This window comes from Phaethon aethereus, assembly GCF_964289735.1.
Source record: "Phaethon aethereus genome assembly, chromosome: 11".
Classification (NCBI taxonomy): Eukaryota; Metazoa; Chordata; class Aves; order Phaethontiformes; family Phaethontidae; genus Phaethon; species Phaethon aethereus.
The window spans coordinates 11062089-11199868 of NC_138587.1; the positions used below are offsets into that span (position 1 = coordinate 11062089).

The window sequence follows — 137780 nt, forward strand, 5'->3', positions numbered from 1 at the left end:
TTTCCACAGATCCCAGCTCGCAGGGGATATGCAGCCTCCAATGGTTCCAACAGTTTGGTGTGTTGGGTAGGATACACAATGGGTAGGTTTTCCTTTAGATTCTTTTAAAGAGAAGAAGCCTAAAAGGGCTTCATAACTACACCAATAAAAAACCAAAAACTTAGGCATCTCCTTTAGTGTAAAAGTCTGTACAATTTATCTTTGCTTGTCCCTCCCCCGTCACCCCGCCCACCCCTTCTGAGCCAAGAAGGATGCCTTAGTGCATGGTGCTGGCATTAGCCACGGCAATAGCTTCCTGAATCTCTCGTATCACCAGGATCCGGGTGAGCATCTGCTCCATCTGCTCTCTGCTGATCGGCTGGATGGAATACCAGATAGGGCTGTTGGGGGCCACCACTGGCTCCGGTGTCAAGTAAAACGTGTCATTCCGGCCTTTCACACTCTGGGGGCTGCGTGAGGAAGATCAGAAATAACCAGACTAACAATGTCCTGAGAGGGAGAGACCACCACTGTCCTCACCCCAGGCTTCACAAATCCTGACAGTGAACATCTGGCTGATGAGACATGAAGGTACAGAGTTACACATAGAGGCAACAGTGGTCCAAAAGCTTTTAGGCCATGCCAAGGTTAAAAAGCTATGGTCACAACTACAAGAAAGTAATTTTCATTTCACATCGGTAAGTATAACACACACGTGGCTTTAGGGGTCTTTCCGAGTGAAATAAGGATGGGGTATTTTCACATCCAGGCTAGCTGCAGACTCATCTCTGTGCAGATGAACATTTATAATAATTATTAGAATCATAATAAATTAGAGGCAAGTCCTTTGAGGCTCCCTCCAGTCTCCATAGCAAGTCCTCATTTTTGTTCAGAAGCCAATTTGAACAGGACCCTAATCTCATCTCAAGTAGTGGATGCTTCCAGATGACTTGCTTGCAAGTCACAGGCAGAACAGCGAGCTCATGCCAACACAACAAACCTCCGGAGTGAGTATGAGATTAAGAGCAGCCAGTTCACAAATCAGGATTTGTCTCTTAAATACCACAGAAGTTCAACTTATGTGCCATCAGAGTAAATGCCACCCTCTCACATCAACATCCCTCCCCAATGAAGCAAAATTATGCCAATGTAGAAACTGCGCCCGCAATAAAACACATCCCCGAAAACTAGAACAGCCACAAGATGCAGCTTAGCAGTCACAGAAGACAAGCAACCATACACAGGAACAAGAGCTCTCACCATTTGAAGAGGTAGAAGTCATACAGCTTTATCGGACACCTCAGGGGGTTCTCCGGATTCTCAGTCTGTTCTGCATACATGTCATCTGTAACTACAAACCAGCCCCCCAGAAGTCTGTCAGACACTCTGTACAAGCATGGCAAATTGAGCAGTGCCATATAGCCTCAGCTCTCTGAAGCACCTTGTCACCATGCAAGAACTGGTAAGAGACATATGGCTGTTCCAAGGCAGAGGCACCTGGTTATAAATGCTCAAAGCATTATATGGAGACCTTGCTTTATCCCAAGGCTACTGAAGACCACAACCCATCCACATCCTTTCCATTTCTCCTCTGTCTGTGCCCAAAATGAGAGAAATCTCACTACTGAGACTGCAATGCCTCAGCTAAGTCCTAAGTCTGTGCTTTTAAGACAACAGATTGTATTTACGTATAGATTCTATAAGGGTTCACATGAATCAAGACAAAAGAAGCCCTCGCAAAGGAGTTTCTCCCTCTGTTCATAACCCCTTACACTCAATAGCCGCTTTGCCCATAAAAAACAAAAGTAACAAAAAAGTTATCCTTAGCTCTTGATGAGTCCTATATGTCTCAGGTAAAGCATGTCCCCAGGCTTATTATTAGAAGGTACTATGCTCTCTCAGGAAGAAGGCACAGAAAACTCACGCTGCTAGGCTGAAGGTAATTGGCAGAACCTTGGCTTCTCGTGGCCCTACCTGCAGACATCTCCAGGTTCATCCACTTCCTTCAAGCCCAGTAAGTAAGTATTCCCAAAGAGAACTTCCAGACACTACCTTTCTGTCCTGTCTGGTGTATGGCAAGAGCCTTCTGATAGCGGATACTCGTGCTTTTATCCTTGGGATTAGAAGGGTTCTTCTTGGTCTGCCTCAACACCTTGGAGAAGGCCAGTTTCATGTGCTGGTCTACTGTTTTCAACAGGAAGTATCTGAGCAGCAAGAGAACACAGGACAGTCAGAGGCAAGTAAAGGATACAGTCACAACAACAAGGCAGTTTTCTTCACTCATCATGAGCCAGCTGAAGCTCAAACCAACACCAAGTTAAAGACTGTTCCAGCAGCAAAGCATGCAACAGCCACAAGTTCAGTTTCCCTTCTGCTAGCTCACTTCCTTTTTGTACTGCTTCATCTTTGTCCGATAGAGCTGCAAGAGGGCTCTGTGTGCAAATATTTGAAATTTATGATTTTGCCCTAATCCAGTGCAGCAGTTCCCTACCAACCCTGTCCAGGCGTTCGAAGTTCTTTTGTTCCCCAAGGTTCCCAAAGACCTAAGTACTTACTTTGTATTAAAAAACATCAGTGTAGTGAGCAAGGTGGAAGGAGAGTGAGCTCCTAGCTGCTTACACTCCCACAGCATCTCTTCTGTTACATGACTGGAGAGGACATAACCTGCAATAACCAGAAGTCAGCATCATGCCAGGAGACAGTCACAGCAGGAACACAGGAAGCATTTTATAGTCTGTAAGTATTGGAGAACATATAAATCTTAAGGGAAGGAGGAGGAGGAGATCCTCGCTGATGTCGAGATTCACTACTACGCAAAAAACTTTTTAAATAGCAGGTGCAGTTAGGAAACACTTGCATACATACATCAACCTCTAGCTGCAGAGAATATCCTTCTGCAATATGCCTATACATCCCAGCCCAGAGAGAAATAAATATGCACTTAAACAGCTTTTAATTAATGGCTCTACTCCAATGCAGATGCTCCTAATCCAATAATATGTGAGAGCAGGCAGGCCAGTGTAACAAATCAGCTCTTGGCCCTGTGCACAGCTTTAGTCAGCACACAGTGCCAAGTGATGTATTTGGACACATGAGTAATCCTTTGATTCTCAGATTTTTTTTTCTTTTGTGTAGAAGAGAAATACTATACTCCAAATACATAGATAAACAGAAAAACAGACAGCAGTATGAACTCCAGGGCTTGTGGAATGACAAAGCACAGATCAAACAGAGTGAAAACAAAAGGATTCCAAAACTCACAGTGCTACTTAGCCATCTAGCCTGTAACATCAGCTACTTTTCTGAGCATAAGCAATAGCTTCTTCATTGACGTCTGATCAGATCAAAGGGAATGAAATAATGAGAAACCAGGTTTCTATGCTCTGAAAAAGCAATTCTTAATCTATTTCTCATACAAAACTCTCAAAATCTGTCTCTTCTGGAACTGCTCCCCCCATTCCTATTGCCTTTATCTTCTAAACACAGGGTTGAACTACATCCAATTGCAGCATTCAAGGCTCTAATCATGCATTGTTTTTTTTCTTTGACACTTAGTTGCTCCTGCAGACCATATCCATCTGGCTACATGGCAACAGGACAGTGTTGTATTATCTCCCAAAGTAACAACACATATTAGAGGCAAGATGTATTAGTACTTCAGATGAGGAAGCTTGATTCAAATCAAGGATCAGCTGGCTTCCAAGTAAGCCAATCTCATGACACTACAAAGTCCCAACAATGTGCCTTCTGATGGGTGACAAGTGATAGAGAAATAATCCTCAACAACAATCAGGGCTAGAGCCTGACATGTGCAGTAACTCCAGCATTCACTGCAGACGCAACATTTTTCTCCCTGACTAGTATGAGCTGTCCTAGGGTATGAAGTACTCCAAAAGGGTTTCTAGTCACACTACACTCATGCTGTAGTTCAGTTCAAACATTCCAAACTCCGGAAGTTTTAAAGTTCTTCAACAAAAGTTCTTACCAAGAGGGGAAACGCGGGGCTGTACGTCCTTGAGAACTTCATGCAGCCATTCAGTGAACCGAATATAGTAGAGATCTGAGAAGATGTCATCTACTCGGCCATTTTCAAAGAGATACTGTAAGAGATTCACCACACAGTCCAGTACAGCGGCAATGAGTATATTCCTCAGACCAGACCTTATCTTAAGAGCTCATGTACCCAGTTAGTCAAGCATTTTACAGCATAGCACTGAAGACTAATACATTCTACTTAGAAGAGAGAGGACCTTTGCACCAAAGCCAGTACAGGTAGTCTCAGTTACTATAATGGGAATGCTAAGACAGAAAGGAAAAGCCATCTTAGAAGGTAAAGCTGGCTGGATTTCACCTTTATTTCAGGTGTATTCACTGCAAGTTATTTCACATGACTGTCCTTTGGATACTACTTTTTCAGGTTAAGGGGAGAGATGCTCAATTCTCCCATCAGATTTCAGCTCTGTTCCTGCAGCTCTTCCAGAAAGCACACTAATATTACCAGCTCAGACTTCCCACACCACACAAAGCTAAGTTCTTGCCCATTAAAGCTTCAAATAGATCAAGTTTTGACATTGACAGCTTCCTCAAACATCATTGAACCCTCCCTCGCCAAAAACAACCCTAAAAGGATTTATTATTCTCACCATGATACTGAACTCAGTTATTAACACTTCTTCACAAACTTAACTCAGTAGGTGAAAGCATTGCTGTGCACTAATTACTGTTAATCTGATATTTTTTTTTTTTAAAGCAAAGAGACTTTCTTATGAAATTGTTGGGAAGCTTACTAGAAGCCACAGTCTCCATCTTTATAATAGAGAATCCTCCCTATACATGCTGACAACATGCACAGCTCTACTGCACATCAGCTGTCCTCCCCCTACCTTCTGAATACACAGGAAGATATAGTAGAGCACATCTGGATCATAGGGTTCACCATCACCATTTCGAGCTTCTCGTGTCATTAAGCATAAACCATAATTCAGCTCAGCCACAGCTGAAGAGATGAGATCTTCCTGAAACCTCAGCAGCTGACGCCCTAGAAAAACAAAACACAGCCATATTATTTCCCAATCTTTCAGGAATGATTTCCCACATCTCCAGCCTTGCCATTCTACCTGGAAAACTCACTACTACCTCATTCTTCCAGTATAAGAAAGCAAGCTGAAATAAATCAAGATCTTAGGCTGTTGTCATGATTTAATCTAAAGATCTACCAGAAGGTAAGCACGGAAGAATCTCTGCCCTGCCAACTGCATGACTATTGCCGCCTTCTACCACGTCTGCAATGAAATGCTGCCCTGCAGCAATAGGAAAACAGCAACTCCATGACTGCTCTACCAGCTTGGCTGGCATTCACAGCCATTTTATTCATCCACACATCACACACAGTGCCCTTTTCTACTGCTACCAGCCTAGGTGCTCAAGTTGGCTCAGCATAGAGCTAATATCTTCCTTGGTACATGTCCTCTGGCAGTGGGAGTTTACCGTAATTAGTACTGCAGAGTAAATCAAAGTTTAAATTTAAAAACAATCACTGGTTAAACAAAGGTGTTTTCCAGAGCGGTAAACAGCTAACGTTTTAGTCACTCCTAATCCTACTTGAAAGGAAAGAAAGGCTGTGTTGTCATGACACATACTTCCAATAGGTGCTAGCCTATTTTGGGCCTCTTTTTCCAGCTCCGCATTCTTGGTCTGTGCCCAGCTTTTCCACACTTCAAGCCCTTCTTCTGGCTTCAGAGAGTTTGGAAGTAGAAGTTCAGGTGAAGTCTGTGGCTGCGGCTGTGGTTCAACTTCAGCAACCTGAACAGTTTGAGCCTATGAAAGAAGACATTTCAGTTTATATATACACTTCGATATGCAACAGTTCAACAAAAAAGCAAGTAATGCTGCAATACCTCTAGCCCCAGGATATCAGTCTTTCACAGCACTCATCTCCAACAAGAAATTAACCCAAGGAATGCAACTTTTGCTGTCTAACCTGAATTGCTGCTCATGAAAGAGTATTCACCTCTCCAAGAACACTTTTCGTTTGAATGGACGTATCTATAACCCCTTTAGCAAATACACACAACTTGCAGTTTGATGCATTTAGAACTCCTGCAGAAGATCATAGTAGACCCATCAGCCATGAGCCATTCTTGCTGCAATATCATTAAGCAGCTAGCCAGTAAGTTCAAAGGCAAGGATCTTCCTAGGGCTAAAGTCCTCTCAGCAACAGACTTCTGGTCTCCCCTCAAACACTGAAACAGATCACTGTTGATTCTGAAGCCTTATTTGCTCCAATGCATTTTGGCTTCAGCTAGCTTGCCACTCTGAACCACCACTAAAGTCCATCATCTTACTGCAAGAGTGACCCCAGGCCCCTCACAGAGACGGCCTTGAGACACAGCAGCTAGAGCAACCTCCAGCCCATGGCAGGGAGGAAAAGCAACATGCCATCAGCTTTACTAACCACTGCTGCTCCAAATCTAGACTGCCCTAAGCAAGGATCTGGGTACAATCGAGTGTTGTACTCTGCTAGCATCCCTCCCCACTCTTACCCATTGAGGGCAGGCTCTCTATTATCCAGTACGTAACAGGCAGACAGAATAGATACGCTCTGTTCTCATCATCAACAACCGATAAGATTAATACATATGTAAGAGTTATAAAGTAATAACAGACCAGAACATCAGCATCAAAACATTAATTCAGTTGCAATGCAATGCTCTCAAACTACCTAATACTGATAATGAGGACTAACTACTATTCTGTTAAGAGCTACTGTATGACCTACTATAGGCCTAAAGGGTCTCCAGACCCTTTGGAAGTTTACTTTGCAGCAGGACCTTAAGTCACCAAGAACTACTACCTCAAACTGAAACTTATTTTACAGGCAAGAAATGGCACCTATCCAGGAAGAGCAGTGAGCTCTCCAGCTACACTCTGCATTCTTCACTACAGCTTCTCAATCCCATGCCACAGAAAGTCTCATGGCTACCTCAATTAAAGAGATTAACTTGAAGCTTTACAGCCCTTAGTCAAATTCTCATTGAATGCCACAGAAATATCAAATCTTACATCAGAATGGTTTTGCTTTCTCCTTAAGAGACACCCCAAAAAGCAAGGCTTTGTTATAATGAAGTAACTTTTCCTTTGATACTACCAAGTGTCAATCATCAATAAGTCGCTCTGACAGTAGTAGAGACCATACTGAAAAAGGCATAGAGACTTTAGTGATACCTATACCGTACTTATAATAAAAGCACAGATGAAGAGGCAAAGCCTGCAAAAGCCTCAGACTGGAGCTTTCTGATTGCCCCTGGTTGTTTTTCATTTTCTCTCATGAGCTCTTCATAGCTCTTTGCTTATCAGCCTTTGCATCACCAGCAGCGTCTACCACAGCTGCAGAAGGAGATTATGACTGAAAGGGCCCAGCTTTTCTCAAAGCAGATTGGCGACAAAGTTTAGGTTGTAAAGAAAGCCTCTGCCTTAAAGAGGACAGCAGTCCAGGGGTGAATTGACACCTTGTCTTTGCAGGAGCTAGGATTGAGCCTCCACTCTCCTCCAGAGCGCTACCCCGTTGCTCTCCAGAGAGCAGAAAGCTTTCCAGAGTCAATCACCTCCATCAGTCCAACCTAAGGGGCAATCTTCTGCCTTGACCTCACAGACACCTTGTCCAGTGCAAAGGCAGGCACACAGGCTGGAGTTAATTCACTGAACCGAGCAGTTGCTTCTTAACTGACTAGATTTTTCATGAATAGAGCAAAATACCTGCAACTTGCCTGGATCCCACAGCAGCACAAGGCTAGAGGACAGTGTGGGGCACGCAAGCAAATTCCTTCTCAGTCTCACAGCTGTGAGAGGGACAACCCCCAAATGTTTGATGTTCATCTACGGTAGCTTTACTGCCCTCTTAGAGGAAGAACGCATCCCTCCTGGACTTGCCTCCGTATTTAGGGGCTTATGCAACACCCAGTATGCCAGAGAACAGTCTGATACCCAAGAACTGCAGAACACTGTGCACAGGAATACACAGTGTTAGCAGAAGCTTTACAAGTAACCATTAAATAAATTACGGAGCTAATACCTCAGAAAGGATCCCAAGAATGTGGCTCATGCTCTTAAAAGACCCTAGAATAAGTCTAAAAATCCTGTTTAGCAGAAGGGCAAAAAACTCTATCAACTTAGTTTGTTCAAGCAGCTGAAAGTGATGAAGTGATCTCTGAAGTACCAATACAGGGAAAAGAGGAGCTACAGAAGTCTCTTTGACCATGACAAAATAAAAAAAACCCAACCAAACAAAACCCCATGCATTACAAGACTCATAAGCTGTAGCTGAAAGTACAGCTTTATAAAAGAGAGCATCCAGCACCTCAAAGTTATGTAGAGATGTAGGTAACCCTTTCAAGTGAAGACTATAGCCCACGATCAACTCAGAAACAACCAGACATGACTACAGAAAGTAATCCCTCTTGTCTCAGTGCTTACTGATGCAGTGGAGGGCATATAGAAAGCAAACAGTGTTATTTATAAACTGGAAAGAATTTATAACAACACTCATGCTAGCTGACTTGGGTATTTTTGCCCTCATTCCATTCAGCAAAAAAAGGTTCTGACAGATCAACCACTTTTCACTTTCTGGTAATAAAAGATAAATTACATCCATTTGCACATATAAGAGCAGCCATTAATAGCCCTAGTTATTCAAGTTTTAAAAGCTAATTCAAAATAATCTATGGCTTAAAGTTAGCAACAAAGCCTTTAAAAAAACAGCAACAAATTTGGCTGCCATGTTTGCCAAGCACTATGAAGAGATCCTTACTTGCCACTGCTCATTACTGTGCTCTTGCACACCAGGCACTTATCAGAAGCAGAAAATGGTGTTACAGATGGGTAACACCTGATCCATGAAGTTTGCTCACAACTAGTCAGATTTCAACATTTTACCCAGACATTGGATCTGCTGTGGATTTGATGTGCTGCATAACACAAAGTAACTGATAACTAGGTGACTAGTATATTTGCATGCTGCACTTCACTGCAATCATCCCTGCCTGTCCACTGCAACCTCTAGAACAGCTTAGAAGAAGACTGCAGACCTTGGAATACCTGCTATGAAGACACTAGCAATGAGTATGCATCTATTAATTAACACTACAAGTATCTATTAATTTACACTACGAAGGTCAAGACTGTACTTTATTTTGGGAAGTCTTGAATCCTACAATTATGTACCAACATTAACACATCACAGTCCTACACCTATCAGGAGTCAAATGCCCCACGTCATGCCCAGGCTACTGGGACAGACACATCTCTGCTTCCTAGATACCAGCTGTCTGCTGACATCCTCCCTCTCAACAACATTTGCGAGCTGTTAATCACGGACTGAGACGGAGAAGCAGATTTTACTTACTGAGCAAGTGACTTGTAGCTGCTGCTGCTGCTGCCCCTGCTCTTGGGGTGTGGGCTGCTGCTGTTGCTGCTGCGGGTCCCATATGTGCACTGTCTGTGCTGTATTCTGGTATGTCCCTGCCACAGCCTGCACTGCCACTGGAATGTGGATGTTGCCATTCATAAACTGCGCTGGAAAGAGCGAATTAGCAAGAGTCTGCACGACTTCCTCATGAGAGTTCTTCACTACTGAAGTACTTCCCACCATCTTATCCTTGTCGTCTTCCAGCTTCACGGTAGCCAGTGTCGTTGGTGAGCCACTGACGTGGACGGCATTGTAGGCCTCCTGAGGGATGGCAATGTGGGTTATGTTTTGCTGCTGAAGGTCACCACGGGGCTGAGCAGAGTAAACGGGGATGGTCCAAGTCTCTCCAGTGGGGCTAGTAATGGTCCCAGTGGCACTGTAAAGGTGAGCACTGTCCACTGTTAACAAGTCTGGCCTTAAAGAGACATAACTTTGCTGCTGGCCCTGAGGAATGGCCAGCACTGTGGCAACTGGCTGCCCTGAAATAGCATACGATACAGTGATAGGCATATCCACTTTACGTTTCTTCACTGGCTGAAGGACACTAGCAGTGCTGATCCGCCGCTCTCCTTCTCGGGGAGAGCCTTGTTGAGAAGGTGGAGGTGACAGTGCCCCAACTGTTTGGATCTGTATCTGCTGGCCACCAGTAATGGCCTGTCCTGCCACAAGCTGGGCCTGGATCTGCTGGTGTTGTATGTGTTCCTCCTGTATCTCCGCAGCCTGGATCTGTTGGGCAGTCTGCACATGCTGCACTTGGATTTGAGCTGCCTGCAGCTGAGACGGGCTGGGGCTCTGAAGAGATTGACTCTGTATTGTCTGGGATGCCTGCTGCTGCGCCTGGCCTTGGATCTGCACTTGGACCTGTATTGGTTGCTCTGCAGCCTGATGGACAGTGAGCTGTGGAGAGAGCTGCTGGGCGGAGACCTGCTGCGGTGACTGCTGGACCTGGACCTGGACCTGCAACAACACCAATTCAGCAGTTAGAGATCAGCAAGTGTCAGCAATTCAATATGGGAAGCCACCAGCAGAGATGGTCCATCACTGGAGGTCTATGCTCCAGGTCTTTTATGCTCAGTTTTATGATTCCATATATTAATCCATTAGTAAAAATCTCAGGAAAATGAAACCAAGTTACTCTGGAAGCGCCTGGTTGATAACAGCAATACAGGAGATGATGTGTTTGCTCAGTGTTGCACATGACCACACTTCTCAGCACAGACAGAACAGCACGTGAGCTGCATCTCCATCCTCAAAGCTCCATCCTGGGCTCAAGCCAACAGATTGCATCCTTGGAAGACAGAAGAGTCTTCAGAGCTATTTGCATTGCTAAAATGTTATTTCAGCATAGGCCTTGCAATAGCAAGACTTTATAAGGTCACATACATTACAATTCCAATATAAGTTTGTCTTGCTATACAAAATGCAGGAGCTTGCCTCATTCTTACTATGCTCTAAAGATTGTTTTATTTCTTTCAACCCCAGTCCCCAAAGTGGCCACGGGATCACTTGCCAGTGACAGGCAGTAAAAAATACGAGTAAGTTGAAACCAGCACTTGGCTCTTTCCACATAAAGCACAGAAATATTATTTTGAAACCACTTGCTAATAGTAACACTATACAACCGGGTGTCAACACAAAGTTCCAAGTTCAACCTGAATCTTTGTCATGCACTAAGAGGCAACACTGCAGCATTTGTTTTTTAAACTTCAGAAGTACTTCTTTAGTGGTGATAATTAAAACCAATTCTTTTTTCATTATTTACTTACACCATTTACTGTCCAAATTACTCAGTTGTATTTTCTAGCTCATGCACTTAAACAATGTTGAATAACACGGAGAAAATACGTTAAGACTTTGATCCAACACAGCTCCTTTTACTTTAGGGGAAAAAATAAATCACACCCTCTCACATCCGTGCTCATTTGTCCAAGATTTGTCACGCTATCTAGCGGCAGTCTAGGAGCAGACAAAGCTAGGAGTCAGAGGTAGCCACCCTCAAAGTTCAGGTCTCAACAACTTCACATTCCAGGCCTCAAACACAACCCAGCTGGTATCTTCACTCCCAGGACACCAAGTGAGGTCTGCTCTCCTTGTCCACTTTGTCCCCCACATTTACACAGCCACTTTGTCACATTTGCCTTGTCTTAGAAGTCATATCCCAGGTTCTCATAACCATCTGCTTCTCCAGGCTCCATCTCCACCACTCTCTTCTTAGGGGAGGGAATTAATTACTCAAACTCTCCTTTCAAATCCAACTGAGAGATGCAGAACTTTATCATTGGTACCTATGAGGGCCGTATGAAGTTTGAAGCCAACACAGATTTATTTAGTTGCAAAACTAATGCTCTCTCACCTTTTTCTACCTCACTGTGAGTCAAACTAACATGGCATTTGCACAGAGACGCCATGGTACCTAGCTTGATGATACCAAAAAGAACGACTGCACAGGTCTGCATTGTGCAGATACACGAAATCTCACTTCACAACATGACCCCTAAGAAGTCTTAAAAAATGTTAAGAATTCATTTGCAGCCAATTAAGAGTTGCTAAGGAAAAAAGTAGAGTAGCAAAACACACCATTTGCAGACCAGTTTTGTAAGTGACCTCCTGTTAAGAACTCATTCTATTTCCTGGAAGAATAGGGAATTTTACAGGTTCCTGCTGGGAGCTATATGCAGTATGCTGTAATCCAGATGACATGGACTTTCTATAATAGTTTCCTGCAAGGTAACAAGAAACATATGACCTTGTGTCAGCATGACAGTTTAAAAAGCTGCATCAATGAGTGATTTGATCAGGCAGTTAATTGAAAAAGATGAAGTCACCTATGGGATGCTTCTTCAGTTCTATTTGATACTCTTATCATACTGCCCTACAGCATGAGTACTGCCTAGGGCAAACAGGCCCAAGAACAGATCACAGTTAAGAGTTTGGTTTAAGAAAGCCGGTTTCAATTACCCCTCTAAGGCAAGTATTCTCCAAAATAGCCGACTTGAAAAACCGCTAACATAGCCTGTAGTATTAATTTAAGTCCTTGTTCAAAAGATTACCTGCAAGGCAAAGGCCCAAGACTGGACAAACTAAAATGCATTATTGCACCGATATATTTTCAGTTTCACACAAGAAACATTTGCTTTATTTCTTAGGATTCAAAAATCACAGAAAGAGGTAAATGTGTCATTTATACTATTCTTCTGCAGTGTGTTTTCAGAATCTGCACAAGTTGACTGAGAACACCTTAAAAAGTACCTCTACCTTCTTTCCATACAAAATTTTACATTACAAATCCTGTTACAGTCGTAACATATACAAAGTGAAGACTATGTTATTTTTTGCTAGCAGTAAGAATTGAAGTTCTGCTCCTGTGCTGAAACAATTTTATCACATTAGTGCAATTAGAAAGGTAATGGAATAGGTTTAAGCAAGAGGCACCATCAGCAGAAGAGGCATGGTCTAAGAACAGACCCAACAAGGCAGCATTTTCTTCCTTCTGCTTTTATAGAACAGAATATTTCAGTCAGAAGGGAGCTACAATGATCATCTAGTCCACCTCTTGATCACTTCATTGCTGACCATAAGCTAAAGCAGGTTAAGGGCATTGTGCAAATGCCTCTTAAACACTTCCAGGCTTGGGGCATTGACCAGCTCTCTAGGAAACCTGTTCCAGTGTTTGACCACCCTCTCAGTAAAGAAATGCTTCCTAATGTCCAGTCTAAACCTCCCCTGGTGCAGCTTTGAACCATTAACCATTTTAGAGCCTGAGCCTAGTGTCTCTGAAAGTCAGGGGCAACATTCATCACTTTCAGCAGATAAGCAATCATGACCTGAGGCACTACAATACTCCCACAGGACTAAATCCTCGCTCCTACAACTAGGTTGTCTTGCTACTGCTTTAAAGTTCACACAGTGTTATTGTTAACACCCAAAGAATGAGTCCAGACCCAAACCAGATGAAGAGGTCAGACTCCAGAATCACTGGAAGTTCTCCATGCTGTAAACCGCAGACATCATGCTTCTGACTACAGACTGCCCCTATTTAAAAGAATATTGGAGCTCTACCTACCATGCATTATGCATCCCTTGTGAATTACATACCAATTTTTAACAACTGTATTTTGCAGTAGATCCCTCCCCATTTTCAAATAGGTTGTACCCAGGAGTACTACAAGCATTCATTTCAGATTTACAGACTTCAACCCAGCCTGAGATCAGAGCTTCTTGTTGACCTCATTGTCTAACTGAGGAAAAAAAGGACAAAGAATTACACTGAACATCAGTGATGGACTTATTTTTAAAAAGACTCTGTACAAATATATGCTTTAAATATACAGGCCAAGACCAACAGGGAGGACTTTAAATCTCCACCTTATGCTGAAGATTAAAGCAAGAACATGTTATGCTGGGAATTCCTGGGTTATACTGGTACAAGAGAGGAACATGCCAAGTTACCAGTATGGAAAAACCGCTTATTGCCAGAAGTTTGGATCTAACAGCATGAAAAGAATCACTTCCCAGCAGGCTACCATCGCACAGAGAAATGCCTTTTTACCATAAAATAACTAGAAGCTGGACCAAGTACTAGCTACTAGAGAATCAAAAGCATTAGAGGTCAGCCCTGCATCGTAACAGGAGGGCAGAACTAAATTTTTAAGATTCCCTTAAACGAAATCTTCTGTCACATTGATCTCAAAAACATACTCTCTCTAGAACTGAACACATTCAAAGAGAAAACAAGTAACTCCATGAGCATGAGAACAGCTGAAGTCTGGTTTCCAGAAGTGGGGTTTTTTTTTTCCCTCATGGTTGAGAGACTAACTCCAACAAACTTTCAAGTAGGATTTGTAACATATCTGCCCCATGCAAATTCTCTGCGAAGCAAGGAATCAGACTGCACAACTGCAGTTCTGAAACAACTAAGTTGAAAGAATTCCCAAGCAAAGAAAATCTCATCTGTGGACTAACTGGATTACCTAAAATTTCCTAAAACCTAACTCCAAAAGAGCACGCATGCCAGCTCTTGCCTGCATGGATTTTCTGCTATTTAGCTTGCCCTAGAGCACCTGACATGCTCTTAAACACTTCTTTTCACAAACACATCTTGGTTTCTGAAGCCACATTTACACTAGCAAGTAGTACGATACACCAAGAGCAGACCTTCAGAGAAAGGCTGAAGACCTACTAACATGCCCACACTATACATTCCAGAAGACTATTTCAAACTTAGGTCTAGTCTCACCCACTAGCCGAGCTAGACAAACACCTAGACACAACAAGACTGCATCTTAGGGCTTAGTTTCATCTGAAGGGAATCCCAGATGACAGGCTCCCAACCTACAAGAGGTAAGTGAGGGCAGGTGGCAAACCTGCTGCAGAAAGTATGCTCCAAATCCTCCCCAGAAGTAGTGCACCTCAGACTTCCACACCTAAGCAAGCTGACAGAAGCCAAACACTTGGACAAAAAGTTAGTGAGAGTAGGAGAAGAGAAATCTCATTATTATTTTTTAGCCCAAATTTAAGGAAAGATGACTTAAAATACACTTCCCTCAATAACAGTCCTAAGCTAAAGTAACCCCAGCATTAAAAACTAACATAGTAATAGAGTTCCTCCTAATGTTACACCAGAAAGCATACATACAAGTACAAAACAGATCTGAAGTACAGAGTAGGTGAAAAGACTGATCACTAGTAGCAGGAAATGTTGGAACTTGTTATTCAACTACTTTACAGGAAGTCCTTTGCTATCTAGCTAAGTAAACAAGGTCGACAGGGAGTGTACAAGTCAGCTTTTCAGAACAACTGCCAGACAAATTCTCACTCCAGGTTTTTCCTCTGCTCATTCATCAACATCAGAGAGAGAATTCCACGGGCCAAATTAAGCCTTGCATGTGTTTGAACAGTTACAATTATCAAGATTATGTTGTCACTGGGGCAGGATTTAGGCCTAATTCAGTTAAACACGTGAACCAGGGAAAACAAAACAGCTTACCTCTCAAAGACAAACCTACTTCCATATCCAAGAAGGTGCTACCTTGAAAACACCACTGTTCACTATAACCATTCTTTGACATGGCACACTCAGTCCTAGCAAATGCTGATTACTACTTGCTGCTACACTAGTATCTTATTGGGATGCTTTTCAAAGGTAAGCGAATAGGAGCCCTACCTTCAGGCTAAACTTCAGAACCAGGACTGGGGCAGGGGGAAGCTGCATCCATCAGAAGTGGAGGAAAGATGTATTCTGTGTAGAGCCAGAGGTAAGATTCTCTTCTGAACTACTTAACGGCATCTTCCCCTGCCTTATGTCATTAATAACACCCAGCTTCCTATAATGGTCTTAAGTCAGAATAGACTGGGGGAAGACAGAAAAAGCTGAACAGTAAACACATAAGGAACTGAGCAATTAGACAGGCACAAGTCTTAACTGAAAGCCATTTTACACAGGCATTTATCCATTCCCTATATAGTTCTGCAACCTTGCTCATGTGTAGCATCCTCCCCTCAAGCCCTGTCCAAGAAGCTCTGACCATTTAGCCATCAGTCTGTCTTAATAAAAAGCTGAAAATGAGAATCTTCCACACATGCACAGTATGTATCCTAAGCAAAGATACTTTCTGTCCTCTGATATTCTTTCAATTAAATCTTCTTGCAGAAGAGGAAGAGGGACGCAAGAGTTTCACTGACCTCTGCAAAAATACAATATTCAGTAAGCAAGTCAGTGCTAACACCTCGCTGGCATCATCAATTCGATGGCCTCAATGCACCAGACCAAGCAGCAACGATCTCACCAAAGGCAGAGCTGATAAAACACTTACTTGACTGGAGCAAAACATAGCCCTTCCCAGCCACCCCCTGATGCAGCACAGGGTATGACAATGTGACATACTAAACTCTTCAAGGTCGCTAATGGCAGCACTGTGATACTGGGCATGGAAGGAGCTCACAGACACTCGTACTGTAGCACTGACTAGTATAAAACCCAACAGCTTCATCTGCACAGCCTTTCAAATAAACGTTTGGCAACAGTTTATTGAACATTTTAGGCAAGAAAACCCTAAGGTGGCAATTTCTTCAAAAAGGAAATTTATTTTGCCAGGAAAAATAAAAGCAGCAAGCAGTCACGTACTGTCTTTTGTTGTTCACAGCAAATAAAATCTAGGATGAAACCTGAGCACTGTCTATCTTTACGATCATAAGGTTGTCACCAGCACCTGCAACCATGAGGTCATCTGACTTAGTCACCTTCAGCACCACTGTCACAGTGCCAGACGTAGTCATTCAAAGGGTCTTCCACTGATTTGCAATTGGATTAGCAAGATCTAAACAGATTATCAAGTCAAGTACTGGGATGACATAAGTTTGAGCAAAAGCTAAGAGGCTTCAACAGATGACCAAAATACAATCATAATACAACACAAGCAGTATTTTAGCAAAGTGAGCCAGTTGAATCAGATGCACTGCTCTAGTGGAACAGTCACTCCCAGAGCCACAAAATTCAGCTTTGTTCAGACACCGTGCTCTGCTACTGTTGCCAGTCACAGTCTTGAGAGGTGAACACTAAATAATGGGTTTAACATAAATCGCATCTCGATAAGAAACGTTGGAAGACAGAAAAAACACTCTTGCAAAGGGGTAAAGACATTCATCTCCACCCCATCCTTGCAAAAAGACTTCAAGGTAATTCTGAGCTAGCTGCTGATACATATGAATCCAGTTGCACTGCTGATGCACAAAAGCTGCAGCCATACCTAGTACCAGATGTGCCACCTAAGTGTTCTGGGGATTTGTAACATCCTAAGTGAGCAGCAGGGTAGGTAACACAAACACTAATTATGATAGATGTGAAAGCAGATATTTTAAAGCAGAGTCACATCAAAAACAAGGTGGAGAGAGCAGACAACATTCTTTAGGAAAGTTGCTGAAATCTACACTTTCATCAGGTATTTTTCATATTCAGGGTGTAGCCATTCAGTTTAAAAAACAGGAACAGGTCTCTGGCAGCAACTCTATGGTTATTTTCAAGAAGGTCAGGAGATTATTTTTCTCTGGGGCATATGATATATGACCTCCCTCCCTATCTCTGTTACGAGAAGACTTGCAAGGGTCAAGCCTGAACTTTGAGTAGTTCTGAAATGAGGCAGCAGTGCGGGAGGAAGGGGTTAGGGGGAAGAGTTTTACAATTGGTTTGGGGACCTTCCACATCTTCAGGGCTGAAGCACCCAGAAAAGCAAACCCTCCTAGTTCTCCTACTGAAGAATGAAGCTCCTCCCAAAAAATGTGCTAGCTGGCAGAACCAAAAGCATCCTTGATCAGTTTTAATAGACTCACACAGAGATCCAAGTCATGTCTCTGAGACTAGAGGCTTTTATTCTTCAAAAGCCTTGTGACACAAGTTACTGTAGGGCAACAGGTTACAGAAGTCCCAGTTAAGCATTCATTTACTCAATATAGAGAGTAATTGGAGACAAGTTACTCTCAGTACTCAGTACCCAGTGAAAGAGGCAAGTTTGTCTTTGCTGGAGGATAAAAGCACACAAGTGAGCTGTGAGCACAAGTCTACTGCACTGTAGCAAGTTCACACTACCTTATCTCCAGTCATTTGTGTCTCCACACCCACATTTGTTGCAAAAGAAGGGAGCTTACAACTTTACATTCATGCTACAGAAGGCAGAAAGATTCATATCTGAAGTGTATCAGAATTACAGCCGTAGACAGAGTTCAGCTGTTTGGAGACATATCGTAAGAAAACCTTAGTAAATGCCCTGCCATCTATAAACTCTTCAAATTACAAAATGTGTTTGAGGATCGAAGCAGTTATCCTAAATTATATGTTTGGGGAGTTTTCCCCTCTGGTGCTGGATTTACTCATTTAATACTTAATAAAAATTACTGTGATACCTATTAAAAAAAAAAAAAAAGACAACCCCTTCCACTATGCAAAAGGATAATCTACCTCGACATGTATATCTTTTAGAGTTCCTTTCCTGAACAGTATTTTCCCCTGGTTCATAACATAAGTTGACTCCCCTGCATTTCCACCTGACTTAAAAGCCAGTTAGAGAACTACAACTTTTAGAATGTTCAAGCAAAATCATTTAAAGAGTATTGATTTCACTGAAGAAGAAAAAAAACCCCACCCCCAAACCTGAAGGCAAGTTAGATCCCACAGACACCCTGAACAACCAGATAAAGACAGACCAGCAGAGGGGGGTGGTATTTATAGCAGCTTCACACAGAGTGCACGGCTTCGGGGAGCTGTGCACATGCCAGAACTGTCAACCATTTCTCCAGTAGGTTACACCACTACATTGCTATGTATGCTGCTACTCCTACAGCAGGGCTCAATGGAGGCACAGTCAAGAGAGAAATTTACTACCAAATTCCTTAAATGAAAGGGAAATAGTGCTGTTCTATATAAAGTTAATTGGCCCTGCTTCTTAAGTGCTTGCCTGTGGTTTCAAGTTAGACAGTAGCTGGCTCTGAACACTACTCCACATGTTAGCAAGTCATATATACATTTAGAGATGATTTAAGATCCTTACCTGGACTTGCTGGGGCTGCTGAACCTGTATCTGCTGCTCTGGCTGAGTTTGCTGCTGGACGCTGGTTGTCACAGGACAAGCAAGTTCAAGCAAAGACCCAGCCACCTCTGTGCTGTCTGTGTAAATGCAGTTGCCACCCTGCTGATATACCATTGTGGTGGTGGCTGTCTGCTGAAATTCCTGCAGAGCTTCCGGCCCCTTGGAAGCAAGGGAGTCCAGAAACTCCTTCATCCTGTGCTGAGGGATCGTTCGCGCCTTCACACGGATGTATTCTTCAAAGGAAATGGTGTTCTCCAGAGAATTATTCATATTGCAAGGTCCTTAGGGTTCCTTAAGGAAAGAGAAAGTTAAGATTTTAACTACAGCACTCCTTTGGTGCAAGGATATTCCCAACTCCAGTAATTTCTCATACAGAATACTGTATGAAAACTAGCAAACATGCACAGCCAGATGCCCAAGACAGATGCTTTGGTTTTATGAGGCATCTTGTGCTACTACACATTTCTCAGATTAACCCTTAGCAGCTCAGGGAAGTCTCAACGATAACCAGGTGTAACTGTAGTACTATTCAAAGAGCTCACTGCCGTGTAAAATATTCTAGCATTGTACTTCACCCAGACCAGGCGAGTCCCATAACAGACGAAATCAAGTCACACGTTTCAATTCGTTTACAGCATGCACTATTAGTGAGAGAAGCTTAGAAATCAATATCTGTGGCCCTGCTTTGCAGCCACAGAGGTGGGAGAACTGAGCAGTATGTTTTATCAGGCCATGCAGTTCTATTCTAGGCAGCTAATGGGAAGCACAATGGAAGAGCATCAGATGCAGCATTCAGCCCACTGCTGTTAGGACTAGGACAGTCTTATCGATTCAAACATAGCAAGCAAAAGGAGAGTGCTGGAATCAAGCGATTCCTCAAATAGGGAGCTACACACATGGAGAAGCAGAGCTCTGGAAATGACAAAGGCAATAGCAGCATTAGTTCTTGATGTCCCTTTAATATAGGAAGAGGTTGACATGAAACATGCCATGTATGAAGCCATAAGAGAGAGAGAAAAAGAAATCAGATGATCAGGGAGGAAGTGAGAGCAAGGGGAAAAAAACCCAAACAACAGAAAAGATGACTCCACCTGAGGGCATTAGAAAGCTCTAGGGTATACTCTGACAGCGTTCTTTTTTTACTGACTTATCTTCTTTAAACCCACAAATTGTTTCTGCAGCAAGTATACAGGTTGTTTCTCAGGCACTAATTAGTCTTGATAAAGGATAAATAGATTTGAGCTATAACACTACCAGATACTGAGACAGTTGTGAAAAAATGTGAAACAGCACAAGATTAGGACTAGAAGAGGAGACTAGTACTACTAGATCAAGCTGCAGAAAGGAGGAAAAAGGGACAAACATCACTATATGTACTTTATGACTGTAGTTCTAAAGAGAATAGGTACAAAAGCAGAACCTTTTATATCATTTTACCATGTTTTAACGAAATGAAACCAAGACAGGATTATGTGGTTGAACATAAGACTGCAACAGCCTTTGTGAAAATGGAAGTTAGTTCTAAGCTCTCAGTGGCACCCAAGTGTATTCCGTAAGTCCAGCTCCAATTCCTACCAAAATCAGTGGGAGCTAGAACAACTTCTAACCACCCTTTACCGTTACGTGACACAGCAGTCTAAACACACAGAAGTTTTTGTTTACATGGAGGAGGTTCATGGCTAGTGCATTGAACCAGGCTCACAGGAGAAAGAATGAATATCAAAGGTAAGAGGAACACACATGAGGCAACTTGCGCTGTTATCTATAGTTTCTGGAGTTATGAAGCAACGTTTGTTGCTGTATGAGATTACTACAGAAAATATTCTTAAAACATGCATCAATGTTTAGTAAAAAGCACCAGCTAACAGTGTTCACTTAGTAAATCCAAAGTGTCTGTAAAAATCAGCATACAGAAGCTCCCATAGAGCCCACAGCTGGACAGTAAAACAATTCTCCTGCCTTTCAGAGATTCTGATCTGACACATTTTCAAGCCATCTCTGCGTGATAGAGACAGTAAGACTATTCACTTAGTTGCTGCGTGAGGTTTCCTCCAGGAGCCACCCAGGTACTTTACACCTCTACAGGACACATTATTAACCCTTTCCCAGGTGACCATATGTCCAGGGTGAAAATAGAGAACAATCTTGTTAATGCATCCTCAGTGACTCAGACAGGACCTACATCAGGCACACTCGAATGCATCTTCCATCTAATTGTAAGAGGCTCCGTTACATACTCTGAAGCTGGAAAACAGATTTTGAGCGATTAACTTGTCCCGATTTTCTACTTGGAACTTGCAAATATTTGACTTCAATACTACAGTGAAGCTTTCAGAAATGCATAATCATTTTGCATGTCCACTCTGAGGTGTACTAGCAGACACAGCTTTCAGAGGGAAGACTTCTGAGGAATAAGCCTCAAGGATGCCATGCTAGAACCCAGACACAAACACTACAAGTGCTCTTTGAGACTATATGCTCTTTGACAGCTAGCTGCTGCTGAATAGGATGGGCTCACCTCTCAGCAAAGGTCCTGCCTTCTTCCTTGCTCCTGCATTGGTGCTTATTATGTTGGAACAGCTCAGGGAATAGCTATCCACCTTCTGTTAATCTTGTCAAGGAAGAGCTTGGGAAGGTCAGCAAGGCCACAGTTTTCAACAACAGCTATCTGTTAGCCCTCATTTTTACTTCTGGAACTCCTATCCTTCTGTCAAGGGCTGCTCATAGGTACACCGTGCTCCTGTGCAGCAGAGACTAGAAGCCACCAAAAAACCAGACGCATAAGCAGCAGGCTCAAAGAAGAGGTCCACCACCAAATTGTCACCTACCTCTTCCAGCCACCAGGAAGCAGAACAAACACAGCATGAATTCATTAGATACAAATCCTTGACCCTGCTCAGCTGCTCCATCTTAATTAGATCTCTTTGGCAAGCATAAAAATTAAGACCCTACTAGGCCAGTCTTCCCCTACTAGTGAATCTTCCCCTATCACAAGGAAGCTCTCTTCTCCTCTCTTCTAGCATGGGAAAAAAACCTTCCTTTATATTTTCTGGAAGTTACTACACTGAGAGGCACTAACACCTAAAGCAGCAAAATGCTCATCTGAGCCACTACAGCACCTGAAGTCCCAATCACAGATCAGAGCCCCACCGCGCCACACACTATTTGTTCCTGCTCTGGACAGCAGCAGGATCTTCACTGGATTTTTTCTACAGCTCTCCAACTCTGGCAATCAGAAAGGAGCTAAAGGCACTGCAGGTAACAGTGCAGTCTGGACTAAGTTTCCCCCAGAGTTGCTCCTGTCAGTTTGAAGGCTACTTAGTGTTATTTAACTAAAAGCATTGAACTCCTCAAAACTGCACTTCACAGAACCCTACGCAGCAATACAGGTATGAAGTCTAGATGAAGTAGGAAAGTAACGCTGCACTCCCAGAAATGTTATTTATTAAAACTAAACCCACCTGCATTTATGATAGAAAACCTCTTTAAGGCTCAAATGTGCATTCAACAGATTTTCATAGGACAACATACACAGCTTGCTGCTGCAGTCGCCACTTTTACTGTTAGTTATTAACACATACTAATTTATGCATTCCATTTATCCTGTAGACACACATTAGAAACAGCAAACACCCATCCTCACTAGATCTCGGCAGCATGTTCTTAATACTGTATTTTAAAATAAAAGAAGAGCATCGAGGTGATAAGCTTTCTCTGATAACTGGCAGTAATTCCTGCCTCTTCAGCACAACAGCGTTTTTTTTAGGAAATAAGTTCAAGAAAGTCTTTGAACATCATGAGCACATACGGTTAGTTCAAAACTTAGACTGAGGTTACTGAAAACACACACACAACTTGCGGCATGTGGACAATCTAGACTCACCAGTCACCATGTTGCATGTATTTCTGCTGCTCTTGTCCTGAGCTCTTAGACTTGTAACGTTCTGGAGAAGACAGAACAAAGAAGCCCTTTCCATCCCCAGTTCCTCTTTCTTTATTAAAGCCCTTTTATTTTTAATATGTATTCAATTAAGAAAAAAAAAAATCAGTAAAGAAAGATCTGATCATCCACGCAGCTAGCAGTTCCTACTGAAGAACTGTGAGATGCCCAATTCCTAATCATTGTACCCCTCGGCCTGATAAGTGTTACTAGATAGGAGTGGGTGAGCACATCTGTCACAGGGCGCAGTGCACTCACAGCGTGCGGCATCAGGCACAGTACAGCCGGTGACAGCACACCGGAGTTACTGGAAGACAGAACTTAGAACAAGGCAGCAGCAGTGACCGTATCCAGAGGTCCCTCCCTGCTCCCCCCCGCAGGTGTTCCCGGCCGCGGCCCGGCGCTGCTCGGCGGCCCGGGAACACCACAGGCCGCCCCGCCACCCAGCCCAGACAAGGCGAAACTCCATATTTAGCCCGTGAGATCATCGGCCGCGGTTCAGCCGCTCCCTCGCTCGAGCGGGGGACGCGAAGCCCACGGGGCCTCCCTCTGCGGCACGGCCGGCCCCGGCCCGCAGGGAGCCCGGCGCTGCCCAGGCCGCTCCCCGCCGCCTTTGTTCCCTGGCGGGGCGGCCGGGCCCGGGCCCGCGGTAGGCGCCGCGACGCCCCCCCCCCCCTCCCCCCGCCGCAGGAGCCATATTGGGGGCTTCGCCGGGGACGGCGGCCGTCGAGGGCCGCGCCGCACAGAGGCGGAGACCGCGCCTTCCGGCGCGCGTTGCCGCCGCCGCGCAGGGAAGGGGCCGCCCCGCCGCGGGGCGGGGACGCGCCCAGTGCCGGGCGGGGGGGGGGCGGGGGGGGGCAGGGGGCGCGCCCTGCGCGTGCACGGCCAAGCTGCGCGCGTCCCTGCGGGAGGGGGGTGCGCGGGCCCGGCAGGCGGGGCCGCCCCCTCCCCCCTCCCCGCCGGGCCCGCGCCGCCCCCGGAACCGCCGCCGCCTCCCCCCGCGCCCGACGGGAGGCCCCGCCCGGGCCCGTCGCCGCGCACCCCCCGCGGCCCGGCGGCCCCGCTGCGCCGCGGCGTGTCCCGGCCCCGCCTCACCCCGGCCCCGCTGCCGCCGTCGCCTCGCGCCGCCACCGCCGCCTCGGCCCCGAGTCTTTTCCCCTCACAGCTCCCTGGGCGCCATCTTACATTCAACCCCCCACAGCCAATCAACGTGCGGCCCCAGACTCGCGAGAGCGCAGCCCCCAAGTCCCGCGAGAGCTCGGCGCCAGGGCCCGCCCCGCCCCTTAAAGGGCCCCCTTCCCGCCGGGGGGCGCCCTCCGCGGTGGGACGCTCTCGAGCCCGGGGGTTTCGCGGGTCCGGGACACGCAGGGGTCGAGGACCCCGACTGGGGTGGGGACAGCCCTCGGTCGCGGCCGTGGGGATCGGGATGCCACTAGCACGCGTTGCCGTGGGGCGCCGCCGGCCAAGGGGTCCCACGCAGCCGCCCCCCTGCTCTGCGTGAGGCGAGGGCAGCCCGACCTCGACCCCCACGCAGCAGGCGGGGCGAGGCTTCGCACCGCCCCACGGGTGGGCGAGACCCCAATGAAGGGGCTGCCCGGGAAGGGTGCTCGGGCCTCCGTGGCAGGTACCGGCTGAGGCCGCGCCCTGCCCCTGCCCCCGAGCGGCGCCGCGGGAGGAAGGGTCCCCCGTGGGGATAAAATGTCCCCCACACCGTGGGGCCGGGCCGGGGCTGCTTTAACATGCCCATGTGCTTCGGCATGGCCTCCCCGTCCCCGCTGCCGCTTAAGGTGGCCCGTAGGGTCGGGCAGAGCCTCCCCCCACCCGCGCCAGGGCCGGGGCCACGGTCACGAGCCTCAAGGCACGGGGGGTATGTCGGTCCCGCGGGGCACACCGCTGACCCCCAGCCCGGGCCCGAGCAGGGGCCACCCTACTCGAGTCCACCTTAAAGGGGGGACGACGCTCGGGCGGTGTTTGTACACAGTGCGCACACCCTGGTGCCTGCCTGCACCCTGCCTCCACCCGCCACGGCCCAGAGCAGACCCTGGGGACACTCCTCCATCCCACCCTGGCACCCTCAACCCTAGCCCAGCATCGCGGTCACGGGTGGGGGGAGCTGCGGCTCCCGTAGCGGCACCAGCCCTGCACGGGAGGCACTGGGGCAGACCCCGAGCCCCCAGGGAGAGGAGAGACCCCTACTCCGCGGCTGAGCGGGCGCTGGGAGGCAGTGATGGTGTGGGGACAGGGCTGGGATGCTCAGTTTATTGAGGCAATGCTGTGGGGGGCCCTGGGGGCTGCACCAAGGCATGGCGGTGCTGGGGGTGTGCAGGGACCCCCGGGGAAGCAGCACCACGGCGGGATAGCAGCAGTGGGTCCCTCAGGCCTTGCCGGGGTCCTCCTTCAGCGTCACCGTCCGGTTGAACACCATCTGGGAAGAGGCAGAAGGTCAGCTGGGAGTCCCGCGGGGGGCACGGGGAGCCCCACAGCAGGCCAGGTGTGTCCCCTTGCCCCTTCCCTAGGGCTCACCTTCCCCTCCTCGCTGTCCGGATCCACGGAGAAGTAGCCCAGCCGCTCAAACTGGAACTTGGCAAAGGGCCGGGCGGAGAGGACGGAGCTGTCGACCAGGGCATTGCGGACAACGCGCAGGGAGTCCTGGCAGGGGGAGGCAGCTCAGCTGGCACCCCTGGCCCTTGGCCCCTCTGTCCCTTCCACAGCCCCACTCCCCCCAGCCTGTCTCCCTGCTGGGCCATATCACGGCCCTGCCCAGGGAGGGGTAGGGGTTGCATGGACATGGGTGCCACTGGCATGGGTGCAGGAGGACCCCAGCTCCCCCTGCGGTCCATAACCCCAGCTCCTCCCACTACTCACGGGGTTGAGGTCGCTCAGAAAGCCACCAGGCACCTCCGACGGGTCCTCAGGATTTTTGTGCAAAAACCTGCCATGAGATAGTCTCAGCCCAAAACTGCCAGGGGAGGGGAGGTGGTGCCCCGTGGCAGCTGTGAGGCAGCAGCTCGCAGGACCCCACAGCAGCAGCTTTCTTCCCCACCAAGGAGCCGGGTAGACCCCAGCAGAGCCTGCTGGTGTACAGCCACGCTGCCGCTAGAGCACTGCTGAGCTTGCACCCGCACCTCTGCGGGTAGCCGGGTACTCACAGCCGGTCATAGAGCCGCACTTCACATGCCAGCGGCTCCGACACCCAGTGGATGAAAGCTTTGGGCTTCTCTGCCACTTCCGATTTGGTGCAGGTCACCTCCAGTTCGATCACGCGCCCGCTGGCGTCCTGGGGGAGAGGAGACAAGCTGAGCCATCAGGCAGCAGTCCCATCCCGCAGGGCAGCCCTGGGGATGAACCGCCAGCCCCCCAGCTCAGGGCAACCCTGCTCCCTGCCACATGCGGCACAGGACTGGCAGGGAGCTGCTGCACAGGCAGCTTGTGCTCATGCTGTGCCCACAGCGCCTGGCCTGAGACGACCATCACTGCCCTTCCCTGGTGAGGCACAGCCATGTCCTGAAATCCCACGGCCCAACCTTGTGTCACCAGTGCTAAGAGCCACCCACCTTGATGACGTTCTGAACGGTGATGACGTAGCCAGCATGGCGCAATCCCACTGGCTGCCCGGGGGCCAAGCGCTTGTAGCCCTTGTCCACCTCCTGCAGAGAGTTCACAGCTGCACAAGGGGTCCCAGCATGGGCAGCAGGTCCCCCCTCCAGCATGGCGCTCTGTTCCCACGACTGCATCCCCCCACCCACTCATGCTGTTCCAGGGATTGGCACATACAGGGCTGTTTGAACTCCCAACATTGCTGTGGGATGTTCCCCAGTGCACAGGCCAGGTGTGGGTGCCATCGGTTTGACATGTCCTGGCCAGGCTGAGGGCAGCAGGCAATGTCAGAGCTGCTGGCACATTTGGGAGTTGCAGTCGGGTGCCTGACACCTGCCTGTGCCCCATACAGCACCAGCACAACCCTCAGCACTGCCAGGCTCCCGCTGCCTGAGCTGTAGCTCCCGGGAGAGAGAGCAGTACAGCCCAGTGGGCCTGGCTCACCTCCCTGAAGTCCGTCTCCTCAATGTAGATGGTGGGCTGGAAGGGCACTTTGTGAAAACCCCGGCTCTCATCAGCTGGAAAGTTGGGCACAAGGACCTCAAGTGTCTGGGGAGAAGGAGGGAGTGAATGCTGACCTTTGGGACTCCCACTCCCATGCTAGCCCGTGGCAGTCTCACCTTCGGGGCAGGGAAGTTGGTGATGGTGACCTTGAGGGGCTCCAGGACAGCCATGGCACGGGGGGCCTGCTCATTCAGCACCTCCCGTGCACACGCCTCCAGCAGATGTGGCTCCATCGTCGCCTGAGCCACTGTCACACCGACCTGTAGGACAGCCTGCTGTCACAGCGCTGGCTGGGGGACACATCCCCCTGCCCCATCCCATCCTTTCCCCAGCACCTACCCGGGCACAGAAGTTGTTGATGGCCTCGGGGGGGAAGCCTCGCCGGCGCAGGGCTGTCAGTGTGAAGAGCCGCGGGTCATCCCAGTCCCTGAGAAAACACCAGTGTGACAGCCAGTTGTGCCCTGGGCAAGACGCACCCTGGCTGCTGGCCCCACTCCTACCTGACGGCACCCATCTCCACCAGCCGGATGATCTTCCTCTTGGAGACGACGGTGTAGAGCAGGTTCAGGCGCCCATACTCCCACTGCACAGGGCAGTAGACATCCAGCACGTTGCACAGCCAGAAGTAGGAGGAGCGCCTGCAAGGGAGGCACAGGCACAGCCCGGCACAGCCCGACTCAGCCTTGTGCCCGCCTACAGCCCCACAGACACACTGTCCCCCAACACTTTGGCAGCTGCCAGAACATGGCCAGCTGCTCCCCACCCAGAGCTGCCCTGCCATGCACAGCACTCACCTGGCCTGGAACTCCTTGGTGCAGAGGGAGTGCGTGATGTGCTCGATGGAGTCACAGAGGCAGTGTGTGTAATCATACGTGGGGTAGATGCACCTGCAAGGCAGACGCAGTCAGCCCTGGGGCAGAGTCTGCTGCTGCTCCCCTCCCGACACCTCCCCACTCTTAGGAGACACAGACCAGCCAGGTGTGCCAGGACACGGCAGGCCCTCCCTACCACTTGTCCCCGGTGCGGTGGTGTGGTGTGAACTTGACACGGTAGGCGACAGGGTCCATCTTCCCATCCTCCATCACCAGCTTCATCCTCAGCGTGGCCTCCCCCTCTGCAAACTTGCCCTTTCGCATGTCCTGTAGAGCAGGGGGAAGCTGTCGGCCGAGCCACAGACCTGGACCCCACGGGCACGCAGCACCTGCCCCCAGCCAGGAGTACCTCAAAGAGCAGCAGTGACTCCTCCATGGGCCGGTCCCGCCACGGCGAGGGCGGTGGGTTGTGGCCCTTGATCTCCTCAACCTTTTGATGGCAGACGTACGCCTGACCCCTATGGAGAAGAAACACGATCATCAGACACAAGTGGCCCATTCCCTGAGTGAGGGGGAGCCCGGCTGCGGCACAGGATATCCATGCCACCTGGCACACCCATACCACCCCGGCATGCTCACCTGCGGATGAGTTCCAGGGCCCAGGTGTACAGCTGGTCAAAGTAATCCGATGCGTGTGTCACTGCATAGGGCTGGTAGCCTGTGGGGATGGGGGAAACAGAGCAGGTTGGAGGCAGCCCCAGGGCCCGTCAGCAGGACCTGCATGCAGGAGTGTCCCCAGCAGCACCTGGTCTGATGCTGCCCTCCCCAGCCCAAGCCATACCCAGCCACTCCACCATCTCCCGGATGGCCGTGAAGTACTTCTCCTCCTCCTTCTCAGGGTTGGTGTCATCGTAGCGCAGGAAGCACACGCCACCATTGGCCTGGGGATGGGGGGACAGTGAGCACCCACATCCTGAGGGACCACAGGGCTGGCGGCCAAGCGTGTGGAGGCAGGGGCTGGGGGGAGCTGGCAGCGGGGCTTGGTGCTTCTCACCTTGGCATAGCCAAAGTTGAAGTTGATGGCCTTGGCATGGCCAATGTGCAAGATCCCATTGGGTTCTGGAGGGAACCGTGTCCGAACCTGCAGCGGGGAAGGGGAATACCTCTGTCCTTTGGCAGGAGACTCTCTGCCTCCTTGACAACCCGGGCACTGACATGAGCCCCCAACAATCCCACAAAGCCCTCTGTGCCACATGGGTGCTGCCTCTGACTGTGCCCCCAGTGAGCTGTGTGTGTCCCCAGCCACCCCACCCACCTGGCTGGAGCCTGGCACAGCAGTGGCACCCTCACAGGGAACCACTGGGCTGGGGGACGCGGTCTCACCTGCCCACCCGTGATTGCCAGGTGCTGCTTCAGCAGAGCCATGGTGTTGGGTGTCACCACGTAGCCTTCTGTCTTGTAGTTCTCTCCTGCGGGCAGAGGATGCTCAGGGCTGCAGTACCACCCAAACCGAGCCAAGCCTGGCAGCCGGCAGGGAAGGACATGGAGCCAGGCTGGTCCTCCGCAGCATGGAGAACTGGGGCCAGGCCCCACACATGGCAGGGGCTCCTCACACTCACCTGGCTTATGGAACTTGAGGGCTTCTCCCCGCAGCTGCTCCAGCAGCGATCGTGTCTCCGTGCCCACCTCGCCTGCAGAGAGAGAGGGGGCTGAGCAGTGGCCTGACCGCAGCTCCCAGGGCCCAGCTCAGAGGCAGGTCTCAGACAGGAACCCAAAGGCTGGGGAAGCTGCCCGCAGAAGGACAGTTCCTTACCATTCTCCACCACAGCTGCCTTCTGCTTCTCTGCCGGGGCTGGCCGGCCCTTCACAGCCTGCAGGGACCAGCACAGGATCCTGAGTGCCCAGCCCCAGCATGACCCTTCCTCTCCTGGCCCAGCCTGCTGCCCCCAGCGCTCCCTCAGATCTGTGCCCATGGTGGCGGCTGGACCCAGAGCAGCTATCTGGGATCCTGCCTGGATACTCGGCAGGGAAATACCATCTCAGTTCCCAGACTCCCCCACTTCCTCACCTTTGGCTTCTTTTCCAGGTCAGCTTCTGTCTTCGGTCCCAGCAAATGCAGCACCTGTTGAAGAAATACAGAGACAGGAGTAGAAAACGCTCCCAGTGCCTCAAGGCCTGGAGAGGGCCCTGTCCAGCTGTGTCCCCCTTTCCCCCACCCCGCATCTACCCGGGGTAGGCTGTTCCCAGCACCAGGCCCTCCCACGGGACAGGTCAACAGGTCCCACACCAGACACGGCACCAACAGGGGACACTACCACAAGCAGCCCCTAACCCACTGCCCTCACACCCACCTGCAGGTCCACCTCATTCTTGATGGTCTTCCCTTCTGCCCACCGCAGCCGGCTCCGCGCCTCCCCTGTGGACAGAGCACCCTGTGGGCTAGGGGCACGGCCCAGCCTGGGGGGCTTCAGCCAGGGCCGCTGACGCAGGACACCGCAGCCAGCGGCTGGAGACAGCCCTTGCCCCAGAGCTGTCCCTAGCACAGGGCACCACAGGCAGCTGTGACCCGCAGCCCTGCGCGCACAGGGGACATGGCAGGACAGCTCCCATGCATCGAGTGGGCTGTGGCACAACGACACAGCAGCTGGAGCTGAGACAGCCCCTGGCAAAGGGCTGGCCCTCAGGATCCAGGGGAGTAGGAGTGCCAGGCAGGGGCTGCCCTGGTGCCCCACACTCACCCATCAGCAGCCCCATGTTGAAGTGGTAGCGCTCTGCCAGCAGCTCTGCTCGGTGTTCGCTGATCACGGCCTCCACCTGGGAGCACGACAGGGACGCAGGGGTGAGCGAGGCAGGCGGGCAGCACGACAACATGGGCTGCCAGCCCGTCTTGTCCAGCGTTCCCCGCCGGGCAGCAGGGCCACAGCCCCACTCACCGCCTCCTCGATCTGCTCGGGGGTGACGCACACCCCCACACCACAGGCCCGCTCAAAGTCTGCTGTGTCCAGGGGCTCCAGGGGGTGGCTCCTCACGTACTCCAGGGCGGCTGAGGACAGAGCTGGGTGAGGAGCAGGGCCCTCCCCTCCCCGCCGGGGCCGGGGGGGCCCGGGGCCGCACGGTACCGCTGAGCTGCAGGTCGGTGAGGATCTCCCGGCGGGCGATGTAGCCGACGAGGAAGCCAAGATGCTTCGGATCTCTGAGGCGGGTGGCCGCGTTGTAGAGCAGCGTCCCGGTGGCTTTGTCCAGGGCCGGACCCAGCGCGCTCCGAGCCTGCCGCCGCCCCGGGGAAGCGTCAAGGCGGGTCCGGGGCTGAGCCCCAGCGAGCCGGCGGCCCCGGGGCGGGGGGGGAGGGGAGACCGCCAAGGCCGAGGCCGCTCGGTGGGGCCGGGAGGAGGCGGGGCCGGGGGGGGTCCCGGGGAGGGGTCCCGGGGAGGGGTGTGGTCCCGGGAGTGACGCCGCCGCACCGGGGACCGGGAGACCGAGGGACCGGGGTGGGGGCCCGCGGCGGGCGCACCTGCAGCACGGCCCGGCGGAGCAGCGCGCTGAGCGCCCCGTTACGCAGCGTCTCGCGCGCTTTGGCCTCGCTGAGCCCGATGCCGGTGAAAAGCCCCAGCGCCTCCTCCGCTTCCTCCGCCGCCATCGCTCCCGCCGCCATGCTGCTGTCACACACACGCCCCCCTCCCGCCGGGGGGGCGGGGCCATATCGGCTAATCGCAGCGGGGAGGGCGTGTCGCCAGGACAGGTCGAGCCAATCGACAGTGAGAGAGGCGCGACTCGGCCAATGGAATGAGAGAACTCTGTGCCGGCTCCGCGAATAACCGCTCAGGGGGCGGGACCAAGCGTGAGGCCGGTTGCATCATTTAAAGAGACCGGCGGCGGCGATGGCCACGTGGGGGGCGTGACTGGAGGCGTGACTAGAGGCGGGACCGCCGCGTGCATCAGGCCCCACCCCCTCGCCCCTCCGGGCGCCCACCGCCCCGTGGCCCTTTGTGCTCGCCCGGCCGCCGTAGCCCGCTCCGGCAGGCCCCCGTGTCCCGCAGTGAGCCCTGCGGCTCCTACAGCCCCGGCCGCAGTCTCGCCCCTCCCGTGTCCCCGCCTTCCCCGGCGGCCCCGAGGACGGTCCCTGCGACGATCCCGTGGGGACACGCATGCCCACGGGCTCGCGCGGGCGGGGTCGCGGTGGCTGCCGCAGCCCGGTGTGTGCGGGGCCAGGCCGGCCCGCTGTCCCTCCGACCGGTATCCCCGCAGCTGCTTCAGCCCCTGGCCCGCTGTGTGCCCCCAGTCCAATATCCAGTTTCCCCGTCCAGGTGTGCGCGGGGCCAGGCCACCCAGTGTCCCCCGGCCCCCCCAGCCCAGTGTTCCCCCATTTCCCTACCCCCCGTCCCCCCAGCTGCCCCAGCCCCGTATACCCCTCAGCCCGGTGTCCCCCAACTCTCCCAGCCCGGTGTCGCCCCAGCTTCCCCAGCCCAGTGCCCTCCCCCCAGCCTGGTGTTCTGGCTCCCCCAGCCTAGTGTCCCCCCCATCCCGGTGTCTCCCAGCTCCCTCAAGCCCAGCCACCCCCGGCCCCCGCAGTGAAAGACCCGAGTGGTTGGGGAAGGGGATTTATTGGGAGGAGGCACCGTCAGGTCTTGCCACCGGGAGCCGCCCAACGCAGCCGGGCAAAACAGGTCCTGGCTCCTCCACGGGCGGGTTGGGCAGCGCCGGTGTCCCCAAGGGTCCCACACCACCGAGGGGACAGAGCCGGTGCCCAGTTACAGCTCCTTCCTGGTGCCGGGCAGCAGCTCTGTCCCCTCAGTGGCTGCCTGCTCCCTGCCTGCAGCCGGCAGAGGCTTCAAGCTATAGCGGGCACTGATGTTGGTACCCGAGACGCTGCGGTACTCGCCCATCTCTGTATGAACAGCTTCGTTCTGGGTGATGGTGAGCAGGACTGGGACGGAGAGAGTCACCTCCTTCCGCAAGACCTGGATGCTGAGCGCCGTGCGTGGGGGGATCTTAGCGGGCAGCTGCACCTCCACGCGTTCCCGGCGGGTGCTGGATTCGCTGCGTCCTTTCTGCACCGTGAAGACATTGGAGGCTTCCACAGTCAGCGTGAAGGAGAGCCCAGCTTTGAGGCTGGTGGCGTTGCTGAAGTGGAAGCTCTGCCAGAGCGTTGTGCTGTACTCCCGGCTGCTGCTGGCCGCCAGCACCTGTTCCGACTGCGTCTCGTTCACCCCCTCAATCTCATCCACCAGCACCTCCCGCTCTGCCTCCACACGCTTCTGCTCCCAGAGGAGACGTGCTGAGACCAGGGGCCGCCCAGGCTGCAGCGGGCGCAGGTGGGACAGCCGAGCCTGGAAGTTCAGCTCGGGTTTGTAATCGGCGAGACGCTCACCGGGCCATGCCAGGCAATGCCAACCGCTCCGGCCAGGGTGCTGGTAGAGCAGCCAAACCCCTCGCTGCACCACGTGAGAGGCCACCCGGTCGTTGAAGTACCCGTACGCTAAGTTGGTCTCTTCCGTCACCACCTTGCAGGCACCTTGGAAGTTGGGGCGCTCGTAGAGGGTGATCTGGGGGTCCCCCAGGTCATGGTGCACGAGGCGCAGCGCCGAGAAGCTGTTGGGCCGCCCCACGGAGGGGTACTCGCCCTCCTCGAAGGCATACGTCTCCCCCTCATACTTGGGGTCTGTGTAGGCGATCCAGGGTTGCCCCACCACCTTCAGGGAGGCGATGCAGTCCCCAAAATCCAGCTCGTGCAGGTCGGGCACGTCACAGGTGAACTCCCGGCTCAGCCCCTCAAAGTTGGCACGCTCATACACCGTGATCCGGTTCATGGTGCCACAGGCGCCCACCCCTGCGAGGGCACAACGCACGTCAAGTCCCCTTGTGTGGGGTCACGCAGGCACTATGGGAAACCCGTGGGGAAAGCCTGGCCAGCAAAAGACCCCCCCAGCACCTCCTTTCCTCCCCTGCCCTCTGCCCCCCTTTGCCCACCTCTGCCCCGTCCCTGTGCTCTCACCGTCTCTGCCAGAAGCGCCCCGACGCCAGCCCGCGGCCCTGCCTTTTACAAGAGGGTGGTGGGGCCAGGGCGTGCTGCGGCACGAAGTGAAGGCGATGACGGCACTCGCCCCCGCGCCCAGCCCCGCTCCGGCGGCAGGGAGCCAGCCAGGCCCCGCACAGCTGTGCGGCCGCCGGCACACTGGGATGCCAGCCGGCCCCGCAGACCAGCCATGCCGGAAAGTCCTGCCGCACCCTGGGCACGCGGCGCTCCAGTGCTAACGAGTCACCACCAATTATCACCGATGCTTCCGCCCTGCTTGCTCTAATTACGGTGTGCATTGCCGGTGGGGCAGGAACTGCCGGCTCGCCCCAGCTGGGTGAGAGGGTATTGTGGTGGGGCAAGCCGGCGCCCTGAGACAAGCCTCTCCGGCATGCAGCCCCCCTGGCACGGCATCGCTGCCACAGCCCTGCGCCCAAGGATGGTGGGGGCAGGTGGTGGCACTTCTCCCCCTTTGTCCCTCCATGAGCAGGATGGCCATGGACCACCTGGGGTGGCCACGGCGCTGCTGGAGGGTGATGGGTGCCAGCGCTGGGCATGGCGGGACACTGACGCATAGCCAGGGCGCAGGGACGGCTGGCAGCCACCCCGAGCACAGCATGCGGGGGCTTTCTCGGGGCACCATGTGGGTCCCTGGGGCACAGACTGGAGCTGGCCTCTGTGGGAGCCGCCAGTATGGGGCACAGGGCACGTGCACCCCCCCGGCTGGCACCACGCTGGCACCGCGCTCAGGCAGCTCGAGGGGTCTGGGGCAGGTTGAGCCTCTGGCTTCTTCTTGTCCCTGCAGCCCTCCCCAGCCCAGGGCCATCCCTACGGCACCGCGCAGGGAGCGGAGACCCCCAAAGTCGACATGAGCAGCTCCCAGGGGTGTATGGCTGGATCCTGACCCAGCCCCTGCAGCCCCTGCTCTGGGCTGGGAACAGCCAGGACCCCCAATGCCTCTGGGCTGAAATCTGCTCCTTGGGCCTGGCGTGGGGCTGGGAAGTGGGGCCAGCCCTGTCTGTGTGGGGTGCCCCAGTCCTGCAGGGGAGCCTGGGTTTGGTAGAGCCTGTGGGAACCCACATCATGCAGTGGAGGAGGACAGACACCCCGCTGCTCCGGCAGCCTGTCCCTGCCGAGGAACCTGGGTGTCCCCACATCCCTGGGCCCTGTCCCTCCCAGACCCCTATCTCCCACAGGCAGGTGCCACCCCACATCTCGCCCCCCCTCCCCTGCCTGCAGTGCCAGGGCTGCCAGGGTCTCCCAGTTTATTGCCAGATGTCGGGGCAGTCGGGGTTACACCAGACAAACGCTACAGGAAGCGGTTAGTGAGCGGGGGGCCATGGGCAGGGGCCGGGGAAGGTCTGTCCCACTCACTCCCCTGGCCCACAGCCTCCCCGTCGGCACCCCCCCGGGCTGCCGCACTCCCCTGTGCTGGGGACCCCTTCCACTCCCTGCGGGTGCCCCGGCCCCACAGCCCCCAGTGACCCCCCACTTCACCGTCGTGCACCCTCCCCTGCAGCGAGGCCGGCGGGCCGGGGCGACGCGGGAAGCACAGAGCAGCGTGGGTGGGAGGCGGTGCTGGCATTATTGCTATGGCGGGCGGGAGCAGCGCGACCCTCCCCACACTCAGATCACAGTCTCGAAGAGCGTCGCCTTCTCCTTGGGGGGCTCCGGGGCCAGCAGCTTGGCTTCTGCCTCAGGCGTCAGGTACTCCAGGTGATGGTGGCCCCAGATCGGAGTGGTCAGGAGCTGCCAGCGCTGCAGGGATGCCGCGTCAGCACCCGGGGATGGCAGCACCCAATGCATCCCCTGGTGCATGGAGCTGGGGTGGGGACAGGACTGGGGTGGGGACAGGGGTGGGATTCGGATGGGGATGGGGGTGAGACTGGAACAGGGAGAGTATTGAAATGGGACTGAGAGAAGAAGAGGGACAGTGCGGGGACAGCGATGAGATGCGGCCGGGGATAGGACTGAGATGAGACCAAGGATGGGATTTGGGTGAGGTTGGGAGTGAGACAGGGATGGGGTTTGGCTAGGAGTGAGAGAGCAATGGGAACAGGGGTGGGACTGGGATGGGACTGGGGTGGTGGCAGGAGAGCTCTGCCGTGCCACCCTCACCTCGCGCAGGGAGCCTTTGCAGCGCAGGAGCTTGTAAAGGACGGTGCAGGGGATGCAGAGCATGGAGGAGAGCGCCAGGACCCAGCCGATGGCGTCCCCCCACCACGGGTACACGTACGTCTTGTTGTAGGTCAGCGGCTTGTAGTTCACCACGTGGAACACGAAGATGCCCTGGGTGGAGAGAGGGGGGTGACGTCTCGCGGGGCAGGGGGCTGGCGGCCCCAGGCCCCCTACGTGTGTCACCCCACGGCCCCAGCACGTGTGTCACCCCGTGGCTGCCGTGCCCAAAGCAGCCGCCTGGGGGAGCCCGGTGCCCGCGGCACACCCATGCACATGCGAGCACACGCGTGTCCCCGCGTGGGGCGACCCCGCTCACCACGCAGACCAACGGCGTCACCACGGCCCAGCACCACTTCATGAAGGGCAGGGGCCGGTAGCCGATCATACGGGCCACATCATCCATGAAGCGGTCGGCACCTGCGGGGAGAGGGGTGTCAGCCAGGTCCCCCGAGTGCCCCCCGTGTCCCCCCGTGTGCCCCTGGCCTCACCATAGACCCAGGCGATGACCACGCACTCCCAGAAAGCCTGCCACAGCAGCGTGATCCCGCTGGCCGAGTAGTTGTCAAAGAGCTGGAACACGTACATGCCGCCCTGCCGGGCCGGCACTGCACGTCACCGGGGCTCCACACCAGCGTGGACACCTCCACACCGGCACGGGCACAGCCTTGCCAGCACCGGTGCCCTACCTGGCGTGGACACCCTGCACACCATGGGCACCCTGTGCTCACACAGCACCCCACAACAACGGGCACCCCCACGGCATGGGGACCTCTACAGCTTACAGGCACCCCCACACCGTGGGCAGCCCCTGCTGCCGTGGGTGCAGCAGCCCCAAGGAGCTCCCACCCCACGCTGGGGTCCTGTGGGAGGTGATGTCCCAGGGGCAGGCGTGGGTGCCCGGCGTGGGGCCGCCTGGCTAGTGTCCCTGCCGTGTCCCTCACCTGTGTGACCATGGAAAGGTCGATGAGGCAGCAGACGACGCAGCAGAGTGCAGCGGTGAGCTCGCGGCGCAGCGAGCCAGCCCCCGGCTGGGGGAACAGGTCCAGGATGCCCGTGATGAAACCCTCCACGCCGACAAACTGCGGCAGAGAGCGGGGCTCAGTGGGGAGAAGCCACCCCATCCCTTCCCCATCCCTGTCCCCCTGCCTGCCACTGCACCTGGCTGTCCAGCCCCAGCACGAGGAGCATGAAGAAGAAGAGCGTGGCCCAGAGCGGGGACAAGGGCATCAGTGTCACGGCTTTGGGGTAGGCGATGAAAGCCAGCCCGGGGCCTGTGGGAGAGCAAGGTCAGCGGTGCCACCCCAGGGGGGGACACAGGGGACACAGTGCCAGTGGGCACCTGCTGCTTGGCACTCACCGGACTCGGCCACCTTGGAGATGTCCACGCCTTGCTCGGAAGCCATGAAGCCCAGCACGGAGAAGACGACGAAGCCGGCAAAGAAGCTGGTGGAGCTGTTGATCACGGCCAGGATGTAAGCATCCCTGCGGGCAGAGCGGGTCAGGGCGTGCCGGGAGGCACTGGGGGGCACATCGGGGGGACACCCCATCGCCGGCACAGCCCTACCTGTAGCAGTTGTTGTGGAAGCGGTTGTAGCTGCCTAGCGCGGTCAGGGCACCCAGCCCAATGGCATAGGAGAAGAAGATCTGGGTGCCAGCATCGATCCAGACCTGGGGTACGAGGGAAGCCGTCAAGGGGCAGGAAGGGTGTTGGGGGGGTGCCCAGCACTCACCTCCCTCCTGCCCTCCCCACTGCCCTCACCTGTGCCTCGGCCAGCTTGGACCAGTCAGGTTTCAGGTAGTAGACAATGCCACCCAGTGCCCCGGGCAGCGTCACGCCATGGACCAGAAGCAGGATGAGGACCACGTAGGGGAAGAGTGCAGTGAAGTAGACGATCTGCAGGGGAGCGGGTGCCGGTGAGACCCCCTGGCCAGGCTGTGGGGCAGGGCTGGAGCTTCTGTCACATGCCACTAGTGTCCCAGTGGGACCAGGGCTTGGGGATGTCCCCAGCAGCTGGTGGCACCTCCCAGACAGATGTGGGACCAGGGATCTTGCACCCATGGGCTGCAGCACAGGAGGGCAGGAGCCGGCAGTGCCGCATGCCGCAGTCCCGTCCCTGCGTGATGGTGGCCCCGACGCATCCCCCCGCACCCCAGCGTCACCTTCCCGGTTGACTTGACACCCTTCCAGATGCAGAAGTAGACGACGACCCAGGTGGTGACCAAGCAGAGGATCATCTGCCAGTTCATCTCCCCTGGCTCACTGAGGTCCCCCGAGAGCCGCAGCACCTTATTCCTGCAGAGTGGGGCCGTGCTGAGCGCCAGCACGACCCCCCTGGCCCCGGGTGAGACCCCCCCCAAGTCCCCACACTCACTCCCAAAACTCAATGACGGGCGAGCGCTTGCTGGCCAGGTCAGCGCAGCTGAGGTTGAAGGGCCCAGTGCCGGTGCTGGCGTTGGTGCTGCCATTGCGGCAGAGCTCAAGGTGGAAGAGCTCGGCACACTGTTCGGTGTTCCAGGAGTGGCCACAGGTGGCCCAGGGCAGGGTGTCCGTCAGCGAGTGCACCAGGTAGAAGAGCCCCCACACCAGGATCATGATGTAGTAGGAGTTGCAGAAGAAGACGATCACCATGGATGCCAGGCCTAGACCTGCAGCATGGGGAGATCAGAGCCTGCAGGCGCCCATGGGCACCCAGCAGCCCGGTGGGGTGGGGGAGCCGGCAGCCTGGGGTGGTGATGGGGGTGCTGACAAGGATGGGGCAGGATATGGGGTGCTGGTGGGGAGGCAGGGAGCCGGCAGCCCAGGGTAGGACAGAGGGGAGCCGGTGGGGATGGGATGGGGGGAGCTGGCACCCCCAGGCAGGACGGAGTGGACAGCCAGCAGTGTGGCACAGGACAGCGAGGAGCCGGTGGGGCACAGCATGGGGAAGCTGGCAGGACAGTGCCGAGGTGGGGACACGGCAGCCCCAGGACGCTGACAGCAGGCAGGGACGCCGGCAGCAGGCAGGCAGGGAGCCACGGGGCATGGGTACAGGCAGCTGCCACCCTTGGCCAGGGTGCAGGATGTCAGTGGGACGTGGGCAAGGTGCATGGGAGCAGGCAGGGCGTGGGCAGGGTGCTGCCAGCCCAGGCAGGCTGCAGGCAGCCGGTGCTCCAGGCAGGGCACGGGGGGCCACGGTCAGGGTGCAAGGGGCCAGGGGCAGGGCGCGGCATTACCCTTGAAGAGGGGGGCGATGTTCCAGGCGGCGATGCCCCCCTGCTTCATGAACTGCCCCAGTGCCACCTCCAGGAAGAAGACGGGGATGCCGCCCACGAAGACGATGAGCAGGTAGGGGATGAGGAAGACGCCTGGGCCGGGGGGGGCACGGGGCTGCCTCAGCCGCCGGCCCCCGGCCCCCTCCGGCCCCCCCGGCCGCGCCGCCTGCCCGGGCGCAGCGAATGGCGAAGGCGCCTCCGCGCCCTCCCCTCGCCGCGCCGCCGATGTAGGTCAGGGCGAGCAGGTAGTGGGGGGGCTCCCCACGGACCCCCGCCACGGTGAGTGACACCGGACACCCGTGGGGCGGCCCACGAGCGGCGGCGGACGGTCCCTTGCCCCGGGGAGGTGCAAGGTGAGCTGGCCCACCGTGGGCTGAGGCCCCACGCTCACTATGGGGTGGACAGCGGGACACTCCCCCGCTCCGTGGGGCCGGCGCAGGGCTCACCTCCGCCGTTCTTGTAGCACAGGTAGGGGAAGCGCCAGACGTTGCCCAGCCCCACGGCGAAACCCACGCAGGACATGATGAAATCCATCTGCCGGGTCCACGTCTCCCGCTCGGGGGCGGCCGCTTTCGGGGGGCCGGGGGGTCCCACCAGCGGCGCCGTCACTGCCCGCTCCTCGCCCGCCGCGGGGGGCTCCGCGCCCTCCGCCTCCCCGCGGCTCTCTGCCGGGACGGAGCGGGTCCACGCTGCCGTCACGCGCGCCCGCGGGGGCGCAGAGCACGGGCCGGGGGGGGAGTCCCCCCGCACCCCCTCCCCCCCGCGCGCCCCTCTCTGAGCGTGGGGGCGTGACGTCAGATGTCAGGCCGACGCGTGACGTCACAATGCAGAGCGGTGACTCACCCCGCGGCGGCGGGAGGGGGCGCGCCGTGGTCGCGCGTGGCCGTGGGTCCGTGTCCCGCGTCCCGCCCCCGAGCCCCCCCCATCCCGAGTCCCATCCCTCCCCAGCGCTCCCCGCTTACCGGAGCCCGCGGGGACAGCGGCGGCGTCGCGTTGCGGGGCGGCGGGCGGCTGCGGGGCGGCCGTGTCGGCGGGGACGGGGGGCATGTCGCGGGGGGCCGGGGAGCGGGGGCGGGTCGGGGGCGGCTCCGTGGCCGTGGGGAGGCGAGGGGGCGCTCAGAAGCAATCCACGAAGCACTTGAAGGTGAGTCGGAAGAACCTCATTGAGGGCGACGGGGCGCGGCGGGGCGGGCCGGGCCGGGCGGGCGGCTCAGAGCCGGGTGCGGGGCCGGCGCCGCGCGGCCGCTCCGGGGCTCTCTGCGCCGCGGCACCGGGCGGCGGCGGAGGCAGCGACCGGCCGCACCGCCCCCCGAGCCCCATTGGACGCGCCGCCCGCCCACGGCTTGACGGGACTTGCAGTCCCGTCGCACCGGCACCGGGGCGAGGCGGTAGGCAGCGGGCGATAGGGCACACCAGGGCGGCCCGGGGCACACCGGGCACTAGAGCACCGGGACCTGCAGTCCTGGCGCACCGGCACCGGAGGACACCAGGACTTGTGGTCCCACCACGCTAGCACCGGGGCACACCGGGGCGGCAGGACTGCGCTGGGGGACAGCGGGAGACAGAGTGCAGCCGGCAGCAGAACACACGAACAGGCAGCGGGTACCGGGGCACTCCGGGCACTGAGGCACGCCAGGGGACCCTGGGCGTGCCCCCACTGCAGCAGGGCACACCAAGGAACACCCGGCCCTGAGGACAACCAGGGGACAGCGAGTACTAAGTGGCACCGGGGAACACTGGGGCACCCTGCAGGCAGCAGAGCCCAGCAGGGACAGTGAGCTGTGGGGCGCACCAAGTGCTGGAGGTCACCAGGCTGCAAGGAGCACTGTAGGACATGGAGCCCCATGTAGGGGCCACCAGCTACCACAGCACACTAGGTGCTGTGGGGCAGCAGGGTGCTGGGGGCCCCAACATCGCAGGGGGGCAGAGGATGCCGTGGTGTGGGGCTCACCAGTGATCAAAGGATTCCAGGGGACAGCAGGCAGCGGAGGCAAGTGGAGTTCAGCGAGTTTAATGAGCGCAGGACAAACCCCAACCCTCCCCTGTCCCCCACCCCGGTGCCCGTCCCGGCCCGCTCCCCCGGGGCAGGCACCCCATATGCCCTAGTCGACTTCTTCCATGCTGCTGTAGGAGGGGGCCGGGCGCTCAGCGGGGCTGGTGAAGCGCTCAGGGAGGCCTTCCGCGGCCAGCGCCGGGGCTCCTTCGGGGGCCAGGCCGGATCCAAATGGCACAGGGGACAGGCCCTGCAAGCAGAAGGCGGGTGTGAGAGGGACACCGTGGGTGTGAGAGGGAGACCAGCACCTTGCACACCCATGTCCTCCCTCCCAGCTCCCGGGGGCCATGGGGGAACATGGCCCCTTGGGGGGGACACCCCATACAGCACGTGCAGCCCCCTGGCCGTGAGAACACCAGCTGGTGCCTTCCCCCCAGCAGCAGGGCAGGGGGAATGCAGCGTGTCCAAGGCCCCCCGCGGCAGCCCCCGCCTGCCCGCCGGAGGAGAGCCAAGGCTGGAGCACACTCAGCCTGTCCCCGGCACTGCCGCCTCGCCCCAGCCCGGCACTCGTGCCCCCAAGGCTGCTGCGGCCGGGGCCAGTCTGAGCAGAGCCCCGCGCCCCGGCACGGGCACCAAGCCAGGAGCAACGAGCCACAGGGCAGGCAGCCAGCGCCTGCCAGGGTCTGAGGAACAGCACAGGACCAGAGGGGATTTCCAGGACCGAAAGTGCCTAGCCCGGGCCTCGCTGCCGGCCACCCACCTCCGGGCAAAGCGGGCAGGCAGATGCAGGCAGCAGCTTGTGGGCCTCAACCCTGGGGCAGCAGCGCCAGCCGGAGCAGAGGTCACCCCACCGGCGCCGGGCACTGACTCAGCCCCACGAGGCCAGCGCTGCGGGCGAGCGGGGGATGCCGCCGAGCCCCAGGGCTGCAGACAATGAGGCAACTGTTCCAGGATGGGCACCTCATGACGGCGGCAGGGCCCCGCCGGGCTCCCCCGCTGAGAACCGCTCAGCAGGAGGACACCATGGCACACACGCAAGAGGGGTGTGGGACTGAGGTGGGGGAGCCCTGGACTCCGCACTGTCCAGATCAAGCCCCAGCCAGAAACGCATGCGAGCCCTGTCCTTGCCAAGCATCCTTCCCAAGCCAGCCAAGGGCACCGCCAGCGGGACAGCGGCGGAGACGGAAAAGGAAGTCACAGGGCTCTGAAGTCACCTCTCGCACCCAAACATGCCAGAGCAGTCTGAGCCATGCTTAGCCAAGGGCAACACGTCTCAATGTCAGACACCGCTGGAGCTGCTGCCCATGCTCCAGCCCCACGGGACTGCGCGCTGCCGTCCCTGCTGCGCTCCCCCCACCCTGCATGTGCCCCTCCGGGGCTGCCACCCCACAGCTGGGGAGCAGGAGCCCAGCCTGTGCCCCATGGCACCAGCAGCCAGAGTTCTCCACTGAGCCCGCTGCCGCACTGGGTGCACCTGGTGGAGCCCAGGGTATGGTTTCCACACCGGCTGGGCCCGAGAGAGCTGCTACAGGCACAGGAAGGTCACCAGCTCCAGTGCAGAGTCCCTGCCTCAGTGCGGGGGTCCTGTCACACAGGACAGGTATGCTGCATCTCTTTGGAAAACCTGGCTTTATTAACACACCAAGGTCCTACCTGCACTCCTTGACACCACACCTCTCACATAGCATGGGCAGCTGGTCCCCTCGCAAATGAGGTGCTGCACCATGCTCCCCAAGGCAGAGACCTGGTGCCCCCAGACACAGCCAGCAGGGTCAGCCTATGTGCCCCACAGCACTGGGGGCTGGGGGGGGCCAGCAGCCCCCGGAGGCAGGTGCTCACCGTGGGCACCCCAGCCCAGATCGCCAGGCTCCCCAGTAGCTGTCTGGGGGAGAGGAGCTGTGGCAGGGCTGAGCACATAAGCCTCTGGTGACCAGCCCATTTGGCCCAATTGCGGGCGTGCGGTGTGCGCAACTCCCGGTGCACAGGCAGCTGGCACCGGGAAGCTCAGCAGGAGGCTGTTAGGAGGCACCGGGCTGGCCCAGGCGCCACGGGTTGTGCCAGCTGCAGGGAGCACAAGGCTCCGCAGCAGCACAGCTAGGGGAGGTGCCCGGACCAGTACCCATGTCAGGGCATCCTGCCCTTGCTCCAGCCTCCTGGCAGGTCTCTGCTTCTTTCCTGAGAGCCAAGCAGAGGCAGGAGATGTTCCTGGGGGGCTCCCAGGCCCCAGCCATGCTGCAGCAGCAACGTCCTTTCCTGAGCAGCAGGTAGCTGAGGTCTGCCTTGCTCCCAGCAGGCAGCAAGGGTGAGGGAGGGCAGAAGGGCTCCTGGTTCTGGGCTGCGCCTTGGCAAAGCAGCGGGCTGGCCACGCAGCCCTGCCAGCTGGCATGGGAGATGCCAGAGCAGACAGGCAGGAGCCGACAGCCCCACGCTTCCCTCGGCGAGTCTGTCCCAGTGATTTCTGTCCTGCCGCCCGACGTCTTCATTGCGTAGCGTCCTAGGACAGCATGTGCCCCTGCAGCCCTACTCCCACAGCTGGCCACGTGCCCGTGCCTATCTCCAGCGGGTCTGGTAAATGAGCGGGTAGAAGACATTCAGGAAGAGAGCCACAATTGCGGCTGTAGTGGCCAGGACAAAGTATCTGACGCAGCCTTCATCTGGGTGCTGGGGTGTGCCCGGACTCCGCTTCTGGCCACGGGGCCTCCAGGAGTTTCTTGCAGGCCTTTCGGGTGCCTCGAGCTGCAGCTCTTGTTCTTCAGCCTCCAGTTCCTGCCAGATCAGAGAAGCCTGCGATGTGGAAACCTGCGTCAGCACTTGGAGAACACAACGGGCAACACCCCTTGCCATCCCCCGGGGCAGGTGGCTGCCTGCAAGCCCAGCCCCGTGCCCAGCCAGCCCGCCTCCCCATGCAGCACCGTCACGGTCGCGCCCGCCCCCGCGGCTCTTCGGGGTCTCTGGTGCGTGGGGCACAGCCAGGCTCCGGCGGGTGGCTCTACGGGAGGGAGCATGGGCAGCTGCCAGGCTGGGTCTTCGTGGGGCCACGGGGAGCGGAGCGGGCAGCTGGACTGCAGAGGAGCCGATGCGCTGGCGTTGGTAGGTCCAGATGGTGAGTGGGCAAGCAGCAGCCAATCACAGCCCAGCTTTTGTGATCCCAACAGGATCTTTCAGACAATGGCCAATCCAGAGCCAGCTGGGGCGGCAGGAGCAGGAGGCGCGGTCACAGCACAGCCAGTCACAGCTCTGGTTTGGTGGGCGGGGATGCTCCGACAGCCAATCGTAGCCCAGCTTCCAGGAGGATTATCCGCAGGCAGCCAATCACAGCCCGGCCCTTCACTGTGCCGGTGATCATGCAGAACAGCCAATCAGGGTGCAGGTTTCTGGAGGGCACCCAGTGCCTGGGAGGGTGCGGGTGGTCCAAGGCGCTCGGGGACCTGCTGAGCCCTGGTGGGATCCAATGCGCCCTGTTGCTGTGGGGGATCCGGTGCTGCCAGGGGCCTGATGAGCCCCCGGTGCCATGAGAGGACCCGATGAACCCTGGCGCTGTGGGGCGTACAGTGCTGCCCAGGACCCAGAAGGCTCCCACTGCCGGCACAGGATGAGCAGCGCAGCCGTCCTGTTGCCCAGGCCACACCCAGCAAGTGGGGCTGCTCCAGGACACGTGCAGCCCCCAAGGACAGGGACAGCCCAGGGAGGCGGACACCAACATGCCAGACATCCCCTGGCCCCAGAGACAGGCAGCTCCTGACCCCAGCTGAGAGGGCAGATGCCTACCTGGTGCCAGGACAAGGGCTGCATGAGCCAGACAGGATGGGAGACCAGGCCAGAAGGGCCCCACGCGTGCAGCATGCCAGAGACAAGCTGAGCATCGCCCTTAGACCCCACGGGCCACAGGGGTGCCAAGCGCAGAGGGAAGGGCTGCAGCACAGCGATGCAAGGGGGCCGGATAGGTGGGCGCTGTGCCATGCCCCAGCCTGGGCCTTCCTGTCTGACGTTCACGCAAATATCAGCCCAACCGTTCCCCACCAGTCCATGCCAAAAGCACCCTGCCGGCTGGCCCACCCCTCCCAGGCAGCCCAGCAGCCGAGCTCGTGCTGGCAGGTTTTGCTTTAGAACCCTGTGGCGGCTGCCAGGCCTCTGGCTCAGCACTGGCATTTGCCTTTTTTGCACCTAGCTTGGCCCCAAGCTGGGCCCCAGCAGAAAGCGTCCCCCACCTTGCATCAAGAGCAGCTGCGGAGGACAGGTTCTCACTGCTCCCCGGCAGAGCCAATCCCTGCTGCGCCGCTCAGAGCCTTCCTCTGGTGCAGACCCTGGTGAGGCTGGGCCCCCTCCTGCCTCCTCCAGTGCCCTCCCACCAGCACTCGGGAACCAGCTCTCCTTATGGTCCCTCAGGGCAGGGACCGCCCCAAAAATCACAGCAAGAACAGGGCAAGACAGGCCCCAACGTGTGGCTGGTGCAAGCTCTTCGGTGTCAAAGAGGGGCAGGCACCGCACCACAGCTGCGCCAGGCTCCGTGGGTGCTGGCAGAGACAGGCCCGCCCCTGCACGTGGGCATCTGGGCACATTTCAAGGCTCTGTGGCTCCAACAGCGCCGAAAGGGACACGAGCTCTCACCTGGCTGGCAGCAGCTTCGGCAGAGGGGGTGCGCTCAGCTCGGTGGTCTGGGGGGTGCCCTGGCAGGGGTCTCTCCACAGGAGAGTTCCTCCGGCGGTAGAAGAGGACATACGCATATCTGGTCACCACCTGGCTCTCGTCCACAGTGGTGACTGTGCTGTCATCGAAGAGCCGCCAGCCTGAGAGGAGAGAAGGGTTAAGTAAGCCGACGGGCCATGGCTGCAGGAGAGGGGGACAGCGAGGCAGGCAGATCCTCACCCACGTCGCTACGCTGGCTGTTCTTGTCATTGGGCAGGCGGGCGTACGCCGTGTAGTGCCCCCCAATCATGCCTCCATAGTGGTTGATCACGGCGTACAAGTCATACATGGGCAGCTGCTGCTCACCCTTCCGGCCGATGCAGAACTTGCTCAGGTCCAGGCTCCTGGGGAGAGACACAGGGACAATTGGGGATGGTGGCATTAGGCAGGGAAAGGCCAGGCTGCAGGGCAGCAGAGGCAGCATCACCCCAGGCACCCAGTACCCTGTCCCCCAGGCTCTCACCGGACGGGGAAATCCACCATGTCGTTGATCTTGTCCCTCCAAATAAAGCTGCGGAAGGAGAAGCGTTTGAGCTGAATGATGAGGACGTTGGGCAGGCGCCACAGCATCAGCTGCTTAGAGGCCTCACGGTGCTGCTTGCACTTGGGGCAGTACCTGCGGGGAAGAGTGTGCTCATTACCGGCATGGGGAGAGCCTCAGGTCTCACAGCCCAGCCCAGCGGTCCCCCATGCGTGGGGCTGGCAGAGGGGATGCAGGAGGCCTCAGGCTCCCCTGCCACGGGCAGGCCAGCACAGTCCTGTGGAGCACTGGCATTGCTCGCTGCTGGCTTATGGCCTCCCTCCCTGCACACAGGGAGGGCCAGCCCAATGCTCCTGCTCGCCAGCAGAAACAGCGTGCCGGCCCGGGCAGCTCCTGGGAAACCCGCGCTGCTGCCTGAGCCTATGGGCTGGAACCCACCCTGCCACCTTCCTCACCACGCTTCCTCCGGGGCCAGGACTTCGGGCTTAGTGAAGAGATTGAGGCACTGCTCCAGGGTGAAGTGGCCAGCCCGGGCTGCTTCACTGGCCGAGCCTGGGTCCTCCACGCACTCCAGTTCCTTGGATTCCACCAACACAAACTCCTTGAGGCGCTCGTTGTTCTTCCACACCAGGGCAAGGGAGCAGTCGTCCATCAGCTCCAGGGGGGTGTCACCTGCGAAAGGGCGCACACTTCACACACCTGCCCTGCCAGGCTATGCCAGGCCACCTTGCTGGGGCTAGGAGCAGTCTTGTCCACCCTGATACAGCAATTGGGCAGCGGTGCCAGGAGGGGACAAATGCCCCTGTGGGACACAGCCATGGCCAGGTTCATCACCCCAGAGCATCAGAATCCCACAGCCAGCAGGGCAAGGCTGGCACAGCCCCTCTCAGCAGCACCTATACAACCAGCACCAGATGTGGGCGTCCCATTCAGACATGAGGTGACGCAGAGATCACAGACCCTCTGTGGACACACAAGGTTGAAGGGAATTGGTCTATTTGCTGAGGAGAGCAGGAACGTCATGCCCAAGAAGAGCATCCAGGCAGCAGCTCTGTGCAGCAGAGCCCTTCCCTCCCCTGTGCCAGATGCAGCTTCCACTGTCCAGCCTGGGATCACCATCATACCTGGGTTCACCTTGGCCCAGGCAGATCCAACACCCTGCCAGAGGCCACAAGGGATGACAGTGGTGTGTTCCGGGGCTCTGGGCTCACCTTTATCTTCCAGCTTGTGCTCTCGGTTGGCAGCGTCGATCTTGTTGATGTAGAACTGCGTGGCGCGGGCACTCAGCGAGTCTGGAGTGTGTTGGTACCCAGGGATGGCAGCTGTGGACAGGCAGGGACAGATCTGTGGTGGCACTGCCTGTCTGCCCTGCGTAGGGGCCAAGAATTTGCAGTGCCCCCACCCCCACCTCACATGCTACAGCCTTGCAGGGACACAACCACGTGCCCCATGTCCTTGACTATTTTTAGCAGGCGCCTGCCCCTGGCAAGCTGTGCTCCTCTGCCTGCCTTGCCCCTTCGCTGCACATTGCTGCCATCCTGAGACGAGTGTCTAGAAACGTGACAGCCAGGCATCCGAGCGCGAGAGGCTGCTCCCGTGCAGCTGAGTCAGAGCGAGGGAAACGCTGCACTCACAACCCCAAGGGGCTCAGCCTCAGCCTGTGCCCACCAGGCTCTGCCCTCCCCTGCCTTCCCACACCTCCCACACCACCACAATAATCCATCCCATTTCCTAGTCAGGTGTCTGCTCTGCCCCATGGGCACTGCCAGGGCAAGGCAGAGCGTGGGCAGGCAGACATTTCAGGTGGGGCAGCACCGCCAAAAGACAGCTCCCAGGGCCTCATGTATGTCCCCAAAGGTCTCCGGACCAAGCTCACCAAGGGGACAACAGATGCTGTGGTGGGAGATCACCCCAAGGAGAGAGAATTGCTCCTGTTTTGCCTTGGGGCTGCCCAGGCTGCTGGCACAGGAACAGTTAGCACCGCTTACCTTCTGGCTTGAGGGCTCTCTCATAGGACGGCTCCTTCTCGCAACAGCTGTCACCCTGCGACTCCATGTGCTCAGAGAAGCCTGAATCCAAGCTCAGCAGGGAACTCCTGGCTGCCAGGACCTTGCTCCGCACAGTGCTAGTGTCCCCCAGCTCCGGATGCAGCTCAGGCACAGCTGGCGAGACCGGGGGCTCCTGCAGGAGGCTGGAAGCCCTGTCCCCATCCCCCAGTTCAGGGGCAGCGGTGGCTGCTGCACAGCTGCTCTTGGCCAGGGGCTCCAGCTTGTCTGGGAGCAGAGGCTGCAGCCCCTGCTCTGGTGACATCCGGCCCAGCTGGAACGGAGGCTGGAACACGCTCACTGAGTACCTGAGCAAGGAGGTGGCAGTCAGAGCTGGCCAGGCACAGGGCTGAGCTCAGCTCCTGGGCAGAAGCACCTCCTTCCCCGGACCCTCACCTTGCGTAGCCCTCCAGCAGCTGGGCCAGGCGGGCGTAGGTGAGGCGGGACTCCGGCACACTGATAAGGAAGGGGAAACCGATGTTCTCCGGGCGGCACAGAGCCTTGTGGTCTGGCCAGTGTGTTTTCTGACATGCCCTGTAATACATACAGCCCCAGGTGAACCCAGTGTCTACGACCACCCTGGGCAGGAGCATGGCAGGGCCAGAGGGGTGCGTCAGGGACGCAGGGAGTGCTGCGAGCCAGACTGGCTCCCTCCCAAAGGCCAGGCCCATCCCATCTCCTCCCAGTGGTCTGAGCTCTCCCATCCAGTCCTTCAAGGCGGGAGACCCTCCCGCCCCGCTAAGCGCCAAGCCAACTCACACGTTGCAGTAACCGACTCGATAGCACCTTGTGCAGCGCCTGAGCTTCTCATCCTCTGGCAGCTGCTTCTTCTGGCAGGCTGCACATTTGGCGACAGGGCCACTGGGCACCTGCGGACGCTGCAGGAGAAAGGACCCATTGGGCACAAAAGAGCATCTGGGCAGGACAAGGCAGCCTTGGCGGGCATTGTGCTCGCTGCAGATAGTCACCCTTCATGCAGCTCTCCCCGTCCTGCTCAGCCCCACTTGCAGGCTCAGCCTCCCTGCATGCCTCCCAGCAGTCCAAATATGCCCTCTTACCTGCTGGACCTGCAGCTCCACCACCCGCTCCTTGGCCAGCTCTGGGGACAGCACCTCGAAGCAGAGCAGCAGGTCCGTGGGGGAGACCGTGTCCAGTGAGTTAGACGGCAGGAACATGCGGTGGAAGCGATTCTTGATCACCTGCCAGGAAAGCAGTGGAGCGGGGCCTTCTGAGGGCTGCGCCACACTTCATCTCTTGAGAAAGCCACAGACCTCAGCCCCACAGCGAGCTGTGGGGACAGCAGCACCATAGGTATGCTGGGCTCAGCTCTGCACCCCGCCAGTGGAGGATGGACATCCCTTGCCCCACTGTAGTGGCCCAGCCCTCCCAAGCAGGGCTCTGCCTGGCAGCACCCTGTGCATGACACTGCCACTCATGTACAAAACCCGCCCCATGGACATGTTAGATTACGGGCAAGTGACTCTCAGTTGCCATATTCCCTGCAGAGCTGTGGGAGCTGGGGCACCCACAAGAGCAGCCCACACCTTGCTCCCCAGCTCAAGCACTCTCACCTCTGCCAGGCGCAGGTTCTCTGGTTTCACATGCACGCTGTGGGCCACTGAGTCGAGCACTTCCATGGCACTGGAGTTCTCCTTGCTGATACTCACGAGGAACTGCCACCAAGAAAGTGCCATGTCAGTCATGCCAAACCAAGGCATGCAGGCCCTTACTTAACACAAGGCTTGGCCTGCTGGCACATGACCAGCTGCCTAGGGCACCTCCAGGAGCCCTCTCAGGCTACCTCCCCAGAGTAGATGGTGTCCTTTACCTTGATGGGTTTCTTGTGTGGCTCCTTTGCGAAGTAGTAGACAGTCAGCACCTTCTGCTTCTGTGGTAGGGGCACGGGGAGGTATAGGAAGGGGTCAAAAGTGATGGAAACCTGCAGAGGTGAGAGCACGCTCAGTTGCGGGAAGTGCTTGTGGCAGGGCGGCAGCCTCCCCAGACCTGAGATTCAGCCTTGCTCTGTGACCTGTGCTCTCTGAGGGTCAGGAGCCCGCTGCTGCACAGCCAGGACAGAGACAGAGCCTCCACAGCTGCCCTACCTTGGAACACACTGGGCACACCAGCTTGGATTTGTACTGGCCCTGGAAGAGGTCCACAATGAAGGAGTCGTTCCTCATCTTGTGTCGCTGCCAGGCCTCCTCAGCTACCACCTGCAGGGAGAAACGGCTCAGCACTATGCTAAACCACTCAGGCCAGGGCTGCTTCCCCAGTGGCTTTGGGGGAGGGACATCCTCACTTCATCAGGCCTCCCATCTGAGTCAACAGTCTCTGTGTAGGGCTTGTTCTGGATGCGGTTGAGGTCCTCATGCAGGCCATCGAGCAGGAAGGCCATGAACTCCTGAGCATCGTGCTGGGCATAGCCAGTGAACTGGCTGGCCTTGCTGGCCACGATTGCCTGGGGGGAGCACAACAGTCAGGGCTGGCCAGCATCCCCCCAGCAACACCGCCTGTCCCACACACAAAGCCTGGCTGCATCCACCCACACCCATCTAGCTCTCAGCGGCACTAGCAGGGCAGCCAGGTACCCACAGAGAGGTGCTGGGGACCTACAGCAGCCCCCACGCAGCGCTGGTGCCTGCAGCCCTACCTTCAGTTTAGAGGGCTGGAAGGCATGGTGCGTGCCCTTCCACAGCGCTCGCAGCAGCATAGCAAAGCCAATGGCCAGGCGTCCCCCCGTCCCCAGCGGGTTGTTGTAGTTGATTTCCGACTCAAAGGACCGATCTGTAAGAGACACAGGAGAGCGAGGGTGGCTGCTGGCTGCACCACCTGAGCAGCAGGGCTCTGCTGGGCTCCTGGCGTGGGCTCACCATGGAAGTAGTCACGCAGCTCCCGGGTGTTGGACAGGGACTGGATGACGCTGTTCATGAAGCAGGTGTTGCCGAGGTTCACCAGCCCTGTGAAGCCGGGCAGGCACACCTTCTTCTTCTCGTCCTCATCCTCATCATCCTCCACACTCTCGGTGCTCACCGGGCTGTGTGTCATCGGTGGCACCATGCACGTTGGTTTGGGCTGGCAAAGCAGAGGTGGGTGTAAGGATGCTGCACTTGGGGGGGGTCTCTCTGGCAACACCAGGGGAACCCGACTGCCCAAGGCACCCTTCAGACGTGGCTGGGCTGGAGCCACCACATTATCTCCCACCAGGACTGGGACAGGTAGGCCAACTGCTGCCCCCAATCCTGCCAGCTATGACTGAGGAGCGCTGCCTCCTCCTCCAGGACAAGGTTGCCAGTCCCCAGAGTGACACTAAGGAGGCGAAGTCCCATGAGAGGAACAAGTGGGCCCCTCTTTCCCCCAAACCTGGCGCAGCCCCACTCACCGAGGGGATGTGTGGCTCTTGCTTCACTGACACATGCTCTGGGGCTGTACGGGCTGCCACACCATCTAGACCCCCATCTTCCACGCGTGGCTTGTCTTTGTCACTGGCTCGGGCCTCCTCCTTGCTGGACAGGGGATGCTGGTTACTGCCCGGGGGGTTCTTGTCCAGAGGGCTAGGGCCTGTAGGCATGGCAACCTTTGCACCACCCACTGCACCTTAAAAAGGGGGAAGGTTGGGCCTGTGGTTAGCAGCACCGTGCGCTGCCCACGGCAGGGCTGAGCTGCTCGATCCATGCTCACACAGAGGCTCTCTCCTAACCCCTCTTCCCCATCAGCAAGGGGAACAGTGATGCCCTTCCCCTAGTGCTTGGCTTGCCCTGCCCCACACCCCTCCTGCCTGCGCCCGCTCAGTCCCTCTCCTTCCCCACAACCCTGCGCCAGAGGATCCAGCACCATCCAGTTGCTGCCAGTAGTAAGGAAGGCCCATGCCCCACTGGGGTGCAGCAGGCAGGCAAGACAAGAAGGCAGGGTGCAGACCTCGTGTGGCTGGAGCTTCCAGCCCCCCCCAGCGCTGGCTCTGGCGTTTCTTCAGGCAGACGTCAATGCGAGACACCGTGAAGTTGTATGTGCACTGGTCAGGCTCAATAAGGTTCCTGCAAGACACGCAGCAAGTCAGGGCTGCCCCAGACATACCAAAGCCTCTGCAAGGCAGGGTCATGGCCTCCAGGCAGCAGGGACCCGGCTAGCACCGATCTCAAGGTGGCCTTGGAAAAGTAGGGCAGAAACCCTCGAGCTTGGCCACACTGAGCACACAGAGGGCCCCTTTCCTGACAGATCCATTCTGCTTGGCTCCACGCGGACCCTCCCGCTGGACATCCCATCCACAGGCTGGTCTGGCTCTGTCCCCAAGAGCTCTAGAATAGGCTGGGGGGGAACTGCAGGCAAGGAGACACTGGGATTTCCTCCCCTGTGAGCCACCAGAAAGAGTCAAGGCAGCCCAGACTTGGGGTATTAGTGCAGCATGGTATGAGGGAGACCCCAGATGCAGAAACAAGCATTCCCTGCACAGACATGCCAGCCAGGACTGGCTCCTGCTTTAGCTCTGCACTCTCAGCTCCCCTGCCCTGCTGTGGACTGGAAGGATGAGAGCCATACCTAAGCTTCACCTGCCACCGGAACACTGTGTGGGGCCCACAGCCAGGATGGAGGCGAAGGAAGTTTGTGTCACTGCAAAGAAATTGGAAGCAAGTGAGAAGAGGTGAACAAACAAGTAGCCGGACCACAGTCAGGAGCCTTGCAGCAGCCTGGCACCATCCTGAGGCACATTTGTACCTTGTCTGGAACACCAGCGTGAAGTCCTGCTCCCGGAACAACACCTTGGATGTCTCCTTGTGGATCTCTTTCACATAGACGTGCACCACCACCAGGTCATTGCCCTTCTCGTATGAGTCATTCTTGACAAAGGTCAGGCTCTCAAAAGGCTCTGGCTCTGAGTGAGGAAGCCATGGAGAGAGATGTTATCTTCCTTGCACACCAAGGCAGTGCTGCAAGCTGACCCAGGAGAGGTCCTGAGCCCTCCCAACCAGGCTGACCCCTGGGCTCCAGCCACTCACCATCAGCTGCTGCTTCCAGAGCCACATCGTCCTTGGACCAGTCCCTCTTCTCACCATCTCTGCCCAGGGGAGGAGTGGCCGCTGGGACAGCCTTCGAGCTCTCTCCCAGGACAGGCATGCAGTCCCGGCCCCGCAAGGCCTCAGCAGGGCTGCCTGGCTGCAGGACTCTCTTCTCCACGCAGGTGGCAACACAGTGGGGGAACACCTCTGTGGTAGTCGCGAGAGGTGGCATTTCCACTGGAACAGTCTCCTTGGCCAAAACCACAGCCTTTCAAGACAGAGAGATAAGGTGAAAAACAGACACTGTCACCCCCGAGCTGCCATGGCCCACCCACTGTGACTCCTGCACAGCCCCATGTCACCCGCTTCCCCCACACATCCCACACCCAGCTTGGCTCTGTTAGCACCACAGCCCAGCGACTGCGAGGTCCTCATATCACTGTCTCCTCCACTGCAGCCAGGCCCATGCCAGCCCTCAGCACCACCCATGGAATCCCGGAGCCCAACTCATCGGCAAGGATGGGTCCCTGCATGAGTGGCATCCCCTGCACAGGGACCAAGGGAGCAGGGGTGCCCCATTTGGCCAGGTCCTCAGGTACCTTCTCCAGTGGCGGTGCGAGGTCTGCAAGGGCTGTGGGTGCATCGGCCTGGCTGGCTCTGCCATTGCGACGGCTGCCTGCCCTCCCACTGTGCCCTTTGCTGGGCTCCACACTCCCAGTGACTCTGGCATTTGGGTCCTCTTCAGTGGGAGCCACTTTGAGGTATACCGCTCGCTTGGCACTAGGGCCGCTCTGTGTCCCTGGGCTGGCTGGGCTTTTCCCTCCCAGGGCCTCGCTTCTTCCCGGAGCACGTTTGGGGTTGGAGGGCTCCCGCCGGGACCTCGGTGGCTCTATGCCTTCAGCCCTCAGCTCTTCAGAAGCCAGCTCTGCAGAAGCAGCTTTCTCCTTCCCATTCTCCCAGCATGTGGTCCCTTTGGCCAGCTCTTTGGATCCGTCCTTCCTTCTCTTCTGTGAAAAGCAGTGCATCACAGTGAGAAGGCATCCAGGTAGCAGCATCTCTCGCACTCTTTGCCAGCCCCTCACCCTCACTCCCTGTTCCCAGAGCATGCTGGGCCTCTGCTCCAGAACCTAGAGGCTATATGGCAGGGAGGAACAGGGGTACAACGACATCCCCCTCCCTGGGACAGAAGCAGCTGGCTCACTGCCCTCATGCAGCACAAGGATGCAGGATGTACCCCACATTGCTCCCTGAGCAGCTCAAGAGCAGGGAGTGAAACCCTCACCCTAGGCTACCCTGGGCTATATAAGCTCCCCGAAAAGGCAGATCCTTCCCTCCTCACCAGAAGTGAAGACCAGGTATGGAGTGGGATCTTCTTCTGAAGCACAAGCTGTAGAAAGTTGCCCTTCTTGCACTGGACCTTGCTGCAGGAGCTCTCAATCTCCTCGTAGAACTGACAACTCCACTGGCGCCCATCTGCAAGTAGAGTGGGACTGCACCTCAGGCAGTGCTCCAGCCAGCTGTCACCTAACCCACAGCCCCTTTCACCTGCCTCAAGGATCAAGGGAGCACTCATCCAGAGCCAAGGAGTCTGCAGGCAGGCTGCCACCATATCCCAGGAGCCGTCACGGCTTCGGCCAGCTTCCCTGGATTTGCTTTGTACATCTGGCTGGCCTCCTTCCCAGAGGGAAGGTGCTGGGCTTCCCTGCCCTCAGGGGCACAGTCACTTTTACAATGGATACCCAGGGCCAACTCAGTCACCCCAGCGAGCAGTGGACAGAGATGCACCAGCACAGCAGCCGGTCCTTGTTCACTCAGTGCAGAGGCAGCTCCTGCCTTCCCCAGCTCTACACCCTTCTTCTTTTACACTGCTCTCGTATCAGCCCTGCCTGCTGGCTGAAGCTGTGCCAGGTGACAGCAGGGCATTGCCTCTGAAGGGAAGGTTTTATGCCTGCCTGGATCAGCCCCACAGCTAGCCCTGAGCTGCACCAAGTCTTGCTGGAGAAATGCCTGCAGCAGTCCCTCCACTCCACATACCTGGTAGTTTGACCACACAGTCCGTGTCAGTAAAAGCAGCATCCACATCCTCCACCTTCAGAGATCCACTGCCCAAGTTCAGTTTGACGATGATCTCATCAGCGTTCTGCTTCCAGTCCAGCAGCAGCTCTAGGAAGAAGGAGGGAAGTGTCACCCACTTGCTGGGGCATGAGCCTGCAGTGCCGACTCCTTGTCTGGGGAACACTAGCCTAAACACACACTTGATTCAAGGAGGTCAACACACAGATCATGCCAATAAAATGGAACGCTTGCAACCTGTTCTCATCAGGCCACAAACAAGAGCACATGTTGCAGCAGGGCAGGTGAATGCTGGTGGGAACTGGAGAGACAGAAAGGCAGCGCTGCTCTCGGCCCCATCACGTGCAGCAGCAGTGGCTGTGAAGAAGGGGTGGCTCCTGCCAACTATAGAGCAATTGCTGCCTTCCCAGGGAATGAGGAAGCCACAGAATTACTCTGGGGGATTCAAGTGGACTCTGACCACAACCAGAAATTGCCACTTTCTCTTTGCATATGCAAACGAAGCAGTTTGGCTACAATCACCAAAGCACTGTACTCCTGCCAGGTAGGCAGGCTATTAACACAGCTGAAACACAGGCAGGCTGGCCAGCCAGGCAAGAATGCCACACCCAGGGAGAAAATGCTGTGGCAGCGTCACTCTGCTGCAGACAGAAACCCCATCAGGTGCCTGTCAGGCTCCAGGTCTGGCCCTGTGCTGTCCTGAACTCTTCAAGGCAAAAAGGTGATTTCAATCACCTTAATTTCAATCAGGCTCTTTCTGATCTCTGTAGCACAAGGGTGCCTTACTCCACCTGCCCTCAAAGCAGGCCTGGACCAAGGCAGAAACCAGCCAGCAGCACCCACTGGGTGAGATGGATGGGGATTTGCCCAGCCCAGCTCCTTGCTCAGAAACAAGCAGGACAGATGCGGGCAGCAAGACATCCCAGGATTGTGCTCAGAGGCACGGTGACAACGAGTCAGAAGCAGCCTGCTATGTGCCTAGGGCCATCTCCCTGCAGACAGCCCTTCCCAGCCACGTTGCACCCTTCTCTGCCCCTGGGGATGCTGCATCCTGTTAAGACAAATGCTGTGGCAAGGAGTGCTCAGGTTAGTTCTGCTCGATGCCAGAGCACAGGATGACAAGGTGAGAGTTTCAGATCCCTTGGCAAGGGCACTCCATGGCCATGCACTGACAGCCGGTGCACACCTTGACTTACCCTCCTCTGAGTCCTTCTCCTGGGCAGTCTCAGCCTGCTCGAGCTCAGGGCGAGACACTGGTGGGCACAGAAGCAGAGCGCAGGCAGGTCTGTCATTCTGTCACCTCAGACCATGGGCTGGCACTCATGCCCAAAATTTCACATATCACCTCCTTTTCCCCTGAACCTCTGTCCAGGCCTTTCATCCTGCATGTGCTGCTCATTTCCCTCCTCTCCCTTCCCCAGAGCCCTGCCTGCAGCACCACAGCAAGTCAGCCCCCAGGACAACTGCTCTGGGCCACACCACCATATCCCAGTCTAACCAGCACGACAGTGAGAGCAACACAACATTACCACACTTGCACAGACAGTGCTGCTTTGAGGCATGCCTCAGTGTGGAGCTTGTAGTAACCAGGATGCGTGCCTCTGCTCAACGCACCAGGCCCTCAGCCTCCAGCCATACAGAGACGTCCTGCCTGGATCTGACAGGGAGAATGTTGATGTTTGGTGCTCAAACCAATTCTGCTGTAACGAAAGAACCAGACAGCCCAGCTGCACTTTAACATTCCCATTCCTGCACAAGCTGCCAAAGTCCACGGCCAAAACCTCCTTCTAGATCAGGCTGGGGAACCAAACCAACCTGACACCTAATCCCTGCTCCCCGCAGGATTACCTCCGACAGCCAGAAGTGTCTCAGGGCCTGCTCCACCCCCACAGCACAGTAAGCTCTGCCAGGCAAGGGGCTCAAAGCGACAGCACCTTGTCCTGGAGCAGAGAAACAGCAGCAGTGGGAGCTGTGGTCTCCACCCTGGAGCACTCAGAGGGCTGTCACCGCCTCCATTGACCAGCTACAAACCAGTAGGAAACCTCTGCTGACCACCACAGTCACTGGTGCAAAGGTGCTAGTGGGTCTGGCAGTGTGAGAAGCGCTGCAGCGGCACTGCCTGGAGGATCTACAGCTTGCTCCAGCCCCTCGCCACTCCTGCACAGAGGGGACGGAAGCAGCATGGCAGCACCACAGCCTCTGGGAAGGCAGGAGCCCCCCACATCAGAAGGTGTGGAGGGTCAGGCCTTACCAGAGATAGAGCACACCTCTCACGTGAGAGAAGGCGCAATGCTGCACTCTCTGCACCATGGGATTTTGCATCGGGGACTGCAGCAGGCCGTTCCAGCACAGACCTCAGCAAAGCACTCATTTACCTTGGCCTATAAAACACCCTGTGATTTTGAGGTTACAACAGTCATAACGGAGCAGGCACAGAAATCAAGCAATTTTCCAGGGCCGCAGGAACTCTTGCCTGTGTCCTGCCCACAGGCATTCTCTGCACCTGAAGCATCCTTTCTGTCATCGGATACACAGCAGCTACAGAGGGAATTAGTCCACAGCAACCATTCCACCTGAGCCACACCTTGCCCTCACACAGAAGCTAAAGCACCAGCCCCACCCACAGGCCCCACACTCAGCAGGTGCTGTGAGCACCCAGTCACTGCCTCGCAGCACCTGGCCTTGGCAAACTGATGGGAAGCAGCACCACCTCCAGCTGCAAGAGCACCCGCAGGCTTCAGTCCCACTCCTTTTGGATTGGAGCAGCTCAGCCCTGGCCAAAAGCAGAGTCTAGAAACAACCGCCAAGGCCAGCTCCAGGATTAAGCTAACAAAGCCACAGGTCCGACTTTCTTCACATAGCTGGGGCTAAGTAGCGCCCAAAGGAAGGAGGTTACAGGTCCAGGGAGGACACCATGCTGAAGAGGATCCCACATCACAAGGGTTACCATCAGCTGCAGGAAGCGATTAGTTAAATCTGCTTATCCTGCAGCAGATGGCTATGAGGCTCCCACCCTGCGGGGCTGAGAAACCATGAGCCTGCTCGCTGCAGCGCTGCTGAGGGGCTCTCACCTTCCTTGCTCTCCTGGTTGGCTCGATCCTTCTGCTTCTTCTTGTTGGTGGCATCGTCCAAGCCCCGAGACACCCTCCTCTGGCCAGGGGCATTGGTGCTGCCGGACATTTTCAGCCGTTTGGAGGACACAAACGGCCCGCCGGGGTCGGTAATGGAGTCTGGGTCAGGGGTGCGACGTTTTCTTCCTGGCCCAGCTATCTTGGCGACTCTCTGTGGTCAAACTCTCTGGCAAGGAACTAGTGGCCTAAAGAGAGAAGAGAGCAAGCGTGGCAGGAGGAGCAGGTGGAGAAGGCCCAGTAGCATCAGGATCTGCTCTCTGCCCCAGCACTGGGCTCTCCCAGGGACAGTGGCCTCACACAACCTTCACTGTGGCGTTTACGGGAAGCCCCATGCAGCACTTGGTGAGGAAACCTACCTCATCACAGCTGTTACAATGCTTACTGCCAAAAGCATGGGCTTGTCAGAGTTCCCAAGATACAACCGGGGGTCTTCCGCATATGGCACGCGTTAAAAACCTGGAAAGCAATTGTCATGCTCATGGCTTCCACTACAGCAACAGCGGCTCAGAGGAGCTGCTGGCACTAACAATACCCAGAAGCACAGACAAGGGTGGGGACACAGGGAGGCCCCAATCCCCAAAGTCAAGCCTCCGGGGTCAACTGGGGCAGCTGCCCATGGCTCGGGGCGGCAGCTATTTCAAACAGTGCCCCACGTAAGAGGGCAGGAACGGGAGCGAGTAACACCCTAAGAAGGAAGAAAGGGGAGAAGCAGGAGCAGGCCCGGGACAGTCTCCCATGACAGATGAGAGCAAGCAGAGTTCCCTGGCAAGAGGAGAGTTCCTCCACCCACCAGCTGGGAGCTAAACAAGCACAACTGCACCTTGCATATTGATCTCCCTGCCGGTTTACAGACAGCGCCAGCGGGGTCTGGCCTGGAAACAGGACACCTCTGCTCTGCATGCCCCAGGGAGAGGGCAGGGCAGGCAGGGCGCTCGCCCCTGTCCCCTTAGACATGCCCTCCCAGGCAGAGCCAGCTCCCCTACCAGGTTCGGGAGCTGCTGGCCCAAGGGCTGGTCTCAGTTTCACTCTCCAGTTTCGCCCCTGGGTGTTCACAGCTGAGACAGAAGAGAGCTGGAACAACCCGCGGAGAAAGGTCCCTCTTGAGGTGCCTCCATGGAGGTGGTGAAAGAAGAGAGCTGGCAAAGCTCCCTTCCTTGCTGCTCCGGCTCACACCCTGACCTGGATAGTGCTTGTCCAGCTGCAGGGCTTTGCTGCAGGGGAGCGGGCCCAGTTGCACTCATCCTACCCACCCCCAGGTGCCAGCAGCCTGCAGCAGCTCCAGGTGCACTGATTCACACCTCATCCTGTGGCCCCACTCCCATTTGAGGACACAGCTGAGACCAATAGCATCTTGGTCTAGCACAGCTCCACCGAGCCTGCCACCTTCAGCAGGAGGCGAGCTGTGCCCTTGGAACACCCCATCCTGCCCCCACCTGTGTACCAAGCACAAACCCCACAGCTCCGCTCGGGCACAGGCAGAAGGTAGCTCAAAGGGAAGTGCTCAGTCGGAGGGAGCACGCTGACAGCCCTGCACTGCCCGTCCCATGTCACCAGAGTGTTTGTGTTCTAGAAACGCTGGGGGCAACAAGTAGCCACAAAGGTGGAGTCATAGCTGCAAACTGCAAGGGACCCCAGAGAGCAAAGCAGTCCTGCCTGCCCTCAGCTCTGGCAAAGCCAGCCTCATGACAGGTGCTGCGCCCAAACCATTCCTCTTCAGGCCAACCTGTCCTCATAACCAAGAGCCACCGAAGCCAAGCGAAAAGCTCAAGCGCCGAGTTCAGCCCGGCTACCTGGCATAAGCAACTCCTGCCACCCATGGCAAAGGGGCCCGAAACAATCCGAAGAGCTTGAAAGAATGTGGGAGGACAGCAGTGCCATCCCCAAGCTGCTACACACACTGGGTGTCCCTCGGACGCAGCAGCACCTCTGGCTGCAATAGGAATGGAAAGGGCCCCTTACAGCGGCAAACATGGCTCTGGTTTGCAAGGCTGGGCCTCTGACGCTGGCAGGCCACCGCTGCCAGCCACATGCCGCTGCCCAGCTCCAGTCCCCACCAACACCAAAACAGGCTGGCTACAGATGCTTCCCAGCACTGAGAGCGTTAACCGGGGCTCAGCAAACATGGCAAAGCCTTTTTTTTTTCTGAATTTCGTTTGCCTCTAGGGTGAGAACTCCAGGAGGAGTGGGAAACAAGAAGCAGCAACTGCTTTGTGCAGGGTCAGGCCAGGCTCCATCACCTCCTTCCTGCGCCTCCAAAGGGGTGGCATAGGGTAACTGCCAGGCAGGGCAGCAGCAAGCTCTGAAAGGGGTCCTGGAGGGCTGAGAAAAGATCAGCGTCCTCCCAAGAAGGGGTGAGGGATAGAGCCAGGGTCATGTGTTTGCTGTCACTCCTCTGGGAGAAGCCTGCTGCTCTTATACCTCACTGAGGGCTTGGCTCCCTCAGGCGCTTTGCCGACAGTTGTTTCTAACGGCAGGCAGGAGCGGCAGGCAGGAGCTGAGCAGGGCTGAGGCTCTGCCCAATTCCAGCTGCCAGCCCAGTGCCGCTGCACGCACCATGGCATTTCAGAGGAGTGCAGGTTATTCCCATTCATCTGTTCTAACCCCTGAGACTTTCTGCCTCTCTGCCATCAGGAAACATGCAGCCAGGCGGGACATTTAGCCCCAGGGTGTGCAGGGGCACAGAGGTGTTGGCACTGTGAATGCCGGCACTGTGGGAGCCGCTGCAGGGAAGCGGTGGGGAACTGCCACCTTGGCTGGATGCCAGGTGTACCTCTGAGAAGCATCCGATGGGCTGAGCGCTCATACAAAACCTTACACAATCCTTCCCCGAGCCAGGGAAGCCTGGCCATGCTGCTGAGAGAGGAGGTGCCTCCTTGCTCTCTGCTCTCCCAGCCTTTGTGCCGGTGCAAGCACCCACGTGGCTGCAGCATGTACCGGATCGAGATACCAGCCAGAGTGAAAATGCTTTCTGCCAAGTTTGTCTTACCCTAGAGCAGTTCTCCATCCCAGTTCATGCTGGGGCTGCACAATCGCTTTCACTGGCCAGCAGAACGGGACAACTCAGGAATGGGAGTGAGAGGCTGGGGAGAAGGGCCGCCCCTTCCCACAGCAGCACCAGACTGGGCTAGTGTAAATGCTCAGGGAATGATAGCAGAAGGTGCACAACAAGACGCAATGAGCCCCCTGCGTTTCGGGCGCATTTGGCAGGAAGAGACCCCTGGTTCTTGCCTGCACCACCTCCCCATCAGCACCCAAAGGCCTTTACTAGCCGTGGAGGAGGCTGGCTATCCCCCAGCCTCATCCTTCCACAGACTTTTGACTCTTTGGCTCCTTCATGTCATGAACACAGCTGACAGAAACACGTTCCTTGTGTCCACAAGTACTTTTGTCACCTTCTGCTTCTTGTACCTCTGAGGGATCAGAAATCTTGAGACTCGAGCTTATCTCTTACTTCAGCATCTCGGCATGCCTGACACACAGGCTGAGCCAGGACAAGCACAGAGCCACTCAGGGCAGGCACCCACTGCCACATGTAACATTTCCAACCCTTGTGGAAATCACCGTGTCCCCAAAGCACCGCGACAGCAGCGAGCCCTTATAGCTGTGCTGCGCGGGGAGCCCGGCGAGCCCAGCTCCCCCCAGGCCCTGACAAGTCTCCGGGGAGGATGAGCCTGATCAGACAGCAGCCGACGGTGGGCCCCCGGCCCCTCCTGCGCTGCTGCCCGCTCTCAGGCATTTGGAGCAGGGAAAGGGACGGCGAACGGTGCTTCTGCCCAACAACCCGCGGGCCCAGGTGCAGGCGGAGCCCCCGCGCAGGCAGAGCGGCAGGTCACAGGCAGCGGCCCAGCCCCACGGCTCCCGCCTGAGGCTGCCGCGCTCGGCCCGTCCTGCCATGCCTCTCCTCACGCCGCCGCCATCCGCTGCCCCCTCACACACGGTCCCGCTCCCCGCCGCCCCAGCCCTGGCTCCCTCCCCCGGGCCGCATCCCGGCCTCCCGCCGCCGCCGCCCCCCGGCCCTGCCCGCCGCCGCTCCCCGCCTCCCTGGGCCCCACCGCCATCCCGGCCCGGCCGGCCCCGGCCCGCCCCGCACTCACGGCCCCGCCCGCCGCTCCGGTCTGTTTTGTTTCCAGCCGAAGTTCCGAGCGGGCCGACTCAGGAGACAGGCCCGAGCCCGTGACGCACTTCCGGAAGCCGGCGGACGAGCCCACGTGACGCGGGAGCGCGATGGGGGAACAATGGTCATGTGACGCGAACAGGGCCGGCCGCTGGCTCGTTCCCTCCCTCTCCCGGAGCCCGGCCCGGCAGCGCCATGGTAACGGCGCCTGCCGTGGCGTCATGACGGCGCCTCAGGGGCGGGCCGTCCTCAAGGGCGGGCAAGGGCGCGACCCGGCCCCGGACTGCCGGGGCGTTCCCATGGCAACGGGCCGGGCGGCGCCGGCTGGCCCCGGCCTGCCGTGGGTGGCCCAGGCCTGGCGTCCGGAGCCCGAGCCCACCGTGTCCCCTGGCCCCGCTGCCGGGCCCACAGCGTCCCCCAGCCCCACAGCCAGGCATTGGCCCCACCGATTGTCCCCCAGCCCCACAGCTGACCCCCGGCCATGCACTGTCGTACACCTGGGGGCTGGCAGGGGCAGGCTCCCACCCCGGGGGCTCAGGGAGGGCATGGTGGGGCAACCTGGGTGGATGCGGGGGCCCATGGCACGGGGCAGAGGCAAGGCAGTCTTGCTCTGTAACTTTATTCACACGGGGGTGCCCTGCAGCCCCCACCTTGCCCACCGCTCCAGGGGCAGGTGGAGGCCAGGTAGCGGGGAGAGTGCCAGGGGGTCCAGGCCCCTCTGGGGATCACTGGCAGGTGTTGTAGATCTGGACCTGCTGGTTGATGGTGGCCAGCACCTCCCTCATCCTGGCTTCCAGCCCGCCCAGCTGGGCTGCCTTGGCGTCCAGCACTCGCTCATTCCGCTCGTACGCCTCCTCCAGTGCTGCAGGGATGGGAGGGACATGGGTCAGCATGGCCCCCCACCACCACGATCCCCCACCCCACCACCCCGGCCTCACCTCGCAGCCGCTGCAGCTTGCCCTGGGCGTCCTGCAGCAGCCCAGCAGCCTCATCCCGCAGCTGCTGCGCCCGGCTGCCTGCCTGCTGTGCGCCCTGCGCCCGGTGCTGCACCAGCTCCTGTGCCGTCCGGTACCGGTCCCGCAATGGCCCCTCCAGCACCTGCTGGGCAGAGGGGCCAGTCAGCAAGAACCCCAGGAGCGCCGCCGGCCGCGCATGTCCCCCACTCACCCACCTGCTTGGCCTCGCCAGCTCGGTCCCGTGCGACACCAGCCGCCTCCTGGGCACGCGTGGCCACCAGGCTGTTGTTGGCGCGTTTCACCTTCAGGGCATCCGTCTGTCTGTCCAGGAGCCCGATCCGTCCCATGGCGCCTGCCAGTTGCTGCTCTGCGCTCATCGTCTGGGCCTGCATCTGGGGACCAGTGGCATAAGGGACAGGCACGGTCAGGGTGCCCGTATAGTGGGGATGGGGCCCTGCCCATCCCTGTGGGGCTAAGGTCACGGGGACAGGGCCCTTACTGTGCCAAGGGCTCTCTCGCTGTGCTGGATGTCACCTGTGGCATGGTGCAACGCCTGCTCAGTCATGCCCTGAGCTTGCTGCGCATCCTCCAGTGCCTGCCGCACCGCCTTGGCCATGTCCCGCACGCCCTCCGCCCGTGACCTGCGGCCGGGGCGGCACTGGCTCAGCGCCAGCCGGGGCTGGGGGACCCTAGGGGGGCTGCACCCCCACATCCCTGGGCTTACCTGGCCCGCTGGGCGTCCTGCAGCAGCTGCCCAGCCTGGCGCACATCACCGGCTGTCTGCTCCAGGATGGCATCCACGCTGGCCAGGTTGCGCACTCGTGCCTTGATCTCCTCAGCCAGGCGGTGGATCTGGGCCGGCGCGGCAGGGAGTGACAGCTCCAGCACCCGGCTGGCTACCACCTCGATGCTCTCGGGGTCGGCCCCCTCCTCTGCGGGCAGGAGCTGTCAGTGTGTCCCCTGCGGCACCCCGGGGCAGAGGGGACAGGCAGACCAAGGGGTGGTGGAGGGCAAGGGTCAGCCATGGGGAGGGATCATGGGGCAGGGCAGGGGCGCAAAGGAGAGTTGGGGGGCATAGGATGGTCAGGGCAAGGCAGGGACCGTGCACCGCAGTGTGGGGCAGGGGCTGTGTGGTGCAATGCCGAGGCGGTACAGCCCATGTGCAGTGCAGGGACTATGCAGTGTGGCGCGGTGCAGGGTCAGTGCAGTGTGGTGCAGGTGCAGTGCAGGTATGGAGCCATGCAGCACGGAGCAGGGGCGGCCAGGCCCCCTGGCATGCTGGCACTCACGGCTCAGGAAGGCCTTGACGTGGCTGATGAGCTCCCGCAGCTCCTTGTTGGAGTTCTCCACACGGGCCCTGGTCTGGTTTGCCTTGTCCAGGGCTGCCTGCGCCCGCAGCCGCGCCTCATCTGCCTTCCCCTTGGCCTCGGCTACCTGGGCAGGTGCAGAGACCCTCAGCACCAGCTCCGAGGGCTGGGCATCATGTCCATGCCGCCTGCTCCCACCAGTGCCCATGTGCCACGCACCCTGTGGGAGAGCTGTGCCACATCGCCGGCGGCCTGCCGCAGCTCCTCCTGGGCATGGCGTGCCCGGTCCAGTGCGCTGTCAGCCGTGGACACGGCCCCGCCGCAGCTCAGACCCCCACAGCGCCGTCCCCCATCCTCGTCCCGGCACCCAGCTCCCCCGCAGGGACTCTCGCCGCAGGGTACGTCGCCTGCCGCACCACAGACCTGCAAGGCAGCGTGGGCTCAGGGTGGCTCTGGGTGCCAGCCCCCCAGTCTCCTCCCCAAGTCCTACCTTCTCATTGAGTGGGTGCAAGCTCAGTGCCTGCGCCCTTGCTGCCAGGTCCATCAGCGCCCGCCGGCTGGCCGCATTTTGGCGGTTGAAGTTGTCCCGCTGACTGGCCAGGAGCTGCTCGGTACGGCGCCGGGTGGCTGCCGAGGTGCTGATGGGGCTGGACATAGCATGTGTAGAGGCGTCTGCCCGGCGCTCGGCCTCCCGTGACTCCCCGTGGGACTGGCGGATGCTGTCATAGGCACCTGGGGGCGGCAGGGGCACCGTCAGACCCCCTGCCACAGTCCTGTTGCCCCGGCCCAGCTCCGCAGCACAGCTCACCGAGGAAATTGGAGGTCTTGAGGGTGTGCAGCCGCTGCTCCAGGTCCTGCAGGCTGTGGTTGAGGGCACGGGCACCCCGGTCCACTGCGCTCAGCACATGGCTGGCATTGAAGTTGGCATCCTGGGCAGCCGTCAGCTCTGCCTCCAGCCGTGTCAGCCTCTCCGTCGCCTCCTCAATTTGCCGCCTGCAAAGGAAGGGGGTGACAACCTGCCCCTGGGGACACCCCAGGAGCCATGCCCTGCACCAGGTGCTCACCGCAGCCCCTCTGTGGCATGCGTTAGGTGGGCGGCGGTGGTGGCAGTGGCGTTGCGGGTGGCCACTACGTCACGCACGGTGGCCAGGCTCTCCTCCAGCTGCTGGAAGGTTCTCTCGAAGGTGCCAGTGGCCCCAGTGTGCTGCAGGAGGCTGGCCCGCTGTGCCAGCGCCCGGGTGTGGGCAGCCAGGTCCTGTATCACCCGGTCCCAGTCCCCAAAGCAGGGGTGGCAGGGCTGGCAGGTGGGGAAGGCGCCGGCAAAGCCACGGGCACACTGGTCACAGCGGATGCCCGAGATACCAGGTCGGCAGTCACAGTGGCCGCTGACACGGTGGCACTGGGTGCTGGCAATGCCGCGGGGGTCACAGTCACAGGCTGCGGGGAGAGCAGGGTCAGGGCACCGCAGGGCCCACCACAGACCCCCCGCTGGCACCAGCTCTCACCTCGGCACTGCCGCTGCGGGTCACCCCAGTGGTGCTCCTGGCAGTCGGCACAGGTCCTGCCCCCAAAGCCCGGCCGGCATGAGCACTGCCCTGTGAACTGAAAGGCACGGCGTGTCCGAGGCTGGCACTGCTGCAGCACACCTCCAGTCCCACCCCAGCCCCCCGCGTCCCCTCCCTGTCTCACCTGGTTGCAGGCGGGTGTCAGGGCATGCTGGGGGTGGCAGGCGCAGGGCTGGCAGCCCTGCCTGCTGCCCAGGTTCCAGAAGTTGGGGCTGCAGCGGTCGCAGCTCTGTCCCTCCACGTGGGGCAGGCAGTGGCACTGCCCGCTGTGGCTGTCACACTGGCACTGCTGGGGCCCACAGGTGCTGGGGTCAGTGCCCAGCGTGTTGCAGGAGCAACCTGGAACGAGATGGGTGCTGAGCAGGGATGGGGACAGGGATGAGGGTGTTGAGAGGGGATGGGGACAGGAGGAGAACGGGGACAGGATGGGCATGAGATTGGGATGGAGATGGGATGGGAGTTGCAGATGGGATGGGGACACAGGCAGGGATGGGATGGGGATGGTGATGGGTGAGGGTAGAGGCAGGATGGAGATGGGATGGGAACAGCATGAGGACTACTGATAGGGATGGGATAGAGATGGGACAGGGACAGGGTCAGGATAGAGATGGGATAAGGATGGGATGGTGACAACCAGGGTGGTGGGGGGGGTGGGATGGCAATGGGGACAGGCATGGGCATGAGATGAGGCTGTGGATGGGATGGGACAAGCTGGGCATGGGGACAACGATGGGGATGGGGCTGCAGTGCCAGGGCTGGGCAGAGGAGATAGCACAGAGCAGAGCAGGGCAGGGTGGGAGGGACCCCACAGCACTGTGCACGAGCAAGGGCAACCATGAGCATGCAGGGTCCCCACGGACATGCTGGTCTTGCTGTGGCCGTGGGCACTCACGTCTGCAGCTGTGCCGCGTGGCATCCCCATAGTAGCCGGGCTGGCACTCAGCACAGTGTGGCCCCGCTGTGTTGTAGAGGCAGCGCAGGCAGCGCCCTGTGTGCCGGTCACATGCCTCCGGGTCCGTCATGTCAATGTTGTCGTGGCACTGGCAGGGCAGGCAGTGCCCGCCAGGCTGCAGTGGGTCCCCATAGTACCCAGGGGCACACTCGTCGCAGCGCGGACCTGCCGGCACAGGGCGTTGGGCAGTGCCTGGGGACAGGGGACCCCCAAGGCACTGAGCATGCTGTGGCGGCAGGCACCCACCTGTGTACCCAGGGCTGCAGTGGCAGATGACCTGCCGGGAGTGGCTGTCCTGGTAGCAGGAGGCAGCGAAGTGGCGGGGGCTGCCAGGCCCATCGGGGCAGGGGCAGGGCCGGCAGTGCTGGCCAGACCCCAGCGCCGGGTTCCCAAAGTGCCCAGCTGCGCACCTATGGGCAGGCGATCAGTGGGGACTGGGGCTGCTGGCAGCACCCTGCCCTGGCCCAGGCACACACCCCACTCACCTCTGGCACCTCTCGCCATCCGTGTGGTCACGGCAGCGCAGGCAGCTGCCTGTCCGGGGGTCGCACTCCTCAGCGTGCCCGTTGCACTGGCAGGGACGGCAGGCGGGGAAGCCCCAGTGGCCAGGCTGGCAGCGGTCGCAGCGTGGGCCATGAGCACCCTCGCGGCAGGAGCACTGCCCTGTGGTGCTGTCGCAGACGGTGCTCACCGACCCCTCACTGCTGCACTGGCACTCTGGAAGGCACGGCACCCACGGTGTCTGCCCCCGGCACGCAGGGAGAATCCCGCTCCAGCCCCGCCCAGCCCTGGGGTGCCTGGGCTCCTCTCCGGGCCAGGCTGGAGAGCCCCACAGCACTCACCCCGGCACCCGCCGGGCCCGAAGCCAAAGGTTCCCGGGGAGCAGCGGTGGCAGCGTCGTCCCACGACGTTGGGTTTGCACCGGCACTGCCCGCCCTGGGACTGGCACTCAGCGCTGAGTGAGCCCTGGGGGTCGCAGAGGCAGGCTGCGGGCAGAGAGTGGGGTGAGCAGTGCCCACTGCTGTGGAGCGTGGGACGGCGTGCGGGATGGGGGACGGCGCACAGGGCCATACTCACGCAGTGCCCCGTCATGCAGGACGGCCGAGAGGCTGTGCAGGAGGCTGGAGCAGGGCTCGGCCACGGGTGAGGGCCCTGCAGCATGGAAGGGCTGGGCACAGTGGTACCGCTCAAAGGTCTCCCGGCGCTCCATGGAGCCGGGGTCGCCCGCGATGAACATCTCCAGTGAGGAGTACCGGGGCATGAGCACTAGCTGCAGGGAGCAAATCAGTGGGACGTCAAGCCTGTCTCTCCCTGTGTCCCCTATGGCTGCATCCTGCCCCCCGAAGAGTTGTTGTCCCCCATCCCGCTGCCCGGCCGTCCCTCACCGAATCGATGAGCACGCTGGCGGTGGGATCCTGCCGAGCAGCAGCACAGCCCAGCTCCAGGCGGAGGGTGTAGGAGACGCCCCGCTCCAGGCAGACAGGCTGGGGCAGCACCACGTGCCTGAGGGGGCAGAGCAGAGCATGGGCAGCCAGGTGCCTCCTGCAAGCCTCGGCACAGCCTGGGTCCTGGCAAGGTGCTCACCTGGCACCAGAGAGGAGGCTGGTGGAGAGCTGGTCATCGGCCGGGATGGTGTTTCCGCAAGGGCTGCTGGCTGAGACAGGGCTGGGACGCAGCACCCTCACCCTCACCTCCTGCCAGGGCTCTGGGTGCTGCCAGCGGAGAAGGAGCTGTGCCAAAAAGCCTCACCAGCTGCCACTCCCCCTGCCCTCAGTATGGCGATATGTCCCACCGCTGGTCTCATCTGGTGCTCACCTGGGGCTCGTAGCGGATGATCATGTCGTACTCAGTGGAGAAAGGCACGTCGCTCACATGAAACTCCACCCAGCCGCCCTCCAGCATGCGGGCAAAGCCCGTGCCCGTCCACGAAGCTGGGTGGTCTGTGGGGGGCTCACGCTCCACCACTGAGCCCTGATGTGAAGGGGGGGTGTGAGAAGGGACCCCAAAAATCACCTTAGCCAGCAGGTACTGCTCTGCCCCACTGCCCCATTGGCAGAGTGATGCCTGACAGCTTGGGGACACTGCAAAGAGCCATCTGGTGCCCTGCTCTGCCTGATGTTCCCCCCCAGGGACACCTTCGTCCCTTACCTGATGCAGCCGAGCGTCCTCAGCCTCGTAGGTGTAATGGTCCAGGTTGATGTGGTAGAAGCCAGGCTCCACCTGGCCGCACTGTCGTCCCACCACATGGCTGCGGCACCGGCACTGTCCCGTCTCCACGGCGCACCTGGTACCCCGGTGGCACCGTCAGACACAATGCCAGCAGGGATGGCTGACCCCTCGCCCCCTGCGTCCCCATGAAGACTCACAGGTTGTCATAGGCACCTCCCACGTCGCAGTCGCATGGCCGGCAGCCTGGGAGGTCATGGCTCAGCCCCCAGTGCTCAGGCTGCAGAGAGCAAGAGTGTCAGGGAGTGCCCAGCTGCGGTGCCGTGGCCCGAAGCATGGTGCATAGTCCCAAGCTCCATGCACGGCCCTGAGCACCGTGCACAGACCCCCGAGCACTGTGCACAGCTCCCAGCACATCCCCACTCACCAGGCACTGGTTGCAGTTGTGCCCGGTCACCAGCCGCTTGCAGAAGCAGTCGCCACTGATGGGGTCACACTGGCTGCCCTCGGCCACCGTGCCACGGGGGTCACACTGGCACCCTGTGCAGAGAGCCAGCGGCGTCCGGCGGGGCCAAGCCATGTGCCCGACCCCAGCGGGTGCCACCCCGGTACCTACGCTGGCAGCCCTGTGGGTTGGCGGTGCTGAGGCCAAAGAAGCCGGGTTTGCAGCGGTCACAGCGGGGACCAGCCACATGCTCCTTGCAGCGGCACTGCCCTGCGATCAGCCCCCGGGCTGGGTCATCGGCGCCGTCGCACAGACCCCCATCCAGAGAGCCCTCGGGGTCGCAGTTGCAGGCTGAGGGCACAGGCAGGGTCAGCACCCTGACCCCCTGGCCCACCCTGCGCAGCCTGTGCCGCACCGCACACCCCTGGCACCGACCTCGGCAGACCATGGGGTCCCGCAGGTCCTTGCTGGGGTCCTTGTAGTAGAAGGGTTTGCAGAGGTGGCAGCGGCGGCCCATGGTGTTGTGCTGGCAGCCATCACACACGGCCCCGCTGGCATTCCCCGTGGCCAGGAAGACAGCCATGTCAAAGTGGCACCGCCGTGAGTGCTCATTGCAGTCGCACCCTGCAGAGATGGCACAGCATGCGGCACCCCAGCACCCCACCTGGCAGGCAGCACCCCCAGTGCCAAACCTCCCCAGCCCTGACCCTCCTCACCCCAGTACGCAGCACCCCAACCCCCCCAAACCACAACAGGCAGCACTCCAAGACCCCCCCAGCCAGTCTGCAGGATGCCAGTCCCCACTCAACCACATCCCAACACACAGCACCCCGAAACCCTGGCACGGTGCAGCCTGCCAGCCCCGGTACCAGGATCTCTGTGCCAGGAGCCGGTGCCAGCACAGGACACTCACGGCGGCAGGCATTGGTGCTGGAGCCCTCGGCCGGGCGCCAGGGCAGGTCATGGTAGAAGTCCTCACAGCGCTCGCAGTTCAGCCCCTGCGTGTGGTGCTTGCAGACGCAGCGTCCGTGTACCTGCCGGGACACCACAGTGAGGGGCTGCAGGACTGGGCACAGCAGCCACCCAGTTCCAGCAAGGCACGCGGGGCCGGCTCGCCTTACCATGCCGTCGGTGGTGGCGGGGGCCCCGCTGAGCGGGGCGCACTCGGAGGCGTGCCCATAGCAGAAGCAGTTCCCGCGCAGCACCAGCTCGTAGAGCGCATAGTAGTACTTCTCCTGGATCTCCCGCCGCGAGTCCAGCAGGTTGTCCCCCAGCGTGTGCAGCTTGGTGAGGTTCACCCGCAGGTTGGTGACGCGCAGCAGGTCTGGGGTGGGGAGAGACCCGCATTGGCACGGGGCGGCCGGGCCTGTCCACGCGCGGCTTGGCTGCGGTGGGCTGTGCATGGTCACGGGGTCTGCGGGTGGCTCGGTGGAGCCAGGCACGGCTCAGCTCACCCGTGCACCCTCGGTTTGGCTCACACACACGTGGTTGCACATGGCCAGGCTGGGCTGTACGCGGCTGCAGTGGTTCAGCTCCCGTGCATATGGTTGTGCACGGTCAGGCTGTGCACGACTTACCAGGGTTCTGCAGGCCCCCTCAGCAGTGCAGGCTGGGACCCCAACAGTGCAGAACACGTGCCCTGGGTTTAGGAGCACCCACTGCCCGGGGCTGAGCCCAGAGCACGGCGGTGCCTGGCGGGCACAGCCTGGGGGCCCCGCAGGACAGGACGGCTCCCCCAGGACTGCAGCTTCCCAGCAGCCCTGCCCTGCGGATTCCTTTGCTCCTGCTCCCACTCTAAATTTAGCCCTGGGTGATTAACCCACTGCATCCTGTTCCCGGCCCAACTCCTCTGCCCGTCACAGACACCGTCCCGCACTGTGGCTGGGCTTGGCTCTGGCACAGCTCTGGCACACCCATCCCCCTCTGCTCACTCCAATGCAGCCCGACTTTTAGCTGCTCCCACGGGGGTGGTGCAGGAGGGGCCCGAGCCTCTGCAGGCTGGATCAGGCCCTGACCCCCGCCGTGGGGCTCAGAGCAGGGAGAGAGCAGCCAAAATAGCTGTGCCCAAAATAGAACAGCCAGGCAGGAGCCCAGGGCAGGCGACTCACTCTGGATGGCGGGGCTGTAGGGGTCCTGGATGGGGATTGCGGGGTCCAGCACCCGGTAGATCACCTGGGGGGGAAAGCAGGGTGGTGAGGGGAGAGTGGGGGGTCCCCCGACCCTCCCGTGGCGCCAGCAGGGCCTCACCTCCCCCTCGGTGGAGGGCTCGATGTCAGAGTAGCGGGATTCGCAGACGACATCGTCGATGCGGCGTGGGGGCCCGCGGGGGACGTGGGGGAAGGCAGTGGCGCAGTCGTAGGCAAAGTAGCGGTAGACTTTCCAGCTGCGTCCGAAGTCGGCCGAGCGCTCCACCAGCATGGCCGCAGGGCGGAAGGTCTGTGGGACACCCAGCTGCAAGAGGGGCCGGCCCCACAGCCCCCACGGGCTTCATCCTGTCCCATCCCATCTTGTCCCATCCCAGGTACCCACATGCCAGGACCCACCTTGAAGGTCATGATGAGATGGGTGAAGTGGAACTCGGCCTCCAGGTCCAGCTGGATGCTGACATGCTCCACGCCTGGGGATGGCACGCAGGACTGCAGGGAGCACCCACCCACGGGTCCCCGGGGCTCGTCCCCCCCACCCGGCCGTGGTCCAGGGGCGCGTCCGCAGCCGCCAGTTGAGTCACGCTTCCTCAGCGTGGGAGGATGGGAAGAAGAGCCCCCCGGGACGCCCCACCACCCCCGCCCGCTGCTTACCGTTCTCTGACTGCCACCAGGCTTTCTTGGGGCGGGGGGCGAAGGTGGTGACCACGTTCTCGATGCGGTGGCTGTTGGCGTTGGCACGGGTGTCGTAGGGCCGCCGCGAGTCGCAGATGAAGCACTTCTTCTCTTCCTGGGAGCAGGGAGGCCCGGCGGTGTGTGTCCCTATCCCCGCCAGGTCCCCCCGTCCCCCATCCCGTCCCCGTCCCGCTCACCTGGAGGTGGCTGACTATGCAGTAGGGCTGGGGCCGGCGCAGCCCGCAGGTGGAGGTGGCACTCAGCTGGGGGGCTCGCCCCACCAGCAGGTCGCCGGTGGCCGGGTAGCAGCTGCCGCGGGCGCAGCCCTGGGGGGGGTCGGGGGCCGGGGCCCCCCCCAGTCCTGGGGGGTAGCGGGCGGCTGAGGGGCGCTGGGGGGGGGGCGGAGCCCCTTCCGCGGCCGCCCGGAAAGAAGGCGGCAGGGCCGGGCCGGACCCTGGCCGCCACCGGGCCCCGCCGCGGGGGAGGGGGGCGCGGACTCACCGGCCAGCAGCGGCAGCAGGAGGAGGGCGCCGGGGCTCCGCATCGCGGGGGCGCAACCGGGGCGCAAGGGGCGCGCAAAGGGGACGCAAAGGGGGCGCTCGGCAGGTGCCCGGCGGTCCCGTCCCGTCCCGTCCCCGCCCCGCCGGTTCCCGTTCCCGTCCCCGTCCCGGTCCCTCCCGCCCCCCCGGGCTGGGCGGCGGGCGCAGAGCTCGGGGCTGCGCGGAAAGCGCGGGGCGGATCCCGGCCGGAGCGGGGAGCGCGGGCGCGGCGGGCGGGCAGGGGGCAGGCAGGAGGCAGGCAGGCACCGGACACAGGCAGCCGCTGTTCAGGGCTTTATTTGCAGGCGCGGCCGCGCTACAAGCGCCCGCGGAGGGGACGGGACCCCCGGGCCAGGGGGGCTGCGGGGCAAGACCGGACCCCGGCTCCCAGCCCCCGGCGCTGCCGCCGGTCCCTAGCAGGTGGCATATGCGTTGGCCCTCTCCCGGATCTCCTCCAGCAGCCCCCAGACCCGCTGCTCCAACGCCTGCAGCCGCATCGCCTTCGCCGCCATCGCCCGCTCATTGGCCCCGAAGTGCTGCTCCAGCTCTGTGGGACGGCGGCACGGTCGGGGTGCAGCCCCCCACCGTGTCCCCCAGCCTGTGCCACCCTTGAGGCTCCAGGCAGGACATGCCCAGAGGGATGAGGGGAGACATGCACGGGGAGGGGGGCGGTAAGCAGGGTTGGGGTGCTGGGGAATGCCCCCCACTACGGGTTCCCCGCTCACCTTCCAGCTTCCTCTTGCTGCTGCTGGCCTTGTCCAGGAGGTCCCGGGCCTCTGCTGTCAGCTGCGTCACACGCTGCAGGGCCCCACCGGACGCCCCTGCCAGCCCACTCACCCGGTTCTTCAGCATCACGTAGCGCTGTGTCACCTGCGCCAGGTCCTGGTGGCACAAGGGCATGGCGAGGCTGAGCCGCTCTGGCACCCCATACCCCCTCGGTGCCACACTGCACCTGGGCAGGGCCGGGGTTCACCTGGCTGAGTGTCCCCGAGGTGGCAGTGGCACGCTGCGCCCCATCCTTGGCTTGCTGGGCCACATGACGGGCATCCCGGCCCCGCTCCTGCAGGATGGTGACGCGCTGCGCCAGCTCCCGCAGCCGCCGCTGCGCCCGCGACTCCTTCCCCTCCAGCGCCTGCAGCCTGCGCTCCGCCTGGGCAGGCATGGGCACCGTCTGCCAGCATGCACAGCGACCAGCCGCGCCCACGGTGCCAGCCCCACCGCCTTGGCAAACCCACGGCACCCACTCCCCAGCATCCACATCCCGCTGGCACCAGCCTTGCCACCTTGTGTGCTCACAGTACCAGCCTTGCTCTCCACGGCACCGACCCCATTATTCCCAGTGCCCCCACGCACCAACCCTGTTACTCCCAGCGCCACCATGACACCAGCCCCATTGCTCCCAGTTCACCTGTGGCACTGATCCCGTTAGTCCCAGTGCACCCATGGCACTGACCCAGTTATTCCCAGTGCCCTCACAGCACCAACCCTGTTGCCCCCAGCATGCCCCAGGCACCATCCCTGTCTCCTGGCCGTGCCAGCAGCACTGGCTCCACTCCTGCAGCGCTGGCATGCCCACAGCCCCGGCATCCCTACAGCCCCAGTGCCCGTCACCTCCTTGGCTCTGCTCTCGGCCGCCCGGATGGTGTCCCTGGCGCTCCGCAGGGCGCTCCCTGCTGCTGTCGCCTGCGCCTGCGCCACCTCCAGTGCCTGCTGCGTCCCCACCATCTCGTCCCTCACACCCTCTGCTCGCTCCCTGCGGTGGCACAGGCAGCTCCAGCCCCTGCCAGCGCTGCGGGATGGACCCCTGCTCCCTGCCCACCCTAGCACGTTCCCCACCACTTGCCTGGCATCCCGTCCCTGGGCCAGCAGCCCCTGTGCCGCGGCCAGCCCCTGTGCCGTGCTGTTCAGCACTGCATCCACCCCCTCCAGCTGGCCAATGCTCTCCCGCATCTCCCGCAGCAGCTCCTGGATCCGACTGGGGCTGCTGGGCAGGGAGATGTTCAGCACCTGCCGGGCCACCAGCTCGATGCTGCCCGGGTCAGCTCCCTCCTCTGTGGGGACACAGGAGCAGGGTGGGCTCGGGTGGGCACGCTGACACCTGCCATGCCCGTGTGCCCACCCGGTGCTGGCGCTACCTGCCAGGAAGGCCTTGATGCGGCGGATGAAGTCCCGCAGCTGGGACGTTGCCTTCTCCGTGCGGCTGCGGGCGGCCTGCGAGCGCCCCAGTGCCTCCTCCGCCCGGCTCCGCGCCCCCCGCGCCAGCTCTTGCACCTCCTGCGTCTGGGGGGCATGGGGCTGAGTGGGGGGCATGGGGCAGCCCCAGGGAGGGGGCGTGGGACGGTGGGCAGGGGGCACGAGGGGACATGCACGGGGACAAGATGGGGGCATGCAAGGTAATGGTGTGTGCAAAGGAGCATGGGGGGCATGCAAAGGGACATGAGGGGGTGCGCAACGGGGTGCAAGGGGGCACAAAGGGGATGTGCAAGGGGGTGCAGCAGTGGCTCAGGGAGGCACACAAGTGGCACAAGGGGTGTCTGTGAAGGGGCGTAAGAGGGACATGCGGGGGGGGGACGTGCTTGGAGGCACAGAAAAGGCACAAGCGGGATGTGCAAGGGGACACTCAAAGGGGCATGGAAAGGGCACAAAGAGGGACATGGAAGGGGACATCGAAGTGCCATGGAAAGGGTACAAGCAGGACATGCAAAGGGACATGCAAGGGGACACGGAAAAAGCATCAGTGGGACATGGAAGGGGACATCAAAGTGGCATGAAAAGGGCACAAGTGGAATGTACAAGGGGACATCAAAGTGGTACGGAAAGAACACAAGTGGGCCACACAAAGGGGACACCAGGGGACACCAAAAAGTGCCATGGAGCCACCACCCCTACCTTCTGTGCCACAACACCCAGCTGCCCCAAGGCCACCTCCAGTTGCTGTGAGGCGTTACGAGCGCTGTTCAAGGCTCGAGCTGAGACGGGTAGTGCCCCCATGCATCCCGTGCCGCCGCAATGCCGTGTCCCCATGCCATCCCGGCACAATGCTCCTCCGCAAGGCGCTTGGTCACAGCTCCGGTCCCCAGGTACCCCACAAATCTGCAGTGACGACAACGGTGGGGTTGGCAGCTCAACACTGCGTGGGGGCAGACCCCCTGGCACAGGGATCTCCCCTCATGTGCCTGTTTGCCCCCCGCTGGTCCCGCTCTCACCTTCTCATTGATCCCAGCAACGCTAAGTCCCATCACCCGTTTCTGCATCTCCCGCAAGGACTTCCGTGCTGCGACTGTGCCGCGGCGGAAAGCATCACCCCGCTGACGCAGCGCCCGCTCAGCTGTCCGCCGTGTCGCCTGTGCCCTGTTCAGCTCACCGGCTGTGCCGTTGGCCACTGCCTCCGCCTGCCGCGAGGCGTTCACCGATGCCAGGATGCTGCGGTAAGACTCTGCAGGTGCTGGTGTCAGGGTTCAACCAGGATGGTTGCCACCAAACCCCACAATTCTCGCTGGATGCTCTTACCACCGAATCCAGCTGCTGCTACAGTGCTGAGGAGGATTTGGAGGTGGGAGGTGCTTTGGTTAAGACCCCCCAGCTCGCGGCTCAGCCCAGCTAGCCGGTCACGGTGCCGCACATCTGCCTGTGCCAGCTGATCTAGATGTTGCTCCAACTCTTGGAGCTGCTTCCAGAAGTCATCCAGCTCCATCCTTTCGGGGGAGAGGAGTCTCAAGCCTTTTTGGGTGACAAAAGGGGGTCGTCCCCCCCCAGCCCACTGTGCACACTTACCTGGTGCTGTCCAGCTGCCCGGGCAGCCCGTTGAGGAGGGGTCCGCCGGGGCTGCCCCCCTGGGCCAGCAGCCGTTCCACACGCCCCAGGGCCTCCTCCAGCGCCCGCAGGCGGCGGGGGCTGAGTGGGGGCACGGACGCCCCCTCCCTCAGCGCCTGCGCCTGTGCCCCCAGGCGCCGCAGCCCGTCCCGAAGGCTGCCTAGGGCCGAGTCCCAGCGCCCGAAGCAGGGGTGGCAGGGTGAGCAGCGGGGGAAGGCCTCCTGGTAGCCCCGCTGGCAGCGGTCACAGCGCAGCCCCCCAAAGCCCGGCCGGCACTGGCACTGCCCACTGGCCTGCTCGCACCGCGGGCTCTCAGCGCCCAGTGGCTCGCACTCGCAGGCTGCGGAGACGGGCGGCAGCATGTCCCAGCCTCCCCAGGCACCACCGTGTCCCCAGAGTGCCACTGTGTCCCCAGCATCCCCCTGCACCCTCAGGGCCACACCCATGTACCCCGGGCTTCCTATATCTCCACAATCCCACCATGTACTCAGGATTCCCCAAGTCCCCCATGTCCCCAGAGGTCTGTCATGTCCCCAGGGTCCCCCCTGTCCCCAGCAACCCACTATGGGTCCAGAGTCCCTCATGCCTGAAAGGTCTCATCACATTCCCATGTTCTCACCATATCCCCAGGATCTCCTGAGTCCCCAGAGTTCCCTGTGTTCTCAGTGTCTCCCCATGTTGAGAGTCCCACCGTGTCCCCAGGGTCCCTTACATCCCCAGGGCCCCCCATGTCCCTAGAGTCCCACCACGCACCCAGGGTCCCTCCATGAGCCCCTGCTTCCTGAAGACCCCCTCATTCCCTGGGGTTCCCATGTCCCTGCACACCCCACGTCCCCAGACCCCCTATGCCCCCAGTCCCTGGGACATGCCCCCACCTCGGCACTCTTGCTCAGGGTCTCCCCAGTGATGCTCCTGGCACTGGGAGCAGACGCGGCCCCCAAAGCCAGGCCGGCACTGGCACTGCCCCGTCACCTGCAGTGAAAGCGGCGTGCTCAGCTGGGTGGCTCACCCGGTGTCAGGAGGGCAGCAGAGCTATGCCGGGGTGCTGGGGGTCTCACCACATCACAGGCGGGGTGCAGGGCACGTGTAGGGTGGCAGCCACAGGGCTCGCAGCCCCCTGGCCCCCCCAGGCTCCAGAAGTGGGGTGCGCAGCGGTCGCAGCTCTTGCCCACCACGTTGGGTCGGCAGGCGCAGGCACCCGTGCCACGGTCACAGGCGCAGGTGCCAGCGGTGCAGTGGGAGGCCAGGGTTCCCCGCGGGTCACAGCTGCAGCCTGTGGGTGTGTGGGCAACTGAGTGGGGCTCAGCCCGTACCCCCTGCCCAGTCAATGCCCTCTTAGCACCTGGCCCCAGCACCCCAAGTCCCCCCCTGGCCCCAAACCCATGCACAGCCCCAACTTCCCCGATACCAACACACTCCCCTGACCCCGATCCCTGTCCCCCCCCAGCCCCAGCCCCAGGCATAGCTCCAACACCCCCACCAGTCCAAAACACCCCACCCAGCCCCAAACGCCCAGACACCCCCAAAACCTGACTAACCCACACCCCTCACATACAACCCCAATCCCCCTCCCCCAGCGCAGCCCAAACCTTCACACCCACCCTGACCCCTTGCATCACCCCAAAACCCCCTGCACATCCCCAAACCCCTGCACGGCCCCAACCACGGGCACAGTCCCCGCCCCGCTCACGCCGGCAGCTGCGCTGCAGGGCATTGCCGAAGTAGCCGGGCTGGCAGTGAGCGCAGTGGGGCCCGGTGGTGTGGTACAGGCAGTGCAGGCAGTGCCCTGTGCGGGGGTCACAGGCCCCCGGGTCGCTGGCGTCGATGTTGTTGTTGCACTGGCAGGGCCGGCATGCACCCCCCTCTGTCTCCGGTGCCCCGAAGTAGCCCGGGGAGCAGCGGTCACAGCGGGGCCCTGCAGGGAGAGGGGGCTGTGGGTGCTGGGGGTCCCACAGCCCCGGTGCTGGGGGGTCCCTGCTGCATGGTGCCCACCCTGCCCCTCACCAGCATATCCAGGCGCGCAGAGGCAGACAATGTGGTGGGTCTCCTCGTCGGCGTGGCAGGCGCTCCCATGGTAGTGCCGCGTGCCGGGGTAGCCGGGGCAGGGGCAGGGCCGGCACTGCTGCCCTGAGCCCAGCACCGGGTTCCCGTAGTAACCGTCCTGGCACCTGCGAGGATGAGAGGTGAGAGCCCCGGGGTCCATCCCATTATATCCCATCCCACCATCCCATCTCATCCATCCCATCTCATCCATCCCATGCCATGCCATCCCATCATATCCCATCCCACCATCCCATCCCACGCCATGCCATGCTGTGCCCTCCCCTCCGATCAGGCTCACCTCTCACAGTGCCGGCCGGCAGTGTGGTCACGGCAGCGCAGGCAGCTGCCCGTCCGGGGGTCGCACTCGTCGGTGTGCCCGTTGCACTGGCAGGGACGGCAGGCGGGGAAGCCCCAGTGGCCAGGCTGGCACTGGTCACATTGCCGGCCCACAGTGCCGGGCTGGCACCGGCACTGTCCGCTCACCGCGTCGCATAGCTGTGACACCGAGCCCTCCGGGGAGCAGGCACAGGCTGCAGGACGGCTCAGCTCGTGTCAGGGACATGGGTGCAGGGACACAGGGATGGACAGACAGACAGGCAGACAGGGGACCAGCACCAGGGCATGCCCAACCCACAGGCTTACAGCACAGGAGGGCTCACATAAATGCATGGGTAGGCAGACAGACGGGTGGAGGGACAGATGAATGAGTGCAAGGCAGGGCAGCGCCCACCCCAGGCAGAAGCGCGGGGCTTGGATGGATGGATGGATGGATGGACAGAGGGGGAACTGGGACCCAACCCACGGGCTGCAGGACAGCAGGGCTGAGATGGACATGTGCACAGACAGACAGACAAGCGAACAGGCAGATGGGCAGCAAACGGGGCTCTGACAGCTGGACAGACAGACGGGAGGGACAGGGATGCCCAGCAGGCACAGATCCCGCTACTCACAGCTGCAGCCCAGGGGCCCGAAGCCGTAGCTGCCCGGGGCACAGCGGTTGCAGCGCCGGCCGAGGACGTGGGTCTTGCACTCGCACTGCCCTCCCTGTGCCTGGCACTCACTGCTGCGGGAGCCCTGCGGGTCGCACTGGCAGGCTGCGGGCAGCAGGGCCAGCGTGGGGCCGGGGCTGCCCTGCCCACCCCCTGCCCACCCCCTGCCCACCCCCTGCCACCGCTCCTCTGCCCATCCCTGCCATGGGCATGGCCTCATCCTGACCCACTGACCCTGCCGTGGGCATGGCTGAATCCCGACCCACCGCACCGGGCATGTCCCCACCCTCGCCCGCTGCCCCGGGCAGGTCCCCCGACCCCGGCAGGGCTCCCCACTCACGCAGCGCCCCGCCGTGCAGCAGGGCCGAGACGCTGCAGACCAGGCGGGCGCAGGCCTGGGCCATGGGGTGCGGGGGGGCCATGTGAAATGCCTCCAGGCACCGGTACCGCTCCAGCTCTTCCCGGCGTGCCGCTGCTGCCGCCTCCGCTCCGTGGAAGCCCGGCAGCTCTGACACCCGTGGCAGCAGCACCAGCTGTGCCGGGCAGAGGGAGGGAGAGAGGAGATGGGGCTCTGGGGGCACAGCCCTGCCCTGCCATGGGACCTGGGCCCTGCTCCTGGGCCGGATCCATCTACCCCACGGCAGCCCTGACCCTGCTGGGGACTCAACCGCCCCAGCCCCATCAAAAGCCCCAGCTCCACTGATATTCCCACCCAAATTGCCATCTCCACAGGCATCCTCACCCTCATCCCTGTTGGCATCCCCAAGATCAGCCTAAACTCCATCAACATCCCCTGCCCCACTGATATTTCCATCCTCACTCCCATACCCATCTCATCCCTATCCCCACCCCCATCCCATTCCCATCCCCATCCCATTCCCATCCCCTTTCACATCCCCAAACCCATGTCGCCCCACATGCGACCACCACCCCAGGTGGGTGTCACTGCCCACCCCAGCCCATGGTCCCCTGTCCCTGCCCATCACCACACCCCTGTTGAGCCCCAGGCGTGGGGTACAGTGGGACCCCCCTCACCGAGTCAATTAGGATGAAGGCGCTGGGGTGGCGCTGGGTGACACCGGCCCGTTGAAGCCGCATGGTCACCTCATAGGTGGTGCTGGGCTCGAAGCAGAAGGGCCGGGACAACAGCACGTACCTGTGCAGAGGTAGGCATGGGGGCACAGGCACCCCAGGGTCACAGGGACGGCCAGGGGATGGCAGCAGCACCTGGCCACCTTCCTTGTCCCTGTCCCGATCCTCATCCCTCACCTGGGTGACTGTCCCTGTTTCCATCCCATCCCCATCCCTCTCTTCTGGGAGTGTGGCAGGGCTGTGCTTGTCCCTGCCCTGTCCTGATCCCTGTCCCCGTCCCCATCCTCATTTTCATCCCACTCCATCCCCATCCCATCCCTATCCTCATCTCCATCCCCATCACATGCCCATCCCCACTCTCATCCCATCCCACCCCATCCCACCTCTGGCTGTGGGGCAGGCTCTCCCGGTACATCTGCTCGGAGGGCAGCAGGTTCCCGCAGCGAGGGCTGGTGGGCAGCACGCGGGAGCTGACGCCGACCACAGCCTCCCAGTCCTCGGCTGACTGCGGCAACAGGCAAGCTCTTGTCAGGGCTGTGTCGTGCTGTACACGCCATGGCCATGACCGTGGCCACACTCACCTCGGGCTCGTAGCGCAGCAGCAGCTCGTAGTCCATGGGGTAGGGCACGTCGTCCACACGGAAGGTCAGGCCAGCCCCATCTCGCACCCGGGCGAACCCCGAGCCCGTCCATGTCACCATGCGCCCGGCGCCGTCCCGCACCACCTCCTCCACGTCCGGCTGGGCAGCACACCGGCACAGCTCGGCCCCGGCCCCACTGGCTCTGCCCCCCGGCCACCCCTGCCCTGCAGTGCCCCACCGTGCCCCATCCCACCTCCCCCAGGGCTCACCTTGGGGGGCTGCTGGCGGCCACGGCGTGAGAGGGCGCGGGGCTGGGGGACACGGGGGGGGCTGCGCTGGTGCCGCAGACGCCCTTTCCGCCCTCCCAGCTCCCCGGTGTCGTACTCCAGGCAGTCCTGGGGCACCTCTGCCCGGATGGCGCCCTGTGGGGATGGGGTCAGGGGACGGGCACCATGCACGGGGACAGCCATGCATGGGGCACAGCAACAGCCACATGCAGGACATGGTGACAGCCATGCGTGAAGCACGGTGCACAGTGACAGCCATGCACAGACTCGGGCTGGGTGTGCAGGGACCCCCCCAGGAGACTCACTGGGAGCTGGGGGTGGCCATGGCCATGGCCAGTGGCCCGCTCAGCCTCGTAGGTGTAGTGGTCGAGGGCAGCGCAGAAGAAGCCGGGCTGCACCTGGTCACACTGCCGCCCCATGAGGTGGGGACGGCAGGGACAAGCCCCATCCTCCATGGAGCACCTGGGGGCGACCAGCCCGTCCCTCCATCTCTCCTTCTGTCCACCTCCGCTCTCACCCATCCTTCCCTCCGTCCCTCTCCCCATCCCTCCATCTCAGGGGATAGAGCACCTCACCTCCCTCCCTCCATCCCAGCCCCCTCTGTCTCCCCAGCCCTGTCCACATCCCTCCACCAATGTCCCTGCCCTCTCTCCCTCCATGTTTGACCCCCAGCCCTGTCCCCACTCCTGCTCCCCCGTCCCCGTGCCCCGCCAGATGCTGTGCTTGGACCCACTGGTTGCTGTAGGCTCCCCCGAAGTCGCAGGCACAGGGCCGGCAGCCCCCCACGTCATAGCTCAGGCCCCAGAACTCGGGCTGCAACAAGAGAGAGCGGACATGGGGCAGGTGTGGGGCCAGCCCAGCCCTGGGGGGTGCCATGGGACTGGGGCGAGCCAGGCCCACAGAGTATGGTGTGGGGCAGGCTGTGGGGTCGGCTGTGGGGCAGGGCTGGGGCACTCACCACACACTGGCTGCAGGAGCGCCCGGCCACGAAGCGTTTGCAGTAGCAGTCCCCGCTGACGGGGTCGCAGGGGGAGCCGCCCGCCACCGTGCCCCGTGGGTCACACCTGCACGCTGCCCCACACACGCACACACCCCCACATGTGAGGGGCTGTTGCATGGCACTGCAGCCACAGGCTTCATGGTCCTCCCTCACCATCCCATGTCCTTCCATCCCACACCCCTCCATCGCCATCCCTCCATCGCCATCCCTCCATATTCATCCCTCCATCCCATATCCCTCTATCTCCATTCCTCCATCCCCACACCTCCATCAACCCTCCACCCCACATCCCTCCACCCCACATCCTCCCGTGCCCATCCCTGGGTCTCAGCTCACGCTGGCAGCCCTGTGGGTCGCCATGGCTGAGGCCGTAGGCGCCGTGCCGGCAGCGGTCACAGCGGGGACCAGCCACGTTCTCCTTGCAGCGGCACTGCCCCGCGATCATGCCCAGCGCCACGTCTGTGTGCCCATCGCAGGCGCCTCCGTCCAGCGAGCCTGCTGGGTCACAGTCGCAGGCTGCCGAGAGAGAGAGAGACCACTGGGAGCTGCGGCTGCCGGCCCTGGGAGCTGTGAGGCCAGGGCTGGTGGCACTGGGAGCCATGGAGCCAAGGCAAGCTGTGGGGCTGGGGTCCCGTGGCACTCACGGGCGCAGGCAGTGGGGGCGCGGATATCGGAGCGGGGGTGCCGGTAGTAGAACGGCTTGCAGAGGTGGCAGCGGCGGCCCATGGTGTTGTGCTGGCAGCTGTCGCACACGGCCCCGCTGGCGTTCCCCGTGGCCAGGAAGACGGCCATGTCGAAGTGGCACTGCTGCGAGTGCTCGTTGCAGTCACAGCCTGCGGGGATGGCACCGCGGCACGGCATGCGGCACCCCAAACTCCGCCTGCCAGGCGGCACCCACAGTGCCAAACCCCAGCCTGCAGGACCCTCCTATCCCCAACCCCTCAACCCCCAAACTGCAGAAACCCCATCCTATACCCCAGCAGGATGCACCCCAACCTCAAATCCCCCAAACCGCAGCCTGTAGCACCCTGACCCCCACAAGCCCCAGCCCCACGTGCAGCACCCCTAACCCCAAAGCATGGCATGCGGGACGCTCAACCCCCAGCCTCAAGCCTCAGCCCCTGGATGCTGAACCCCTCACGCACAACATGCAGGACCCCAAAATCCCCAAGAACAACACGCAGGACCCTCATTCCCCCAACCCAGTGTGTGGGACCCCAAGCACCCGGGCACAGAGCAGTGCCGGTGCCGGCACAGGGCACTGACGGCGGCAGGCATTGGTGCTGGAGCCCTCGGCCGGGCGCCAGGGCAGGTCATGGTAGAAGTCCTGGCAGCGCTCGCAGTTCAGCCCCTGCGTGTGGTGCTCACACACGCAGCGCCCATGGATCTGGAGGGGAGTACCCAGCTCAGCGTGGCCGCCGGGTCCCACAGGGTACTGTGCCGTGCTGGCGGGTGTGTGCGCCTCACCATGCCGGGGACAGAGGACAGCAGGGTGCCAGGTGCTGGGGCACAGTGGGCAGCATGGCCATGGCAGAAGCAGCTCCCGCGCATCACCAGCTCGTCCACGGCGTAGTAGTACTTGTGCAGCACCTCTCGCCGCGAGTCCAGCAGGTTGTCCCCCAGTGTGTGCAGCTTGGTGAGGTTCACCCGCAGGTTGGTGACACGCAGCAGGTCTGGGAGGAGGGGGTGCGGCACTGTCAGCACCTGCCCTGCCACCCACCAGCCCCATGGGCCTGGCACCCCCGGCCACGCACCCTGGATGTCCGGGCTGTAGGGATCCGCCACAGGGATGGAGGGGTCCAGCACCTTGAAGATGACCTGGGAGGAGGAAGGGGTGGGTGACCTCAGACCCCTCAGACCCCTGGACCCCCCCAGGCCCCTAGCCCCACTCTGTGCCGCCCCAGCCCCACGCACCTCCCCATGGCTGGAGGGCTCGATCTCAGAATAGCGCTGGTCACACAGCACCTCGTCCACCAGCCCCGAGGGCTGGCCAGGGATGCCGGGGAAGAGCTTGGAGCAGTTGTAGGCGAAGTAGCGGTAGACCTTCCAGCTGCGCCCAAAGTCAGCCGAGCGCTCCACCAGCATGGCCGCAGGGCGGAAGGTCTGCAGGATACCCAGCTGGGACGGGGGGCCAGACCCACAGCCCCCACAGGTCTGTCCCATCCTGTCCCACCCCATCCCAGGCACCCATGTGCTAGGACCCACCTTAAACTTCATGATGAGGTGGGTGAAGTGGAACTCACCCTCCAGGTCCAGGCGGATGCTGACGTGCTCCATGCCTGAAGGGGACACAGAGGTGATGGCCGAGGCTGGGGAAGACCCCCCGGGACCTATGGCCATGCAGCCCCAAGGCACACGCACATGGGGGCAGCCCCACTGCCGCCCCAGCCTCACCGTTCTCTGACTGCCACCAGGTCCGCTGGCCGTGGGGGCCACTCAGGTAGATGACGTTCTCAATGCGGTGGCTCTCGGGCAGGGATGGGTCCCGCGAGTCACAGGTGAAACATTTCTCTGAGTCCTGTGCCAGGGAGCGGCATCGTCAGGGATGGGTGGCTGGAGGCTGTGCCAGTGCCCGGTTGTGCCAGGGCCATGCCGGGGCCGGGTGAGCTCACCTGGAGGTGGCTGACGATGCAGTACTCCTGGGGCCCATCCAGCCCGCAGGTGGAGGTGGCACTCAGCCGGGGGGCTCGCCCCACCAGCAGGTTCCCGGTGGCTGGGTAGCAGCTGCCGCGGGCGCAGCCATGGCTCAGGTCGGGCTCCTGCCAACCCCCTGCCGCCGGCATCCCCACTGCAGGGAGTGTGAGGGCACGGGCTGAGGGCTGCACCACGGCCCCCAGGTGCCCCCACCACCCCCATGCACCCTGAATGCCTGCCCAGCACCCTCCCCACCCCCAGCTGTCCCATCCTGTCCCATCCCATCCTGTCCTGTCCCTGCATCCCAACCCACTGAAGCAGCACGAAGCTCCGTGACGCGGAAAGGTGCTGGCAGCAGCGCCGGGGCCTCGTGACCACGGCACAGGGACCGGGACCGGGCAGGCAGCAGGGCAAGCACCAGGCTGGTGGCCACAAAGCCAGGCAGGAGGTGGCTGCCTGTGCTCCCGGGGGGCTGGGCAGCTCCCGGGCTGCTGTGCGGTGCCGGGGGGAGCCAGGAGCCAGGTCAGGCGCTCGCTAATCCCAATGGGGCTCAGCACAGCCCAGATTCCCCGCTGGGTTTTGTGGCAGTCAGTCCCTGGCTCCTGCTGGCCAGGGAGCATTGCCACTGCCACCGCTGCCCAGCACCCTCTGCCCAGGCTGCGGTCCTGGGGCCACCGCAGCCCCCGGCACCGCAGGTGCACGGGGTGCCCAGTGACACGCGGTGCCCCGCCGAGGCCAGTGCTTACCCAGGAGGAGAGCAAGTGCCAGGAGATCCATGGGCAGCCGTGGGCTCTGCCTGGGGGGACACGGAGACGGCGCTGCGGCAGGGCGTGGGGTATGGTGTGGGGCACAGGGTGGCCAGATCCTGGCCTCTCTTAGCTCTGGCACAGCGGTGCACCCCGGGGTGCTCCCACCCAGCTCTGGCATGGCAGTGCACCCCAGGGGCAGCACTGGGAAGTAGGGGCGGGTGGGGCAGCTGGGTCCCACAGTCCCCCAGGGCGGCACCCCGTGCCCACCCCCGCGGCTGTACCCCAGCTCCGTACAACCCCAGGGGCCTATGGCACACAGGCCCGGGTGCACGGCCGTGCCCCACACCCCCAGACCCCATGCAGGCTGTGCCATGCCCCATCCTGCCCTGCTCGGGGCAGATCCATCCCTGCGAGTGTCACTGGCATCCCTGGGGTGTCCCAGCACCGGGCCAGGGCCACCTGGGGAGGGGAGCCAGGAGAGCCGGAGCTGGCTGGGCAAGGCGACCCTGCTGCTGGCCGGGGTCCCACTGTTGAATTTAGGCTGGAGCTGCCTTTTGTGCTTACTTCTCTCCCGGTACCGCCCGCACCCAGCCTCGCAAGCGCTGGATCAAAGCCTGGCCGCGGCGCTGCCCAAACACATCTTTCCTGTCCCCGCGCTGGAGCCAGCCGGGGCAGGGGGCTCGGGGCGGTGGGGGACGCCACGACTCTGCCCCGCCACTGGCCCCGCTCGAAGTTGCACCAAGGCAGTGGGTGAGACGGCGTGGGGCCGCGTGCCAGCGAGGGGATTCCCGAGCCCCGCGAGCCCTGGTACCTGGCGTCCTGCGGCATCTGGCGGGGCCAAGGCCAGGGGTGAAGGCGGTGTGGGACCTGCTGCCCCCCAGGCTGGGCGCACAGAAATGAGCCGGGGCGAGGGCGGCGATGGGATGGCGGCAGCCGGCGGCCCCCCCTTCCCCGCGCACGATTCTTATTCAAATGGGCTGCCCGCTGAAAGGGACGGCGGTCTCCAGGCTACGGGAATGTCACTGCCGATTCCTTCTGCCTGGAGGCCCTCGCTGCCCGCCTGCCCGCCCGCCTGCGGAGGCCAGGCCGGCCAGGCGTCGGCAGCCCAGGCACGCCCCGGCCCCCGGGCAGCATGGCGGGCCCCACTGGCGAACAAAAGGGTGCCTCGTGAGCCAGTGAGCCAGCGGCGCCACATTCCCTGGGCTCCCGGCACGGCGCGGCAGGAATGCGCCTGCTGCTGCTTGCAGCGAAGCGTGCAGAGCAGCATGGCGGGATGGGTGCCCAATGCTCCGGGAACCAGCCGGCGCAACTGCGCAGGGGGTCCGTGGCATTGCTTTTTGTCCCACCTGGGGATGCCCCATGGCGGAGGCACCATCATGGCTAGGCTGCAGGGTGGAGCTGCGCCGGGCGTCCGCCCCACCGGAAGCTCGCCTGGGCACAGCCACGGTGCTGCTGGATGGGCATGGCCCTCCCCAGGGACCCAGCCCTCCCCACTGCTACGGCTCCCGGGGCAAAGTCCAGCATACAGCAGCCCTGGGAAGTGCACTGCAGGCACGGGGGACCCGGCCCATCTCTCCTGAGGGACTCCAAGGCCCCTTTCCTTGTGTGCCACCTCGTGCCGGCTGCCGGCACCCAGCCTGTGCCCTGGGGATGTGCCGTGTGCCAAGGGCTGTGCCATGTGCCAAGGGCTGTGCCGTGCCCCTGGGCTGTGCCATGCCCTTGGGCTCCCCACCTGCATGCCGGCTCCTACCTGTGCCCGCAGGGCCTGGTCTGCTGGGCAGGTGACCGGTGGCCCGGGTGGGCTGTGGAATCAGCCAGCTTGGCCCCCGCTGGGCTCGGGCTGGGCTCGGCTGCTGTTCCGGAGGAGGGCGGCTAGTGCCTGTCTCCTCCTCCGGCAGCTGTGCCAGGCGAAGGGAGGGACCTGCCCACACGGAGCTTTAGCCAAGGTGAGGCAGAGGCCAGGTACAAGCCGGCAGTGGCCCACGCATGACACGGTGGTGCCCTGTGCCCAGGCTGGCTGGGAGCTCGCACAGAATCCCCCCGTGGTTGCTGTGCCCAGTCGTCTGGCACGTGGGGCCACCAAGACAGGTGGCCTGGCCAGGACTCGCCTCGCACCGCACGGGCCTGCCCGTGCCTATTTCAGGGCACATCTCCAGAAGCAGTACCGGGAGCCCCGGGGCGGCACGGCAGCCAGCCATGCTCCCCTAGCACCTGTGCTGGATGAATCCTGCTCCCTGCCCCGCGCTGGCACCGTAGGCACCACCGTGCCCTGAGCCAGGGCCCCACTCACCCCGTGCTGGTCAGTGTTGCCTGGGATCCTTCAGAATGGCCGGTCCAGGCACTGAGCTGACAGCCCCGGAGCCCCGCAGGGAGCACGGTTGTGCACTGGGGCCAGGCTCAACAGAGACCTCACTGTCACGCAGGGATGGTGCCTTTTATTAGCCGAGGCTGAAGGAAGGAAGAGGAGCTATGTGCTCTCCACGCCAAGGCTGCGCTCTGGCCACCCGCCGGCGAGCAAGGTCACAGGCAAACAAAGCAGCAGCTCCCTGGGCTGCTGGCCATAGGGGTGCCAAAACCCGGGCCCCCAGGGACACCCCAACCCAGCGCAGGCTGGTCCCACACACCTCAGTGGGGCAAGGGATGCTGTGGGCAGAGCCCTGCCAGCTCCCTACAGCCCTGCTCACAGCAGGCACTGCGAAATCCAGGGGAATGGCAAGGCTGTGTCCGGCGAGGCTCCAGCAGTGCCAGGTGGTGGCCAGGCACTACCTCCTCGGCTGGGAGAGCTGGCAGGAGAGGAGCTGATAAAGAGCCATTAGCACTGGCCAGTGTGTCTGTATCGCAGGGATCTGGCCAAGCAAACCTTATCTGCTCTGAGGAGATCCAAAGTGGTCTGATAAAAGTGACTGTAACAGGATCTCTGGCCTTGCAAAGCAAGGTAAAAGCGGGAGGGAGGGATCCTCAGCAGGATCTGAGGGACAAGGGGGGTGTCCCAGCCCATGTCCAGGCAGCTTCTGGCTCCTCTGAAGGCTGCTCTGACTTCCCACCCCAAGCTGCAATCCCCTCAGCTCCCACAGCCGAATGCGTGGGGGTGGCCTGTGTCTCCCCAGGGAGATGACACAGCTGGAGGCAGCTCTGCCACAGCCCTCCATCACCCGTGTTTCAGAGCTGCTGAGCATCCCCCACTCTCTGGGGCACCCGTGTCCACCAGCACCTTTCAGCAGTGACCGGAGCATTTTCGCCATCGTCAGCAGACCATGTGGCTCAGAGGGGCGGCAGCAGGAATCGGCAGTGCTCACCGCTTTGGGGCACGCGGAGGAGGGCCCCCCCCAAGCCCTGGGGCAGCCTCTCTCATGCCTGGCCAGCCCCGCTTGGACTGACATCAGCGTGCTCAGCAGGCAGCCAATGCTTCCCTGAACATCCTTAGCAAGTGGGAGAACTGCTTAACCACTTCCCTTCCTGAGGAACAAGCTCCAGCACCAGAGCCTGTGTCTGCCCAAGGCCACGGTCCCACCACTGTTAGTGCTGGGTCAGCGCCCTGATGGCCCCACAGCACAAACTGGATCTGGATTGCACATGGGTGAACAATGGCATTTCTGTTCAAATAGCCGGCCACGGGGTCCCGACGGCAGATCCAGAGAAGTCAGAGGGTGCGCAGGCAGGCAGGAGCTGGCAGAGCGCCTGCCAGCACAGTGCCGACCCAGCATGTTTCTAGGAACTAACCTGAAATGTGGATTAATGCCAGTTTACACTAGTTCAGCACCAGTGGCACTCGTCTGGAGTATCTCCCATCCTGAGCCAGGCATTCTTTAATGGGGTTTGGGTAGTCCCCAATCTCACTGGGGGGGTTGGCAGGGAAGAGGTGGCGGTGGTCTCCAGCTAAACGTGCCCCACACAGCAGCCGGGCACACGGGAGACACCGGTCCATGGAGCTCCTGCAGGGCCGGGAGCAGGAGCCCAGGGAGGAGCAGTCTGGCGGGGCCCAAAGAAAAGCTGGACACGCTGGGCAGTTCTGAGCACCATTTTACTGAAGGGCTGGACACCTGCTAGGACTTCATAACAAAAAGTTCACTTCATTTAAGAAAAAAGACAGTCTGGTTTTTGTCCCATTCCCTCCAAAGAGCAGAATAATACTATTGCTGTCTTTTCACTAAACAATGCCATTCCAAAATATACAACACTGAGTGTGGAGCAGCCCAGCCTCATATTAAACATTAAATATTAATATAGCTTCGGAAACATTCTACACAAACAAATGAAACAGTAAAAAGTTCACTCAAGAACAAGATGGTCAGTTGTTGTAAATTCATCGTACAAAAGTTTGTTACTCGCCCTCTCGCGGGCTGCAATAGCTGCTCCCTGGCCGTCACTCAGGACCCCTGAACATTGGGGGATGCCCGTGGCTGAGCTGGCAGCGCTAGTCCCAGACGGAGCAGGTTGGTCATGCTGCAGCATGGAAACGGCTCTCTTAGAGACAATGCTTGGCAGAGAAGAGCGTGAGGGGCCAGGCAGCGCCCACCCAGAGCCCCCGCATCCCTCAGAGCAGCTGCTGTGCCTCTGCTCGGGAAATGCTACTCCTCAGGAGTGCTGCACTGGGAACCAGCAGGAGGGAACGGCGTCACACACCGTGTCATCCCCACCACAAACGCAAACACTGGTTTCGTCCAGTCCCAAAGCCTGGGTAGCATGGCAGAGCAGGAGCAGGAGGGGAGGTATTTCTGGGGGTAGCTTTGCAGCACCTTCTCTTTTACAACAGCACTGTGTGCCTGACTCTGCCTGTGGGAATCACCAGACTCTCACAGGGGCTGCCTGTAGCAACAGGAACAGAAAGGGCTAATTAAGACAACAAGGAGAGAGTCCCAGACGATAATAAGGCCTTTAAGGGACTCCCCGGGGCAAGGCCTAATCGTCCATGCCCGCAGGGGAAGGTATTTCAGATGCTAACTGGAGGAAGCGCTACCTCCCTTCGAGGGCGTCCAGAAGGTACAAGTCAGCATGCAAGGGGTGGGGGGCTCTGCAAGCCGGGGAGCGGCTCACCTTCCCAGCAGCCGCCCGAGCAGGGCCAGCTTGTGCAACAGATGAAGGGTAGAAACCAAGGGTTAGGAGGGGCACCAGCTCCAAAAGGGCACCCCCTCATCTGTGCCCCAGAGCCTGCAGCACCAGTGCCTGCTGTCATGCTGCCAGACAGGGCAGGACAGGCTCCACCAGCTGGGACAGCGTGGAGGCAATGCTACAGTACGCCACAGACCTGGCTCCTCTGTTTGCAGATCTCCTCCTGGCTGGCCAAGCGCTGCTGGCATCTTTGGTTTCCCCTAATCCCAGCTTATCGCTTTTCTACCAGACCTCCTTGGTCTTCCCAAGCAAACTGAGGGGGTCTGGCCTCAGCACCACGGCTTTGGAGGCAGCAGCTGGCCCAGTTGCGAGGGCTAGCAGTGTCACACCTATAGACAGGGTTCACTCGACACTCGGGGCTGACCTAGTGACGAGGGCTGGCTCTCCTGCCTTCTGAGACAAGATCTCTGCTCCACCAGCCAGCGAGGCACTTGGCACCTTCCTAATAGCACCCAGCTCCAGGCAGGAGCAGGCTGCGAGGAGAGGGAAACCTAAGCTCAGGAAACACCGAGTCCCAAACATGAGGGCCTAGGAACAACCTGCCCTGCCACCCTCCCCACGGGTGGTGCCAGCCCACCCAGCTCACAAAGCCAAGGGCTGCAGCGCTGTTGAGAAGGTGCGAGGTGCCCCAGAACAGCTGTACTCTCCTCAGGCCACCTCAGCTCCCAGAAAGCCATCCCCATCTGACCACAGGGGCACACAGGCCCGTGACAGAAACTGTTACTTCCACACAAACCAACCAACCTACTTGAGCGGCAGCTGCTCCACACAGCCCGGCACTGACTGTGCCAACCACAGCCAAAACAAGGATCCTCCCACCTAAACTTGCCCACCTGCCCGAGAAGCTGCCCAACGTGCGTCACACTGCCCAGCTACAGCTGAGAGACAAACCTGCTCCCCGTCCCCACACGACCCTTGTGCCGTGGCCAAAGGTCCAGCTCCTAGACAGGGTGGGGAACTTGGGACGCTGGGGGAAGAACGGCTGGAGTGGCTGCACCGCCTCCCATTGCTGGCAAGGTCTGGCCATGAACACAGCACAGATACAACTGAAAGAGCCCAAATTCTGTGCTTAGGCCCAAAGTCCCTAAAAACTCCTGCCACAGCTGAAGCCGGGGGACTTCCACCAGCTCCACCAGTGGAGAAGTGCTGCTGGTGTACGAGGCGGGTCCAGAGGACACGTGGCGGAACAGGGGCAGCTACGGAGCAGGGCCATGGAGCTGGGTGCGCAGCATCACCCACCCATGCTGTTCTGCTCATGACTTCCCTGCGATGCTCTTAGCTAGTGACTGGCTGAACTCTGTGCAAGGAAACACCAGGCAATGAGGGGTCTCAGCCCACTGCCCCCCTGACCCTGTGAGCGTGAGCACTGCTCTGAGACGTATCCAGGTAGGCGAGTGCTCACAACGCCCCAGGGAGCACACCTCCTCCTCATACTGAAATATGACAAGTGGGCTACAAAACAAGAGTAACAAAATAATCCCTTCTCATTTTGCAGAAAAGTGCTTAAGAAATTCTGTACAAGGATCGCTCTGGCAGCTGGCTGGGGGGGGGGGCAGGATGCAAACAGTTTGGAAGCAGCAGCACCACGCTACATAGCTTGCAGGGAAGAGGCCAAGGAGAAACTTCTCCAACTAAAAGTAGTGGCAGATGGTGAAATCTGATCACAGTGGACATGAGCTTCAAAACATTTCTACCAATTAACAATGTGATTTCAACTGCTATCTGATGTCAGCTTCCCCTTCAGCTGCCTGCCGGACAAGCTGCTCTCCCCACGGACCTCAGTGACGGACATCTCAAGCATGCAGGAAGCTTAAGGACCTTGTCTGATGGAGGCGAAGCATAAACTCTTGCTTCTTGGCAGCTGAATAAAAGGAGAATGATTTCCACAAAATCAGTGGGAAGAACAGCCCTTTGACTGGTGGCTGAATCATTTCTAAAAGTGACAGTGGCACAAATCCGTACAGTAAAAGCATTCCTAAGAGAGTCTCCAAAACTCTCAGCTGTCACAGTGCCCAGGAACAGCACAGGCCAGGTTAGGCACTTGAATGAATTGAAGGTGACTAATAGAGAAACAGGTTTGAACAACCTGCATACAGCACGCTCAGCAGAGACCACAGCACTCCAGGCAACACATTTCTATATGCCCTGCCAGTTACTGCTGCGCAGATCCCTGGAAGTCACAGAATAACATGGGGTGGATGGGACCTCTGGTGGAAGACCTCTGGTTAGATCAGGTCTTAGGCAGGTCTGGTTTGATCAAACCCTTCATCTTCCCTAAACACCAGAGAGCAGCGTCCACAGCACAGTCCCTTCTGCAGCCTCCTGCATGTTAGCGTTGAAGGCCCAGGACACCAGGAGCACCCACACCCAGCCATGAGATGAAGGATGGTGAAGGCAACCACCAAAAGGCTGCCAGGCACCCTGTCTGCCAGCACGGGTTGACAGGCAACAGTTGCTGGCATTGGCACCAGGGGCTGTAAAGCCCCTCTGTAAATAAATAACAAGCTGCAATCCTTCCAGCCAAGTTCCCAAATCACCTGCGAGGGGGAAGAGAAGACATCAGGAGGGCACAGAATCGAGCCCCAGAGCTGCTCAGTAGCGCAGGGACCCTGCGTCTGATAGAGTTGTGCAGAAGAGCTGACAGAGACTAGACTGATGACGGGCAAGTCCCTGAGCACAGAGCTTGCTTCCCTGGCAGGAGCATCAGTGACACAGAAGCATTTCTAATGCTCGTCTCTCCCTGTGGAGCAGAAGACCTCTTTCTGGTGGCCTGGGAAGGACACCAGGCGAGCCATTGCCACCAAGAATTCGCGGAACTCAGCCTGCTGCCGAGAAATGCATGGCAGCGCTAAGGCAGTGTGTTTTGCTGGATGTGTTAAGCAACAGTACAAGCCAAGTCCTTGACTGGCAAAGACCCAAGCTGTGAAAGACAAGAGGTGACAGAGAAGAGTGGGGAGGTAGGCAGCAATGCAGCTGGTGGCAGAAACACAACGAAGAGGAGGGATGTGGCATGGTAAGTTGGTCTCAGGTGCTCAGCTTCCTGCTCAGGCTGGAGGAAAAGCAACCGCAACCTGAATTCAGCCTCGTTGATGCACCATTGTTTTTCCCACCGGAGGCCAGGCGCTCAGCTGGGATGTCTGCGCTGGACAAAGAGGCTCCAGAGGCAGCTCTCAGTGCCCTTATAAGGGGCTGGGAACAGGGGAAGCCGCCGAGCAGCCTGTCAGACAGCGATACCGCAGGCAGGAGTTCAGAGCCCTCCTTGGGAAACAGCCAAAAAGAGAAACTCCAGTGCAAGACGTCAAGACCTGGCATTTGAGAGCGTGGGAATGAGAAAGGTCTGAAGGAGTGGGAACAAAAGGGACAAAGCAATTTTTGGCCAGTTAACAGTGATGGAGGGTCCCTGTTCATCCAGCATCATGTCAAGAGAGGGAACTCTCTGCCAGGGCATTTTAAAACACAGCAGCAGAAGAAAATAATTCCTCCTCCTCTGCAGCCAACCAGCGGCATTCACAGGTCAGTCGCAAACACTGCAAGTTACGATCTCTGACAGCAACTCAGATACGCACAGTAAAACCACACAGAACCTGAGTGTGTGATTCAGGGCCTGCAGTCATCCCCCGAGGGAGAACCTCCAGCTTGCTCTACCTGGGCAAGGTGGGGGAGAACCCCAGCTGTGCCTCAGGACATCTAGCTTCCCTGCCCTCTCATTCCCTCATGAACCTCCTCTCCTCTCTGTGCCACAGCTTTCCTCTCTCAGCTGGGCATCAGATGCTGACCCCTTTTACAAAGCACTGAAATCCAGCCAGGTGCTAGGGAGGGGCTGAAACGTAAGGAGCTGCGGCTTCCCAGGGGAGTTCATCCCTTCAGCCAATGTCCACAGAGATTACTAGGTCAGACAACTGGTATTTTGAGCTGGTGAGAGAATGAGTGGATTACCGGCCCACTGCTGCAGAGATCTGAGCGTACAGCAGCACAGAGCCGGGCCTGCGCCTGGCCTGACACCGCTTCCTCTCTCCAAGCTGCCAGGTTCTGCTTTTGCAGTATCCCAACACAGACACTCTCATTGGAGACTGGCCCTCCTAGGTGACAGCGACAACACCTACCGCTCCAGTATCGTTTCTCCTGGAGCTTGAAGATCCCTCCATGTGGAGAGCAGACCCGACCTCCGCCAGCGCACGGTCTGTGTTCGCATCCGACAGCATGCCCCCAGAACAGGAAGGCTAACGCAGCTGCCTGCAGCAGTTCCACAGTGCCTCCTGGGGACGGGCAGAGCCTGTGCTCCAGGAGCTTTCACACCTGCCACACACCTCCTCACAACATCCCAGACAGCACAGCAAAGCTGTCACCCATCACAACATGGTGCTGATCTCCCCGCCTACTGCTTCACCCCCACAAACCGACAGAAACTCACTGCATTTAAGTACTGGCATATGTCCTCTCAACTTTTTCGCTCTCTGCTTTAATTCAAGAGCTCAAATATCCTACTGAGCTCTGGGATTGGCAGGATGTATCAAATACATTCAAACACAGCCTGTGTTTTCTCTACCAGTACCCAGAACCTGCTCTGGAAACATTCAGCAACAGCAAAGCAGTTACGTGGTGGGCAGGACACTTTACGCAATTCCTGTTACTCCAGCCCTTCGGCTCTAAGAGTCACAGTTCGTGTCCTACGTCTGCAACTGGGGTACAGGAGAGCAGAGCAACACTGGGTGCTGAGGAGGAATCGCTCTTTGCAGGCAAACCCTACCATGAGTTCAGAGCTGCTGCTACCAACGAACGGAGGAGGCACCTAGAGACGTCAGGCAGATTTGCAGGCAACAGCCTGGTAACACTCCCCCACTCTTATGCAGAGGTAATATCAAAAGTATGATTAAAACTATAGTCAACTATCAGCTGGTAATTCTCCAAATTGCTCGGCATTTCTGGAGACAAACAAGTGGCTATAACTCTGCCTGCCTCTGAGCTGCTCAGGAGAGCCCAGAACAGACTGTCACAACACTGAATCACAAAGAAATCCTGGCACCTTTCAACAAAAGACTGGCTGAAGGGGCGGGGAACAAAAGCTATCGAACCCAATCCCAGAGGGATGGAGAAGTGCATCTTCCCACAGCTCCTGGGCCATATGCACATATATGGATATATAGATATATAGATAATAAAGTTATAAAATTTGATCAAAATAAAACCAGTAAATGTACAGCTTGAAAAAGAGCAGTATCACAGTGCATCAATGTCATGAGAAAGTCCTGTGTCCTCCCCCTGCACGAGAGCGCAGCCTGCCACGTTCAGAAGAGCACCCACGGGAAGCGAGCCCTCTGACCTGCTCGACTTGACACGGGCAAGAGTCACTATCCCATGTTCACGAACAGGTTTTTTGTATTTCTGCAGTCAGTTCTGCATAGCAGTGGTAGACAGGCAGAAACAGGATGAGAGCAGGCTGCTCTGTCTGCAGGTTAGTCGACATATCGTCACCAGGCACCACATATCCAGAGTCGCTCTTAAACTTCTCCATGCTCTGGTGCCAGGCTCATATTTACTTACTTACAAAAAAAAGTGACAAAGTGAAGAAACTCAGGGGACGCTGTGAGAGTGGGACAAGGGCTGAATTCGGATCACAGGGGACAGGTTGACCCTAAGAATCTTCTGTGCTCTCCTCCTCACTTCATCATCAGAGGAAGAGTTGCCCACCTTGATAGCCTGGAATTTCAGCAGGTTCAAAGCGCTCTGAGCCCGTTGTGATTTATTTCGGACAGGAATGGTATTTGCTTTCTTCCTCTGCGGTGCTTCTCTTGCATCCGTAGCTCTTCTCTTCTTCTGCCCAATGCCCTCCCGGTAAGTGCTGCTGTCTTTCCACTCTGTTTTCCCCACCAGAGCTTCCTTGTCTTTGATTTTCAAGGTCTTGGACTGCGGTGCTGTGGTGCAGCCCTGGGACGAGCTGCCTGTGACTCTCCCATTGAGGACTCCCGAGGCCTTGCAAGCATTGCTCTCCTGCAGCACTCCACCTTTTGGTCCCTTCAGAAGATTTAAAGTGAGGGTGGCAGAATCTGGTGCTTTCTTTATCAAACGCTTGTACCCCTTACCTTCTGTTATTTTAGTGGTCTTGCCTGAAGAAAACTGCCTCGGTGGACTCGAAGCCTTGAGGAGTTTAAGGTCCGAGGGCGAGACCCCAAGATGCCCTCGTGTGTATTTGGACTCCAAACAAGACGCGGTAGTTTTTAGCGGCACCAGAGCTTCCAGAACCACCGACAGTCTCATGGCTGGATACACATCAGGATACATGCTTGTAGGGAAGCCCGCTGCTGCAGCCTTGGATGTGCCAGATCTTGTCTGCTTCAAGGAGCTCAAGAGGAGATTTGTGGAATCCCCTTTACAGACAGGCTTAGTGGAGACTTTTGAAGCGTTCACTGAAACACTGGTTGGTGAAGCAGGCACCTTTGCCACAGCTGCAGTATTTCTACCCGGACTCTTATCAGACTTGGCGGTGTTGTCGCAGTTGTGCGGGGTGCTCTCTTTTCTTTGACTAGGTGTGTCTGCTGTGCACGAGCTGTATCCATACACATCCTTACTCCTCAGAATTGTGGGCTGGTAGCCCTCCTCCTTCAGGCCCTGAATGAAGGCCACCAGCTGGGTCTCTGTATCTGAAAGGTCCTTGGACATCGGGTTGAAGACTCGCAGGGCTTCCTCCAGCACTTTCTGACCTGCAGAGGAAATTCTCGACCAGGAATGGACAGCTTTTTCTTCCACATTGTTCACTGCAATATTCATGGCATTAGGCAAGCAGGCGCTTCAAAAAGGTCCAAATTACTGGAAAAACAACCTTTGACACCTCAAAAGGAGAGAGAAGATAGTTAGCTTACAGCAGCTGAAATCATCTCAAGTTTTTAAGCGGAGACCTGAAACCATTAAGTCCAGGCGTGGCTACTCACAAACATCAGTTTGGATTCTGGACATAACCCAAGTTAGAAGCACTGTCAAGACAATCCCATCACTGACTTATCTCTGAAGTAAAACTAAAACATCTCTCACAGAAATATCCTCAAACCTACACAAAGATTTCAGACAATCCCAGCCAACCCATCCCAAGATGAAGGGTTCCAATTTCTCAGTGAAATCTGCAGCTCGTTTCCAGTTTGAGTTTGACATGCCCCAGCTTCAGGTCACCAGATCTCATTTTCCCTTGGTAATGCAGCTCTTCATTGAACCTGATCCCTGTACAAGCACCAAGAATGCCACAATCAAGCCATCTCAATACTAAGCAGCCTGAGCACCTCAAATCCATCCCAGCATCACGATCAATTTTCCAGCTTCCTAATTGATTCTGCTCAAAAATTGATTCTGAGTCCCTGCCAAAGTGGCAGCATCCTCCTGAAGACCTGACAGCACAGCTGGAGGCTATTTCAGTTGTGCTTCATTGATGCCGAATGCTGTGGCAAGGCAACACCGCTCCTTGCTGTTCCCTTCTTTGAACAACGGTCTGCAACTTGCTGTCACAAGCAAACTGGTGCTGATCCAAGGGCACTCGCTGCCAGGCGAGGAGGAAGCAGGAAATTCAAGCAGCACAGCATGAAGGAAACACACATCACCAGGGCCAAGCGTACAATGGCCTGAGGGACAACACTCAGATCACGCTCAGGGCACTACACAGATGTCTGCCTGGGACAAAAGCACTAATTATTGCTTTAAATAAAAAAATAGGCACTGAAGAGCAGTCCAGGCAGGACTTCATGAAGCACCCAGGAGAACTCTGATCCTCTCAGGCTGAGCTCGCAGCCTCGCCAGCTCCACAGCTGGATTCTGTGCTAAGAAGTAATAAAATCTTGAACACCATTGACACCTCTCAAAGTAATAAGGAGGATTCAGTGAAAAATCCTTTTCAGGGAAATGTAGAAGGTGTCAGAGACATTATTGGAGAGGGCAGTGCGCAGGCAAGAAAGCTGTGATGGAATAGTTAGCACCTGAGCAGACACAGCAAGGAACTACTTGTGTCCGACGTTCCTCCCAGAACTCCAGTTTCACTGCAGCCCCAGAGACTGGGATTGCCGGCCCCGGACCGGTGTGCCATGCTGCCGGCGGCTGCAAAAGCAGGGAAGACACACAAGCCAAAAGCTGCCACAGAAGGGGAAGCACAGGTCAGCGGGCGGGTAAGAGCCTCCGCATGACAAACTAATCTCAGTCAAGTGCTCTGCAGACGTCATGGCAGAAGAGGGATTTGGAGGAGGATAATGCAGTTGCTCTGCAACACGCAGGGGATCTCCCATGGAGGAGGGGAGGAAGGCAGGGAAGTGCTCCGACAGAGCCGCGGCTGGCGTCATTGGCCAGCGGTGAGATTTGCCACCTCCAAAACGAGCAAGTGGTAGCAGGCGCAGCAAAGCCAGCAAGGATGTAAAGCTTAATCCTGAGCTGGTAGAGAGGGAGAAGCCAACAGAGCAGCACAACTAACAACATGCTTTCAACAGGCTGCAAAATGGATCATCTTCAGGCTGCAGCAAGCCTGGGAGCAGCCAGGACACCTCAAGGGGTATTCTGATGTAGAACAGAGAGGCTGTGACATCTCAGCGAGGACAGAACATCTCAACATGGATCCGTCCGGTCTTGTTTTGTGCAGGGCAAGTTGTCATAGGAGCAAAAGCCAGCTACAAGCAGGCACACCCCGAGACAGTCTGTCCACCCAACAGCAAGTTCCCTCACTTGAGACACTACTGCGGGACATGCCCCAACTGAAGTGCCACGGGCCTGCAGCGCTGCTGGCAGGGACACAAAGCGCTGGCAGGATCCTCACGCCATGCTCAAGCGATGCCCAGCCCGGCTGTCCCGGAGCACAGCTGGAGGAAAGGGCTCTGCGCTTCTCCGGGTGCCCCGGAAGGGCAGCCGGCCGCGGGCAAGGCCAAGATGCGGGGCTGGGGCAGCCTGTGGAGATGGCGGCCGGCGTGGAGACCCAAGGAGAGCTGGGCGGAGGCCGCCGGGGCGGGCAGCCCCCCGCCCCAGCCTCTCCTCCTGAACCACACTCGGCGGAGGAAATGCCCCTTCCCCGGCGCCCGTCACTCGCTCCCCTCACACACCTCTCCCCAGGCGCGGCCCGGCCCGGCCCGGTAAGGAGAGGCCGGCGGGGTCCGCCGGCCGGAGGGCCCCGGGGCGGGGAGAGTCGCCTGGGGCCGGTGCCCACCCTACGGGGCTGCGGGGAGGTGATTGGTGCAGACAGCGGGTGCGGCCCCCCCGCTCGGCCCCGCGCCGGCTCCCGGGCCCGGGGGGGTGGGGGGAGGGGGCCGGGGCGGGGCCCTCAGCGCCGCGGCTCCGCCTCCAGCGCCCGGAGGCCGCCCCGCCGGGCGGCTCGGCAGCGCCCTCGCCCGGGAGCGCGGGGCCCGGGCACCGCCGGCCCCAACCTACCGGCCGCCGCCAGACCCGCACCCGCCGTTGCGCTGCGACCGCCGCTCCAACATGGCCGCCTGCGGAGCGCCGGAAGCACCGCCCACTTCCGCTTCCGGCCCCCTTCCGCGGACCGGGGACGCGCCCACAACCACGGGGAGGGTTGGGCCACGCCCCCCGGCCGCGGCGTCCCGGCCACGCCCCCTAGCCCCCATCTCCGCCCCCGCCGCGTCCGCAGTGTCCATGGCAACGGCGGGCGGGGCGCCGGTGGCAGGCGGGGCGCCGGTGGCAGGCGGGGCGCCGGTGGCGGGCGGGGCGCCGGTGGCGGGCGGGGCGCCGGCCGGCGGAAGTGCACGGGCGGAACCGGTACCCGTTTCCAGGTAACGGCGGCGCGGTCGCGGCCGCTTCCGGTTCTGGGGCGATGAGCGGCGGGGCCGAGCGGCGGCGGCTGGTGCTACACGTGGACCTGAACAACACGGTGGTGGCGGCGGACGCGGTGTCGGGGCAGGGCCCGCGGGCCGCGCTCAACACCTTCCTCAGCACCGTCACCTGGGGCCGGGCCGGGGCGACCGGTGAGCGCCGGGGCCGGGGCCTGTGGGGACCGGGCGGGAGGCGGCGGCGACGACGGCTGCTGAGCGCCCTCCTCTCTTGCAGGCGAGTGGCAGTGGGCGAGCGACCGCCCCTCCCTGAGCCCCCCGTGCCCCGGCGCCCTCAGCTACTACAGCCGCCACGGCCGGGACCCCGCCTTCACCGAGGCGGGCCCGGGCCGGTACTTCGACAGCCTCCACGCCCGCCACCTGCAGCTGCTGGAGTGGCCGGGCCGGCCGCACGATGTCTTCTCGGTGCAGGGAGAACCCAGCAAGTGCTACCACCTGATTCTGCCCGCCTTCTTCCGCCTCTTGGATGCCCTGCACCGGGAGGGGAGGGCGTTCGCCGTCGTCTTCAGGACTTTCGGCACAGACCTGCCCCGCACGCTCCGGGCCGTCAGCTGCGCCCTGGCTGGACAGCACCCCCAGTTCCCTGCCCTGCGGGATGTCGCGGTGAGCGGCACGCTGAGGGCCCGGCATGCTGGGGAAGGGCAGCCGGATGGCCTGTACGGAACCCCCCATGTCAGGCTGCTCTCAAACCACTCGGCCAGCCTGCTTTTAAAAGCACTAGCTTCTTGCAGAGAGGAAACGCAGGCAACTTCTTGGGAAGAAGCCGTTTAGCTGGGGGGCAGCATGCGTGCATGTGGATCCCGTGTGGGAAAGTCTCCCTCGGGGTATCCCGGATTGGACACAGCACCCCTTCTCCCAGAGAGGGGCCACCAGAGCAGAGCAGGGCTCCCTGGCTCAGAGCTGATCACAGCCATACTCTCTCTCCAGCAGCACACCAGGCAGGGATGCTGGGAACCAGCTTCAGAAGCTGCTTCAGTTGTTCCTCAGAGCGGTGACAGAGATTGAAATGGGGACAGTGTGCAGCTAGGAGGTCATTCCTTTCCATCCCTGGGGAGGATGATTTTTGGTTGGGGGAGTTCTATGCCTCCTTTTGTCTTCTCCCCAGCGCTGTCTTCCCACACTGCGGTGGTGGGGAGCCTCCGCTCTGCTGCTCATTGTCTCTGCCAATGCACAAAACACCCTGTCTGCTTTGGAAACCTTTCCTCTCCTGCTTTCTGTGGTCCTGCAGCTCCCTGTGGACCTCACCCCTGGCCAGATACGCTGCAGCAAGCGAGAGGTGGTGCTGACAAGGGGAGCAGAGCGGCTGGCCACCCGGGAAGATGGAAGAAAACTTTACAACTACTTCAGCTCCTTTGAGGGAATTGGAGGCTTCCAAGACCACTTTGACTGGTGAGAAACAGGGCACTGAGGAAGCGGATTGGGCATTTTCTCCTCTCCTGTGATTTTTCCGAGCTTCTCCCAGTCTGGGATAGCTCCTGGTTTTGAGGTCTCTGTTACTTATGTGCTCCCCATTTTGCCTATGGGCAGCCTAATGGGGCTCTTGCATCTTTCCTCAGGTCCCCATCTCCTGGTGTAACTCCTACTTTCTCCAAACACCCCCTGATTTGCCACTCGCTGCAAAATGCTTCTTTCCTGGGAGGCAGCAGCGGGCAGAGGGACAGGACAGTCTCCGTCCCACTTCCCTGGCTCACAGGGTTGCCCTGAGCCCCGCAGTGCAGCCTGGCCTGCCTTTACCCGAGAGCTGTCACACTCTCTCTCCCCTGACTGTTCCTTTTCCTTGCTGTTTCAGGTGGGCCAGAAATCAGTTCTCTTCCCGGGGTGGGAAGCCCCTGTGGATCGACCCCCATGATCCTGGCGTTCACCACATCTTCATCGATGACAACATCCGTCTGGACGATGCGGACACCATTGTTCATCCCCAGGTAGGCGGCTGAAGGCCCCTCCGGTGCCAGCTGCCTGCGCTGAGGGGTGTCCCTGGTGAGATCAGGCACGTTTTGTCCCCTTTGCAAAAGCGTGAGCCTGCAAAGGGGGATCAAGGCGTAGCCCCGGTGTCACTGCACCCCCGTGTGACCAGCATCAGCGGCAGCAATGCGCGGGGCTGCCTGTGCGGAGGGTGAGATCGGCCATCAGCAGAGAAGAGTAGGGGCTGGCTCCTGTGCTCACTGCTGAGCGCTTCAGCTCCGCCGGGGTGAGTCAGCCCTGCTCCCAATGGCAGCAGCAAAGGCCAGCCAGCCTCAGCGTGTGGCTGTGGCTGGTCTGTAGCACTGAACAGAAAGGGCAGTGTTTGTGATGGAACACGCTTGGAAAACAGAACGTTTATGCAGGCAGAAATGTGCCTGGCAGCTGGGCAACTGTCAATGCTCGAACAAGAGCTGCAGCTCCATGGGTGAGCCTGAACCCCTGCATGTTTTCAACCAGGAGGAGACAGCACGAGGGGGGGAAACCTGCGGCAGCCAGTGCATGGTCAGCTGTGTTTGCCAGGCAGCCAGGGAGTGGCAAGGGATGGGATGCTTGTCAGATATTCCCTTGCATACAAGCTCTCTCTGTTTGTGGATTTGTAGTTGATGGCAGGAGTTGTTGCTGCCTGGAGCAGTCCTGTCAGGAATAGGGTTTGGTCTGTGCTGTGCCTGATGCAGGTGAATTAATGTGGATGGCTCTGCTGAGAGGCCAAGGCCCCTGCGCGCAGCAGCTGCTGCCTGCGTGTCTGCAGCAACTGGAGCATGGCTCACTCAGCTCCACTTGCTGCATTTCAGCCTCGGGCTGTTTCCCTAACCAAAGAACTCTTCCTTTTGCCATCTGTAGCTGGCATGGCTGGTCAGTCAGGCTGCTCAACTTGTCTCAGGGCAGTGTGCAGCCAGTCCCAGGGCTCCCCCACACCAGATCACACAGGCAGGATCAAGTTATGGTGGCAGCAGACCTCACTGGGGTCTGGGTAGCAGATGAGCATCTCACCAGCAGGGCCCATGACTACTGCTGGGGCTTTGCTGTCCTGCAGCCATGATTGGTAGGTTGGATGCCAGCTTCCCCTCTTCTTCTTGTCACCAGCTCTGCAGGCTGTCCCTGCATCAGTGACAGTGACAGAGCAGTGCTGTGAGGGAAACAGATTGCCAGGTGGCCTCAGGCAGAGCTGTGGTAAAGATCAGAAGGTGAACTCCCTGTTCCTTCCTGCGCAACAGGCTGTGGCAGCTTTTGGCAGAGGTTTGCCTGGGGTCGGCTGCTCTGCAGAGCTGTTTTCTTCCAGCTGCGTGGTATGGCCCATTCCTTACAGGAGGCCCAACTGCATGTTGTGATGAGCTGGTTCTGAGCCAAAGGGGCCTCATGGGAGGGAGGGGAAATCTGGAGAAACTTTACCTTCTACTGCTGGAGCAGCAATGGGCGCCCCTGCCCTCTGCCACTGACCCACAGCCAGCATGAAGGCGCCTGGCCAAGGAGGAGGGCTCTGCGCTCTGCTGCCAGGTTCTGCGCTCATGTGCCAGGCACAGCTCTGGCACTGCTGCCCACGGAGGAGGGTGCAAGTGCTCCTGTGCACCGCTCTCTCCCCGCAGGTGTTTTCGGAGCAGGGCAGCAGCAGCCCCAGGCGCGCTCCCACCTCGGAGCTGTACGATGTTTGCCTGGTGCAGACCGACCTGCTGGAGGCCATTGCCGACGAGGACTATTTCCTGCGCTGCGTGAGGAGGTGTGAGGAGAACTACGACCGCTATCTGGCCTGCACGGAGAAGGACACCCTGAGCCAGCGGTGGGATGGACAGTGAATGCCACCTCTTGGGACCGAGGGGCTCCAGACTGGGATACCCCCTGCTTCCTGCTGTGTGCAGGGTTTCTGCTTCGAGCTGTCCCCTCTCCAATGTGTGACATGCCCGCTGGGTCCTGCCAGGAACCTCCGTGCCCAAGCACAAGTGTCCTGGGAGCTTGTGTGACAGAATCCCTGGAGGAAACGACTTTCTTTTCCTCGACAGCACTGTGGGAGCTGCCTGCCCAGCCACACCAGTGTTCACACCTCCCTTCCTACTCCCGCACCAGTGCCTGGTGCGGAGCCAGTGCCGCGGTCAGCTCAGTGTTACCTGTGGCATGTCCGAGTGCCGTTTGCGCCATGGTGTTCTCCCCGGCAGAGCTAGCGATGCTGTGTCGCTTCTGCCTCATTTTAAAGCGAACATTTCTAGCTTGATTCTGGTGTGCGTTTCCTGCCTGCCCTTGGCTCTGCCAGTGCTGGCGGGGGGCAGGTGTCTTTCCCGCTGTGTTCATCTGCAGGGTTCAGCCAAGTGGGGACGAAGGTGACGGCAGAGGGTTTGGGACCCGTGGGCACCGTCCTGACACTGCTGAGAGACCTCGGTGTGGTTGTGCCCCGCATGGGGCCGAGCGGACGCTCTGTCCCCGGCAGCCCCGCAGCGGTGATAGGCAGGGTTCTCTCCAGGGCAGGATGGTGGTCCCTCAGCTCCGTGAGCCCGGTGCCGGGGCAGCTCCGGCAGCATGCGGCTGGGGAGCGCAGAACGGGTGTCCGGCGGTCGCCGGGGCATCTTTGCAGCCCCTCTCCCTGCAGCGGTTCCTTCCCGGCGGGGTGAACGGGACAGGGGCACCGCGGGCCCCGGCAGGGCCGGGAGGAGAGCGCCGGGGGGGGCCGGGGCGGGCGCGGCACCGCCCCCGGCAGCGGGCGGGCCCGGCGCGGGCGGCGGCGCGGAGCGGCGGGGAGAGCAGCGGAGCGGCGGGGAGGTGAGCGCATCCGCGGTCCCTGCCCCGCTCCCGGCAGCGGTCCAGCGCGGGGAGCCCGGGTGCGGCGGTCCGGCGGTGCGGGCGGGAGACCCGGGAGCGCCGGTGGGCGCGGGCTGGGAGCCCTGCTGGGTGGGGGCTGCCAGGCGGGAGCCGCGCAGAGCAGAGGCTCCGGTGGGTGCGGGCTGCGTGCTGGGAACAGGAGCCTCGGGGGGTGCGGGCGGTGCAGCGGGAGCCCCCGGGTGCAGGGGCCCCGGTGGGTGCAGGCAGAGAGCCCTGGGGAGTGGGAGTCCACGTGGATGCGGTACGTGCACCAGGAGCCCGGGTAATGGGAACCTCGGGGAGTGGGAGTCCGTGTGGGTGCGGGCAGGCAGCCCCAGGGTGCAGAGCCTCAGTGGGTGTGGGCAGGGAGCCTGGGGTGTGGGAGTCCCAGTGGGTGAGGGCAGTGCACCGGGAGCCCTGGGGTGTGAGAGCCCCAGCGGGTGCATGCGAGGAGCCCCGGAGAGCGGGGGGCTGTCGCACCGCTCTGGGCAGTTGGCTTGCTGGGGCCAGGGGCAGCGGTGCGTGCCCGGGAGCTGACTGGGGTGCTCTTCCCCACAGGAGGCAGTGGGCAGATCCGGGCCAGTGCCCAGCCAGGCCGAATGGGCGGCACGGCAGGGCCAGGGCCCGGAGACCCCCGGGGTGGCTGAGCCGGCCCATGGCGGCGGGTGCAGGCGCCTTCATGTGGGCCGCCTTTCCCGCCATGCCCACGCGACGCGTGTACTGCAGCGCCGTGCACCGTGACGGGCAGCTTTTCGTGCTGGGCGGCTGCGGAGGCAGTGGGCGAGCCCTGGGAGCTGCTGAGGTGCTTGACCTCCCAGCCCAGCGCTGGACCACGCTCCCACCGCTGCCCACACCACGGGCTGGCGCCGCTGCCCTTGTCCTGGGCAAGCAGATCCTGGTGGTGGGCGGCGTGGATGCGGCACAGAGCCCCCTCGCCTCCCTCGAGGTCTACCACGTGGATGAGGGCAAGTGGGAGAAGAAGGCGGCGCTGGCCCAGCCCTCCATGGGCATCTCGGCTGTGCAGAGAGGTGAGAGGTAGGGATGGGACTCGGCTGCGGGTACCTCTACCATCCAGAGAAACAGGGATGCAGGGGTCGGGGATGCTCACGTGGGATTTGAATCCCACTGCTGCTTAGGATGCAGCATGAGGCTTTTACCCAGCAGCCAAACTTGCCACTTGATGGCAGGGTCATGTTCCTGCCTCAGCAGCCCCATTGCAGCTCGGGGCTGGGCAGTGTGGAGCCTCTCCAGGCACAGGAGCCTTCCCTGTCTGCCCTGGCTGGGAGCCGTGCCAGGGCAGCCGAGCGCCCTGCTCCACCCTGGCTCAGCATGCTGTGTGCCGAGCACGTTGTGATTCCTGCCCCAACTTTGCTGAGCAGCCTCCAAGTCTTGGCACAGGCCAGGAGACCCTGGGCTCAGGGCCAGGGTTGGTGCCATATGTGGTGCCCATGTCTGCTCCCTGGCTGGGCATGCCACGGCATGGCCCTGGGCTGCAGTGGGGCGGGCAGGGCAGAGGGGCCGGTGGGGCAGCGGTGGGAGCAGGCAGGGGTACCGGCCACGCCAGGAGCGGGAGCAGGATTTGGCAGCATGGCTGTGTTGCCATGGTGTCTCCAGGGAGATGGTACTGCCGAGAATAATTAGAGCCGATGGCCTTGTGCTCTGCTCTGTGCCTGATGGATGGGGTGGAGAGGGGGACGAGGGGGTCCCAGCGGGGTCAGGGCACTGCCAGGCTCAGGCCTGGCCACACTCACTGTCCCCCAGCCACCCCAGAGCAGCAGCTGGCCATGGGGCTCAGCACTGCCGTGCTGCCTGCTCTGGAGGGCACAGGGGGACTCCCAGCCCCATGGCACTGCCCATGGCCATCCCTACCTCACTGCCACCTCTTTTGCAGATGGGGCTGTCTACGCACTGGGGGGAATGGGTGCAGACACCTCTCCTCAGGCACTGGTCCGAGTCTACGAGCCAGCGAAGGACCACTGGCAGCCCCTGCCCTCCATGCCTACCCCCTGCTATGGGGCCTCCGCCTTCCTGCAGGGCAACAAGATCTTTGTCCTGGGTAGGTGCCACTGGGGCAAGCTGAGCATCCCCCCACGCCCCTGCCCTCTCCCTCCGCTGCCTCCCCGGACTGGGATGTGACCTGGTGTGCCCCAGGGTGGCTCCGTGCTGCCCTCCCACGCCGGCACTGCAGTCGGCGCGCCCCGTCCCTCTTGCTGAGCCCACTGATGATGCCAGCTTGGGGCACAGCATCTCCTTTATGTGCAGGGGGCCGGCAGGGCAAGCTGCCTGTCACTGCCTTCGAGGCCTTTGACCTGGAGACGAGGAGCTGGATGCGCTACCCCAGCGTGCCCAGCCGCCGCGCCTTTGCTGCCTGCGCCATGACTGACGGCATCGTCTTCAGCCTAGGGGGGCTGCAACAGCCAGGGCCCCACAACTTTTACTCCCGTCCGCACTTTGTCAACACCGTGGAGATGTTTGACCCCGCGCAGGGTGAGCTCCGTGTCCCTGGGAAGGGTGGGAGCATCCCCTGTGGGTCTGAGATGCTTCCCTGGGTCTCAGTGAGGGCCATCCCTGCCCAAGGGATGTGGTTCATCCAGGCTTTGAGCATCAGCCCCTTGCACCCATGGCAGGTCCTGCCCTGCACTCCCTGGCCCCGGGGTGCCATTAGCCTGGGGATGTCCTGGTCTCAGTGTGCAGAGAGGAGCCCAGGTGGGCGATGCTCACACCCTCTTGCCCCCAGGTGCATGGAGCAAACCGAGCCGCGCCATCCGCATGAGGGAGAAGAGAGCTGACTTCGTGGCTGGCTGCGTGGGAGGAAGAGTGGTGGCCGTGGGCGGCCTCGGTAATGCTGGGGGGTGGCATGTGGCCATGTTCCCATCCCTATCCTTTGTGGCAGATCAGCGCGGGGAGATCAGCTGTGCAAAGCCATGGGGATACTATAACACTGTCAGCAGCCGTGTCCCTCCTGTGCCCCCCAAGTGCTGGGGGCACCCTACTTCCATGCCCCACAGACTGCCCCCACTGAGCCGCTTGCCCCTTTCACCCCTGGCTGGGCTTTCCTCGGCTCACGTGCAGTGTGGTGGGCTTGTATATGCCATGCTGGCTCAGCCCCGCTGCACAGGGCTGCAGCCCCACATCCCTCTCCTGAGAGAGCTGGAGAAAGGTTAGTGCTGTCACTTAGCAGCAGGGATGCAGCGAGGAGGGCTGCCTGGGGAGCCCAGTGCCCACCACAGCACCCCCAGCCCTGCAGCAAGGGCTGCCGGACCCCGCTGAGCTCACCCAGGTGATGACGCAGGGCAGGAGGAGGTGTTGGGGAAGGCAAGCAGTGCTGGCAGGATCCCTGCAGCGTGGCATTGCTTCTGAGACCTGCTGTGGCTGGAGCTGCCCTCCCTTATCCCCCAGTGCTGGCTGTGGGGTGCTGGCACGGGGGCAGAGCCAGCGTGCGGCATCGGTGCTGGCAGCCCTCCCTGTGGGGACACTGCTAATCCTCTTGTGCCCTTGCTAATTGCCTCTGGGATCGCGGAGACCCCGCAGCCCAGGGCTCGGGGACCAGCTGCTGCTGGAGGCTCTGGCTGGGGCATCGAAGGCATGTGAAGGAGGAAAAGCAGAGCCTGGCATCTGTGGGGGGCTGCAGTGGGGCTGATGCCATCCTGTCTCCCTCAGGGAACCAGTCCTGCCCACTGGACTCGGTGGAAGGGTTCAGCCTCTCACGGAAGAGGTGGGAGCCACTGCCCCCCATGCCCACTGGTCGCTGCTCATGCTCCAGCTGCCCGGCACCCAGCCTGCTCTTCGTCATCGGCGGGGTGGCCCAGGGCCCCAGTGGTGCCGTCGAGGCTCTGTGCCTGCGCGAGGTGCCCTGAGCGGGACCCTGGGGATCAGCCCCGGCCGAGCACTAAGTGCCTGAAGACGGGGACAGGGTGTGTAAGCACCCGTGCATGCGGGTGACCTGGCTCCGGGGAGCTGCTGTCCCATGACGCTGGGCACCGGAGCAGCCACGGTTTCTTGCCATGCTTTGGAAACTCCTCCCGGCTCCTGCACCGCTGCAGCAGTGGAGCCCGGGGCAAAACCCTGCCTGGCGGGAGGGCCGCAGCCGGCAGCACGGAGGGAGCGGTGGCAGGACTGTCGCTGGCCGCACTGCTCTGTCCGGCCCCGTCCGTGCCGCGGCATGTCCGTGCCATGTGTGTAGCAGTGAGTGCTGTGTCATCGTAGACCCAGTTGATGTCTCATGTAGCACAGAGGTGCCCTGTATGTAGCTCAGTGCCTAGGAGGTGATGTAGCGCCTCGAATAAATGAAACACCTGGAATTTTATCCCACTGGAGTCATGTTGTCCCTGGTTACCCCACTCCAGGCAGGGACATGCCGCAGCCTGCTGGGAAAAACCCCTCCCAAGGGAGAGCCCATCCAGCCCTTCTCCAGTGGGGCCCCGTGCCATGGGGCCCCGTGCCATGGGGCAGGGATGGCTCCTGCTCCTTACCCCACCACCAGGGTAAGCGGAGCAATGCGATGAAGGGATCTGTCCCTCCTTTTGCAGAGGAAGACCTGAGCAGTGGCCGCCCAGCCTCGGCACAGCCTTGCTCCTGCTCAGTCTCTCCTGTGGGCAGAGGGGCTGTGGGGGGTGGAGGCAGCAGCAGGAGAGGGTCTTTGTCGGAGGGAGCCAGGGTGCGATAGAGGGCAGGGAATGGCGAAGGCTGCCAGGATGCTGAGAAATAAGATAAGGTGCCTAATGATGTTGGGGCCTCTGGGCTCCATCCAGTACCACAGCCCTGTCTCAAGGGATGGAGCACGGTCTGGTACCTGGGTGAGCCAGACGCTGCTGTGTCCAGCTCTCCCAGGCAGGAACACCTCATCTCTCGCTTACCATCACCAGGAAGGGAAGGTAAGCTCTGTACCGGTGGTGTTGGTGGGTGACATTCAGGGGTGCACAGTGAGACTGGTGTGGGGGTGACTCCCCAGTTGCCCGGTGCCGTGGGCTCACCTGAGCCTCGTCGGTCTTGGCTCCATGCAGTCACATGCCCCAAAGCACAGAGTGGCGGACGCAGATGCAGATGAGGGATTTGATCTTTTAATTGTATGACACTAGAAAGAACTCGCAGGTCTGGGTAAATATCAAGCACAGATGCCTGACCTTTTGGAGAAGACAGCCAGCACGATCCTCGGATGGGTAGCAGGGCTGGAGAGATGGGAGGCCAAATCCTGGTAGAGCGCGGCAGCATCTGGCACACTGCTGGGGCAGGCTGCACCATCTGCCAGGGACATCGCGGCGTGGGAAAAGTTGGAAATGATTCAGAGAAGAGCATTTGCAAGACGTTCTCTGTGCCATTGCCCCACCACCTCTGCTGCCCTCCCAATGCAGTGACTGTGGGGTCTGTCCTGACTTGCCGCATGGCCATCTGCCTGCATTTTAGGAGGAATATCCTGGGATACCTGGGCTGGCAGTACCTCGGCTGAAGCCATCCTTGCATCTGCCTCTGGAGTTGCCATAGAAACCACCACTGTGCCAGAGCCAGCATCAACAGGGAGCCCCAAATTACTGATTGAGCCGTGCCTCAGCAGCCGAGGGGATGTGCCAGCAGCTGGAGAAGGTCAGTGGCTCGCACTGTGCTGGGGAGCATGGACAGAAGGACCCCCTCCTCTGAGCACGACGTGGCTCCAGCCTTCTCCTGTGAGGATTGCAGCAGCACTCCCTTTTCCCAGCGCTCCCTGACCTGCACTCAGCCCTGGTGGGCCTTCCCTTCTTGGGGTCCTGGGAGGTGATAGACCCCTTGGTGCCACCACAGGCTGGGGTACCTCTCACAGAATCACAGAATTACTAGGTTGGAAAGGACCTTCAAGATCATCAAGTCCAACCATTAATCCAGCACCACCATGTCCCCTAAACCATGTCCTGAAGCGCCACATCCACACGTTTTTTGAACACTTCCAGAGATGGCGACTCCACCACCTCCCTGGGCAGCCTGTTCCAATGCCTGACCACCCTCTCAGTGAAGAAATTTTTCCTAATATCCAATCTAAACCTCCCCTGGCGCAACTTGAGGCCATTTCCTCTCATCCTATCACTAGTTACTTGGGAGAAGAGGCCAACACCCTCGTCGCCACAACCCCCTTTCAGGTAGTTGTAGAGAGCGATAAGGTCTCCCCTCAGCCTCCTCTTCTCCAGACTAAACAACCCCAGTTCCCTCAGCCGCTCCTCCTCATTGTGCTCCAGCCCCCTCACCAGCTTCGTTGCCCTTCTCTGGACACACTCCAGCACCTCAACATCCTTCTTGTAGTGAGGGGCCCAAAACTGAACACAGGATTCAAGCTGCGGCCTCACCAGTGCCAAGTACAGGGGCACAATCACTTCCCTACTTCTGCTGGCCACACTATTTCTGTTTCCAGCAGCGGGGCCGATGGTCCCTGCCCCGCAAGGGGTTTGCCCCTTTCTTGGCAGACCTTGCCTTGTGCACGTGATTTCCCAGCACATCAACCTGCCGCAGCGCCATTTGGCTTGGCTCTTCCACCCAAGGCAAACAGAAATCTGTGACCTCTCCTAAAAGTGTGTATTCATCATTCTTTTCTATCTCCACTTTTGGGCACAGGACTCCCACTCAAATAAGGGGAGGAGAGCAGCCAGGATGATGGCCAAGGACATCTCGGGGTGGTCTTCAGGCAAAGGGATGATGGTCCTGACCACCCTTGGAGACTGACACATTATTAAATGAAGAACTCCCATGAGTTTCTAATGAAATGTGCTACAAAGAAAAAAAAGTTGAGGGACATACCAAGTATATTGCTGTCTATCTCCTGGCAGCTTCTGCTAATTTTTACTAAATGAAAGGCTTCAAGTATCTGGCCACACTCCCTAACGCTAGAAACACAGTCTGTTACTTCAGATATAAGGAGAGCTACCAGCCAGCGCCTGGCAACGTGGCTAATCTTCCCAGAGTGTGTTAGGGAGGGGGGAGACTGAAAATGGAGGTAGCTGTCAGACCTATAATTAAAAAAATGTGTTTTCTTGTAGAAATTTCTTTCTGTTGTCAGGAGAGATGGAAATACAGAAATTCATCTATCATATTCCACTAACTCAGTACATGCTCAAACCAGAAAGCTCCAGCCACACCAGAAATAGGAATGGCTCTGTATAATAATCTAAAATAACATGCCAAGCCTTATCGCTGGTGTGCAAAGAACCAGCAAATCCTTTCCTGAGGGCAGTGGAAGGGCTGTAAACGGGTACAGGGCTCTACAGTCTCTGCTGAAGGGGGTTCTGGGCCAACTTTCCATTTGCAAGCAATAAAATGATAGAAAATCACCATTTATGATGCAGGGCCATATAGGACCTGGATGCACAGCAAGGCTCTTGGCAGCAGCACCATGCACCCGGCTGTACAACGGAGCTATAGGCAGTTCAGGAGCAGAACAAGGCTTTTATTTACTCAACAAGCTCAATAAACATTAATGTTCCTGTCAGCATGGCTCTCTGGAGGGAGGTTTGCCTTCCAGCCCATGGCTACATTGGACAGCCCGGCCATTATCCCACACCTGAAGCAGTAACACAATCCAGGCTGCGATTCCCTGCTCCGGTCCTAGAAAATCAACCTGTTAGAGGCTCATTGTGCAGCTGAGAGTTAACAAGCCACCGTGACAAATCCGAGCTATTTATACCAGCCCTAGCACTGTAGTGACAACCAAAAACAATGCAGCAAAGTCACTCCAAGAATTTTTTTATGGGTAAAAGTCCAGTTTTTGTAAGTGAAAGCTTTATTTCTGCAGGATTTGACTAAGAAACCAGATATACACATCAAGAAAGCCATTATTTTGGCACCTCTGAGCTCCAGGCTGCCTTTAATACTAAAGTCAAAAGAGCATAAAGGGGACTGTGAGTAGTTCCCCTAATCTACCCATGAATTTATACCAACCTTATTTCTACAGTAGTTTAGTGCTTACTGAAGACCTTCAGAACTGGCAACCAAAGATTTTAACCAGTACTGAAATTGTTTTGAATTAAAGGAGAAAAAAATAGGCAAGTAAGTGTGCCTGTTTTCCATTCCTGAAGATGGAGGATATAGAAACACAAGGAAAAAATTCCGGTAAAACCATATTTGAGAATCTTTCTCCAGGGAGTGTTTAGATGACGGGTTATTTTTGTCACACTTCTAATGGGTGAAATTAAATTGTTCTGCATTTCTGCGAGCGGTATTTACACGAGAGAGCACACAGCCTCTGGACATGAAGTAAACAGGCGCCATGGCCAACGTGCTCCTGTGGGAGCAGCCCTCGGCATGCCGGGCTCCAAGCCTCCTCTTCCTCACCCTGCCCCGTGATGGCCCCCATGTGCCCGGGGGTCTTCTCCCAGATGAGGGGGTGGGAGGGCAGGCTCCAGCCAGGCGTCTGCTGTGGGTGGCCTGGGGAGAGCCCAGAGCAGGGGCTGATCCAGGGACCCCCAGCCCCAGGGTGAGACCCTGGGACCCCCAGCCCTGGGCTGTGAGGCCGGGACCCCCAGGCTCCGGGGAGGCCCGGCGGGGCAGGCAGGCCCAGCACGCAGCGGCACCCTGGGCCCGTGGGGAGCCACCGGGCCCAGCCCTGGGGTAGCCATGTCGGCCGGGCCTGCCCTCAGCCTGCAGGGCCGTGTCCCCTGCCAGGCTCCCCCCACGGCGAGGGGGCTCAGGGGGACGCTGCCCCCTGAGCGGGGCTTATCCTCTCTCTCCATTCTCCTCCTCGCTGCAGGGGAGCGTGGCAGCATGGCTGCTGCGGGGTAGGAGAGGCTGTGAGCGCCGGGGCCATGGTGAGGGCTGGGAGCTCCCAGCGAGGGTGTCAGCTGTGAAAAAAACATGAATTTTAACGTCTGGAATATCAAGGAGATGTTGAGCACGCCGACAGCCACTGGGTGAGCTTGGGCCCCAGGGCGGGTAGGAAAGATCATGAGGAAATTGTCTATAAAATTAAACACTTTGGGTCTTTGATAGTGACTGGGTGAAACTCATCTAGAATTGATCTATGGTTAATTACAGTCTGGTTAATGGTGGCTAATTAGCCTACTCTGTGATCCTGTTTGTGCCTGCATTGCTTCCAGCCTGCCAGGCACCACGGTAGATCCACCATTGCCAGGAATTTAAAAACCAACATCGGCTGAAAGCTGTTCTCTGGTTTATTCAGGGTTTATTCAGGGAAGTCTTGTGGCCTATCTACGTCTAATTAGATAAGTCAAATGTTCCCTCTTGCCTTGTGCAGAGCGTAGATAAAATTAATCGTGATTTGCAATATTGTTACACATTATGTAATTCTAAAATTATCCCATATACTGCATTTATAGGCGTGGCTTAATTTTTTCCCCAGCAGAAGTCAAAGAGCAACTAGAATTCCCCACATCTACAATATCTATTGAAACAGCAGATATTATTTGGAGAGAAAATACGTAAGATAGGCTGCATTTTTTACCGCAGAGGATCACATGGCTAAAAAACACGGCAAGATTTATCCCTTTGACTCTGGAGAAGCTAATTGATGAATTTAGTCCTCTGAGCCTCTGTTAAACAGCACACTTACATAACTAACTGTTGTTCAGATTTACAGTTTTAGTCCTACTGTCTCTTTGGCCTGATGTTACTACGATGATGGATGATAATGAAAACTTAATAGTAGTTTCCTTGCCCATTATAAAAATACTTGTCATATATATATGAATTGATTGAATTTTGCACAGATGCAGGGGTCGAAGGGGAGCCAATTCAGGGAAAAGCATGTTTATATCTGTCATGGTTTTGTCTTCATAAATATGCATAGCATAATTCTATTGTCTTCTTGGTACCTGCAGGTTTCTTTTGTTTTTAAATTTAATTTTCAAGAAATTACTTCTAAGTAGTTTGAAAAACTGTGGCTTTCATTCTGGTTAGAGCAGGGGAAATTTAGAGAATATATATATATAAAAAATAATATTGTATGTAATGATAATAATATTTATATATTAGGTATAACTATATATAATATAGTTTTTTGCATATATAAAACATTCTGTGGAGTCATGCAATAGGAAAGGAAATGAGTGGAAGAAATACAGGTGCCATTTTGGAAAGGGATCATTTTATTTCCTTTATCCTCCAAAGTAACCTGTCAGCTACAAAGCTTTCCCTTTTAACTCATTTATTAATGCAGGAAGAAAATACAGGCAAGATTTTAACACCCACTCTTCAGCATTCCACATTTTTTGCAAGTTCAAATGGGTCAAACAGGGCATAAACCATTACTGAAAATGTAGCTGGGTTTTTGGAGGAGTTAAGGAGAAGGAGAAAGTTCTCAGGAGGAAAACTGACTTTTTCTAAAGGAAAAAAAAATTACTCATAGGAGCGTGTGCATGTGTGTGTGTATTTGAAATAAGGGGAAAGGGGTTGATTTTCTCACCTCAGCAGGGTATGTTATATAATCCCCACAACACTGTCTTTCAGGGAACTTTAAAAATGAAACAAAATCAGCCTATAATCTAGGGAGGGTATGAATCACACTGTGAGCTCTTTGCAAGTTTGACTCAGGGTGTTACTTCTGAGAGCAGCTGCCACCAGGTCTTTAAGAAATGCAGAGCTCCGGTGACACAATACCCTCATGGCAGCGGTTCTGCAGAAGCTCGAGGTTGCTCTGGGTTTTATTTGTTATCAGTCATACGCACACGTGCTTCTTCGTAACTGCTAGCAGCCTGAGAAATAGGATGGGGAACCAAAGCCCCTGTTTTTCCTGTTTTTATGAATGAATATTGACATAATAGAGATCCTAGAAACGCAGGAGAAGGCAGATTATCTAGTTGGACGCTGTAATATCAGGGTGCCAGTTATTTAAGAAGGTGGGAGGAGGTCATACGGATAGAATGACAGCTGTATGGTGGAAAAAGCTTGGACTCAATTTAAGTGTATCAATAAATGACACAATTTTTGTGGATTGAAATGCCACACTTAATTAGGGAAAGTGTCACGTTAGAGCAGCGCTGCTGGTTGCCCAGCCAGAAGGGCAGGTGAAGAAAGATCGCAGAGCATGTGAGAACAGGAGCCGCAAAAGCAGTGACGCTTCAATCACCTTTTTATCGATTGGGTAAGCGTCACCGGGCCGTCATGCTGAAAGCACATTTTCAGACACCATAAACACCTGCCTCAGCCAGGGAACCCACAGGGGAACTGATGTATCTTGCCTTGGTCCCGAGCTGAGCACAAAACCCACATTCAGGGTATTACTCTTGTGGTGCTGCCAGGAGTGTGACAGTGGTGAACTGGAGTTAACATCTCTGGAACAGCAGCAGAAGCCCAAAAATCCACTACTGTTTCATTTCAAAAAAAGACACTGACATAGTAATAAGGAAGGTCGTTCAAAGGGAATTAAACTGGACAGCTAAAAGTGTTAAATGTTTGCCTGAGGCATAGAGATTATTTAGACCTCATGTTGAAGCTCACAACAAATGCGTACCAGCTATCAGATCAGACACAACAAGGACCAGTGCTGGACTGGCATGGTAAAGATGACTACTGAAAATGAGAAGGCATCCTTCAAGAAATAAAAGACAATTAAAAAATAGAAAAATAGAAACCAATATATTATGATTTTAAATTGAAGTTACCAGAATTTTCTTGTTCCATGAGAAAAGCAATAACTTGCTAAAGGCATAAAAGCTACTAATATACCTACTGCCAAAGACATCAGAAGGAGAAAGCCTGCCAGAGAGTGTGTAAGGGCAATATATGATGAAAATATTAAAGCGGCATTCAAAAGGGATGCTGTAAGTTAAGGCCTACTCGGGCCACTACTCTCCATGGCTTATTTCTACTGTTGAGAAAAAACTTCCAAATTTGACAGCCTCATTCAATCCATTATCCCACGAAATTCCATCCCACATAGCAGAGCCACATATTTTGAAAAGGTCCCAGAATAAACAGAAAATGGAGACCGGCAGGACAAAAACCAAGGGAGCAGCCATAAAAATCCTGAGCCTCGGAGGAGTGAGAAACTGGGGGCGGAAGTGTGGGCTGGAAGATGGCTTCAGACTGGGGGGGCAAAAACCCCTGTCTCCAAGATGTCTAATTCTTAATATGGTCAGGGATACGTTTTGTGTAAGTAAACAGGGGCTACTCCGGGGAAATCCCAATCTCCTCCTAAGGAAAAGGCCCTGCTACCCCGTGACCGGCGACCGGCTCAGGACAAAAGGCTAACATGGTTTCCAAGGTGAGGAACATCTGGGCGGTATTGAATCACAGCCAAATGAATAATGGAGTGGCTCAGAGAAAGCAAAAATTACCTTGAGGATTTAAAACAAGACCAGAAGGACTTAGAGCCTGAAATCTGGAAACTGGAGGCAGTGTTTGAACTGAATAACTGAGAGGGATTTTGTTGTGGTTAATGCATTAGGGCCAGTGCCAAAATCTGTTTGTAGAAATTCCTTTTAGGATATGGCGCAAATGATTTGCAGCAAGCAGGTCGTGCTGTTCCTGAGGACAGAAAACAGAATAATCATTTTATGCTGTGGCCATTCCCAGTGAAGAGCTGGCAAATGGCTGGAAGCAGCAATAGCAGCTAAACCTCCTTGATTTAAATTCCTCCAGGCCCCTGGATGCTGAAGTTCCTTTGCACTCAAAGCCAGCGCTGATCCTTGCTCACTTGCTGAACACATTGGCAGGCAGCAAACAGTGACAACGAGAGCAGCATGGCAGAGCTAGAGACAGTTCCTGTAGATATAGCCTAAAGCCAGGAGGAAGAGCAGGTGACAGCAGCTCCCAGAATTTCTGCTGGATTTGTTGTGATGCAGCCCTGGTCACTAAATGAGGAGGAGCAGAAAGGGCTGGGAGAGGAATCTGGAGAAGAGGAACTTTATTGCACTGATCCTACTCAAGATTACTACCGGGAGAAAAAGATCTCTTCTTCTTGGGTAAAGAGGCTTTACTGCACTTTGAAGAGATGTGTGAGGAAGGTGTAAGTGAGCTTCACCCACAGTGCTTGCGAAGAAGGGGGATGTTGGCACAGGTTCAGTGGGGGCAACAGAACCAAATAAAATCACTTACAGCAGCACCACAGATAAATGTTATTTTACAAATTGTAGAAGACTCAGTTTTCTCTTCCAACTGACTCTTAAAACTTGTTGGTGATGCCTAAGGATGGATCCAAACAACAAAGTAAAAATTGTTTTTACGGACCAATAAGGCCTATGACAATTTATAGTTATGAATTTTTAGCTTGTCAATGCCCCTAGAAACACCTAGGAAACATAGGAAGAGGGTGTTTATCGCGTGCTGTGTTTCTCTTGGTATGTTGTGTCTGACAGCTGTTTGGGGGCAAGGAAGAACATTTGAATAAAAGGTGAACGTTTGCATATGGTTGTGCTAAAATATTTGAAAGCGGAAATTGGAACTTAGAAAAATGAAAGAGGCTCCCAAAAGATCTAACTTCTGTGGAGGGGGAATTCCCACTGACAACAGGGAAACTGAGACTCTGAAGGACTAGCTGACTCCCCAGATATGCAGAGAGCTGCAGATTTTTTAGATCACGCTCATATTACAGAAAGGGTTGAGTTGCCAATATTGCAATACCTTGCGTAAAGTCAGGTGGGAAAAAGAAACGGTTCCATCAGTCAGCAGAGGATGATTTAGCATTTTTTGGAGCTGACAAGAACTTACAATGGCACTTGTCATATATCTAAAGCTGGTTTTGCTTTGGATGCGCGTGCTAGTGCCAATACCATAGGAACACTTGTGCACGAATGCATGAACAACTCAGGGAATGGCTTGTGTTAGCAGAAAGCTAAAAGTTCTCCTGAGGTAAACTACTGCATTACCTAGGAGGACTTCTAACAGGGATTAAATATCTAGGATGTTTCCTTGCTGTTTATAAGGAAGGGTTTATATTTAGGATGGGGCATGCATCCCTGCAGCTCAGGCATCCTGAAGGGAATGGAGCTGTGCTTGCCTGATCGTGGCTCTGATCACAGATCTGGTTGTGGTTGTCTGATCTCGCCATCAGGGTTAGGCCTGGGCCAAGTGTGGCCAGGCTGATGTCTTGCCCAGATGGTCTTGTTAGCAAATGAATTACCAGCAGTCTTAAGCAAGGGAGAATGAAATGCATTGCTCAGGGAAATACTCTGGGAGTGTATTCAAAGAGGTATCTGTTTTGTCTCCTGCCCCTCATTTGCAGAAGTGCCATCATTTCTAAACCAGCCAGTGAGATAGTGGACTTAAGACAGAAAAATTAGGCTCCAGAGCAGTCGACAGCCACCTTTGGTCACAGTGTCAGTGCAGAGTAAGCCTAGAAAGTCACTTGGCTCATAAAGTCCTCTTGACTCAATACTCCTCAAAATACCACTCATAAAACTCTTTGTTATAGGAATCTTTGTACTTCAGGCATTAAGTAATGTGAAGGGACTGAGAAAAGGAGCAGGTTATGGGCTGTGGTATTCACCACACTTTCAAAGTATGTTTGACAGGACAGTAAAGGACATAGGTATTATAAAAACACTTCCTTAAACTGAGAGGGAGCTTTTTTGGCTAGAAGACAGGAGTATTTAGAAAACTGGTGCAGGAGATGTGATATTCACATCGCAAGCAGGGGTCCTGCCCATGTGGGGTCATGGCAGCCCATGTGCTCATGTCTCTGCCTGACATGCTGGCTGTAGATTAAGATTTTTTTTCTTTTTTTTTTACAAAGCTTAGCTGAGATGGAAACAAGAAGCTGTGCTAGTAAAAGTTGTATTCAGATTTCTTGCCTAGTAGATTTTGGGTCCAGAGACAGATTAAGGGAGAAGTTTTGAATTCAGACAGATATACCAGGCTTTTTGAGAATCCAGAAACCCATAACTCATCTATTTTTGCCTGTGGCTCAGTGTACTCAGCGAGCTCAAAGCCAAAAGTATTAATACGATATTGTCACTGACACCACTATATAATAAAAACAGAGACTGAGCAGTTTAAGTTCTGCTACTAAATCCCTTCCCTGTCGTGTGCATGATGTTTGGGATCCTTCCAAAACTGGGGATTAACCCAACACATCACTGCTGATAAATGTTGGGTGATCATCTTTTGTTATACACATGATTTAGTCTCCTGTTCCTTCTCCTTTACTTACATGATTTGATATAGAAGTAAAACACTGCATAAGAGTCTTTTTCATTAATTTTGGTCTGTAATTGCCAATTCCAAAGGCAGCAACACATCGCTCCATTTTGGTAGCTTAAAAAACTGCAAAAACGGAGAGTATAAGCCTGGCCCAGCTTTTCTTAAGTTTGGACCTAGTCTAAGCACTTCATCAGACCTTTTGGACGTGGAACAATGGAATAGCGATTGTGTGAAAAATGAAAAAAGTCTGTATCTTTGCTAGCAAAAAATTGAAGCCTGCCTCTGACACAATGCACAGCGGTGCAGCTGTGTGGTGAAACCCTTGTCTGAGGGAAGCTGGTATCGTGCCATGATCCTAGTCCATAAAGCAGTAGAAGCCAAGTCTCTGAAGAGGAGTAGAATCAGAGCAACATAGCACAAAGTCAAGGCTAGCCAGAAAAGGCTTATTTAGGCAATGCTTAGGGGAAAGAAGAGAACTTTTGAGTAGCATGTTATTATGTTTGAAATATTTCTAACAATTCAGATCAATTTGTCCAGCCATATGCTACCCATTTATTTGTTGTGCATCAGACTTAAGGCATCTGGAGAATAAATGCCCAAGAAATGTCAACTATCAGGCAGAAAGGTTTACTTTGTTGGAAGTCCCTTCCAAATAAGCCGAGGAGCATCTGATTTACAACAGAAATTATTATTCAGAGTAGTGAAAAGGGAGAGACCTGACACTTGCTAGGAGCAAACTCCAAGGTGTCCTTTAAACTAGGACTGACTGACTAGGCAGCTAGGATGAACTAAATTAGGTGGCCGGTCCTAGTTTCGGTCTTCTGTCTGCAGGACGTGCTGGAGAAATACATTCACTGAGAGGGTGATCAGGCATTGGAACAGGCTGCCCAGGGAGGTGGTGGAGTCGCCGTCTCTGGAAGTGTTCAAAAAATGTGTGGATGTGGTGCTTCAGGACATGGTTTAGGGGACATGGTGGCGCTGGATTAATGGTTGGACTTGATGATCTTAAGCAAGGGAGAAAGGTGCTTTCCAACCTAGTGATTCTGTGATTCTGTGATTCACCCCTCCAAGGTGAATGCAGAGCTACCACACTGCATTTGTTTGGATGTGGCAGTTTAAGATAAGCCAGTTGGCTTTGTGTAGCAAAAATACACTGTTAAACATTATCCAGTTATAGGGACAGTACACTCCGAGTGGAGAGTGAAAATGAACATGTTGGGGTGGGCCATGCTTGAACGGTTCCAGCAGGTCATGTAGGGAATTCTGTTGGGCTTTTTAATTGCTCCAGACTCATTCACAACCCACTCTGCCCCATTTCAGGCCTAATAAGTTTTCCATCCGGAGCAGCGCTCATAGCGACTACTCGAGTTTGAGCGATTCTCAGCTGCTCTTCGGCTCCCAGTTCTGCCCAGAGAATGTGCAGTCGGCAGTGGCGCCGCTGGAGCTGAGCACGCAGCTGGGACAGCACAACTCCCAGGACGTGAGTCTTGCTCTCATTCAGCCCTGTGCAGGCACACAGCCACCATTTAAAGTTAATGGAAAATGCTGAAATCAGGTGGTAACATTTGCAAATGTTAGTAACTGCTGAAATCAGGTTATCTTCTTTATACATATACATATTTACTGTGACTAGAAAAAGTAGCAGCATTGTCAGCTGAAAACCTAGTATTTATAACAGATTGCTATAAATTATTATTGATAGGTGTTATTTCCTTAATTCATTTTTTAATTACTGAAATGATATAAAATTATTCTCAGGCTAATGTCTTTAGACCACCTAGCTAAGGTAGAGTATTCCATCTATCCCTCTTTGAAAAATACTGTGTTTCTCTGCAGAGGTATTCAGTATTTACTTCCATTGGCTGAAAATTACCTTGCTGTATTGTTGTTATGGAAAATGCTTGAACGATTTGGGATTAAGAGCTTCTATGCTCAGAATCTTTCTCCTATAGCACGTGGTTTCTGATGTTACCAGCCTCACTGAAATAGTTCCTGCACTGTCAACAGAGAGCATGAGATCCAAATGAAGACACCTGAGAGCAAAGATTAGGAAAGAGTAGTGGTGCCAGCTTGGTGGCCTTAGGCTGTACTTCAGTTCCAGATCCTATCTGCTGTCCTCTGCATTTTGCTGAGGATCTTGTCCATTAACTGCAGAAGCTTTTCATCAGACACAAAAAAAGAAATTCACTCTTCATGATGACAGAAGAAAATTCAATAGAATTTGCATTTTCTTTTTTTTAAGGAAAAGGCATTTCCATTTTGGTCACACAGTGTCTGGAAAGTTTGTGGAATGAAGGTCTTTACAGCTTGCATATTAATATTAAATTTCTAGTTCTGAAATACATATTGAAGCATGTGAAAAACTCATCTACAGTCTGGTGATGTTGCTAGTTGGCAGCAAAATTATGTCATCCACCAGGAAATTCAATAGGATTTTCTTTAGATTCCTGTACAGGGAGCTCCCACTGACATCTTTAACTTTTCCACAATTCCAGGAACACGGGAATTCATTTATAGTCTCTGTGTTGAGCATACACAAAAAAAATCTGCACACCTGATGATCACAACCAACTGAAAATGCTCAAGATGAGAGAAAAGCCTGAGTCCGGACGAATTCAGGCTGAGTCTCACTTCCACAGGGAGTCAATCTAACTAGGCACACTAAGTGAGCCATAATCTCATGAAATTCTTAATCTCCTCGTCCAATCTAATCTGTCACATCCAATCACTGTGATCTCTGTCTGCAAAGCACTTGATAAACAATTTTTTTTTCTCACTAATGTTCTGATTATTTTTATACTTCAACATTTTTCTTTCTTTTGTGCAACAGAGCGAGCCCAGCATTTTTACCAAATACCAGACAAAACCACAGTTATTTGATGAAGATACAAAAGAAAAAGGTTCATTTAATTTTGCTGCAGGAAGAGTGAAAAGTGTCTTGGAAAATTTTGAAGTGAATAAGAACAAAATAAAGGACAAATATGATCGGTATGTAGACATCCATTGGAAATTCTTTCTGTGCTGGTGGTTATCACTCCCTGCAGTTCCCTCTTCCCCTCTTAAAAGTCATACATGACAAAGCTGCATATTTCTCCAAGAAAAATATCTTTTCAGGTTTTAAATAATCTCTGATTGGAAAGAGTCACAGGATAAGAGAATAGGGTTTATTTGCAATGTGATTTATGTAACACACTCAGACATAAGCCACAAGGAACAACAAAACTCTAACCTGAATTTACCTTTGTCCTTCTTTATGTAATCAGCAGGGGTTTTTTTTCTGTATTCTCTGCGAAAGCCCATATTTCTCAAAATTTTATACACTGTTGTTGGGACTGATCGAAGGGACTCTGAGGACGGCCTTCACATTTAGGCCAGATGAAAAGATTGCCAATCATACTTGTGGAAGGTGCAATGATTACACCTTTATAAATCTGCATGTATCTCTAGAATTTTTCTTGTATACAAGATTTTTACATCTTTTTTTTTTTTGGTAACAGACAAGTGTAATTTGGTAATGTAATTTGCTTCTGCTCTTTGTCAGATGTTAAGAATTAAATGTACCTGTAGGTCCTAAAAGACTTTAAGGAACAAGCTAACTGTTTCAAGCTCCAAAATGAAAGATGGCACACTCCTCAGTGCACCTATAAATAATTCTTAGTGCTGCACATTTTGTAATGTAACACCCAAAGTGAAATGCATTTTTATTAAAAGCCTTTGATCAAATCAGGCTACGTATCTGTTTCTCTTTTGCAATGGGCACTATGCTTCTGATAAGGCAAAATTTTATTCTTATTAGAGAAGAGGAAGATTTTTGTAAGTGAATTATGAGAAATGAACAAATAGTTTTAAATGTTTAGGCAGAACTCTTAATTATTCTTTATTTCTTCTTTAAATGAATTATGCTACTTCCTACACTCCAGACACTCCCAGATTAGAAACCTGTTTATAGAAATAGCTATATTATCTTTACAAAGATAAATGTATAATTTATCCATTTGTATCCCCCGCAAGTTTGACTAATAAAATTAATATCTTCCTTTCCATAAGGCTAGAAATATTTCAGAAGCTCTGCCTAATTCTCATAACTAGACTCTACCTGGCCTCCACCTTTTGGTTGTTACAATTTGGATCACTAAATGATTGATTTAAAATGACCTGGTTCATCAGAGAAGAAAAAGGTTATCACTTTGCTTAGCAACCATCCTTGCATTTTGGTTTGATGGGTTAATCATGAATATAGCCTGGTTGCTTGCTCAGCTTAAAAGGATGGATAGCAGAAACCACACGCATAATCTCAGGAGAAAAGGATTTGCAGTATTTGCTCTTCCTGGCCTGGGCTTTGTTGATGCTGAAGCTTTTCCCATGTTTTTCCTACAGTTATTTTAGTCCAAATACAATACCCATGTATCCCAGCAACTGGCAAGTCACCTCCACCAAGGCTGGGTCTTTCCGGAGCAAATAGTGTTGTGGTGGTAACACCCCAGCAGCTAATGGACAGTTGTGTAAGTGCCAACTAAATCTTTCAAGAAAGGCACAAATGCTAAGGCAAAAATGGGACAGTTAAAAAAATAATAATTTCATGTATATGATATAATGAATGTGTACATTATTTTTTTCTTACTTTACATAGCAGAATCCATACTTTCCTAAAACAAGTAAGGTGACTTGAAAGGGTTATGCCCCCTGAAGTAAGCACGTTTCTGTGCTTACATGATGCACTAGGCTATGCCTTGCAGTGTCTCATGTTTCAGGTTTATTGTGATCTTTTCAAATTCCTGTCTATTTCAGTATCTTACGTATCTGTTTTATACCTTTTGGTTTTTTCATTTTAGTGAGGTTTTAAGCACCTTTATCTCCAGTATCAAAGACAGTCTTCAAGAGGTAAGTTATATTAAATTGAGAGTGCAGAATAATGAAGAGTTAGAAATGCTACAGAACATTCACCTCCTCTCATTTACTGTGCTGATATTTGAATTCTTACACTGTTTGTCTTGAGCATTCAAATACTTTAAGCCAACATTTGTCAATTTTTTCACATATACCATTGACTTTGTGGCCTGGCCTTAGGGTCAAGGTCTTTAGGCCCTTGCCTCAGGGTCAACAATGGAATTTCTCTGGGTCCCAGGAGCAAGAGCAGGCTGTAATGGCTGTCTGCAAATATCAATTCTTTTTTCCTTCTTCCTGAAGAAAGTGGTCTACTCTTGGGAATAAGTCAATGTGGTCTTACAGTCTGAAGGTGAAGATGTCTCCCTCAATAATTTTGGAATTAATTTGATTAATGTTGTTATTTTTTTACAGATTAGTATCTCTATTTCAAAATCTGTTAAGACTTCTGCAACATTTCATGAGCCTTTTGAGCCATTCCAGATGTCCTTTGGGGTTGCAACCAACATCTGGACAAACTGTTTCAAGCGACATATAAATAACCATTTTTCACGCTGTTCCATGCCACGAGTTGCAGTTGTCATTCTGTGGCATTTGGGGCAAACAAAGAAAGGGCAATGTATTCATTTTCTCGTTTACCTTTGTTTTTGCAGTTGCAAGCATGCTTGGGCAAGTTTGAAGAAATGTTCGATTCAAGAAATAAATCCATTTTGGTTCACCTTGAAACCATTTCCAAGACACGTAAGTTCTTTCTGTATTTCTGTTAACAGCAGAGGGCACAGTCAAACTGCTGAATGTCAGCATGTCGTCTGCAAGCTGGGGTGAACTAGGCAAGTCATGCCACTCACAGCTGCTCTGCATAAGGGAGAAGAGCAAACAAGACTACACTTTGGACTACACTTGTTTTTCCGTTCTCACTCTTTTGGATTCTCCTTTTCTTTGTCTCTTGCACTTTGTCAAAAGAACTCGGGTGATGCGTGCCCAGACACCATGCGTGCATAGATAAATGCACCTCTGTGTTTTTGTGTTCTGTCTGGAGTATGACTGTTTTTAGACTATCTGGAGCACTAATGGAATACATAGTAAAAATAACTTAGATATTTATATCCTGAGTATCCAGTTTCAGTTTTTAAGGCTTTCTCAGAGTTTCACGTGTTAGTTTGAAGTCTTCCGTCTCTCCTCTACACTTGAAATTATTATATTTTAGATATGAGCAAAACTGGTGCTAATGATTTCTGAGGTAAGAAGCAAGTAGTGAAGCACAATTTTGCCATGATAAAAAAGTGACCTCCCAGAAAAGCCAATAATGTAAAATACTTTTGAACAGCTCCATCTCTGAAGTGGCTGGTTACAGCAGTCTTTACTGAGGAATGTGCTTCAGAGAAATTGTTTCTAATTTGGCTTAGATCTGAGCCTTTAGGAGTGCATTAATTTTTCACGCTAGCATTTTTTTTAAGCACCCTGTCACAACTCTGCTCTGTGCTTGCCCTGCCCTGTGCAAGAGCAAGAGGCCAGATTTAACACATGAAAGAAATGTGAAGTGAGCTATACCTTGTGAGTGCAAGTGCTTCACAAAAGCACTGTAAAATTTATTGTGTGGTAAAATGTGGCTTTTACAAAGCACAGCTTTGACAGGTACCCTTTAAGTCAACACAGCCCTCTCAGGCAAAAAGTGGAGTCTGGTGCATTCTTTGCGAGGCCGTGATAGCCTGTACGTTTGAAATACCAATCTTGTTATATTAAGAACACTCCCTTGCTGTGCTTGGCAAGTGGTCTTGGAGGGACCTTAATGTAAGCAAGAATCTGTCTGCTTTGGCCAGCACAACAAGCTTCCTATTATGTGTTTGCCCATCTCCTAATTACTTCAGTGCCTCAACTTGTCCACTCTGAGGCAGGACTTTGCTGAATTTTGTATACCTCTTGCACACAAATTGTTGTCATGGCACTGAAAATCAAATCTGTTGTTCACAGTTCCCCCTCTTCATTCCATACCATTTGCTCAGCTGTCCTGCTTCTTCTCCATACCCGTTTTAAATAAATCTGCCTTGAATGAAATGAGAAACCTCCCAGAGGTGCCTGCCGCTAGATTTTCAAAGCAATTGAAAAGAAAAATTGGCACTTTCTCTAATGCATCATGCTGCAGAATGTTGAATACATAATGAAAATCATCACACTCTCCACAATGTTGTTCTTTTTATATTTCTGGGAGGTTCATCTGTCACTGGTTAATTGCTGATAAACACTGCCATTTGACTGGTATCACAGTGATGGATAATTAAGTTCCCACTAAATAAATACTTGCATTAGTGCCTTGAAAAGATCCCAGCTGAGGCAATTTCCTTGAGAAACTGGTATAAAATTCCTAAACTCAGGTGATAAAAAGCGAAATTCAGAGCTGATAAAGCACTGAATGCCAGTGGCTGAAGATACAGTACCTTGGGATGTGGGTTACATGGTACAGGCATGTTAAATCATGGGCAGTGGAGGATTTCACACGTTAAGAGAGGAATGCAAAAGATGAGAGCTTCTCTCCAAAGAGAGTAGTACATCAGGACATTCAAACGGCTCTGAAAAGCAAAGAAAGGTGGAACTTGAAATCAAGTCCATCTTTGTTAAAAGCATATAACGAGTATCACAGGCCTCATTTAGAGCAGTGGGTAGCAAGCACATTTGGCACAGTCTCCATAGTCACTGGGCGAGAACAAAACAGAAAATATTTTTCAAAATATATTTCCAAAGCATTACCAAATGCTGCTGGGCAAGCGTGCTCTATGCATTAAGATAAAAAAGTGTTCTCTTCTGAGTGTTTGTCCGTATGTGCTTGTACACAGTGGATAGAGCTGTGTCTGGCACTGGAGATGAGATAACGTTTGCCTGAGCAGCTTCCGCAGAGGCACAGCTGCTCTACTCCTTGCACACATCTTGGTGTGCTGTGCACAGGGATGTAGAGAGGCAAACAGACCTAATGTCCTCAGTTCTTCCACTTTATACAGAGTTTCTCTGGTTGACTTGCCTGCTTATCATTTGCACTTTATTTCTGGCTTCAGCTCCTCTAACTCACTTCTTTTTATATTTTTCTAATTTTCATTTATATACCCACACTGCTATCTAAACCTTTCTATTTTTTTAATACAAATCCCAATTTCCACAGCTCAGCCCTCTCTGAACTGCTTTGCTTTTCTGGTATCTGGTAGTTCCAGCTGTGACAACTCATAACACCTTGACTTCATTGCAAATGAGAAGCATATTCCCAGCCAGCATACCACAGCCAACCCTCTGACCCTCCTGTCAGCAAGGGTGACAAAATAAGGTGCAATATGTCCCTTACAGAGATATGAGCTGATGCAATTCTCTGACAAAATCCAGTGCCTGGCAGGCAGTTTTCAAACATGGATTGCTTCAAGATCCCCCGGCCCAGCAGCTGCTGGCAAAGTTTCTAGTGGAATGCACTGTGTTTATAATGGTGTGATGTGAGCTTGTTTACTGTGAACAGTATGGGCTGGGCTGGGTGACTGCCTTATGTTCTGTGTGGATTGAAAAGTCAAAAGGTTTAAAAGTGGTAAAAGAAATGCCTTTCCCATGCAGATGCAGCTGTGCAGTGACAGGCAATGAAAGTTGAGGTGAGGGACTTAACTAGACTCCAAAACACCTCGGCATGGATGGTCAGAGGATGTGTGCTTGTCTTGGCAACTACTGAAACCCCTCGTTGTCGCACTTCAGGGCTTCGGGCACTATCTGCCTTAGAGCAGGCTGAGATCAGGGGCAGCTCATCCCACAGTCCCCCGATGCAGATGTCTTCTGCTGGACCCAGGCTTAAGCAGACACAAACCTGACAGCCAGCTACTCAGGGTATGTCCAAGCAGGGTGCAGCCGTGGCAGACCGTATGTCTCACCCACTGGCACAGCTCAGTTACTGCCCAGGAGAAAATACAGAGCTCTGCTGAGCTCCATAGCTGGCTTCCCTGCTTGTGTCTCACTGGGTTTATATCAGCTCCTATTTTCCCTGCTGAACTTGGGCACGGAGGAACCGACATCCCTCCAAAGAGTTATTTAAAGCCTCTGCGCTGTCAGTGCCAATATAAGGATGAGTTGCATAGACGATGATAGATAGGCATCAGAAGCAGTTGCTGTTTAATATTCCTTGGCTGGGAGGCTGACACTCCCTCCCTTGGCTGTTCAGACTCTAGTTTTCAGTTGTTGGGAGTGCAGATGCACCTGAGTGCAGGCTGATTTGTGGGGAACCCTCTGCAGTACAGAGTGGCAGACCTACCCCGAGGTCCTACAGCCTTTTATCTCATGCCAGACTTCAGATTCCATATGTTATTAATGTAAACCAGTAGCATCTGAAGAAAATGGTACAGCAAATCAAAACACAGCGATGTTCCAGGTTGTAAAAAACTGCTTTGTTTAGAGTAAAATACTGTAAGAGAGGCACAAGTCTGTGCATAAGCCACCCATTAACCAAGTAAAGATTTTTCCTCTATGATCAAGTTATTCAATAACAATCTGCTGCAGGGTTTATTTGAAGAAAACTTTCTCTGTAGCAGCCATTCTTGATCATTTTCAAAGACAAGAGACTTGACTAACAGGGTCCTTGATCTGATCTCATTTGGCCATCTCAATGCCTTTTTTTAAAATCTAGATTAACGCTCATTTTTATTTTGTTTAATAATGTTTAACAAGTCTGAACACTCCTCTGGTATGGAAGCCAGAGAGGGAAGGAGAGTGCCCCTCCTTTGTACCGATGGGTTTTTTTCTGCAGAATACTCCTACACGTACAAATGAAACATGTTCAAAAGACTGGCTGTTGGTTGCTTGCCTGCAGCACACTGTGCTGAGTCAAACGTATGTGCAGATCACAAGCCCAGTGGATGCAGCGCTATTTTTAAACTGAGGATACCATGTTGTAGAAGAACAGACAGACCAGGGAAATCAGAAAGTTTTAAAAATAATTCTGAACTAAAATTAATCTATGGGGAAGAGCAGCAAGTCGAGGTATGCTTGATGATGCCAGCCTTCCTATATCCTCAGTATGTAGAGATGGAAGGTGATGAAGTGCTCCATGAAAGGAGCTTCCTCCTTCAGTCACTGCTGCTTTCCTCCTCTTTATAGGCTTGAGGCCAGGAGGGGGCTGGCAGGGTCCCCAAAAAACTAATCTCGTATTGCAGGTAGCCCTTAGGTCTAACCAGAGAGATACAAAGTCTAAAAGGGTCCACTCAAACGTTCACTCCACCATTACAAACCTATTCTGCAAGCCACAGCTTTCCTCCAGGGATTTGTAAAAAAGTCTAAGTCTGTCAGAGCAAAAGACTAAAAGCTTAAAAACAGCAGTGAGAAAGCAGCGCCAACCAAATTACCCCTAACAGTAGAGAGCTTATTAGTCTAAATATGTGCAGAATCCTCAGAAATCAGCCACGCTCTTATGGACAAAAAGGCAAAGCCATGTGGTGATGGGCATCCTGAAGAAATGGAGAAATTCCCCCCAAGCCTAGGTCTGGGAGGTGGTTTAACTCAATGCTGTGTGAGGAAGACACATGGACAAGGCAACTGCAGGGATCCTTCTCCCAGATGTGCCCAAACATCGCTCCTTTGGAGAAAGGCAAATAAAGATAAAAATACAGCTTGGCATAGGGGGTCCCTGCTGCCGAGAGGCAGCTCTCAGCAAGCACCCCATCCCTCGAGTGTTGGCCTCACTGCACCTGAGCAGCAGCACCTCCAGCTCCAAGCCACCAGACACCTCTGGTTTGCCTGGCTGCATAAGCCAAACGTTTTCAATCTCCTTTCATAAGAGGAGATTATCATCTAAGAACTTAATTATCTTGTAGCTTTTCTCTGCACGTGTCCCAGTTCAATCTCTTTTTTTTCTTTGCACGTAGACAGCTGGGACTGTGTGTGGGCTCCCAGCCACCCCGGGGTGCACAGCAGTTCCTGTCAGCCGGAGCCTGCGCACCGCTGCACGCCACGCTGCCCTGTCTCACCTGTAGTCCCTGGTGCTGGCATTTGCATCTTTGTGTCACCTGCTAATTACCTAAATGCTGGCTTTTGCACCCAGGTGACTATGGCAGATTTTAAGCAGGTCTTGAGGAGAACCTTCCAGAGCCGCCTTGTCCTTTCATGCTACCCCTCTCAAGAGCTGATGTCTTTCCTTTAATTGAGGCTTATCTACTTCATTTTTCTCAGCTTTTTTCATATTACATGACAACTTCCATGAAACGCTTTGTTTGAATCTATGGAAAGGCCACTGCATTGCCTTTGTCTAAGAAGTCATCTATCATATCCTAGTGTATTACATTAGTCAGGTACAATCCGCCTTTTATAAGATCTTGTTCCATTTCCCTCCATGTCTTTGAGTACTCTTTCCCTTAAGGTCTATTCTAAAACCTTGCACAATATGAGAACAAACTTCTAAGCCCATAATTGCTCAGATCTCTTTCCTTTCTTCCTTCCCAAATGTACCCTTTTATAATGTCCCTGTTTTTTTTACAGAAACAAAGCCTGTACAATCACTTTCTGCCTGCTTCTCCCTAATAGCTTTTAACTCTTTGACCATTCTATCTAGAGTTTGACAGAAGGGCAGAGCTCACTAAGATAATTAAGTCCCTGCAAGTTTAAAAAATAGCTGGGCAGGAGGAGAAGAGATCCCGAGTGCTCTGCAGCTCTGCAGCCTGTGAGCACACCTCTCTGGGGCAAGGGGTGCTGCACTGAAGAGCTGAGATAAATACTCCACGTGCAGGAATAGCTTCAGCTGGGCTCTTGGCTCTGCCAACACCAAAGTCAATCAAACACATTGGATCTGTAGCAAAAAAGGATTAATTAATTGCAGAGTTCATGTAGCCACTTGTTGGAACAGAGGCTTTATTCTGATTTTTCTCAGGTGCGCAGTGCTAGTCCAGGACTCCAGAGTTTCTGTTATCCCAGCCTGTTGGCTTGGTAGCACTCTGTTTTAGCAGGAGTGCTTTGCATCCTGTTCTGTTCCAACCGTCCAACATTTCACCCCAGCCCTCCCATCTGTACACACCTTCCTATGCTGTTCACAAGAAAGACCAGACATGTTTAGTGAACAGCTCTTTCTCTCCATCCTAATTTATCATTTTAAAGGAAGACTTCTGTAAGATTGCTAAGGATTTTTCATCTCCACATACGCTGCAGACTGTGTTCCCAGGCTGTAGTTTGTTAGGCAGTGGTGCCTGTAAGAATAATTGCAGCTGCATTTGGGGAGTTATATTATTGTCCAATCATATAATAAAAATTCCTATTTTTTATCAGTTTTTCAACAAGACTGACTGAAACCAAGAGCATCTTTCTCCAATTTAAAACCCTCCCAGGGTCCATGCCCCCACAGGACACTGCTGGGGCCCCCACTGCCTTCCAGCGTTCCAGCTGCAGCTGCCCAAGCGCTGGGCACAGCTGCCTGGTTCAGACGGTTTCTGTCCCCATCTCTTCCTGTGCCCAGCAACTGGAAATCCCAATTCTTTTCACACTCCTTCATAATTCCCCACTATCCCTTCAGGCAGCTTCCCTTCACTTACCAGCCTCCTGTGCATTTCTGGCATGTATTCTCCAGTTGTACTTCTTAGACATGAACCTCTTGCATCTCCATCCTGTTACCAGCAATACTATTCCTGTCACATGTTCAAGCTCCCATTTACCATCAGCTGGTTCCAGAAGAAGGTTGGTTATACTGCGGTGGGTCAGCTATATTGGGGTCTCCCTCCCCTGGCCATGCTTGTTGGCAGACAACTAAGCCTCATCCTCTTTGCTTTGAGCCAACCAAGTTTTGCAGCTTCACGTAGCCTTTCATCTCCAGATGCCATATTAATAGAGCACAATAAATGAGGTTTGGCCTATACGCAGCATCTTATACATTTCAAGTGCTTTGCATTAAACATCTACCCTATTGTTCATCACTTGGGGCTCGGGGAGATCTCAGTGGGCGAATCACTATGGTTGCACAGCACAGTGAAGTATTTCATGCCAAGCCGTGGAGGAAGCAGCAATAGCATTGACAGTACCTTATTCACGTTTACAAATGAAAGGCCAAAAGTGTATTTTATTGATTTCCCTGTTTAGTGCAAGATGCTCTTCAAAGTCACTGTGGCTCGGTGCTGAAAGCTCTGACAGATAAAAGCCAAACGGAGCAGGCGCTGCTGGAGATGGAGAGGAGACTTGCAGCCGTAAGTGCAGAAATTAATCTTTTATTCTGAATCTTCATTCTGAATGTCTCTCGCTTCTTCAAAATATTAACTGAATATTAAATTGCCTTTGAATGGTGGATTATAAAGTAGACTGCTCCTGTTATAATGGAGGGGGAAAGACATATTAAAGTGCTAATTCTAGGCTAGATACTGACTGATGCTTACCCAAGCGCTGGCTGACAGTGCTGTAAGTTCTTGATGAAACCCTGGTCGGTGAGAGGAGCCCCACAGAGCCCTGTCGTGGCAGGACATGATGGAGCACTGCTTCCTCACCTGGCAGATGCCTTTGCTGGAGGAAGTGGTGCAGTGCGTGCCTGCGAGGGAAGAGCATCTCATAGAAGTGCAGTGCCTTGTCCCTTCAGCTGGATGGTTTCCCAGGGAAAGGAAAAAAAGAGATGAAAAAAGAACAAGTGGGTCTCAGAGACAAAAGAATGAACTGCCAGAGACCTCCTGGACAGGTCTGGTTTCTCCCAAGACGCTGCTGCAAGAATCGCTTTTGGCAAGTATGTGTCATGCTGGCGTGTGAGAAGGCAGCGCTCCTGGGAGAGGGATCACACAGGGGGTTAGGGGTATACCCCAATCCCAAACCTCTCACTTTTTTGGGACAGTTTGAGAATATATATTGCACAGGGAGATACAGATTGCTGATCTTTGGGACGATACTCAATTTAAGGGGTCTAACTGGCATCTAGTACCTAAAAGTTTCTTGTTTGGATATTTTTGCACCTTTTAATGCTTTACTGCTTCTGCTCTGCTCGCTGTCTCCCCAGAAAGATATGGAGATTTTGGATGTGAAATCCAGTGTCCAGCTGCTGAAGGAGGGTCTGGAGTCGCTGCCAGCTCAGCTGAGTGATCAGCACCTGAAGCTGTGTGAAGAACTAGGCTTCCTGAAGCTCCCGAACACCTTAGCTGAGCTGCACACATTCGTTTCCAGTGCCAGACTCACCCCACACATGGCAAATAACTCTTCCCAGACCTCCCCTGGCCTGTGCCAGGGCTGCGCTCTGGGCGAGGAAAACGCACGCTGGCAGCGCTGCCGAGTCAGGGGGGCCTGCAGCTCCTCGAGCGGGTCTCAGCCCCCCCGCATGGCAGTGGGGGAGCAGCACGGAGACTCCCCTGTGAGGAAGCAGGTCACTGGGGACAGCACACCTAAGGGTGACCTAAACACAGCTTCAGGAGGGAAAGTCTGCCCCATTGCTACAGCAGCCTGTGGCAGAGAAAATACCTCTTTGCAGGAGGTGAAATATGGTTCGGAAACACAGAGCTGCGCTAACCATCCTTGCGTGTGCTGCGCTAACAGTCACTTTTTGGGGAGTAGTCAGAAGAAACACTGTCCTGCATCACAGGAGGTGCCTCTACCAACTCCGCTGAGGAAGGCGGTCAGGAGAGGCACTCGAGGGTTTGAAGTCATGACACTGTCACAACAGAGGCAGCCTCAAGTTTGCCACGTTTCTGTACAAAAAGATATGCCTGGGGGAAAAGACAATAACCTGTCCACAGACCGTGAGGTGGAGAATGCAGCTGTAGGGAGCAAAGCAAAACAGAGGCCAGGAAGGATCCCCTGGAATAAAGCGAAGGGGAGGAAGAAAACGTGCCCCGCTATGAGAAAAGGCGAGCTCTCTCGATGTGCTGACGGTGGGCTGAAGCAAAGGAAGGTAAATGGGACTACTGAGTTGGAAAGTTCCAGAAAAAATTGCTTTCCTAGATACACGGTTGCTCTCAATTTAGGAAGCTCTAACCCGGTTTCTGCAGCTCCCAATCAGCAGATCCTCAGCAGCACTCAGCCGAGGCTTACAAAGAATTTCCCACCTGTGCCATGCTCCAATAAAAACCTGCAAGAACTTGCAGACAAAAGAAAGAGAAGTTTGGAAATTAAAACAAGAGCAAAAGTTTCCAGTATAAAAAGGAATCTCTGGGATTCCTCTCCCCAGGATAATATATTTTCCCTGTGCAGCACAACAGGTGAAAAACAGATGAGCTGCTTCAGTCTCCGAAGCCCTGCACATCCTGCCAATACGCTGGCTCAGCAGAATACGGCCTGTTGCTCTTTAGTTTTTGATAGCGATTATTCCGATTGAAAGGGTTTTGTTTCGCATTTGGAGCCCTCAGTGCAGGCTTGGCCATCTCAGTCGCAGTTTGTTCCACTCGGTGTGTTACCAGCTTAGTCACAGGCAAGGCTCGTGCCCGGATGTTTAAAAGTGTTATTGCCCACTTTGATGTATTGTAAGGGACTATGTGGGATCTGAGCTTGGGAAGCTGATGGGATCTATATCACTTTACCTCCCTGCTCCCAGTGGAGATGCCAAGGGCTCCAGCTACCGTCATGGTTATGCAGCAGAAAAGTACCTGCGGCATCTGCCAAGACGTTCACCGTGGAGGAGACAGAGCACAGACAAGCAGCTCAGTCAGATTTAGCACTGAGATCTACTTGAAACTTTTCAACTAGGTAGATGTAATAATATCTCTGTGGCCAGGGTCTTTGTTCTGTTTCTCACTCATAGTCTCTGTGTTGGTTTGTATGCCTAAAACTTAAGCTTTTTAGCTCCCTAGGCAAGTAGTAGTGTTGTTCTGGTTGAGTTTGATAAGGTTCAGATTTGTCCCAGGAGTTGTTTATGAGCTTTGGACGGAACAGGTTTAGTTGAAGAAAACAAAATCCCAACATCTCAGGTTCATCTACTATTGCATTTCTTCTCCTTTTAGGCTGAAGTTTCTTGGTTTCAGAAAACTCAGGAAATTATTTAGTTTCTGTTTTATTCGTCTCCTGTATCTCTTGGCTAATCAAGAAATTCTCCAAAGTAGACTTTTCAAGGGCGATTGTTCTCAAACAGAAGCCAAAAGACGTGATGTTCAAATTCAGAGGTGAAGTCACTGACGGATAGTTCTCGTCCTTTAGAAACCTGCACCTCTCCAGTCAGGAGTCACTCCAAAATTTTCAAGTCAGAAAGGACCAGCCTGCTCACCTGCACACACCTGGCTGCCGCTTCAGGTATTTGTGTCACGTTTCATTTTTGATCTGGGCTGTTACCAGCAAAAGAAGCATTTCGGTATTGACAAAACATGTTTATTGCCACGAATCCAGCTGGTCCAGCTTTGTCGTCCCGAGGGGGAAGACTGGGATCCCTTTTTCCTGGCTTTAATAAACTCATTGTGTCTTCACCAAAGTCCAGTGTCTGTGTTGGTTTTTCGGGAGAGGCAAGGTCCTGTTTCAGCAGGTGAGCAGGCGGCTGC

The 137780-nt window shown here is 56.9% G+C and overlaps 10 protein-coding genes across 10 annotated transcripts; 2 read left to right on the top strand and 8 right to left on the bottom strand.

The window, feature by feature from the left end:
* Positions 1–256: 256 nt before the first annotated feature.
* QRICH1 (glutamine rich 1) lies at positions 257–19290 on the bottom strand (the record flags this gene model as incomplete). Its single annotated transcript, XM_082004810.1, has 9 exons — positions 257–449; positions 1240–1330; positions 2032–2183; positions 2535–2643; positions 3965–4079; positions 4863–5017; positions 5619–5796; positions 9380–10399; positions 18982–19290. 9 exons carry the CDS (start codon positions 19288–19290, stop codon positions 257–259), a joined length of 2322 nt encoding a protein of 773 aa, XP_081860936.1.
* Positions 19291–25334: 6044 nt separating this feature from the next.
* QARS1 (glutaminyl-tRNA synthetase 1) lies at positions 25335–31516 on the bottom strand (the record flags this gene model as incomplete). The annotated part of the gene is made up of 24 exons (XM_082004856.1): positions 31385–31516; positions 30993–31140; positions 30807–30916; positions 30612–30687; positions 30225–30289; positions 29942–29995; positions 29687–29744; positions 29493–29564; positions 29257–29342; positions 28928–29014; positions 28715–28814; positions 28513–28591; positions 28283–28391; positions 28070–28200; positions 27856–27948; positions 27562–27699; positions 27401–27488; positions 27178–27321; positions 27002–27106; positions 26515–26607; positions 26110–26237; positions 25826–25892; positions 25484–25609; positions 25335–25385 (listed from the first exon to the last, which is right to left on the bottom strand). Exons 1-24 carry the CDS (start codon positions 31508–31510, stop codon positions 25335–25337), a joined length of 2334 nt encoding a protein of 777 aa, XP_081860982.1. The 5' UTR covers positions 31511–31516.
* Positions 31517–32621: 1105 nt separating this feature from the next.
* Positions 32622–33707, bottom strand: LOC309408531 (epidermal differentiation-specific protein-like; the record flags this gene model as incomplete). The annotated part of the gene is made up of 1 exon (XM_082004384.1): positions 32622–33707. The coding sequence occupies exon 1, from the start codon at positions 33678–33680 to the stop codon at positions 32622–32624; it is 1059 nt and encodes a 352-aa protein (XP_081860510.1). The 5' UTR covers positions 33681–33707.
* Positions 33708–35512: 1805 nt separating this feature from the next.
* Positions 35513–40442, bottom strand: SLC6A8 (solute carrier family 6 member 8; the record flags this gene model as incomplete). The annotated part of the gene is made up of 14 exons (XM_082004672.1): positions 40279–40442; positions 39763–39981; positions 39278–39409; positions 38437–38710; positions 38225–38357; positions 37824–37958; positions 37629–37732; positions 37422–37546; positions 37223–37335; positions 37006–37143; positions 36553–36655; positions 36381–36481; positions 36005–36175; positions 35513–35644 (listed from the first exon to the last, which is right to left on the bottom strand). The coding sequence occupies exons 1-14, from the start codon at positions 40361–40363 to the stop codon at positions 35513–35515; spliced, it is 1965 nt and encodes a 654-aa protein (XP_081860798.1). The 5' UTR covers positions 40364–40442.
* Positions 40443–43859: 3417 nt separating this feature from the next.
* Positions 43860–58765, bottom strand: USP19 (ubiquitin specific peptidase 19; the record flags this gene model as incomplete). The annotated part of the gene is made up of 26 exons (XM_082004668.1): positions 43860–44093; positions 45918–46096; positions 46176–46339; positions 46459–46611; positions 46932–47148; positions 47688–47798; positions 48465–48829; positions 48918–49055; positions 49281–49399; positions 49580–49720; positions 50093–50194; positions 50350–50460; positions 50624–50734; positions 50821–50979; positions 51172–51305; positions 51392–51593; positions 51901–52115; positions 52437–52552; positions 53055–53126; positions 53232–53388; positions 53513–53780; positions 54112–54519; positions 54852–54985; positions 55547–55675; positions 56782–56838; positions 58657–58765. The coding sequence occupies 26 exons, from the start codon at positions 58763–58765 to the stop codon at positions 43860–43862; spliced, it is 4305 nt and encodes a 1434-aa protein (XP_081860794.1).
* Positions 58766–63555: 4790 nt separating this feature from the next.
* Positions 63556–73584, bottom strand: LAMB2 (laminin subunit beta 2; the record flags this gene model as incomplete). Its single annotated transcript, XM_082004667.1, has 33 exons — positions 63556–63692; positions 63769–63928; positions 64002–64178; positions 64286–64427; positions 64511–64718; positions 65076–65220; positions 65313–65516; positions 65584–65825; positions 65902–66086; positions 66158–66530; positions 66599–66695; positions 66783–66997; positions 67551–67775; positions 67857–68020; positions 68096–68327; positions 68453–68596; positions 68688–68880; positions 68996–69113; positions 69195–69322; positions 69426–69581; positions 69759–69894; positions 69977–70056; positions 70204–70316; positions 70393–70572; positions 70657–70845; positions 71135–71255; positions 71343–71545; positions 72330–72393; positions 72469–72657; positions 72765–72838; positions 73020–73155; positions 73238–73401; positions 73542–73584. The coding sequence occupies 33 exons, from the start codon at positions 73582–73584 to the stop codon at positions 63556–63558; spliced, it is 5337 nt and encodes a 1778-aa protein (XP_081860793.1).
* Positions 73585–73659: 75 nt separating this feature from the next.
* Positions 73660–88965, bottom strand: LOC309408682 (laminin subunit beta-2-like; the record flags this gene model as incomplete). Its single annotated transcript, XM_082004583.1, is given in 38 exon segments — positions 73660–74126; positions 74305–74461; positions 74553–74729; positions 75191–75328; positions 75419–75630; positions 75715–75859; positions 76469–76672; positions 76786–77015; positions 77090–77274; positions 77354–77732; positions 78268–78364; positions 78451–78665; positions 79083–79307; positions 79397–79560; positions 79734–79965; positions 80386–80529; positions 80765–80957; positions 81460–81580; positions 81900–82021; positions 82098–82256; positions 82367–82519; positions 82690–82846; positions 83118–83197; positions 83343–83455; positions 83721–83900; positions 84029–84217; positions 84651–84771; positions 84852–85057; positions 85139–85202; positions 85299–85487; positions 85590–85663; positions 85779–85902; positions 85997–86172; positions 86765–86814; positions 88518–88527; positions 88530–88628; positions 88631–88724; positions 88726–88965. Coding segments are annotated over 38 exon segments (5952 nt in total). The 3' UTR covers positions 73660–73992.
* Positions 88966–97447: 8482 nt separating this feature from the next.
* On the bottom strand, positions 97448–98644 carry CCDC71 (coiled-coil domain containing 71; the record flags this gene model as incomplete). Its single annotated transcript, XM_082004685.1, has 1 exon — positions 97448–98644. The coding sequence occupies exon 1, from the start codon at positions 98639–98641 to the stop codon at positions 97448–97450; it is 1194 nt and encodes a 397-aa protein (XP_081860811.1). The 5' UTR covers positions 98642–98644.
* Positions 98645–106309: 7665 nt separating this feature from the next.
* KLHDC8B (kelch domain containing 8B) lies at positions 106310–110572 on the top strand. The gene is made up of 5 exons (XM_082004679.1): positions 106310–107450; positions 108314–108478; positions 108685–108909; positions 109160–109261; positions 110083–110572. The coding sequence occupies exons 1-5, from the start codon at positions 106709–106711 to the stop codon at positions 110277–110279; spliced, it is 1431 nt and encodes a 476-aa protein (XP_081860805.1). The 5' UTR covers positions 106310–106708; the 3' UTR covers positions 110280–110572.
* Positions 110573–115230: 4658 nt separating this feature from the next.
* Positions 115231–136630, top strand: IHO1 (interactor of HORMAD1 1; the record flags this gene model as incomplete). Its single annotated transcript, XM_082004584.1, has 7 exons — positions 115231–115286; positions 122794–122953; positions 124304–124461; positions 126306–126354; positions 127011–127098; positions 134428–134531; positions 135323–136630. The coding sequence occupies 7 exons, from the start codon at positions 115231–115233 to the stop codon at positions 136628–136630; spliced, it is 1923 nt and encodes a 640-aa protein (XP_081860710.1).
* Between the last annotated feature and the right edge of the window lie 1150 nt (positions 136631–137780).

Coding starts and splice junctions, on each gene's coding strand:
- KLHDC8B (XM_082004679.1), top strand. CDS start 106,709: ATGGGAACCTCGGGGAGTGGGAGTCCGTGTGGGTGCGGGCAGGCAGCC. Junction 107,451..108,313: donor CATCTCGGCTGTGCAGAGAG/GTGAGAGGTAGG, acceptor CCTCTTTTGCAG/ATGGGGCTGTCTACGCACTG. Junction 109,262..110,082: donor GGTGGCCGTGGGCGGCCTCG/GTAATGCTGGGG, acceptor TGTCTCCCTCAG/GGAACCAGTCCTGCCCACTG.